The sequence below is a fragment of the Cynocephalus volans genome, chromosome 14 (genome assembly GCF_027409185.1).
Source record: "Cynocephalus volans isolate mCynVol1 chromosome 14, mCynVol1.pri, whole genome shotgun sequence".
Classification (NCBI taxonomy): Eukaryota; Metazoa; Chordata; class Mammalia; order Dermoptera; family Cynocephalidae; genus Cynocephalus; species Cynocephalus volans.
Genome location: NC_084473.1, coordinates 25,178,251 through 25,301,174, shown reverse-complemented (window position 1 = coordinate 25,301,174; position 122,924 = coordinate 25,178,251). Strand labels below are relative to the sequence as shown.

At 42.5% G+C, this 122,924-nt stretch overlaps 4 protein-coding genes across 5 annotated transcripts; 2 read left to right on the top strand and 2 right to left on the bottom strand.

Annotated features, from left to right (window-relative positions):
* Positions 1–5,893: 5,893 nt before the first annotated feature.
* On the top strand, positions 5,894–15,227 carry ADGRF3 (adhesion G protein-coupled receptor F3). The gene is given in 14 exon segments (XM_063078278.1): positions 5,894–5,977; positions 7,259–7,319; positions 7,671–7,805; positions 8,267–8,468; positions 8,881–9,125; positions 10,047–10,256; positions 10,675–10,717; positions 10,719–10,816; positions 10,977–11,173; positions 11,602–11,781; positions 12,676–14,058; positions 14,528–14,569; positions 14,659–14,721; positions 15,183–15,227. Coding segments are annotated over 14 exon segments (2,988 nt in total).
* Positions 15,228–25,066: 9,839 nt separating this feature from the next.
* HADHB (hydroxyacyl-CoA dehydrogenase trifunctional multienzyme complex subunit beta) lies at positions 25,067–57,381 on the bottom strand. 2 transcript variants are annotated; one of them, XM_063077886.1, is made up of 17 exons: positions 57,251–57,381; positions 55,180–55,298; positions 50,653–50,727; positions 50,500–50,544; positions 44,788–44,887; positions 42,673–42,717; positions 39,479–39,578; positions 35,938–36,025; positions 34,669–34,856; positions 34,137–34,317; positions 33,467–33,588; positions 31,085–31,164; positions 30,934–30,981; positions 30,136–30,223; positions 29,436–29,510; positions 28,819–28,983; positions 25,067–25,623 (listed from the first exon to the last, which is right to left on the bottom strand). In XM_063077886.1, exons 3-17 carry the CDS (start codon positions 50,717–50,719, stop codon positions 25,588–25,590), a joined length of 1,428 nt encoding a protein of 475 aa, XP_062933956.1. In that variant the 5' UTR covers positions 50,720–50,727; positions 55,180–55,298; positions 57,251–57,381; the 3' UTR covers positions 25,067–25,587. The 2 variants fall into 2 exon arrangements, with proteins under 2 accessions (XP_062933956.1, XP_062933955.1); XM_063077885.1 differs by lacking the exon at positions 55,180–55,298 and having other exon boundaries at positions 57,251–57,380.
* A 171-nt stretch (positions 57,382–57,552) lies between these two features.
* HADHA (hydroxyacyl-CoA dehydrogenase trifunctional multienzyme complex subunit alpha) lies at positions 57,553–97,540 on the top strand. The gene is made up of 20 exons (XM_063077884.1): positions 57,553–57,703; positions 64,192–64,233; positions 64,323–64,393; positions 67,895–68,028; positions 69,988–70,126; positions 71,107–71,226; positions 72,465–72,567; positions 76,322–76,444; positions 76,906–77,024; positions 78,866–78,922; positions 80,680–80,789; positions 85,262–85,396; positions 87,500–87,671; positions 91,067–91,153; positions 93,806–93,946; positions 94,385–94,453; positions 95,200–95,395; positions 96,113–96,227; positions 96,771–96,916; positions 97,005–97,540. The coding sequence occupies exons 1-20, from the start codon at positions 57,637–57,639 to the stop codon at positions 97,148–97,150; spliced, it is 2,292 nt and encodes a 763-aa protein (XP_062933954.1). The 5' UTR covers positions 57,553–57,636; the 3' UTR covers positions 97,151–97,540.
* Positions 97,541–100,426: 2,886 nt separating this feature from the next.
* Positions 100,427–113,207, bottom strand: GAREM2 (GRB2 associated regulator of MAPK1 subtype 2). The gene is made up of 6 exons (XM_063078694.1): positions 113,096–113,207; positions 109,979–110,119; positions 104,798–104,928; positions 103,021–104,043; positions 101,990–102,165; positions 100,427–101,456 (listed from the first exon to the last, which is right to left on the bottom strand). The coding sequence occupies exons 1-6, from the start codon at positions 113,205–113,207 to the stop codon at positions 100,427–100,429; spliced, it is 2,613 nt and encodes an 870-aa protein (XP_062934764.1).
* Between the last annotated feature and the right edge of the window lie 9,717 nt (positions 113,208–122,924).

Genomic DNA, 122,924 nt, shown 5'->3' with positions numbered 1-122,924 from the left:
TGAAATATCTGAACATATCAGAAATTGAAGAAGAAATCAAGAAAGTAATCCCATTCACAACAGCTACCAAAAAATGAAATACTTAGGAGTAAATTTAACCAAGGAGGTGAAAGACCTCTACAATGAAAAATATAAAACATTGGTGAAAGAAATTGAAGAAGACATTAATAAATAGAAAGATATGCCCTGTTCGTGGGTAAGAAGAATTAATATAATCAAAATGTCCATATTACCCAGAGCAATCTTCAGAGTCAATGCAGTCCTTCTCAAAATACCAATGATTCTTCACAGAAATATTAGAAACAATCCTAAAATGTGTATGGAACCACAAAAGGTCCCATATAGCCAAAGCAATCTTAAATAAAAAGAACAAAGTCAGAGGCATCACACTACCTGACTTCAAAATATACTGTGAAGCTATAGTAACCAAAACAGCATAGTACTGACATAAAAACAGACAAGTTAACCTATGGAACAGAATAAAAAGCCCAGAAATAAACCCACGCATTTACAGCCAACTGATTTTTGACAAAGGAGCCAAAAACATACACTGAGCAAAGGACACTCTCTTCAATAAATGTTGCTGGCAAAACTGGATATCCACATGCAGAAGATTGTAACTAGACCGCTATCTCTCACCATACACAGAAATCAACTCAAAGTGGATTGAAGACCTATATTTAAGCATGAAACTATGAAACTACTAGAAGAAAACATAAGGGAAATGTTACAAGAAATGGGAGTGGGCAGTACTTTTTTGAGTGAAACAACAAAGGCAGAGGCAACTAAAGTAAAAATACATAAATGGGACTACATTAAACTAAAAAGCTTCTACACAGCAAGGGACACTATTAACAAACTGAAGAGACAACCAACAGAATAGGAGAAAATGTTTGCAAACTACACATCAGACAAGAGGCTAATATCCAGAATATATAAGGAACTTGAATTACTTGACAGCAAAAAAAGCCAAATAACCCAATTAAAAAATAGGCAAAGGACCTGAACAGACATTTCTCAAAAAAAACATACATATAAATGGCCAACAGGCACATGAAACAATGCTCAGCATCACTAATCACCAGGGAAATGAAAATTAAAATCACAATGAGATATCATCTTACTCCAGTTAGAATGGCTATTATCAAAAAGACAGAAAATAACAAATGCTGGTAAGGATGTGGAGAAAAGGGAACTCTCAAACAATGTTAGTGGGAATTTAAATTGGTACAGCCATTGTGGAAAACTGTATGCAGTTTCCTCAGAGAATTAAAAATTGTACTACCTTATGACCCAGCAATCCCACTACTGCGTATCTACCCAAAAGAAGTGAAATCAATATATTGAAGAGACACCTGCACTCATTTGTTCATTGTAACACTGTTCACAATAGCCAAGAGATGGAATCAACCTAAATGCCCATCAACTGATAAATGGACAAAAAAACTATGGTATATATACACATTGGAATACTATTCAACTATAAGAAAAAAATGAAATCCTGTCATTTGCAGCAACATGGATGGAACTGGACACCATCATGTTAAGTGAAGTAAGCCAGGCATGGAAAGACAAATACTGCATGATCTCACTCATATGTGAAATCTGAAAAGAAAACAAAAAATGGTTCTCATAGAAGTAGAGCATAAAATAGTGGTTACCAGAGGTGGGGAGAAGGGGACCCAGGGGCAGGGGAATTGGTGGACTAATGGTTACAAAGCTATGCTATCTACCCTAAGTGAATCAATGTATGGTATACACATGTATCGAAACAACACACTGTACCCCACAAATACATGCAAATAACTGTTAAAGTTTAGAATAAAAATAAAATTACAGGAATAATCTAAAAATTATTATAAAAGAAAACTCACTTTCTCAGTATCATCAATAGTTTTATACTTGTTGGACACATCAGCTTTAATTGAATTAGGAATATATTGCTCTCCTTGTTATTCTCACTTCTAATCATGAATGCAAAGTGGTTAAGATGAGTTGGGTATTAATTAGGGCAAATTATGTCTTCGGGGTGGAATCTGTCTTTTTTGGGGGGGAGGGTGTGGCTGGCCAGTACTGGGGTCCAAACCCCTGCTTGGTGTTGTAACACCCAGCTCTAACCAACTGAGCTAACTGCCAGCCCTTTGAGGGTAGAATCCATAGGGCTCTCTCCAGCTCCAGCCACATCAACTTTCTAATGTGCTCTCAGAGTCACTTGTTCCTTCAGTGCTAACTCTTCCAGATGCACAGTCTTCCCTCAACTGGAGTATGTCCTCACCTCTCCTAACTGGGGGCTACAATGGCTCAGTCTCCACTCAGCACTGAAGCAGCCACTCTTCTGGGTCTCAAATCCACATCTCTCTTCTGTAGTTCCCAGTTTTTGAGAGACCCTGTTGAGCATTGTTGAAGGCCACTTTGTGCCTTAACAGACTCCATTTGGTGATTGTAGCAGACGCTTGTGATGGCCCCTATCTCCTTGGCCTATCTGAGACACCTGCAGCTACAGTGGACAGTGCCCGACATGCTGATGGCATCCCACCTCCAGTACCTGGATCTTCTCTCTCACTTCTCTCTCAGGTTCTCAAACCTAATTCTTCACCATTTTCATGTTTTCTGAAATCATCTGCTTACAAGAGTCTTTGCTCCCATGCGTGTATTTGTCTGCTGTTCCTTCAGCAGCAATCCTAGCAGTAAGGTGCTATGGTTTGAATGTTCCCCAAGCCTGTGCTGGAGTTTAATTCCCAGTATGGTATTTGAAAGCCGGGCCTCTAAGAGGGGATCGAACTTTGAGGGCTAGGCCCTTATGAATGGCATAACCCATTCATGGATTAATGGGTTAATGGATGAATGGATTATCACAGGAGTGGTACTAGCATCTCTGTAAGGAGAGGAAAAATACATTAGCACTTTTCTGCTCAGCCCTCCATATGTGGTATCCTGAGTCACCACAGAGTCCGTGCCAGGGAGAAGGCCCTCACTAGATGCTCCCCTCAACCTTGGGCTTCCTAGCCTCCAAAACTGTAAGAAATAAATTTTGTTTTCTTATAAATTACCAGTTTCAGGTATTTTGTTATAAGCAGCAGAAAACTGACTAATACAGGGGGATTGGAGGTGGTGGTGGGAGTAGAAATGCATTAGGCTAAGTTTCTATTGTAGGTACTTTGTACTTTGTATGTGCGCTGAAATCAACTATTTCTTTTTTTAATTAAAAGATACATTCCTAGGGTTAGAAAAAATATATATCAGATGCTCACAGAGCCATGCAGACCCTTAATCTCCTTCCCCAGAAGCAACAACTATTGCCAAGTTTCTGATGTCTTCCAGAAATATTCTAAATACGTACATGCACAAGCTTTTAATATAGATTCCTCTTTTTACATAAATGGGAGCATAACATACCTAATATACACTTTAAACTTCCTTACTTATATTGGAGGTCACACAAAAATAGAGCTACTCCACTTTTTCCCATAACTTTAATAGTGTTATACTGTTTGGAAATCCCAAGATTTATATAAGCTCTCCCTTTTTAACGGATATTTTGGTCATTTAACTCATTTGCTATCACAAACAATTCTGCCTTGAACATCCTATACACATTTTTTTGTACACATGTGCAAGTATACTTTCAATACTACTTATAGTCAATATTTTGCCTTTTAATAATTGCTGAGTGAGAAATAGCATCTTCATATTTTGATTTGCATTTCTTATGTGTGAAGTTTGAGTTTTTTATATGTTTATCAAACTATTTATATCTCTTTTTCAGTGAACTGCCTGTTCCCATCTTTTGTTTATTTTTTATCTTACTGATGTGTAAGGTAGATGAAATTCTTACCTTACAAAAATTATTCTTTTGGTGACAAATTTAAAACTTTTTAGATAGTCAAATTTATTTCCTTATTGGCTTCTCTCAGTTTTGTGTCTTGTTTAAAAAACCTTCCTCAATTTCCAGTCAAGATGGCAGGAAAGACAGTCCCCAGAGTCACTCTCTCCCACAAATCAACCATTTACAACTATAAAAAAGCAACAACAGCCAAGCTGGGGCCGCTAGAGCTCAGGAGAAGAGAAGGAGAGACCTACGGAGTACGTGAAGGTGGGAGAAGCCACAATGAGAGAAATTAAATACCGCTCTGACCATTTTGTACTGCAGCCACTTTAAGGCTGGAGCTGCTGAGCGCATGGAGCAGGAACTGGCAAAAGCCACAGCTTGCCTTTCAGATGAAGTTGCTTGGAGGCAGCAGGGGAGAAGAGGGCCTTGGTGGCCCCCATGACAGCAAGACCACTAATAGGGTTCCCATAGACCCACATAGGACATAGCCACAACAACTGAAAAAGGGAGCCATTCACAAGCTGGTGAGTCATCACAAGGGACCAGCACAGGGCCCATCCCATTGGAAGTGTTTGCAGCACAGGGGGTGAGGGAGACGGGCTCACCAGGGGAACACTGGAGCACAGCAAGGACAGCTGACCAGCAAAGGACCACTCAGAGGAGCCTGGTCAGAAATATAGAATTGCATGGGGTGCGGTTTGATGAAAAGACTCAGGCCCAGATCAGAGTTTGTACACAACCCAGTTGCACCAGGTCTCTGGAGAGCCAAAAGTACCTATAAAGTCAACCATTAAAACCTGAGCTGCACAAAAAGCCTTCCCTAGGGAATCAGCAGCAAAGCAGCAATTTAGCTCAACCACACAGCTCAAGTACTGGTCCCCACAGTAAAGGCAAAGGACAAAAAATTAGTTCTGGCTCAGGCACACCGCCAGTGTCTCGGGGCCCACCCAGGGACCTGAGGCTTGGAGCCAGGGACCAGACCCCCCTCCCACAACCAGGTACACCGCCAGCACCAAGGAACATGCCAAAAACATCAGCTCCATGTGGGTGGCCCACGACAGCCACCACAATAACCATGGCTGCTGCAAAAGTGGCTAGATGCCACAACAACCATGCAGGTGGTCTGCCAGCCCCTGGACTGCATTGACACAAGAAGAGTCACCAGCAGAGACCAAAGAAAAGAAGAGGATGTCTCTCCACAAAGTCCATTCTAGAGTGACAGAAGAAACATCTGCTCTACAATAATATTGGGGGACCTGAACACACTTTTCAGCATTAGACAGATCATCTAGGCAACAAATCAACAGAGTAACCATTACTCTTTCAGAAGGAGAGAAGAAATCTGGGGTAATTAGAGGAGGTGGGGGGAGGGAGAGGGATGGGGAGAGATTGGACAAGGGGCATAAAGAATAAGTACAATTTGTAACAATATATATGCTAGTAATATTAATTTGATTGACATATGTCAACATTGAACCCTCAAAATATGTATAATCAATTATGATTCAATAAATATTATAAATAAATGAAAATAAAAAACCTTCCTCACTTCAAAATTATTTTGTGAAATTAACTTAATTTCTTCTAGTATTTTTCAGATTCTTTTTTACATTTAAGACCTTAGTCTATCTGGAAATTATTTTAGGGTAGCAATCAGCTCTAATTTTTCTCTTTTCTAACCTTGGCTCTTTGATCAATGATATAGATTCCTTGAGGGGTTCCAGAACAATCCAGATTTCCCAGATCCTTGGGAACATCATCAAACCTGGCTATTGACACATTGTTGATCATGGCCTAGGACCCCTAAGTCCTATCCTGCTCGCTGAGTCCTTGGTCCAGACCCCAGGGGGAACCTGGGCAGACCACTCTCATTGAGGCACTTGGGTTCTAGGTGGCCCCACAGTGACCTGGATGCCCATTTGACTCGGAGTCACGGGCTGCAGCACTTCCTCTGCAAACTTGGCACTGGATCCCTTCCACTCTTCCCTCCCTTGCCATCTGCGTGCTGCCCTGCCAGCTCAGAGGAAATTTGCACCATGCAGCAGCAACCTGCCTCTCTGAGCCATGTTCTGTTCAGCTGCCCTCCTGATGCTCCTGGCCACAGTTCTTCCCCTGCTGGGATTACCAGTTGCTGTAGAATCCCAACCTGTAAGTAAGACTGAAGTGAAGACCCAGGGAAGATCTACAGAGGAGATAATAGGGGCCTCATTGTGAGAGAAAGCAAGGTGTGGGGTGAAAGGATAAGTGGAGGGGAAAGGGCTGAAGGGAGAGGCAGGAATGTAAGGAAAGAGGCCAGTGTGTTATAGGATCTCAAGTTCAGTCTTATTTTCCAGGACATGGGGCATAGCTTTTGTTTCTTTGAGTCCCTGTAAACTCCAAATATACCTGCTGCACTTTATTTTTGTTTTTGTTTTTGTTTTTTAAAGATGACCGGTAAGGGGATCTCAACCCTTGACTTGGTGTTGTCAGCACCACGCTCTCCAAAGTGAGCAACTGGCAATCCCTATATAGGGACCCGAACCCATAGCCTTGGTGTTATCAGCACCACACTCTCCCGAGTGAGCCATGGGCCGGCCCTACCTCCTGCACTTTGGATAAAGGCTCTACTAATCAAGCTTGCAATTTAAAAATGAAAAGAAATGAAAAATTTTCCAGATTTAGAAATCATTAGTATAGAGGATGAGAGAGAATTTGAAGAAAGGCAGCAGAGTCTAGATTAGCACTTTTTGATGTTTTCTCTCAGGTGGATATAGATGGGTAGACATGGATATAGATAAGGATATTTATATACATATCTATATCTATGTCTATATATCTCAATCTAAATCTATATCTATACCTATTTTATCTAAATCTATATCAATATCTAAATCTATCTATACCTTATCCGTTTCCATATCTCTATCCATATCTGTATCTGGTTTTAGGTAGATACCCACATGCACATGCAATTTTGAGAAGGGAAGGGGTTGGTGAGGAAATAATTTATGGGAACCAAAGACTAAGGGAAGCTGCCGCCTTCTGCTCACCCTCATATCAAATCCTAAGGAAGGAATAAAGTTCCCAAGCCTCTGGGCCCCAGCCAGCTGTGTCCAGACCTCACTGCTGGAGTTCCAGACCCAGTCATTTCAATTAGCCTAGAGGCCCAGAGACAGGTAAATTCAGGAAGGAATTAAACAAAGCATGTTGACTCCCCAGGGTGTGCCTGGTTCCTGGTTTCAGGTTGGACCTGCAGCCCCTGGCGGGGTTCCTGGGGCTGCATCCCTGCCACCCCATCCTGATGGGTACGTTTGATCCCCTCCAAAAAGAGCTTCCAAGGGACTCAGTCATGCCGGACTAGCCAGGCTGGCCCCTGAGGTGCACCTGGGAGGAACATGGGGCCAGCCTGTCCTCAGTGATCTCTTCTCTGTGCTCTGTTCTCTATTCCAGGGACAAAGTCAGGCTGGAGGGGAATCTGGGCAGCAACTGGACCAAGGGAGTGGAGCAAGGGGTGAGTGGATGGACAGGAGGAGGAGCGGGGAGGAGATGAGAGCAGGGATTGAGGTGGAAAGAAAGGACAGGGAGAGAGCACAGCAACAGGGCCAAGCTGTGAGGCCTCAAGAAACTCATTTATCTTTGTGAACCTCTTCTATACCATGCGGGGTGATGTGGAATGTACTGTGGCCAGAAGAGGAGTTATTGCCTCTCTGAGTGCTGTCTATGACCTAGCCAGCCTGCGGGTGTGGAGGAGGAGGGATCTGCTCCACGTTCCTGGGAATGGCCAGCTAGCTGTGGAGGCAAAAGCGGACCAGCTCGTGGCCTTGCCACCCCTCCTCTCCAGCTGTCCTCTCTGCTCCTATAGAATCAGTCCTGGTCTCTGTCTATGTGCACCTGGGCTTTTCAGACAAGACCTGGCCACCAGCACTCTTCAGGACCTTGACGCTCCCCGCTGCCTTGACTTCCCCGAGAACTCTCACTGGCCTTGGCCTCACGACAGGTACCAGCTACGTGGGAAGGGGGCTCAGAGGGAGGAGAATGTGGGCTTCCCAGCCTTCCTGCAGCCAGCCTGCCTGAGATGCTGTGAGCCCCTCCTATTTCCTGGAGGACTGCCTGGTTCTTTCTCCCTGGCTCAGGCCCTTCCTCGCCTCCCCTCCAGACAGACTCTTCCCTTCCTGCTCCAGGCTCCTGTCTTCTAGTTTTGTCACAGGGCTCAAGGGGCAGACAGAGTGGGCCCAGACTTCCCCACCCCCACCCCGGATGGCCTTGCCCAGCACAACCTCTGCTGCTTTGAGCCTGGCTGAGGAGGCAGTCCTGATGGGTGGCCATGATTGAGGCACCTGAGACTTTGGAATTGGTCCAGATACCCAGCCCTAAAGGCTCTCAGGCGTCAGGCAGTTGCTGGTCCTGTCATCTGGCTTTCTCAGACACCTGCCTACCTCTTATTCCCCTCTGTCACAGAGTGTAATATCAGCCATGAGGGCCATGTCCATTGTGCTTGCTTCTCTGGGTACCAGTGGAATGCCAGTGTCTGCTCCCATCACCGTCCTTGCCAGCCCCCCAAAGACCACAAGCCTTGTGGCTGTCTTGTCTTCAGCCATCCTGAGCCTGGGTACTGCCAATTGCTGCCACCTGGTGAGGAGGGCTGGGAAGGAAATGCTCTGTTTTCTCCCTCTCTGAACTGTATTTCTGCCAGCTGGCCCAAGCCGGCTGCTCCTCTGGTGGGGAGAGAAAGCCAGCCATCACAGGAGGTCACACGCTGAGTTGGGGCCTGAGGAGTGAGGCTAATGAACGGGGTCCCAGACACATATGGACAAGGGGAAAAAGTGGTAGAGGGACCCTGCATTTTACCCTAGGAGGCCAGGATGTGGCTCCAATAACCCCGCATTACCTGGGGGAGGGGAGGTCATAGGCCTAAGAAGTTCCTTCTTTGGTTCCCATTGATAGATAGGGTCTTCCAGGCTGGATCGCAGATGTCACACTCAGATGCCCATCCAGGCAGGGAGGCAGTGTGGAGGAACAGGGGAAGATGTGACTGTTTAGCTACACATGAGGGCCATGAGCTCCCCATCTAGGGTCCCCTTCTCCTGCCTCCCTGTAGTTCCTGGGACCCTGAGCCTAAACTCCCAGTTGCACATGCCTGGTGACACACTGAACCTGACTCTCCTCATGAACTGGAAGGTCACCAATCTGAGCTGGTTTCTGCGGCGCCTGGGGAGCCCCAGACCCATCCTCCTGCAGCAAGGGGAACAGGTGTCCCTGACCTCCAGCCAGGGCCAGGCTGCTATCAGCATCTCCAACATGTCTCAACACTGGGCAGGTAGCCAGCCCGTGCCCTCCTTCTCTCTCCTCTTTCTTTTTCTTTCCCTTTTATTCTTCCTCCCTGTTTTTTTTGCTTCCTTTCACCTCTTTTCCCCACTCATCCCTCCCTTCTCCTTCTTTCTTCTCTTTTCACCTCTTCCTTACCCTTTTCATCTTTCCATTTATTCATTCCAAGGAAAAAAAGGCTAAGAGGCCAACTGGTGTGAAAAATTACAATGTGGAAAATTCTAAAAAAGGCCATCTCTTTTCACTGTGGTCTAGAGACTTCTGGGACCCTTTTCAGAGGTTCACAAAGCCACAACTATTGTCCTGATATCCTCAGATGTCATTTGCCTGTTTCACCCTCACTCCCGCAGGAGTAGACAGTGGCATCTTCCAGAAGCTGCAGGGATATCCCGTAGATTGAATGCAGTAGCAGAGAGCAGGACCCAGCTGGATTCCATACACCAACACCAAAGAGATTCGCAAAAATGTAAAATAATGTCACTCTTCTAATTATGTTTTGTTTTGGAAGGTATAGTTATTTTTCATAAATATGTTTCTGTTTACAAAAAAAATTATAATGTGAAGAATACTGAAAATATGCTCTCAACTTCAACTGGGAACAGATCCGTAGTTTTCAAGGTGCTAAAATGGCAGAGGGTGTCGCAGGAAGGGCATCTACTGTAGGGAGATGGGCTCTCCTCAGAATTCAGAAGCCTCTGCTACAGATCTCTTCCTCCTCCTAGAAACCCTTCTTGGGGGCACGGACCATCTTCCCAAAGGGCCGTGCTGGGACCTTTCTTGCTGGTGTTGAGCACTGGGTGGCGACAGAGGAGGGGAGCGAGGAACGGGCCTGGGCTGGGGCTCAGGCAGCCGCAGAGGTTCTGTGGCTCGCTGCCCAGAGGGCCTGGTGGGTGCAGCGGGTGCATGTCTGCAGGTGAGTACACGAGCAGCTTTGAGGCCCAGGGATTCAGTTGGGAGCTGCACCAGGTGGTGAGCGTGCTCCTGATGGCAGCAGACGTGGCTCAACTTCCAGACCAGCTCTCTGTCTCTTGTGCCACCTTCCACGGCTTCCAGCTGAGCTGCTGCCTCCCCAGCATGAACCTGGCCTACACAGCTGCCTGGAGCCCCGCAGAGGGCAGCGAAGGTGCGAGAAGGGGTCAGCCTTCCAGGTTAGGGAGAAAGGGGGAGGCTAGTCTCCTCCAGGCAGCTGCGTCTTCAGCTGTGAGTAGCAGAGGCTGCAGTCCAACCTGGGACTGGGGGACAAGGTTCAACACTGTTTTCCCCCGTGATCAGAGCAATTCTAGTTCTATTGATATAACATAACCAGACGTGTACAGATAATAACTTCACATAATGCTCTCATCCACACAATCTCATTTACTTCTCACAACAAATTCTATGAGGTAAGTTTGATGATAGTTCTCATTTCACAAATGTGGAAACTTCAGTCCTGGTGCTGGTCAGAGACCCCCAGGGTCCCCAGGCTCGTCATGTCTGGGCCTGCTGGGTTTTAGGCCTCCTCCAGCCCCAGTGACCGCTCCCTCCTCTCGTCTCGCCCTCAGCTTTCTTGCTCAACAGGTCAGACTCTCAGTGCTTCGTGCTGGCTTCAGCACTGCCCAGCAGCTGATACCACATACACTTGTGACCTACAGAGCCCAGGCCTGGCTCCTCTCAGGGTTCCCATCTTTGTCACCATCATCCGGGGTACGTGGGGCTTGGGATCCAGTGGGCTTACCTCTCAGCTGCTTGTCCTAGAGCCAGAGCTCTCCCCTTGCCATTTCCTTGCCCTGGGCAACAGGGCCAGGTTCTGGGCCCATACGGGTTTCTGCTGATTGCTGAGTCCTCCCTGATCATCATTCTTCAAATGGAGACACCACCTGTCCTGAGGACTCCTCAGCTGTTACCTGGAACGTCACCAAGGCTGGCCACGTGGCACAGGCTCCATGTCCTGTGAACAAGAGGGGTGTGGTGAAGAGGCCCTGTGGGGCTGATGGGGTCTGGGGGCCCATCAACAACAGCTGCACAGATGTGGGGCTCCTGGCCTTGTTGGCTAGAGCCAGGGTAAAGCTTCTGCCCCACTGCCCAAATGCCTCTCCTCCACGACCTGCCCCTTCCTCACTCAGGACCTAGTTTTAGGATCCTCCCCCCCACCTCCCCCGAGGCCCAGCTCTCAGGTTATTCAGCTTCTCTGAACTGGAGCTTGAGCAGAGCCAGGAAGTGGGTGTGGGGGACTCTGGAGGGGCCAGCATTCTCCCATGAGGGGTGGGATACTGTTCTCAAACCACAACTCCATCAAGTGTTCGTCCCATCATTGGTGTCAGTTCCTCCCACAGGGCTCATTTGCTCCCCTCTCTGCTTCCTGATCCCCCTGGGACGGGGTGTGGGAATAGGGGTAGGGGGCGGCAAGGAGATGGACAGGAGGAGGAGGTGGCCCTTCCCTCATGAGGACTCTTCCCACCACGCCCTTCCTGCTGTCTTGTCTGTCTCAGCTGCTATGGTCAGGCCAGGGAAGGCCTGTTGAGGAGGTGCCACAGATCCTGGCACAGCTGCCAGAGCAGGTGGAGGTGGCAAGTTCACCCTCTGATTTATTGGCACTGCTGGAGACCATGAAAGTCCTGGTCAAAGTGGTGGAAGAAGCCAGAATACAACTTAACCACAGTGCTCTGGAGGTGAGATCTCTAAGCCACAGCGGGGCTAGCTGGGCAGTAGGGGATGGAGACTCCTCACCTGTGGGCACTTCTGTCTCTGACATCACCATGAACTGTCAGACAGTAGAGCTTTCTAGAATGCAAGTGTCTACTCCCCAGTCCATCTCTTCTCTTGAACACCCGTCTTGAAGGCCATGGAGCATGGAGAAGGCCTGATGGGAGGCTGGAAGGCAAGAAGGAGTGTGGAGACATGAGAACAGAGGCACTCATGCACACACAGACATGTGGCTATCACACACACACACACACACACACACACACACACACACACACACACACAATACCTACAGGTAGATACTCACACATGCTTCGCTTTGCTGGACATGCCTAAATCAGCTCTCCATATCAGCACCAGTTGGTGACCCATAAGCTGCAGGCAAAAGAATAACAATGGGCAGTGATATCACACACCCTTCATGTTGGGGATATATAGTACATGTGGGTGCACAGACGTGCATATGGCTCTCAGCTTCAGAACACTGTGCCCTCTACCACTGCCCTCAATTCCTAGCTTTACAAACTGGAGGGGTCTAAAAATTGGAGAGGGGTCCTCTTAGGACCTGTGTGGCCCCCAAGGGATGCAGGGGGAAGAAGGGTCGTGAGACAGAAGGGCTGCTTGTGGATTGCGAGACCACATGCTGGAAGATGCCCCCAGTTGGTTAGCTGAATAGCTCCTCATTTTTCCCATCTAGAAAGTCTTCATTTACAGGACTGTCCTCCTCTCCCCTTTTCTCTCTGACCTTGGGTTTTGCACTAGACTAGCAAAGGTAAGATTGGTGTCTATAGTTCCCAGTACCCCAGCTCAGTACTGTGGGCTCTAGCAGATCGGGCTCATTTCTCTGTTGGGTGCCGCAGGCTCTCCTGACAACCACAGACAAGGTTCTAGACATGGACACCAGTTCTCTGTGGACTCTGGCCCAGGCCCAGGAGTGCTTGGCAGGCTCAAATCTCCTGCTGACTGTGGAGACCCTGGCACGCAGCTTGTGTCCACAGGATCACCCCTTCTCCTTCAGCTTGCCCAATGTGCTGCTACAGACCCAGCTCCTCAGACCCACACTTCCTGCAGACTACAGAATCTCCTTCTCCACTCAGCCCCTGCTTCAGGCATGGATTTTCAGGCACTCACTGGCCCCACTGGTCCATAATGGAACCAACATCAGTATTACTAGCCTGGTCATGCAAAAACTGGACCACTTTCTCCCCTCAAACTATGGACAGGGGCTGGGGGACTCCCCCTATACCACTCCTGGTCTGGTCCTTGCCATCTCCATCATGGCAGATGGCCAGGTCTTTAACCAGGGAAAGTTCATCATGGACTTTGGGAACACAGATGGTACCCCTCTCTGTGTCTTCTGGGATCAAAGTCTCTTCCAGGGCCAGGGTGGTTGGTCCAATGAAGGGTGCGAGGCACAGGCAGCCAGTGCCAGCCCCAACACTTGCTGCATCTGTCACCACCTCACTGCCTTCTCCATCCTCATGTCCCGACACACTGTTCTGGGAGAACCTGCCCTGGTGCTGCTGAGTCAGGTGGGCTTGGGGTCTTCCATACTGGCACTGCTAGTGTGCCTGGGCGTGTACAGGCTGGTGTGGAGAGTTGTGGTTCGGAACAAAGTTGCCTACTTCCGCCACACTGCCCTGCTCAATGTGGTACTCTGCTTGCTGGCTGCAGACATCTGCTTCCTGGGAGCCCTGCTACTTCCTCCAGGACCCCACAGCCCACTCTGCCTTGCCACCGCCTTCCTCTGCCATTTCCTCTACCTGGCCACCTTTTTCTGGATGCTGGCACAGGCCTTGGTATTGGCCCACCAGCTGCTCTTTGTCTTCCATCAGCTGTCCATGCACCGAGTACTCCCCCTGATGGCAGTCCTTGGCTACCTGTGCCCACTGGGGTTTGCAGGTGTCACCCTGGACCTCTTCCTACCTCGAAGGCAATACCTGAGGGAGGGAGCATGCTGGTTGGATGGGAAGGGAGGGGCGCTATACACCTTTGTGGGGCCAGTGCTGGCAATTGTGGGGGTGAATGGGTTGGTACTAGCCTTGGCTGTGCTGAAGTTGCTGAGACCTTCGTTATCAGCGGGGCCCCCGGTGGAGAAACGCCAGGCTCTTCTGGGGGTGATCAAAGCCCTGCTTGTCCTCACACCCATCTTTGGCCTCACTTGGGGGCTGGGCCTGGACACTCTGTTAGAGAAAGTCTCGAAAGTCCTTCATTACATCTTCACAGTTCTCAACACCTCCCAGGTAAGTGGTGGGGTGGTAGCTATGCTTTTTGCCCTTTTAGATGGTCTAAGTCACTGCCAGTCCCTTCTCAAGGAGGAGGCATGGTGGAGCAGAAGAAACATAGGTTCAGGAATTTTAGGAAGTTAGATATGGATCCCAGTTCTTCCACTGACTAACTAGATAACTTTGGATAAATTACATAAATTTAATGAACTTTGCTTTTCTTATCTGTAAAATAATAGCTGATTTTGCCACAGAAATCAGGAAGTTGTTAGTAACCAATCCTTTGTGACCATAACAATAAGAAAAACACCTAAAATGGATCCTATGCACCAAATGGTGATAAGTACAGAAAAAACGAGACAGGAAGCCTCAGGGTATGAATTGGACAAGAGGACAGATGTTGAAGGAGGAGGAGAGGGAGTGAGTTGATTTGGGGTGATTCCTCCTCCTTGGCCAGACTATCCCCAAATCCCTCTTCTCTTCTCAGGGTGTCTTCATCTTGTTGTTCGGTTGCCTCATGGACAAGAAGGTGAGTCTGCCCACCTAACCCCCACCTGACTCGCAGTCTGAAGGCCAGGATTTTGGTCAGCATCACTGGGCCATTTCCTTCTCCTGCAGGTACAAGAGGCTTTACGCAAATGCTTCTGCCTCACCCAACCCCGCAACTCCACCATCTCCCTGGTGAGTTGCTGGCTTGAAATCATCAGCTCTCCCCTGAGAGCAGGTCAGAAGGTGTTCCACAGCCTTCTCCAGAGGAAACAGGCACAGCTAGAAGCCAAGAGAAGATAGAGGGTGTTTTTTAGAATGGGAAGGTTTCAGGTTCAAGCTCTTCAACCATGGAAGGGACAGCCCCGTCAGAGCAGGCAGACCCAGATTCCTGGGTTCCTGATTATGACCTAGATTCCTAGTGACTCTCTTGTCCCTGGTTTCCCCATGTAAAAACCTGCCTCCAGTTATCATTTGAAGGGAAAATGTAGGATCCGTATGCAGGGGAGTTACTGTAGCTGAGAGCAAAGTTCCTAGGATTACTATAGCCCAGGAAAGAGGGCCAGTGAGAATGCAAAAATGGATGGGACCTCTTCAAAGGAGAGTAGACTCTAACACTGATCACCCTTCAATTGGGCCTTTCCACCCCTCCCTAGGCTACAAATGAACACAGCAAAGGGGGAAGTGAGGACACCAGGTGAGAACCAAGTTTTCTCAGGAGCAGTGTGAGCAGTGCAGAGAGAGGATGGGTGTAGCAAAGGGCCTCCTGGCAACGTTCTTGACAGAAGGCTTCTCTTTACATAACTGTCCTAGCCCAGAGGGTGGAAAACAGGCTTTCCAGGGTAGCCATTCCTAAGTGGGCCAGGGAAGGTGGAGGCTTCCAAGTTCAGAAGGCGTAGCATCTTCTATTGCCTCCCCAGAAGGCTGGGGGCAGTTTCACCACCAACAATCTTCGACTCAGTTTACTCTGAAAATTCATTTTTACACTATCAAATTTTATATTACTCTGAAAAACCCTTGCCTTGAAGGAATTGCCATTGGTGGGTTTGGTGTCCAGAGGGGAGGACAGCCTGCAGAGGTTGGGCAAGGTTTCCTTTCGCCAGCCCTGAGCTTCAGGGTGAGCTCTTTCACAGGGAAGCTTCCGAGTGAACCGCACGTGGACCCACGTTCCTGCAAGGGAGTTGAAGGTGTTCTACATCTTGAATCCACCAGATGTAGAACCCTTTCCTCTTCCAGAGCTCAGCCCGTGGGAAAGATGGGCTTTATTTCCATTAGTCACACTCATTTCTCTTACAGCTCACCTGTCCCCATCCCAAAAGTAAATGTGCAAGAATAGCATGAAAAACTAGCTGAAGTCACCTAATAAATAAGTCTGCCTTTGCAGTAAAAAACTTCCAAAATAATTGCAAGTTAAAACTGTCTTGATCAGTTTTTAACTAATCAACAGTACATGTTACAGATATATTTTATAAAAATGGTTTTATTTTAACTATTCAGTTACTTCTTTTCTTTCTGATAGTTACAATGAAAGGATGACTTAATTGAGAGGAACCTCTGATCTTCCAAACATTGGAGATGAAAGGCAGAATTTGATTTGTTTCTTTTAAAGGTTTAGGAAAAGGTGGAGCTAATTGGTCCCTCTTTAACCTTTAAAAAATATATCACAATATAAAATGTAAGTTTCATAGACGTATGCATGTCTACAAAGAGGCGCTGACATGAGAGCACATTTGTAAGAATGAACAATGAAAGAGTGTACATTTGTAAGCAGAGTGAAAGGTACCACTGACTGACAAAAACGGAGAAAAGATTACAAACACTGACATTTAAGTGACTAGAATCAAGCAAGACTAGACATAGAGAAGAAAGATTTAAGTAAAGCTTTTAGAGGACACCTTTTAGAGGTCTGGCTGAATTAACCTACAAAATTCACAAGAGGAAGATGACAGGATTCTGAAAAAAATGTTTAAACTGGATACATGAAAACATTCTGATGAATCACTCTTTACTAATGACACCATTCATGGATACTTTTATAAAACGGGGTGGGGATTTTTTGCTAAAATAAAAATGGATATGTTACTACATACTGTTGAAAAATTTTTTCTTACAAACATACCTTCACTTAATGATTTATGTGAATATTTTAATTGTGTATAAACCAGCCCAGACATTTCTATAAATGGACTTGATCAAGGTTACATGGTTACAAATTCAAATACTCTTGCTTTAGAAGCAGCAGAGATTCCTTTTCTGAGCGTGCGTCTGTGGATATATGTTTTCTCGTTTTCCTTCTCAAATGATGGCACATACTCAATGCAGGCTTTGCTGGTAGAAACACTTTAGAATTGATAGACGAAATGACATCCAGCCTTTGTTTACTTTGGCTCACCCCATAAAAAAAGGCTCATAAAAGAAGGCTTTGGAGACAAATATAAGAAAACTGACATTGAGCAGCAATTCCATTTCCAAAAAGATGGCTTAAAGAAATAAGTGGACAAGTAAACAGATAAATGTACAAAAGATGTGCAGTCTGTGTGTTTATGTCTTCCAGAAAGAGGCACCTGGAAAAATAAATTAGGATCTGTCCATACTACAGAACACTATGTGGTCACTAAAAATGATGATATACAACGACACCTACAGATATGGAAAAACATTTAGGTGATATAGCTAAGCAAAACAAAAAGTTTCCAGAACAGCATTAGCTTTGGCTCATATGTGCATACAAATATGTGTACATTGAAAGAGAGATATCAAAATGTTAACAGTGGGTATCTCTAATTGATTTTTTATTTTCTTTCTACTCTTTCTATGTTGTTGAATTTTTTTTTACACTGAACTTTTAAATTATATATTTAAGGTGTACAACATGTTTTGATTCACATACAAGTACACATAGTGAAATGATTACTAAAGCCAAGTAATTAATATATCCATTATTTCACAGTTACCTTTATTTTGGGGGGTGGGTAAGTTGTGGTAAAAGTACCTAAAATCTACTGTCTTAGCAAATTTCCAGCATACAATACAATATTGTTAACTGTAGTCCTCATGCTGTATAATAGATCTCTGGACTTATTCATCCTGCATAACTGCAGTGAGCATATAGGGGGGAAAATGATTTTGAAAAAGTTCTCCTGAACATTTTGCATATGTAAAAATATAAATTTGACAATCAAAGAAACAAACAAAATGTCCCCTGGAATTTAAGTTTATACAGAAGTGTAGACTACATTAGGGGTTCTGAGGAAGCTTTGAACCCCCTATTTGGAGTTCTGCTTTGAAAATCAATTGTTTGATCACTGACAGTCCTTTAATTATGGAGGAGGAAAAGGGCTCCTTAGTTGAGTTCACTGCAGCTGCAAACATTGCCAGCATGTCTACATGCTTTTCTTTCACAATAATGTATTTCATTGCAGAATAGGATCTCCATTCAATATTTTTGTCCTCCCACACTGACCTCCTCCTGTTTCCTCTCAACGATCCCCCTTCATTGAAAAGAACACACCAGTTTAGAGTCCAAAATAAACCACAGTGGATATAAGCAGAGTACCTCTAAGCCGTCCACTGAAATCTGAGAGAGAGGCTAGGAAACCCTGCCACTGCTTTTCATTCCTCAAGAAAGACCCAAATTTGAGAAGCCTGGAGAAAATAAACAAAACTGAGAAAGAATAGGAAGACAAGACAGGCTAAGAAGAATTAGAATTCTTTTCCACGGAAAGATAAAAGCAAAGAGGGCAGGAATTTTTGTCTGTTTTACTGGTTACTGTAGCCTCAGTGTCTAGAATAGTGCCTGACACTACAATACATATTCATTGAATGAAAGAACCATATAGACCACAGGAAGAACATGATCTGTTACTCAGAATCAGAGACCCTCAGAAGCAAACAGCCAGGGAGAAGGGGGAAAACCAAAGTCTGAATGAGAAAAGACAAAAGGCAAATAAAAGACTCCGCTCCCAAATGGTTATTTGGTGCAACAGAGAATCTAATTAAAGTTTTACATGAAAGGAGAGACACTTAATTCGGGATCTTTAAGAATAGCGTAGCCAGCTTAAAATGTCTAAGAATGAACTCTAAGAGCTACATTTGATGGAGACCAAGCGCAGCCAAGCCACCATAGCCAAGGATGATCTTGTAGCAGTCATGCTATAAAATAATTTGGCTTTCTCTCATGTCTATAGAATGTTTTTAAATGGCACATAACTTATGTAAAGTTGGGTGAACCTACAACACAACCTCAGAACTAGGACTTGAGCAACACCACTGAAGCTAGCTGTGTGCTCCTCTCCAGTCCAATTCCAATGCCCCACTCGGAGGTAACATCTATCTGGAATATCTTCCCTTCCCTTTTTAAAAAAAAACTTATTAAAAAAATCGTAACAAAATATGCATAACATAAAATTTACCGTTTTAACCATTTTTAATTTTTAACTGTACAGTTCAGGACATGCACATTGTTGCTCAACCAATCTCCAGAACTCTTTTCATCTTTCAGAACTAATGCTGTATCCAGGAAACAACTCCCTGGATCCCATTCCTCCAGCCCCTGGCAACTACCAATCTGTCTCGATGAATCTGACAACTTTAGATTCATCATATAAGTGGAATCCAACAGTATTTGTCCTTTTGAGACTAGCTTATTTCAGTTAGCACAATGTCCTCAATGTTCGTCTGTGTTGTAGCATGTCACAGGATTGCCTTCCTTTTTAAGGCTGCGAAGTATCCCATGGTATGTCTGTACCACACTTCGTTTATCCACTTATCTGTGGATGGACATTTTGGATTGCTTCCACATTTTGGCTCTTGTGAATAATGCTGCTAGGAACATGGATATACAAACATTTCTCCGTGACCCTGCTCTCAATTCTTTTGGGTATGTACCCAGAAGTGGAATTGCTGGCTCATATAACTCTATTTTTAGTTTTTTGAGGAAATGCCATGCTGTTTTCTATAGCAGCTGCAGCATTTTACATTCCCACAAACAGCACAAAAGGATTCCAATTTCTCCACATCTCCACCAGCCTTCGTTATTTTCTGTTCTTTTGGTAGTATCCATCCTAACGGATGAGGTGGCATGTCATTGTGGTTTTGATTTGCATTTCCCTAATGATTAGTGGTGCTGAGCATCTTCTTAAGTGCTTATCGGCCATTTACATATCTTCTTTGGAGATGAAATTATTCAAATTCTTTGCCCATCTTTTAATGGGGTTGTTTTTCCAATTGTGAATTGCAGGAGTTCTTTTTGTATTCTGTATATCAACCCCTTATTGGATATATGATTTGCAAATATTGCCTCATTCTGTAAGTTGCTTTTCCACTCTGTTTTCCCTTTTGATGCAGAGAAGTTTTTAATTTTGATCAAGTCTAATTTATCTATTTGTTTTGTTGCCTTTGCTTTTGATGTCATATCTAAGAAATCACAGACAAATCCAGTGTCGTGTATTTTCCCCTATGTTTTCTTCTAAGAGTTTTATAGTTTTAGCTTTTATGTTTAGGTCTTTAATCCATTTTGAGTTAATTTTTTTTTTTTTTTTTTTTTTTAAAGATGACCGGTAAGAGGATCTTAACCCTTGACTTGGTGTTGTCAGCACCACGCTCAGCCAGCGAGCGAACTGGCCATCCCTATATGGGATCCGAACCCGGGGCCTTGGTGCTATCAGCACCACACTCTCCCGAGTGAGCCACGGGCCGGCCCGTTTTTGAGTTAATTTTTAAATATGGTGTAAAGTAAGGATCCAACTTCGTTCTTTTGCATAGGGATATCCAGTTTTCCCAACACCATTTGTTGGAAAGACTGTTCTTTCTCCATTGAACACTCTTGGCACCCTTGTTGAAAACCATATGACCATATCTGCAAGGGTTTATTTCTGGGCTTTTTTTTTTTTTTTTAACTATTAGCCGAACTCCAGACTTCATTCAGATTTCACCAGTTTTCCATTAATGTCTTTTTTCTGTTTCAGAATCCAATCCAGGATATCATATTACATTTGATTATCATGTCTCCTTAGTCACTCTCCTCTGATATGTGACAATTCAGTATTTCCTTTTCATGACAATGATAGCTATGAGTACTGGTCAAGTATTTTGTAGAGTGTGCCTTAATTTGAGTTTGCCTGATGTCTTCTCATGATTGGACTAGATTATGGTATTTGGAAAGAATATCACAGTTAAAGTGCCCCTTTGATTACATCTTATCAGGAGGAATGTAACAGCCACATGACAGCACGTTAACCTTGACTACTTGTTAAGCTAGTGTTTGGTGCTTCTCCCTTTCCATACTCTATTCACTGGAATCACTACGTCCAGCCCACACTCAAGGGGGAAGGGTATGCTCCACCTCCTGGAAAGGGGAGTATTTACATGTATTATTCTTCTGTAAGTGTTTCAGTCCATTTTGTGTTGCTATAACAGAAATATCTGAGACTGGGTGATTTATAAAGGAAAGAGGTTTATTTGGCTTACAGTGAACAGCTGCATCTGTCACGGGCCTCAGGCTGCTTCTACTCATGGCAGAAAGTGGCAGGGAGCTGGCGGGTACAAGCAGATCACATGGCAAGGGGAAACAAGAGTGAGAGGAGGTGCCAGGGTCTTTTAAACAACAAGCTCTCACGGGAACTAATAGAGCGAGAACTCACTCATTTATCCCGCCTCCCCCAGGGAGAGCATGAATCCATTCATGAGGGATCCGCCCCCATGACTCAATCAGTTTCCAGCACTGCCACATTGGAGATCACATTTCCACATGAGTTTTGGAGAGGACAACACATCCAAACTCCATCATTCTGCCCCTGGCCCCCCAAAACTCATGTCCCTCTCACATACAAAATACAATCATTCCATCCCAACAGTACCAAAAGTCTTAGCTTATTCCAGCACCAACTTAAAAGCCCAAAGTCCAAAGTCTCATGTGAGACCAAAAGCAAAAGTCCTTCCAGCTGTGAACCTGAAAAACAAAACCGAATTTATCTACTGCCAAGATACAATGGTGGAACAGACATTGGGTACACATTCCCATTCCAAAAGGGAGGAATAAGCCAGAAGAAAGGAGAAACAGGCCCCAAACAAGTCTGAAACCCAGCAGGGCAGGCATTAAATCTCAAGGCTGGTGAATCAGGTACCTTGATTCCATGTTCGACTGCCTCTGCACACTGGTGTGGGGGTTGGGTCCCCAAGTCCTTGGGCAGCTCTGATCATATGGCTTTCCTGGTTTCAGGCCACACTTCACCTTTCCCAGGCTGGTGTTCCACTCTGGTAGCTCCACAGGTCTGGGGTCTCCATGGCGGTCCTGCTCTCACTGCTCCACTAGGCATGGTGCTGTTGGGGTTCCTCTGCTGCAACTCTGACCCCACATTTCTGCTTGGCATTGCTCTACTGAAGGCTGTCTGTGGTGACTCCACCGCTGAGACAGATCTCTTCCTGGGCCCCCAGACTTTTCCATACATACTTTGAAATCTGGGTGGAGGCTCCCAAGCCTTCCCAGCTCTGGCATTCTGTGAGCCTGCAGACCTAACACCACATGGACGCTGCCAAGACTTCTGGCTTGTATTTTCCAAAGCTGCAGGTCCAGCCACACCTGGGGCCAATTTAGCCACAGCTGGAGCAGCCAAAGCAGCTGGGGTGCTGGTGCTGGAAGCAGCTTGTTAAGGTGGCCCTGGGCAGTGAGCCCATGGAGGGTGCCTTGGGCCTGTTCCCTAAGACCATTCTGTCGCCCTAGGCCTTTGGGCCTGAAATGGAAGGGTTGGCTGCAGAGGCTTCTGCAATCCCTTCAGGGACTTTTTCTCCTTCTCTTGATAATCCCTTTCCTTTGTACTAATCTTCTTAGCTAATGGTCGCTGGGCTGCACCATTGCATGCTCTCTGCTTTTCTACCACATAGCCAGGCTGCAAATTTTCCAAATCTTTACACTCTGCTCCCTTTTTAAATTCTGGCTTTACATCATGCCTTTTCTGCCATAACTCAGCATAGGCTGTTAGAAATAACCATGCAGCGTCCTTAATGCTTTGCTGCTTAGAAATTTCTTCCTCCAGATACTCTGGTTCATAATAGATATGCAACATAACCAGTGCCACTTTAGACAAGCCCAAGTACAAAATGGCACCACCCACCTCCTCCGCTCCCCCCTTCCCTTTATGAGAAGCGTCCTGACTTAAACAGAAACCCCTTTTGCTTCTGCAAGGACTCAGTTCCCCACTCTGACCCACATTAGCATAATGACCCTCCTTGATGTATTAGCCTGCCCTTGGAGCACTATATAAGCTCTACCACCCCCACACCTGGTGCTGTCCCCTTTTCAGGGCAGCCCTGGGCTGTCTGCCACTTTGAGCACAGCCCAGCAGATTTTCTTCCTTTAATAAAGCTTGAACGGTACCCGACATCTTGGCTCATGTTCTTTCAGTTCACAACTCTTAAGTCCCACCTTCTACAAAGTCCAAGGGCATGGACACAATGCAGCCAAATTCCTTGCTATGGGGTAGCAAGGGTTATCTTTTGTCCAATTTCCAATAAGTTCCTTATTCCTATCTGAGACCTCATTATCCACATGGCCTTTACTGTCCATATTTACTGACCACATAAGTCTCTAAGAAATTTTCAACTTTCCCTCATCTTTTCCTCTTCTTCTAAGTCCTCCAAACTCCTCCAACCTTTGCCCATCACCCAGTTCCAAAGCTGCATCCACATTTTCAAGTTTCTGTATAGCAACACCCCACTCCTCAGTACCGATTTTCTGTTTCAGTCCATTTTATGTTGCTATGACAGAAATATCTGAGACTGGGTGATTTATAAAGGAAAGGTTTATTTGGCTTATGATTCTGGGACAGCTGCATCTGGCACGGGTCTCAGGCTGCTTCTACTCATGGTGGAAAAGCAGCAGGCAGCCAGCAGTGGGTACAAGCAGATCACATGGCGAGAGGAAACAAGAGACAGAGAAGAGGTGCCAGGGTCTTTTAAACAACAAGCTCTCACGGGAACTAATAGAGCGAGAACTCACTCATTAATCCCCCCTCCCCCAGGCAGAGCATTAATCCATTCATGAGGGATCCGCCCCCATGACTCAATCAGTTTCCAACACTGCCACATTGGGGATCAAAATTCCACGAGTTTTGGAGGGGACAACACATCCAAACTCCATCAGTAAGGAAGATTTGTCTTCTTTCCCTTTCTTTTAACTGTTTTAGAAACTATTTTTACCTTGCCTGTAGGCATCCTAGAAATTAGTTTTGCTTGTTTTTAAACCTTTCCTCTCACTGAGCATGAGTTATTTACAATACTTTGCTATTAAGAGCAATGCTGCTATGAACAATCTTGTACATGTTTCCTGGACTCATGTGCACATTTCTTTAGAGATATTCATAAGAGTAGAAATGCTGGGTCATAAATCTTGTGATATATTCAAATGTACAAAATAATGACAGACCGTTTTCCAAAATGGTTGTACCAACTTGCATTCTCACCAGCAGTGTATAAGAATTCCTATTGTTCCACATTCTCACCAACACTTGTTATTCTCAGTCTTGTTAATTTTTGCCAGTCTGGTGAGTATAAAATAATCTTTCATTATGATCTTAATTTGTTAATTCCTGATCACTATCGTGCATCTTTTCATGTTTATTCACCATTTGTGTAGCATTCTCTAAAAGATGCCTGTTAATATCTTTTGTCCACTTTTGTACTGAGTTGTCTTTATTCTTATTGATTTGTAGGAATTCTTTACATATCCTGGATCCTTTGTAAGATTTATCTTGTATAAATATCTTTGCCTCACTTGTGGCCTGTCTCTCCACCACTCTGTATCATATGAAGAACAAAAGTTCTCATTTCAACACAGGAAAATTTGTAGATCTTTTCTTTTATGGTTAGTACTTTAAATGTCTTCTTTAAGAAATCTCCCTCTCCCTTCAACCTAAGGTCATAGCGATATTTTTTCTAAATCTTAAAAAGTTTTTACCTTTCACATTTCACTTATCTTGAATTGACTTTTGTGATATGTATGTAAATATAATGGTTTTCAGTATTAAAAACCTCACATTATGTTGAAATTACCAAGGAAACCAAGGGGAAATGATGTTGGGACTCTCAAGTATCCTTTTAAGAGGTTAGTACTAGGTCCCTTGCCCAATCTGTCCCTGAACAACAAAGTGATTCTGATTGCCAGTAAGTTTCATACACCTAAGCAACATTCACACAAATGGCTGTGATTGAGCCTTTTGCTTCTTCAAAGCACTCATATACATGTTATTTAGTGTGATGTAGTTGTCAAAAATCTGAGAGGATTTATAGTAGTTGACCAAAATTAAAAAATTCTTTACACTTCATTTAAATCCTGACAAGCAGAAGTATCTCCAAACAGTGAAATAAATTTATTTCAATTAAGCAGTAGGAAAGAAATGGTGCTATTCTAAAGCAGAACTCTCTTTATATCCTAACAGCCTCACGGTTGACTAAAATAGAAGTTACAAATGAGTAAGTGAAGGCAAAATCTGCCCCAAAGCCAAGAAAACCACCCTCTCCACCTAATAAAAAAGAAGGGAAACAGTTCTCCGATACTTCTCCACTTTATTAAGGTTGACCAACATGGTATTATATATCTAAACATTTATTATAAGTTTTCAGAGATGTTTAGATTTTGAATTATTTTTCCATAATTAATTGAGGCACACTGGTTTGTAGTTTATAAAAACTTATCTTTAGAACACAGATAGGAATAAGTATAATTTGCAAATGTTACAAAGGTAATTCCAAATCTCAGCTAACCTCTTTCCCAAATTGCAACCGCTCATTTAGTCTTTAATGACAACAGAAACCAAAAACACCTGCTTATACATTTTTGTGTGAGATTCTGGTGACTTAGAAATCCCTGAAAAGAGCAGTAAGCTGTGATTACTGAAAAGCTCAGAACACTGGCAAGGCTTAATTTCAAATTATTTAACAGAAGGCCACAAACGTTGTTTTCCTAAGAGGAGCTAGGAACTATAGATGTCATTTAGTAATGCATTGAAATGGCATTGCCTAGTGCGAGTGTTGCACAGAAACTTCAGGTCACCTCTTCTGGACCGATTATTTTGGATAAGCTTCCACTATCATAGCATGGCCCTGTAAAGGAAAAAAAGTTAAATTAGAGCAATGAAAGGTGATGGATCCAGCCAGTACAAAAGCAGCAGAGAGCAATGGAAAAGTATAGGCTCTGGAGTTTGATCCTCACTCTGCCATTCAATTACTGTGTGATTTTGGGAAAGTTTGTAGCCATTCCAAACCTCAATTTCCTCTATAAAATGGGGCTCATTGTGCCTACTCCATAGTTCTTGTGAACATTAAATTAGAAAGCATGCAGTATATATATACATATATACGTGTGTATATAAACACACTCACACACACATATATATTTATAATATATACATACATGCATACATATATGCATCAGACCCTGTCTAGTACAGTCTAATTCCTGGTAGATGTTCCATAAATAGTTACTATTAAAATGAGAAATCACGGCTTTTTTAGCTGTAAAAAATAAACATTATACAGTGAATGCCAACAAAAGTAAATTTCTAGATGAGAAAACTGAGGTTTCTAAAAGTTAACTGACTCACCCACATCACAAAGCTACTAAGTAACAGGGTGAGTATTTGAAACCAGGTCTACATGATTGCAAAGCCTGCGTGCGCTCTTCCCTTCTTCACTATTCTATACAGGTTAAGGAGATGATCTGACGGATCAGAAAGGGAAGACAGTAGAATAACTCTTCTCCAGCACTATGCACAGTGCTATTGTACTACTTATGTCCTTAGTTTAAACCTAGCATTGAAATTTATGATTTCAAGAGTCTGAATCCTATTGGATAATCACACTCATTCTAACTTTTGGACTGACATCAAAGCAGTCAATGCCCTATCTGATCTCCCTGCTTCTAGGTCCAATTCAACCCTCAAGTATTTACTAAGAAACTATTATTTATAAAGCATCAAGTTAAATACTGTGTGGATTTAAAGATTTGCTACACGGTCTCTGTCCTCAATCTAGTATACACTGTAGTTCAAAACAAACTGTTAAGTACTTTGAAAAGGCACAAGCAAACAAAAAAACAGCAGAAATGGGAAGATTTGGTTGACTTGGCCTGGAAGAACCCATAATAAGGTAGAATACTCCTCCAGCTTTATTTACAGTTGGTTAGACCAGGGTTCGATCCCTGTACCAACCAGACACACACACAGACAGACAGACAGAAACACACACACACACACACACACACACACACACACACACACACACACACACACACACACACACGGTTCGATCCCTGTACCAACCAGACACACAGACACACACGCACGCACGCACGCACTGCTTTCATGCTCCAACATGGGTGTTTTTTGGGGTTTTTTTGACCGAACCCTTGGCAAGGTGTGGTCTTCACCACCCTTAGCCAGTGAGTACACTGGCCATCCCTATATAGGATCCGAACCCGCGGCCTCAGCGCTACAGCACCGCACTCTCCCGAGTGAGCCATGGGGCCAGCTCTTCAACATGTTTTTAATAGCTCTAGATCAGTCGTTCTCAACTAGGGGCTATTTTGCTTCCTACCCTCCTCAGAGAACAATGTCTGGAGATATTTTTGGTTGTCTCAACCATGTGTGTATATGGGGTAGGGGTGAGCATGAAGAGGAGTTTGTTGCTACTGGTATCTATACTGCTATCTAGTGGGTAGAGGCCATGCTAAACATCCTACAACACGCAGCACAGCCCCCACAACAAAGAATTATTTGGCCCAAAATGTTAGGAATGCCAAAGCTGAGAAACCCTGCTGCAGATCCATGCTGGTGGATTCCTCCTCTGGTCTACTAGTCATGCTGGTGCCACTCATTTGGCTCTTAATGAAAAAGTGCCAAGTTTAATCTAGTTTTTCATATGCATCACCTCTTGCTCCCTCATTGTACTGTAAACTGCTAGAGTAAAGGTACTGAGTATTATTCTTTGTTCAACCATAAAAGCATCTAGTATTGTGTTATTTATACTCTATGTGCCAGACAAAGAATTTGGGAACACACATTTAAGTGAAAGGACATCACCCTATGTAGATTACGCACTATGCACAGTGCTGCGTGTGAGTCATCGCTCTAGTGGAAGCCTGACGTAGAGAGATTAGAGGGTGAGATCCACTCCTAATTGACCGTGGTTTTCTGTAGATGAAGCTATACATTAAAAATGTTCCAACCTATAAATAATTGTTTCTTTAAAATCTCTGAAAAGCCATAAACAAAAGCTTTTAAATGTAAAATGTGTATGCTTTTAAATATCTTATTTATTCATCTTGATCAGTAACAGAAAGTTTCTGTAACATAGAGGAAAACAATCTGTTCACATTAGGATTAAAAAACAAAAAAAAAAAGACTAAAGTCAGTTCTTTTGGATTTTATTCTCAGAGTGAAATTCCATATCAGGTAGGAAGTTGGGTCTATAATGCAAGAGGTAGATAGGAAAATATATGTCAGAATAACATAATTTCCCCCAGCAGAACAGTAATAAGTTATGCAAAGGTAAGTTAATTCCCCAATTAAAGTATAATTCAGTTATCTAGAAAGACAGTTTATCTCTTGCAGAGATTTTATTGGTAAAGTTTCATGGTGACTAGCTGAAAGAATAAAAGTGTATTATTAAAGAAGAAAATATATCAAGTTGTTAATAATGATAGTGTCTGGTGAGGGAATTATAAGTAATTCTAATTTTTTCTATATACCTTTTGTATTTTCCATAGTTTTCATAATGAACATATATTAATTTTATAAACAAAAAAAGTAAATATTACATTAAGAAAAAAAAGTAGCTTAAATTTAAACAGCATCTTCCTTCCAAAGTATTATCAGAATTAAAGTTATTGAGGTTACCAGAGGTGAGAAAGGAGGAGGGAGAGGAGGGATTAGCAAGAAATTGGTAAAGGGCCACAAAAAACGATTACATTGTTTAATGTTGAATACACCAATTATCCTGATTTGAGCATCACATATTGCACACAGGTATCGTATTTAACGTGGTACCCCACAGATATGTACAATCAATTATGTTTCAATTAAAAAAATTTTTTTAAAGAATTGAAGTTGTTCCCCTCCCCCCAGCAGGCTGCTTTTTTTTCTTGTCCGTCATCAAAAATATTCCGTTAAAAATGTTTCAAACTAAACTAAATCGAACATTCTAGTGATGAGCAACTAAATCGAACATTCTAGTGATGAGCTTGTTTTGTTTCTAAGAAAATGACTTTCTGGAAGTTCCTATAGAGCTGTTGTGACATACCTGCCCTCCAGCTGCACAGGCAGCCACTAAGCCATACTGGCCTCCTTCCTTCCGTAATCTGTTCGCAGCTGCCATGACCAACCGGCAGCCAGTGGCTCCAAACGGGTGTCCCAGGGACAGTGATCCGCCCCAGTTATTAAACTTCTCCAGAGGAGGCATTCCAACCTGGCTCCCACCAAAGTAAAGACACAAATGTAAAGGTAAGTTTACTTAAGACAAGAATCAAGCCAGGCTGTTAGTAATAGGAAGTAATAGAGATAGAGGGAAATAACTAACATTGGACACATCACAAATAATTTTACTGCAAAAGAAAGTTAGGTCAGTATTAAAAGACAAGGGTCCATTTATTTTTCATCTAACATCAAAATGGGAAGAACAAAAGACAACACTGGCCAGCCCCCCAAAAAAAACCAAAACCAAATCAAAACAAAACAAAAATTTTACTTTTATTTTTGTTAAAGAGTTTCCAGCAGCTGTTTTTAAACTAAGGAATAAATATATTTAATGAAACACAAAACTCTTCATAAAAAGGGGAAGCTTTCCCCTTCATATTCCTATTAGCTGCAAATATTAATGTGTTTTGGAAATTCAACTTTTTTTTTTTATCAAAAACTTACCTTAGTTTTTCTACCCATGTAATTTTGTGCAAACCAGTCAGAATCCATGGCTTTAAAATTGGCCAAAATCTGACCCTAGAAGGGAAAATAATTCAATCAGGGCTTGCTATTAATGTCCTTCTAGGTTTTCTTTTATGGGTTGGTATAACTTTAAAGTTAAACAAATCTTTAAATCAGTTTTCAGTGGGAGGAGAGCCGAGGGCCTTGGCCACACCCCCCGACACCAGCAACCAGCCCAGCAATGACCAAGGCACTGCTGGAAGCCCCCTGGTCTCCCCTGCAGGAATGAGGGGGGAACCACAGGCCTCAACCCCGCCCCTCCTCCTTCTCCCACCCTATTTCTCTCCCCCTTCCCTTCCCCCCCTAACCCCCAACTGCTCTACAACATCACAGAATGTAAAAAAATAATATAAATAAATAAACTTAAAAATATATAAAATAAAAATAAGAAAACAAATCAGTTTTCAGTGAAACAATTTGGTACCTTTCGAGGACCTGTAGGAGAAAGCCTCAAAAGGTATGTTTTTCAAAACAGTACATGTGGCCCTTGATTCCCTCCACTGCACCTCTCCCAGCAATGTAGGTGAGTACTTAAAGTATAAAGCTCCGCTCCTGTTTCCATGCCTTGCTCTCTCCCACAAACGTGGACTTTTTTTTTTATGACTATAGTCTTTTCATATATGCCTTTCAAATGACTTACTGAGAAAGCTTCGTGAAATTCAAAAGCATCAATATCATTCATGGTTAATCCTGCCTTTTCTAGAACTTTTGGAGTAGCATATGTTGGTCTGAAAAGAAAAAAAAAAGTAATATCTTAAAACTTCATTTTTAATCTAAGAGCTCCTTCATATTCCCCAAACTGAGTTTTACATACATATTATGTCCTTCACTCATTCATTGATTCTACTGTCCAAATACTGATTAAGTGTTGGGGATACAACAGAGGACTGAACAGACGTGCCCTCTGCCCTTACTAAGGTATATTGTAAAGTCAAAGAAACATAATAAACAAGCAAATAATGAAGGATAAGGACAAGCTAATAACATGAAGAGCTGGAAGAGCAAAGTTCAAAGGGCAAGGCACGGGAAAGGTCTTGACTAGTCTGAAGGTCATAATGGAAGCCAGTGAGGCTAGAGCCTTGTGAGGGAGGGGAGACAGTCTAAATACTAGGAGGCTTTTATAAAAGGCTGCTATGAAGACTGTGTAGCAGAACATGCAGCAATATGAAAAAAATGCTTATGACATCTTAATGAAAAAAAGAATACAAAGTTTTATACATACAGTAATTATAACTAAAAATATTTAGGAAAAAAATGGAGAACAACCCAAAACTGTAAAATGACATACCAACATAAAGAATTATTATGTTAAAAAAAAAAAAACCCACCACACAAACCAATTATGAACTTGGGGCTTAACGTACTTTAAAATCTGCTTAATAAATGTAGGTAATCAAATACTTTTGATTATAGTCCAAGGAAATACACTGCTACCTACCCAAGTAAAAGTTGATCTTTTGGATCCTGAGACACATACACAAAATCTCTAGGTAAAAAACAGAGAGGTTAAAAAAAAAAAAAAACAGAGAGGTTAGAGCCAGTAATAAAATAAAGAGATCAGAGACAATTCACTTGAACATTTACTTTACCTCAAATATGCCTTCGGCTTATAACCCATTGCCAGAGCTTTTTCCTCTGCCATAATCAGCATCGCAGATGCACCATCGGTCTGAAAGGTTAACCAGAACAATAATGTTAAATCCTTTAGCATGTCTGGAGTTCTTTCTACAGACATCTTCTATGTCTTGTTCTTGAATCTACTAATGCATTATACTTATACAGTGATTCTGTATTACAACACTTTATTGCATATGTCATTAAATCACAATTCAAACTCATACACTGACTCATTTTTGGAGGATGAGGATACAGGAGCCTGTTCAAAAGTATCGTTAATTATCAAAATGGACAAAGAGAAGAGGTAACTTAAGAAATACGTATTCATGATAACATTAGGCTAACGTTTTTTGCTTTTGGTAGAGAATATGAGGAATTTTATAAATTAAAACAATCTCTTATTTATTTAATTTATTTATTTTTACATTTTCTGGGCTGTTTATGAGCTGCTTCCTCCCCAGGGCTTCCATGTGATTTTCTTCTACTTATAGACTCTATAGCAAGCAAACCAATGTGTGAAGAAGAAACAGGTGGACAGCTGAGAACCAGAGAACCAGTCTTCCCTCTTTGGACACACCCCATATGACAATTGAGAAGTTGGGAGACAAAGAGGCACCAATGGGGGAAAAAAAACCTTTATCATTACTTCAAAAAAGAAAGAACTCTCCCCAAAATCCAAAATTCCAACGAAAAGGAAACTACTCCATATAATTTGCAAAATCAAAGCAAGTTCTACCACATTCTAACTTACTTTAATCACTCAGAAGCCTTGAAGAGACTATGTAGCCACCAATAGGGTGACCATAAAGTCTGGAAACATAGGTGACTATACACAGTAAATTGTTTATAGACATCACATTAATAATATGTTCAAATTTTGCTATTGTGCAATAAATGTGATATATTAGCACATTTTCAAAAATCAATTATCTATAATGTGTTGCTTCTGATTTGTCTCTGATTTCACTGAATAAACCTGGACCTTTAGCACACCCCAGAAGTAATCAAATGGATTCAGATCTGGTGAGTGCAGCCCACGCCACATGGCCCATCTTCCAATTTGGTTTTGGAAATGACCATCTAACCAGTCCTTTGCCACTCAAGCTTAACGGTGTGGTGCACTATCCTGTGGGAACCACTCCAGGTCCCCTTCCCCTAGCCCATCAAGAGAAGGTAGTAATCACTTACCGTGGGCAAATGTGTCAGACATCTGCATATGTTTTCTTTTTTCTTTTTTTTTTTTTTTAAAAAGATGACCGGTAAGGGGATCTTAACCCTTGACTTGGTGTTGTCAGCACCACGCTCAGCCAGTGAGCAACCGGCCATCCCTATATGGGATCCGAACCCGTGGCCTTGGTGTTATCAGCACCACACTCTCCTGAGTGAGCCACGGGCCAGCCCTGCATATGTTTTCAAACCTTATGGACAGGTAGGGGAGTTACAGAAGAAACACTGACCAGCTGGACTATATCCAGAAGACTACACCCAAAGTGCTAAGCAAAGAGAAACCACATCTTACAAGCAGCAGCAGAATCAATAGGGATATTTAATTGAGGAGGAGTCAAAAAAGCAAGAAAGGATATAAGATGAATGCAGAGAAGTAAAAAACAAAACAAAAAGCAGGGGTAAGATTTATTCCATGATGCTTATAGGAAAATAATTTTGGGGTCAGTATAAAGCATCGTTTTCTAACAATCAGAGCTAAAGAGGTGTGCTGTTACTCTTTCTGCCCACTTTTCCATGTCTTCAGTGACTTCCCAATTCACATCCTATTCTCCAACCAAGCTCTTCCCTAAAGAGGCCCCTGCTCGCACACCTTCTTGATTTTGCATTTGCTGTTCCCTTTACCTAGAATACTTTTTTAAATACACTTCTCGCATTGGCTTTTACTCTTTCTTCAAGATTTCCTATTCCAGTCCTAACTCTTCTGAAAAGCCTCTCTGACTCCTCCCCGCCAACCCCCATCTGAGTCAGGGGCCCCCCCTTTTTTTCTCCTATAGTCTAGACTTACAGCCATCACAGAACTTTCTCACTATATTACAATGGTCTGTTCTTTTCATTTCCAGTGAAATGAATTATAGCATAGGGCAATAAACTTTTTTGACTGGCTCAGTGCCTGAAGAGAACAGCTTTTGTAGCAGAATGGTGGCTGGATTAGGTGACTTCTAAGGCCTTAAAACTATGATTCTCTCTTTTTTTATAATGATTCTGTTTTAACATTACCTTTATAATGAATATCTACATTTTTTAAGCCTCTATTCATAATACACAAAAATAAATCTATCTTAGGCTTTTCTACTGAGAGAGCAGAAATATAAAAGCCACTACTGAGCACAAATAGCTTTGATAGCTACCAGGAAAGAAGAATTTGCAGCTGTCACTGTGCCATAGGGCTTGATGAATGCAGGTTTTAGTTTGGCCATCTGCTCCAGTGAGGAAGGACGGATGCCATTATCTTTGGTAACTGTATCTTTTCCTATAAAAAGACAAACTTTTTAACTCTAAAGAACTACAAGCATTATATATCTTCTGCAGAGAAATATGCTTTAAAAATTACAAGAACAAATGAAATGTAAACCTTACCTATTCACTAGAAAGGAAGCCTTCTGTAGTTATCAAGATATTATTAAATTTTAAACTAAACCCTTAAGACATTTGGGAAATCACCTAACTGGTTTAATAAAAAAAGGACATCCTATTTTCTTCAGATATTCATTCACATTTGGCTATTCTATTCTATACATGAGTCAAATGAATGAGGGATTTTAAAAATAGGTGTGTACATAAGAACTAATATATATCAGTAAGATCTAAAAGGAGACTCATTACAACTTTTTTTTAGATGTTTACATATTGATACAACATAAATTGAAACTTGAGTCCGTTTTTAAGAATAAAAGCTGAGTATTTTTTTTAACAGAACCAACATACTTATTGAAAAGTCATTTGGGGTTTTTTGAGTTTTAGATGAAATCTGAGCAATTCAGAACTTCCTAATAAGTATCATGAAGCATTCCATTTAACCTGGTACTTGGAAGGGTACAACATCAGAAAGGAGTCCTTCATCCTGTGCCTTCTTGGCCAGACTGTGAGAGCGCAGTGCATATTCATCCTGTTCCAGCCGAGAAACAGCAAAGGCAGCAGCCAGTCGGTCTGCAGAGTGGCCCATGGTCTCGCTGGTGGAGAACTCGGCCACCGCAGGAAGCTGGGAAAGGAGACATACAAGAAGCAGGTACGCTGTTAACAAGTGGTCTATGACACCCAGGATTTTTCTATATTATTTGGAAAAGTTAAAATCTATTTGTTTACTGTCTGTCAATTAAGAACAAGACAAGGGAAGCTCTTTGTGAGCTTCCCTAAAAAGGGCTCACAAATTCAAAATTTCTAACCACTATCTTTTTTTTCCATCTTGACCAAATTAATTAGCCCTTCCCTATAACTAAGAGATCTAAAACTATCAGAGCATACCTGAGCCCATGCTGTCATATCTAATTCTAAATCTCTGAGATGCTCTGGAAACAAAAGTCTTTATTTACATTAAATTCATAAGTCTTACCTCAGGTGATAGGAAATTCAATCTGAATTTAGAGATGACCGTCAGTCGCTGGCCTAGGGTCTTGGCCTTATTGAGATCAAGCATCATTTTCCTCATTTTCCTTGAATGACGAATAGGGATGTCGGACATTAACTCAACACCACCTGCTACCACCACATCACACTGGCCAGAAGCAATCAAGCCAACACCTAAGGGGCACAGGTTATACGTATGTGAACATCTTTTGCAGAAAATAACACCACTGAAATGTAAGCTTCTTGATTTAAAAAGTTGTTCTACATCTGTAATTAAAGTTTTCATCTTTTCAGAGAGATTAAGATAATTTTTTTAAATGACTAAAAACACATTCAATACACTAGAGAAAAACAAGTTTCATTCAGGCTATATGGACATCAACTTCTGGAAATATCCATCGGACCAACCCTCAAACAAATCGTATCCTAAAACAGAACACCTTGTCTATTTTATATGCTCCCAGCTTTAGTTTCTAGAAAGAGTTTTTCCCTATAAAGAGAATGTTAATTTCTACTACAAGCCAGAGAAATTCTGGCTTTTAAGATGTATGGCAGCCCCCTTCCTCTTTATCGCCACTGGCAAGAATTCTGTTGCTCTAACTGGGAGTTGACCACATGCTGCCTAGAGTGGAGAGCGCCCCCCATCACTGTGACTGCCCAACCTGGCCTTGACATTACTAAAAGAGCACATGTCTACTAAATCTTCCAGGTTTTCTGTCTTTTCATACTAAAAACTGATACTACAAAATGTCCCACAATTTAGCTAAAATTTGTTAGAACAATTTGCAATGACTTATAAAAATGCCCAAGGGTAGGGAGAAGAGTGAAGGAAAGAGTTGTACCATCTAACGCAGGTATTTACAACTACAGCATAGCAGAGGGAGGAGGAGCATATCTTCATGGGGAAGTATCATATCAGACTCTCCTAGGTTTAAAACCTAGCAGGCTACAAACTATTCATGCCTCAGATTCTGAACTGCCCTCCTAGCGACATACTCTCCCAGTTGATAATCCCTGCTGAAGCACGCCACATTACTGATGGGAGGAACTAAGTCAATGGCTGTGCCCTTCAGGTATGGAGAGCAAGAAAAACGTTGAGAACTATTGTCAAAAACCAAAATTTTCAAATGTAACCTTATTTTTTAAAAACCACAAATGTAGAGATCTGTGCTAATCATTTACTTCTGTTAAGAATATTTTTCTGATCACATTAAAGACAAAAGTGGAAAATTAACATGCTCCCATTTAAACATACCTGTAGTCATGGCTTGGTTGGCAGAGATGCAAGCCATGGTGACAGTATGAGCAGGAGTCTTGTCAGAGAAGCCAGCTCCGAGGGCTGCCTTCAGGAAATACAGTGAATGAAATGATCACTTACACAGGGAACGTATCATGTAAATGACACTTTGAAAGCTCTCTGTGTGGTGAATCAGGAAAGGGTTTCAGTTTAATATTCTACAGAGCAATATTTTAAATAAAATTAAGTCCATCACAGAAATGGTTCACTAATTTTTCATATAGCTATTGATTGACTGATACTCCGCAATATTCCTGGTAGCTGGTTTCTAGAGTGCTATACAAGGCTATAATACTCTTCTATCTCACCTAATTTCTTAGTAATGCTTTGCTCAGAGCCTTTAAGAATATCAATATTAATTTGATTTTAACTTATTTAAATTTTCTTTTGTTTTCTTTTCTTTTTTGGGTGGCTGGCCAGTATGCGGAACTGAACCCTTGACCATGCTGCACTCTAACCAACCGAGTAACATGCCAGCCTCCTAAATTTTCAAACACACTTAAACTAAACCTGTTGAATACAATTGATAGAATAATGATATATATTAGGGGGTGGGGTTATGATGATCTGTGTCCCTGCAGTTATGAAGCTTAGTAGCAAAGCAAAAGTAATTAAACATGGAAATGATTTCTAAAGAAACGACCATTCACAGAGTTTCCACTCAGGAACATTCATCTCTCTCCTCACTGCCAGTTAGTATCCATTGACAGTCTGACACTTCAGATAACACACTGCAAACCCACTGCAGAGTAGAACTGGAAAACTTTCCAAGAACAAAGAAGCTCAAGTCTTCTTTGAAAGACTTGAAAGAAACTTTGGAGAATTGCATGAGTCACAAGTGAGACTTTGACAAATAAGGGTCAAACCAATTAACAACTGGAAAAGAGAAAACTGGCCAGGATGATGACACGTAGGTGATTCAAAAGAGAATAATTGGTAATTGGAGGGGGCCTTGAAAAACTGAGGCCCTCTATTAATCTTACAAAAATGGCCTCTATTATGAAGGCACAGTAAAAGTCAAACATGAAATGAGGATGTCTATGATTTTATTATACTATTTATTGAAGAAATTATGCTGTCAAAAAAAATCAATGCCTGATTCCATTTTTGTTTATGTAAAGAATTAATGCATAGGTGCAATTATAAAATAGTTACTTTATAATATTAAAGTTTAACTTTAAAAATAGAGCTCCCACTACTCCCCCACCCCCACGCCCACACCCCAACTATTTAACTATGAAAATCTGAATCCCATTATAAGAAATTCATTTTTAGCGTTCTTTTTCTGGAACTATTTAATTATTCTCAGAATACAAACTGTCCTATAATTTGGTAAATAAATATGTTTCCAAAGTCTAGATTAAAGAGGTTCAATGTTTCTTAATTGATTTTCACCATTATACTACTTACATACTATTTACCATAATCTATAGAAATAGAAATGTGTTACCATAGTGTACATGCAACATGCCCTTTCTTTCCAGTAGGTCTGATACTAAGAGCCCAACCCACTTTGCTGAAAACTAGTGCCTTGAAACTGCAGGTCAACCTCTTAGTGTAAACCAATCCAAAAGGAAGAGACAGGCAAGTCTTCAGGGTGCAGAAGAGAAGAGATCTGCAGTGGAGCAAGTGCAAGGGCGCTCAAGTCATACTGGCCTAATCCTCACGAGGGCCTTTTAAGATGTGTTGCCCTTGGCCCTAGATAACTCTCAGGACTAAAGGAGCTTTAAATAGAGGTGGTTGCTGGTGACCCTTGTCCATGTGCTTCTATTTAAAGTTGGAAAGCTCTCAGGGCACTCGGGGAAAGAAGGAAGATGCCTCTTTGTTAAGTTGGAGAGCAGGGAAACATGCTGAGGCTTTTCAGCAAAATTGGATTCATGGGTACACCAGAAGACTTTTAGGGTTTCATATTAACATTATTTATATAGATAACAGGTCCTAAAGAAATTCTTTAGCTGGAAATTATGTTAGCTTTTAGTTTACAATACAACGTATCCCCTCAACTTAACCTTTCCCTGCAGCCACTGCAAAAATTATCTGCAACACAACATAACCGGTATTAGCATCGGGCAAGGAGAGGGAATCTACTTCATGCCCATCAACAACTGAGATCTGCATATGGATGTAAAATTTCCAGAAAAAAATTCAGAGAAAAACATTATGGCTTTAGCTTTAAGAAAGAATAGAAATATAGAGAGAACTGAAGCAGACAATATTTATTTTTTAAGTGCTCTTATAAAAGTCGCCTGGTTATTTTCAAAATATAAAAGTTGAAAATTTATTATGAATAGTTTGATGTACTCATGAAACTGTTGCATTTGATACATTCAGAAATGCAAAGTTCTGGGGAAAAAAATTTCAGGAGGGGGGCGGAAAACCTCTTCCTGTCCTTCTTTCCTATCTCCCAACAACATACAGTTCACTTTTGTGGGCTTCAGTAATGCCAGGCCTTCAGCAGTTTTAACATTTATTGACAGGTAAAAAGGTGGAGCAGAACAAATACTTTCAGTCCTTCTCATTTGCCCTTCTCCCCCGGCTGATAAGGATGGAAGTTATTACTCTCATAACTATACCGAACACAGCAACATAGCAAGCACAGCCCAGAAATAAGAAAAATGCTTAGCTGAAATGTGCTTTGGAGCCAACTTCATCCAAATAATCACTTTCAAATAGAAACACGGTCCAGAAGATGTGTTTGGACTATTCACTGTGACATTCCTATAGGACAAGTCACAGAAGTTCCAAGGCCTGTCATTATCTAGGTTGCCCAACAAATACTACATGGAGTTGTGCCAACTAGGGTAAAAGTAAACCCTTGTGAAATAGCATTTTTTTTTTTTTTTTTAAAGATGACTGGTAAGGGGATCTTAACCCTTGACTTGGTGTTGTCAGCACCACACTCAGCCAGTGAGTGAACCAGCCATCCCTATATAGGGATTCGAACCCATGGCCTTGGTGTTATCAGCACCACACTCTCCCAAGTGAGCCACGGGCCGGCCCTAGAAATAGCTTTTTAAAAACCTGCCTTACATGTCATCTAGTCAGTGAACAAATGAATAAGCAAGGCTACCTCCAACTAACAAAAACCAAGCTATGAAATTAGTTCTTTGCAAAATGTTTAAATTTCAAGTGAATTAGAAGCCATGATATCTAACCTTACTAAAAGTAACACCAGCCACACTTTGCCATAATCTCTAGTTTCCTAACACTAGAGACAGAAAAGTTAACATTTCCTAAACCAGCTCAAATAGTTAATTTGATTTATAGTAAAGTATGAACATATATTAATATAATATATGCCATTTGATTTATAATACAATTCTTTTAAATATTAAATGACACTTATTATCCAAGTTGTAAAATGACATTTTAAATCAACTGCAATTTTACTTCATGGATTTTAAATAGATTTTAATAACTTCTAAAAAGTAAGGTCTATTAGTTGAAATTCAAATTGATTCCCCTATCAATTTCTTTAAACGATATAATTATTTCTCACCTCTCTGGCCACATTGCTTGTTTTCACTTCCTGAATAACTGTGCCATAGATGATATAATCAACAACTTCCTTTGGGACATTGGTCCGATGCAACAAACCCCTGAAAGCAGAAATCCAAAGCAAACAAACATTTTACACATCAAGGTCATGGCAGAGATCATCACATAAAGCACTGCACTTCTTTAAAAAGGTAAGTCTTGAATTTAAAAGGGCAGAGACTGTATCTTTTCTTTAATTTGACAAGCGTTTGTCACTTATCAAAGAAATGAATAAAAAGGTGATTTAAAAAGTCAACATTTGATGCTTAATTGTTAAGAGAAGTTAGAGAGGAAGAATGAAAAATAATTTAGAATAAGATAAAATAGATACGTAAACATATTAATGTAGGTTAATATTATAGGAATGAAAGTTTTCAGTGAAAAGAGAAAAGAGAAACAAGCATAAAATCAAAGAGATCAAATAAAATCCCAGGTATGTTAAACTTAAATTTGAAATATCAATATAAACACATAATTGAAATACTGTAATATATATATAGATAGATTCTAGTTCTGCCCACAGATAGAAACTAGAAGCATTAACACTCCAGTAGGAATGAGTACACCTTGACCCAAACTTGGTTTCTAAATGCCATTCCCCATTAAAGGGACAAGAGCTTTTTAAAGAAATGACTGATACCAGGTTTGGGGCAAAGTACAAAATGAATTTCATTCACCTTTTTGTGCGAAAAGTAAAGAAGTACTCAAAGACGAATGGGACCATATCAAAAACAGAAACATGGGCACATGTATACACTTAAAATCTGTGCATTTTATTGTATATAAATTGTACCTCAAAAATAATATTATCCTAAAAAACAAGAGACACAGGAGCCAAGTTGAAGGAGTTCCCAAAGATAAAATATGTGGGATAATCTGAGCTTTGAAAAGAGTAACAACTAAACTCGACTATAATACAATAAATAAGTAAAGATCCAAAAGTCCTCATCAATCAAAAAAACAAAAGGACAACTGTTCTTTACAGAAAAATGCCAACCAATAACTTTATGAGGAATAACAGAATTAGAAAAATCACAAATTTGTAATCTCTAATGTAATAACTGTTTCAGGCAAAAATTATCAATGGATGCTAAAACCTATTTGGTAAAAGTTTATTGGGGAATAAAATATTTGCATGGTGCTAAGATATCATTTTACTGATTACTTACTAATTGCAAAGGGAAAAGTGTCCCTTTACGATAGAAAGGTCTGGCAATCTGAAAAAGTGGTTAGATTTAGCATCACACATCATGTGCCTCTTGATGTGATGTGTGCATTGCTTTACCCATGAAGCATCCTTACCAAAAAATGTTCAGCCTGAATCTAATCAAGCCTCTAGACCTAACTTCCGATTTACAGGAAATTCAGAGGAGAGGAAAGTTAAATATAATCATGAGGAAACATCCAAAATGTGGGACATTCTATAGGAAAGCTTGCCTGGCCTTTTCAAAAAGTCAATGTCATGGGGGATGAGGGAGAAAAAAATGCTCTAAATTAAAAGAAACTAAGGAGACATAACCATTTATAATATGAACCCTGATGGGTCCTGATTTGAAAAAAATTTTTTTTAAAGACATTCTTAGAAAAATTGAGGAGGATTTGAATACGAACTATATACTAGAAGTTATCATAGAATCACTGTTATTATCTTAGCTATGGTAATGGTATTGTGGTTAGCGGGAAAGGTCCTTATACTTAGAAGATAAATGTTGAAGTATTTAGGGCTGTAGCGTCATGATGTCTGCAGCTTCCTGTCAAATGGTCCAAACCACATAGATAAGGCAAATACGGCAAAATGGTTATACTTATTAAATCTAGATGGAGGGTATTTAAGTGTTCACTGTGTTACTTTAATTACATTGTACATCTGACATTTTTCAAAATAAAAAGTTGAGGAAAAATGTGTAAACGTCCAGCCTGGGATCATAATAGCATCATTATTAGAAACAGAAAAACAGCTGGCATTGAAGAAAAGATCATTTTGATTTTTGACATGCTGAGCTTAATGTATCAAATTAAGAAAGGTCAAATTTAGAGATCTGTGAGTCTTTTACATGAAAAATAAAGATTAAGTAGATGAGACTTTTAAAGGAAAGGTATGCATGAGAGAGATGCAAAGCTCGTAAGGACTAAAACTTGAAAAATATTTGTATAAAAGATAAAGAAGTAGAGATGCAGTTTTTTTAAAAGTAGAGAAGAAACAGTCATAGTAGATAGAAGGAAAATTATAAAGGCATAATATTAAGAAGCCAAAGGAAGACAGTTTCAAGTACAGCTTACAGTGTCAAGTGCTGTAAAGCAGGAAGAGACAGGCCTGGGAAAAGGTTGGTGCATTTAGCGATCACAGTCTTTATTAAGAGAAGATTCCAAAATTATGGATACTGTAAAGCAATGGGAATGGAAACAATTATTATGAAATTAAGGAGAGTAATAGATAGTAAGGAAAGAGAAGCAACTGCTACTTTCACTTGTTCTTGAAGTCTGGCAGGAAGAGAAAAAACAGAGCATGAGTTAGAATGGACAGAAAGGTCAACTGGAGAGTTTTTTCAAACTAGGAAAGAACCGTGGCTGGTTGAAGACACAAAGACAAAGTATCAACAGGAAAGAAATGAGATAATGCCTTATGTGTTATTTCCTCCCAGAAACATCAAAAGGACTCTCACCAAATTATTCATCCATGTCAATCTCATTTAACCACATCTAATTTTATATTTTTACTTGGTTTGTACATGAATCTTCAGGTCTCTTTCTGGGCTTCTTTCTAGATAAATGTCTACATAATCTATCAGCTACTCTTATACAGAAATTAAGTTCCTGTCTAAGACAATCATCGAATATATGTATTGTGTTTAGGCTGATCAGTCTAATCCTGTGGCTAGGTAGGGTGCTCATTAAAGAATACTGTCATGCCAAGACACTGTTTATTAAGCCTGCAAAATAAAGATCACTGACATTCATAAGCTGCTCAGATTTGTGTAGCACATATGGTTAAAAAGAGTAAATTAATCTTGTAAAAGCCAATCAGTGTTTTTTCACCACATAAAAGTTAACATAGCCTAGATATAAAAATTCTATTTAACATGCTATTTCAAGTGTAAAAACTGGCGAAAGTGCCATTAATAAAATAAGTACTAAAATGAAACCGCATTTACTTACGTAAGTGCTGCTCTAGACAAATCATGTGGCATCAGGTCTTTATATCTGGGAAAAGAAAACAAACAATTTAAACCAAAGGCTAGAGCTTCAATAAAAATTTTTTTTCATTCTGTTTGAAATACCCAGAGATCATCTAACATATGCTGCTGCAAATGCACTTAACTTTACTATCCAAGGCAGTCCATCATTTCAAATGAAGAAATAGTGTGACTTTGCTATTTGCCATTCTTAAAAATATGGCAAGCCTTAACTCCTGCTGAGCTTGCTAAGAATCTAACAAAAATGTTACCAATATCTTATTGTTCAGAATGACCTATATTATTCTTTAAAACTAAATTCCACCTTTTGAGGTCTCCTTTTTCTTTAAATTTTATTTTTAAATATTTATTTATTTTGTAATGCCTAAAGGAATATAGGGGATGTATTAGGATTTTTAAAGAAACTTTTTGCTTTGAAGTAATTTGCAATTTACAAAAGAATTGGAAAAATAGAACAGAGTTCCTGTGTATGCTTTACCCTGCTTCTAATGCTGCCATCGTACATAACCATGATATACTTATCAAAACTTAGAAATTAATATTAGTACAATACTATTCACAAGCTACTAACTTAATGTGAATCTCACCAGTTTTTCCACTAATGTCCTTTTTCTGTTCCAGGATCCAATCCAGGATACCGCATTGTATTTAGTTGTCATGCCTCCTTACCCACCTCCTATCTGTGACAGTTCCTCAGTCTTTCCTTGTCTTTCACGACCTTGACACTTTTGAAGACTGGGGTTATGGATTTGGGGAAAGAATATCACAGAGGTAAAGTGCTCTTCTCATTGCTTCATATCAGGGAGGGCATGACATCAACACGAGTTATTACTGCTGATGTTAACTTGGTCATTTGGTTCAAGTGGTTTCTGCCAGTTTTCTCCACTATGAAGTTACTACTTTTCCCTTTCTGTACTCAATTTGTTTGAAGTGAGTCACTAAGTTCAGCCCACACTCACAGGGAGGAGAATTCAGCTACATTTCCTAGTGGAAGGAGTAACATAGAATTTCTGGACATACATTAAAATCACCATAGTAGTTAATAAAAATTTTGAGTGAGATACTTTGAACCTATGCAAATATCCTGTTTCTTCCTAACATTTCACTTACTAATTTTATCATTCATTTATAGATCTCGCTTACAGCAATTATTACTGTAGTATTCTAATAACGTTTTATTTATTTTACTTGTCCCTGCTTTATTCATTAACTAAAATTTTTCTGTAAGGAAGAATTGTCCCTTTTCTCTCATTTATTTGTTCAATCATTTATTTATATCAGATTGAACTCAGGGACACTTATTTTATCCTTTGGGTTATGATCAAATACTATTATAATTTACTTTATTGCTCAAATTGTTCCAACTTTAGTGATTGGGAGCTCTTTCAGGTTGGTCCCACATCCTTTTGACACAACCCCATTTTTTTAAATTTTACATTTTAAAGCACTCCTTTACTTTCTGGCACTACAGCACTACAACATGCTCCCCACTCATCCTGTGTTTTCTCTGGCCCAGCCTTGGTCATTCTTCTAAGGAGTCCTGGTTCCTTTTACTGAAGAATGCTATTTAGAAACCTAGATCTGGGTGTGAACTGTATTTACTTGTTTGTTTAAGTGTTCCCACGCACTTGAGGTTATTGTATGCCAGGGGTTTGGACCAGCCCTGTCAACTCTAATCCTAATCATTTCCAGGAGGCCAAAGTAGTGGATTATAGGACCTTCAGAATGCCCATAAGCCTACGTCCTTAGCACTCAAACTTTTGGAGGAGGCACAAAAACAATGTACTTGTCTCCAGAAAAGGAAAGGATACCTCCGTTGAATGCAAGCTATCTGGAACTACACTAGGGCTTTTTCAAGCTAAAACGATACTAGGCTTGTTCACAAAAAAGGATAAAAAACAAATTTTGCCATATTATTTCACCACTGGCTTGACTGATTCTATATTAAATTCATGGAAATACTATCCATATATTAGTCCACTAATAGCATTACTACCTGCTGGGTTACATTTACAAAGACCACTTTTGGACAGTGCCTTAAAAGCAGAAACAAATAACACGATCATTTCATACTTACGAGGTGCCTGACTGCAAAAACGGAGTGCGCACACCATCCACCACCACAATATTCCTTATATTGGGTTTGGCTAAGGTCTTCTTTGATTTGGCCTGAACAGCTGTAAGATAAAGTTCAAAACACTATTAATTAAAATTTATGAAGTCAGATCACTTTTTACATCTTTAAAAGCAGACATTCTAAGAAGAATTACATCATTCAGCAACAAGTTGCATTTGCCATTTACTAAACCACTTCAATATTTTTTTTAAATTGGCTAGCGTTTACAAGTTTCTAAATAATATTTAAGGCAAACAAGATTATACCTATAATGAGGGTATTTATGTCATAAACGAAATTGTTCATTTTTATCAAGTGTCTGACAATCTATTGCATTAGAAATAAACAATTTGGGGCCGGCCCCGTGGCTCACTCGGGAGAGTGCGGTGCTGGTAGTGCCAAGGCCACGGGTTCGGATCCTATATAGAGATGGCCAATGCACTCACTGGCTGAGCATGGTGCAGACCACACTGTACCAAGGGTTGCGATCCCCTTACCGGTCAGAAAAAAAAAAAAAAAAGAAAGAAACAATTTTACACATAAGTATGCCTTTAATATTAGAAGTTGCAATGGTTGATATTGTTCACTCTACACATAGTTTGATGTTCTTGCCTTTCTATGTAGAAATAAAGGCCACTTAGTTGATGACTATTGCTATTCTGAAAAAATCTAGAATGTTTCCTGATTCTGTTTGACTCCAAATACTTTTTAACCTCAGAAGAACAACCTTCCATTAGTTTTTTTAAATTAAAGAATAAAATGTGAATATATGCATACAGCTAAAAAAAAAAAAAAAAAAAAGTAAACAGTACTGTAGTGGATTGAATTATGTCCCCCCAAAACTCACTGAAGCTTGAATTGTGTCCCCCAAGTTTTATGTATTAGAAACTTGACCCCACTGTTACTGTTAAGAGGGTGGGAAATCTTATTACGGTCATTGCAAGGTGGAGCCTTGAAGAGGTGATTACATTGTAGGACCATGCAGTAGTGAATGGATTAAAAGTGGTGGTCAGGGGCATGGTTCTGAGGGCTTTATAAGGAGCCCTCTCTCTCTCTCTCTGCTCTCTCTGCTTCCACCATCTAACAATGTGAGACCACTGGATCACTGTTGCCACCACAAGATAGACTTTGGAATTCTCAGCCTCAGAAACTGTAAGCAATAAATTTTATTTTTCTTTATAAAACAGCCAGTTTCAAGTATTTTGTTATAAGCAACAGAAACGGACTAATACAGATACTAAACTATAGAGAGTAAAACTAAAGGTCCCTCTTTATGCCTGCCCCTGCCATATTATTTCCTTCCCAGAGGTAAGTATTGTTAATTTGGTATAGATACTTTCAAATCTTTTTTCTTTTAATGCATGTACATGCATAACTTGTGTATCATATACATGCATACATTTGTATATTACTTTGACTTAACAACATAGCTTACAGATCTTTTCATGTTAGTATATCTAAATCTATCTCATTCTTTTCTTGTTGTTGTTAATGTTAGAATTCACGTATTATCATCATCACTCCTTCATCACCAGAGATAGAGAAAAGTCCTAAATTGTTAGGAATAAAATTTCAACAACCACCTTAAATACACCCATTTAATGTCATAGAGAAAGACTTATGATAAATATATAAAACCAGCTTGAAATAAATAGTAGTGAGAGCTAAGAGTCATGATAAACAGGGTACAAAGATTACCCTGGCAGCTCTAACGGAGATGTTGGTGAAGGAAATAAAAGCAACAAGGAAGTAAGTGAGGAAACTGTGGCAAACCCAAACATGTGGTGCTAAAGGCCAATGGAAAGGCAGTATCAATGTAAATGGAAGCGGACCAACACAAGAGATTTTATACAGGAAGACTATATATCTTTGTGACCAATCAGATATAGAAAGAAAGGAAAAAGGAAGTGGATTATAAGGAAAGCTTAGAGACTAAGAAAACCTAGTTACTCTATACGAAGTGAGAATTGGTTTTGGAAAAAAGATGACTTCATCTCTAAACTTGCTAAAGTGAAGGAGAGACATTCAGGTGGATATATCCATTCAGCCAGTAGCTTGAAGATACAAAACAAAAGCTCTGAAGAGAAGTGAGTGTAGATGAGAAAGTCATGATGATATCTGAAGCTTAGAATACAGAAGAAAGTGAGACATGTTTTGCAATGCCTGCTCTCCCACAGCCCCCTCTGCAGGAAATTGTCCTGCTTACAGTCCCTGCCAAAGGGGCAACCATACATGGCCACATCCCTAAGCCCATAGCAAAAGCTGATTACATTCAGAGTGGGTACCAGGCCCATCAATGGTCCATCTATATAGCAGCCAACCAGTAACGTGTCTCATTTACCTACAAGTGATAAAATATGCTGGTCAGAATCTGTCTCTAAGCAAAGCAGCATGGAAAGAAATACCAATTAGTGGCAGCTGAAAAGATCCCATCAGCAAGATCCGGGGTGGTAATAAACTGAAGTCATTTGTAAGACAGAATTATGGGGTAGCAAAAACCATGGATGAGCAAAGAAGCCAGCAAGAAGAGTGAAGAAGGGAGAGAAGCAGAAAGGCCAGGAGAGGGACATACCACATGATATGACAGAGACAATGTAGCTGGCCTCTAGAGCTGCTTGCTTGATTCCTAACACTTTCCCAGCTGTAGTACACATTAACCCTTTCATCCTTAACTTGAGGGTCCATTACTCACAATAAAAAGACACTTTTGACTTTCCTACGTTGAGAGGAAAGAGAGAAGATATGAGACAGAAGGTAACCTTGAGAGGCAGTAGGAAAATCAAGACAGAACAGCATATGAGAGCAAAGGCAGGAGAGTATCCAGGAGAACAAGGTGGTCAGATGTTTCAATCCTAAGGAGAATGAGGACTGAAAATAGGCTACTAAATTAGAAGATCTGCAAATAACTCGTGACTGACCTTGAGACAAAAAGTCAGATGACATGCCATCATGTCATTTTGCTTTTTAAGAACTGACCACATGGTCTTTCTATACACTTCCAGATAAAAATTCAAATTCTTATACCCTCCAACAAATTTCCTGATTTACTTGCTTCCATCTCAATTATCCAAAAGTATTTCCCAGCAGTCCTCAAAATATAACAAGATGAACAAGCCCCCAGGCCCTTATAGCCTTGCTCGCTTTGACCTCCTTGCCTTTACTCATGTACCCTCCCACCTGCGTGGCCCCATCTTGACCATTTAATTCTCACATATCTCTTGGGCCTAGTTCATACTCCACCTACTAGTAAAGCCTTCCCTGATAACTGCGTCTGAACTTCCATAGCAACCTCTAGGGCAAAAATTAGCCATTCCAAACAATTTAGTGTGTTATAAAGTAATTAAACTAATTCAACAAGCAACATTTAAAAAACAATATTCATTATTCGTGATGTATTGAACAGTTCCCTAAGGACTCTCATTCTGTTTCATGTGCACACTAGCTCCTAAACACACTAAGACTTTCTTAAGGGCAAAGGATATAGCTCTTTTTTATATATTCCACAGAACTATGGGCGCACAGTAGAAATGAATTATAAGAATCTGAATGGGGAGTTAAAATATCTAGGTTCCAGTCCCTGCTCTGCCGAAATTTTCTTGTCTGCAAATATGGGAGCTGGGCTATATGACCTCAAATGTTCTTTTCAACTCTAAAACCTAGGATTCAATGGCTGACTGATATACATTCTATACTGTGTAATTAAAATCAAAGAAAGATTAAAGATGTGCATTATATATATGAAGATATATAGATATACATAGATATAACCATCACATCAGTCAAAATTACCATCAGGTACTTACATTTCCAGTCCATCAGGTGACTGAAAATGTCAATAAATCCTATTCCCCTCTATTTGAATTTCTCCATCCTAATGGCTCTGTCAAGCAGGGATATTCACATGAGCCTCAGGAGGAATTAGTTATAAAATTACTGCAACCTAAAACCTACTCAGCACAGGCACATATCCACTTCCTCCTCTCATATCAGCCAGTCACATTCCTGTGTCTTATCATGTGTCTTCTTGCACCACTATCATCATCAGTGCTAAAACAAATTACTTGTAGGACACTGTGTTAGACACTAGAGATATAAAAACAAGGAATTACAATATAGTTGGGGAGACAGAAACATCAAAAACAGTTACAGAGCAGTTATAAAGAATAATTTACAGTTGGTTAGAGCGTGGTGCCGATAACACCAATATCCAGGGTTCGATCCCTATACTGGCCGCTGCCAAAAAAAAGAATAGTCTAAATGCTACATAAATGCTTTCTTCTATTGATATTCAGAATGCTCATCTCCTGCTTGGCAAGGATCAGGTCTATTTGTGTGACTTTACAAAGCAAAGGCATGGGCGAACATTAGAACAGGGAAAAGGTGAAATGAATCAGAAAGAAATTATTCTTTGTGGGACTAAGAGAAATCTATATTCTAATTAGAATTTAGAGGCTGGGCCGGCCCCGTGGCTCACTCGGGAGAGTGCGGCACTGATAGCGCTGAGGCTGCAGGTTCAGATCCTATATAGGGATGGCCGGTGCGCTCACTGGCTGAGCGTGGTGCAGACAACACTGAGCCAGGGGTTACGATCCCCTTACCGGTCAAAAAAAAAAAGAATTTAGAGGCTACAAGATACATTTATTACATGACAACATGAAACTTCTCTAGGTGAGATTAGGCAACAGACCTTGAAAGAATATACCATATGCAAAACAATATAAATACCACCTTGCACTTACACTGAGTTTATAGTTTTCAAAGTGCTTTGAGGTATCTTCATAACTACATGAGGTTAACAAGACTAGAATTATTGTATTTTTTTCTTAAATAAAGAAACTAAAGCACAGGGAAGTAAAGTGACCAGTTCAAGGCCACGCTGCCCAGAAAGAGGTGGAGCAGGAACACAGTACAGGTCTTCTAAGTCCTAAAGGTAATTTTTCTATTATTATACAAGTAGAAATACCATAATAAAACCGAAATCAGAGGCACAGATCAATACAAAACCTAGGCGAGAAGAAAAATGTTAAGAATTTGTCAGGATGTTTTTAGCACTAGCCAGTGAATAAACATACCTATTGCTATATGTATTCAAAAGTATGTATTCAATAGTAAAGAAACCTAATTCACTGGAATTACCGAAGGTCTAAATGACCATATAAAATCACAAGTTTCCTTACTCTTTCATCTCATATTAATTAAGCAACCTCCTTTAATTAACTAGTTCCTCAATCAACTCTATTTCAGGAATGGGTTCTCTGGTATATGGGATAAGAAGATATTCAGTAACACAGAAGCATATCACTAATCGCAAATTTAAAAAGTTAACTTTTGGCTCCACAATGGTCTCAAGAGTGTTTATAAGCTAATCATCTCCAGGACTGACAGCCAGAGGGTGAATAAAATGGCCAGCAAGATTTATGGAACACCCATGACTCCATTAGGCTCCAAATAAGCAGCCTCCTGTCAACATCCTCAAGCTCAGTCCGAAACAATACAATGTCTTTACTGACTGGCTGTATAATTTTTTTAATTTGAAGGCAACAGTGATGTTAATGTTGCTCATAAAAAGGGGAGAATCAGCAATTAGTTTTGGTTTTTGTTCAGAATTGACAAAATATAGAATCTGTAATCTAACATTTAAATCAGAAATGTTCATTTTACAAATTACTGTACCTGGGGCAGCTCGTAGCTGGGAGGAACAGCTCAGAGGTCTTACAGCTGGAAGACAAAATAAACTGTTTACAAAATGCAACACTATTCAATTTTGGGTAAAATGCTTACAAATCCAAATCTAATCTTAAAAATGAAAGGAAAAATTAAACTTACAAAATCCAAAGGCCCATTTTGATGTACTGGGAAGACTTTTAAAAGTATAAGTCAAAATGGTAGACATTCTGAAATCTAAAAAGAGAAGAACAAAAGTATATCCTGGGTTATTTGAACAATTTGTAATTTATATTGTAGTCTATGATCTCTGATAACTTCATCCACAGATAATATAAAATTTATCAACTATCCTTCCTCTAATAATAATATTATCATAGCTACACTGACATAGTTTTCACCTTGTGCCAGCCACTATTCTAAGCATTAACCATCTAATCTTCACAATGACCTATGAAGTAGGAATGATTATTACACTCTTGTAAGAGATGAGGAAACTGAGTCATAGAGGATTGAATGATTTCTCCAAAGACCCACAACTAGTGAGTGGCAGAGTCTGTGCTCTTCTCCTTTAGGGTCAAAGAAGTAGAGAGACAGCTAGGTATGATCACGAAACCACCAGTGTTAATCTGATTTTGAAGGTTGTATTGTGATTGTGTAGAAGGCTTCTGGAATTTTGTGTTTGAAGGCAATACACACTAAAGTATTCAGGGATGGTGAATGTCAGCAACTTACTCTCACCGGCTACTAGGAAAAACAGCTTGTAGTACTGCACTTACAACTTTCTTCTAAGCTCAAAAATGCTTCAAAATAATAAAAATAAAAATATACATAAAACCCCTATGTATTAAAAAATATTTAAAATATATTAACTACTCTCTCCCCCCAAAAAGGCTAGATTGCTAACAATGAGTTTATACAAACCAGTAAGGAAAAAAAACAGCAGACAAATGGACACAGGGTATGAACAGACTGTTCACAGAAAAGGAAATAGAAATGGCTCTTAAATATATGAAAAGATACTCAATTTCACTCATAAGAGAAATTCAAATTAAAAACACACAGATATAATTGTTAAATTAGCAAAGACTCAAAGGTTTGATCTATACTGTGTGAGTAAAAATATCCACAGACACTCACACACTGCTGCCGAGAGTGTGAATTGGTGAAATCCCTTTGGAGGGCAACCTGATAATTACCTGTAAAAACTACGACTGTATGTAACTTTTGACCCAGTAATTCCACTTCAAGGATATTACTCATACACATGGGACATGACCTATGTTGTCACTGTAGTAGCAAAAGATTAGAACAACCAACAATAGCAAATTGGCTGAGTAAACCATGCTTTAACAACCTACTGAAATACTATGGAGCTGTAAAAGATAAGGAAATTATTATTTACCAATATGGAACCATTTCTAAGCCATATCATTAAGTGAAGAAAGCAAGGCACAAAAAATTGTATGTACAGTATGCTACCATTCATGTTAAAAGAGGAACAGTAATATGTACTTTTCTTTGTATCAGTAAAAAAATGTCCTGGGAAGTATAAAGAAGATATTAAAGATAATTGCTGGCTGGAAGGAAGGGAACTGAGTAACTAGGGAACAGGAAGAGAAGAAAGACTTGTCATTGTACATCTTTTATAACTTCTTAATTTTGAACTATGTTTTAACTTAAAAAAAACACAGCAAAACAAAACAAAAAAACAAAGAACTATAAAGATTTGCCAAAGAAGGCTGTGGTAGCCAGCCTCCAAGTTGGCTCCCAATAATCTCCACCTCTTGCTATTCACACCCTTAGTGAAGTTGCCTCCCACACTATATCACAGTTTGCCTGTGTAAACAAAAGAATATGACAGAAGTGATGGGATGTCACTTCTGTGATTAAACTATAAAAGATACTGCAGCTTCCGTCTTGGTCTCTCTCTCAGACCACTCACTCTGGGGGAAGCCAGCTGGCACATCACGAGCAGCCTTCTGGAGAGGCTCATGCGGGGAGGAACTGACGCCTCCTGCCACTGGCCATGTGAGTGAACTTGGAAGCAGATTCTCTAGCGTGGCAAGCTTTCAGATGACTCCAGCCCTGGCCAATATTCTGACTGCAATCTCATGAAAAACTCTATGTCAGAACAACCCAGCTAAGTTGTCCCAGATTCCTGACCCCCAGAAACCGTATGGGATGATAAATATTATTGCTTAATAGTTAGCTTAAGCTGCTAAATTTTGGAATAATTTGTTACAAAGCAATAGATAATATAAAAGCCTTAAGGTTTAACTTTTCTTGGGTCTTATAGACTAGGAGGAAGATGCCCTATGGCTTCCAAAAAGAAAAAAAAAAAAAAATCACATGTTCTAAACATGTGGATTGCAAAGAGATGGGGACGTTCTAGTCTCACCAGCCTAGGGACATTCTAGGGACTCTGGCCTGAGAAACATAAAGAGGCCCGTGAGATGGGCACCACTATTTCCAGAGCTACTTACAATGCAGTAATGGTCTGGTATACAAATCCCCTCAAGTAAAGTGTATCTTGAAATAAAATTCATAAAAACAGTCAAGAAAATGTTGAAAAACAAAAAGGGGGATCTTACTCTAATAGATATCAAAACTTCCTACAAAGCACCAGTAATTAAAACAAAGCAGTTCTAGCATAGGAATAAATGAAACTGGTCAATAGAACAGGATATAGCAAGTTCAGAAGCATATGCGTGCATGTGAGAATTTAGTATATAATAAGTACAACATTTCAAATATGGGAGAAAGATGAATTATTCAAAAAATTTGTTAGGAAAATGGCTAACCATATGGAAAAAAATTAGGTCCATAGCTAGCATCATAAGTACAATCTAAATATATGTTTTTTAACTTTAAAAGTATTAGAAGAAAATAGAGAATATTTTTATAATATTAGATGGGGAGGGATTTCCAAAATATGGCACAAAACCCAGAACCATACTGGAAAAAAATAACTAATAGATCTGATTATATAAACACTTAAAATATGTACACTACAAGACACCAAAATCAAGTTAAAAAGCAAAAACAATAGATTCAGAGAAAATATTTGTAAAACGTAAAACAGAAAAGGGTAAATACACACAACCCATAGAGAACTTGTACAAATTATAAGAAAAACAGAAACAATCTATACTGGAATCTGCAGGTTTTACTCCAATATCCATTTCACCGCATTACGTAGTTGCCATATGTGGTTCACATGGGATTGAATCCAGCTTAATCACTGGGTTTAAACCAATATACAATATCCTCATTCTCTCTGCCAATATCATTGATTCAGGTAACTAAGGCCTAAAACAACTGTGCATGGTATTAACTTGACCACTAGTACCAATTTAGAGATGATTTAGTCAGTCTAACATTAAAGTCTTCTGCCTGGAATTCTGTAATACAAATCAGCTTTCCTTCTGAGGAAAAGGCCACAGCAATTTGTAATCATTAACAAAGCTAGCCTAAGGATAGAACTGACGCCAAAAGAGGACAGAGCTAAAAATTTCAGAAAAAGAAACTAGAGACCTAGTTAGAGCCTATCTGAAACCCACAATCCCATTGCACTTTTCAGTTCTATGAGCCAATAAATCCCCTTCAATAAGGCAATATGATTTGAATTTTGTTATTTGCAATTGAAAGGCTCCTTCCTGATACATAACCAAAGCAAAAATGAGCAAACAAGCAATTCACAGAAGAAATTAAAATGCCAAATAAGCAAAATAAAAAATGTTCAACCTTACTAACTTTTTTTAAAAAATTAAGCAAGGCTTCATTTTGGAGTTATCATATTGGCAAAAATTAAAAATATGATTAATATACAATTCTGGTAAGAATGGATCTAACTAAGGAGGCACTTCCATATACTAGTTGACAGAAGTATAAATTGCTAAGGCTTTTTTGAAAGGCAAATTTGTAGTTATCTATCAAAATTTGAATTGTGAATTTCTGAGTCCAGTAATTCCTCTTATTGGTCTTCAACTTACAGAAATATTCAAAATGTACGTGTAGCAAACATAGGTCTCTAGCCTAGAGAAATACTCAAGATGTTCATTGTAGCATTACATTTGTGGAAAACTGGAACTAATCTAAGTGCACATCAATAGGAAATGGTTAAATAAACTATAGTACAAAGATACCACGGAATACTAATAATACTAATCAGCAGTTCGGGGGGAAAAAAAAGAAACATAATGATATACATGTATATACTGACATGGAAAGATGTTCATAATATGTATTAAATAAAAGAGCAAGCTGCAGAACAATATGTATACTAAGATCCCATTTTGTGACAGAAAGAAAGAGAGGATAAGCCCATAAAGCTATGAATCTGTATATGGAAGGGATAAAGGGGGGCTTTTATCTTACATTCTTTTGTCATATTCAACTTTTTTACAAGGAGCATTTTACTTTTTATGTACAGTGTAATTATGGTTTTATTTTAAATCTATATAGATTTATAAAAATATACCAATGCATTAAAAATGTCCAGAAAAATACACAGCAAAATATGTTAACAGTAGTTATCTCTGGTAGCGGAATTACATATGCATTTATTTTCTTTAGACTTTTCTGTAGTTTTTGAAAAAAAATTACACGCGATATATATTCCTTCAATAATTAACAAAAAATAGAGATTTCAAAAGTAAAAGAGACTGGGCCGGCTCTGCGGCTTACTCGGGAGAGTGCAGCGCTGGTAGCGACGAGGCCGCGGGTTCGGATCCTATGTAGCGATGGCCGGTGCGCTCACTGGCTGAGCGTGGTGCAGACCACACTGTGCGGAAGGTTGCGATCCCCTCACAGGTCAAAAAGAAAAAGTAAAAGAGACTAAGCAAACTATTCTGTGGGAGGGTTGACCTTTACTGTCATGTGCTAAGCTACAGAAAACAGAAATTTTGACTCAAGGATATTCAAAACATGGACACTCCAGGGGTAGGGTAGGCTTGAGTAGTGTGTAGAACTATGGAAAGATGCATGAAGCTACAGGCACCTGGGACCAAGGTAAAGGTAGAAGGGGCTATAAAGTAATGAAAGCAAGATGGGGTGGCTCCAAGAGTTCATTATTACCACACCATTAAGACACAATATAACGGGTAAGAGAACAGACTCTAAAGCCACACCAAGTCCAAATCCTGGCTCCACACTAGCTGTATGACCTTAAACAAGTTACTTAACCTCTCTCTTAGAACCCTATTTGTGGCTGGTCATATAAGTGTACTTAGTTCCCCTCTATGTAAACCATTGTACTAAAGTGCTGAGGATCAAAAAAAAAACAACGTAACATTTCTGCCCTGATGGTGCTTACAATTTTGTTGAGAGTGCTGGGAACAAAAAAGTGGAGCCAAAAGGGTGACCTAAATCAGGGGTTGGCAAATTACAACCCATGGGCCTCTAGCTAAGAATAGTTTTTACATTTTTAAAGAGCTGTAAACAAAAAGAATATATGACAGAGACCAATGTGTGTCTGCAAAGCCTAAACTATTTAATGTCTGGCACTTTACAGGAAAAGGTTGCCACTCCCGATCTAAATAAGTGCTATACACAATTAGGCGCAGAAGAGAGTATTACGTGGGAAGGAGGCAGACTTTGAACTGTAAAAATTTTATGAGATCATCAAGAATCTTTCTTGCAATTTCTTTAGGAGAATAAATAAGTATAAACATAAATAAATAAGCGGTTTTTGCTTAAAATGCTCACAGTGATGGAGGACTCTCTATTTGACCTGAGTTTAAACAGAAACCGCTCTTCTTTCTTTCCATACTCCTCGTTTCAGTCTCAATTTCCCTGGTATTTCCCATCACGCCTTCTTGTTTCCTATACTGTAGACCAGTCAACTGGTGAGTGGTGAGACTCAGATTTATGTCTGAATCCTGGCTCTGCCACGGACCAGAAAATTTACTTAATCCCTCTAAGCCTCCCAAACTTTAACCAAAAAATGCAAATGATAATAATTTTGGGATCGTGAGGATTAAATAAAATGATGTGAAGGTGCCCAGAACACAGTAAGCCCTCAATGTGACTTCCTTTTTAAACCAATTACTTTATTCCAGGACTCGAGCCTGTGTTTCCAACACAAAAACAGCCATCATGCAAATCAGAACTCTTGACTAGAGGTTAGCAGACTTAGGCTCTAGCCCTATTTCAACCACCTGTGGCAATGGGTAAAATCAGTCACTCTGATTTCATGGGCATTAGTCTCTTTACCGATAAAGCGAGAAGGGGGAATGACCAAGATGATCGCCAGGTCCCTTCTGGATTAGAAAATCACCCTGAGCTCTGGATCACAGAACTGGATGGAGGATTGTCCCAGCTCCTCCCACATTCGAGTTTCGAAAGATCACATGCCCAACTCCCACACTTTCCAGCACAAATCCGGGTAAACGTGTAGCGCCGTTCTGAATCTCTGTAGTCACTGACCTGGCTACAGGGAAGGCAGGTGAAACAACAACAAACACTCCAACACAGGCCAGCGTTTCAGACACACACACGCGCGCGCGCAAACAGTGCGTTAACTTGCGGTGATAAATTAAGGCACAGTGTCACCGCTGCTCCGAGCTACAGCTCCACTGCTAGTCAGAGTGACTGCCCTGACTGCGGCTGGTACCGTCGACCTTGCCCGAGGAGCTTCCTTCCGCTCTCTCGACTTGAACTCTCCCGGGGAGGGGAGGCTGCCGCGGACACTGGCGCAGCAGGCGGGAAAGGAAATGGGATCTCGCCTGCGGAAAGCCGAGTGCATGCACCACCTCACCTTAGTTCGCGTCCGGGATGCAGGCAAGATTTAGACCCAACTGACAAGACTCGGCGGGACCAAGGGCGGGTCCTGCCTAGAAAGGACCCCTCACCCCCTCGCGTAGGCACAGCCCGCCTTGCGGGCTGCCCGCCGGCCGCCTGACTAGAAAACCTGGCACTCAGCCCCGCCCTCGATGGGCCTCCGTTCTTCCGCAGGGTAAGCGTCCTTTCGGTCCCGTCAGCCGTGAGCAATGGGCAGGGTTGAGGGGCCGGCGACAACTCGGCGGCTGGGTTTTAGTCAGGCAGTACGTCGGGCGCCTGGTCAGCCAGGCTACGGCAAGAAAAGGCCTCTGCGCGGCCGCCCCCACTATACGGGCTCTCCACTTTCGTCCTCTTCAGCTCAACATGGTGGCCTCCCGGGCAATTGGCAGTCTCAGCCGCTTCACCGCCTTCAGGATCCACCGTTCCCGAGGTGAGGCCTGGAGGAGAGCAGAATTCCTGTCGGGGCTGGGGCGACCCGCAGCCGCGTCTCCCCTTGGCTGCCGCGTCTCCCCTTGGCTGCCGCCTGCCCACCCCCGCTGGGGGACTCAGCCCTCGCGGGGAATACTGCCCTGGGTCTTCGTTTCTGTGTCCTTGCGAAGGGACTGTCACTTCCCCTCTCACGACTCTGAGTCCTGCGGCTATTTCAGGCTCCGTAACCCTAAGGTTTCTGAGTCCTTTCTACCGTGTCTGGCACTTTCGGGACGTCTCCCGCGTCGCACTTTGGGGCTCACTCCCCTTATTTTCTTTAATCATGGCCTTGGGCCTGTTCCTAGTAGATCAGGGACCCAGTCTGTCACATCTTTGTGGCTCCACAGCACTTTGCCCGCAACAAGACCTATCTTACAAGCTTCTTGCGTGGAGCTAACCAGACTTGCAGATCAGTGTCACTCCCTGCTCCTTTCCCTCACAACCATTTTTGTGCTTATTACCACATTTCGGTAGGGAACTCAACTCCTGCAGTTCCGGTAATCCTAGTGTGAACCTATAGTTTAACGGTATATTGAAATTTCAACGGGAGGTTCTACGAATTACTGGGAAAGACATTTTTAAGATATGCAGATAGCATGTGTAAAATGTTAGATCATTTTAAGAACTATTTCTAATCTCGTTTCTGACGATTCCGGGTCAACCTGTATCAGCTATAGTTTTTTTCTCTTAAAAACTGGCAGTGAAAGGGTTAAAGTGGGTGGTTATGGAAAACAGCATATTCCTTCCATCCCAAACCTGTAAGGTCAAATGTGACTAACTTTTTATTGCATGTTGTGCTTAATGCCACAGTTACTTAATTAGAAATGTTGACTTTCAATTTAATTTAGCACAAATTCTCTCTCCTTCCTCCTCTGGAACCACGGCTTTTTTTATACAGAGAGCTGGAGTCTCCCTTTACTGTAAGGGATTAATTGAGTGATTGAATCTTTTCCTGCTTTCTCATTATCACTGTTTTAGTCTTCATAGGACTGTCTCGTGTGTACGAATCATACATAATATAACCACATTACAGAAGATTTAAATGCTGTAAAGTTTGGGGAAAGGGATTAAGAAAACGACTCACCCAGTGTCTTACTACTCATATGTCTATTGTTATCATTTGGTTGTGCTTCCTTACAGTTGTTGTTTTTTGGAGTTTTGTTTTTTTTTTTTCCTATTTTCCACATTTATGGTTTAACAGTTTGAAAAATCGAATATGTATTTCTGAACTTGCCCCTGCATTTGGTTTTAAGGTATTTTCTATGGTTTGGCAACTGGTGTAACACTGAAGTGGTAGTCAGGTCACATGGTTTCTAGTCACTAACTAGCTGTGTGATTTTGGACAAATACCTTAATCTAAGTGAGCTTTATTTTCCTCATCTGTAAAATGAATGATTGAGACTATGAATTTTCTTTGGCATGAGAGATAGCATGACAGAGCAATTAAAAGCATTAAATTTGGAGTCTGACTTCTGGGTTTTAATCTTGCTCTGCCTCTTACTGTCTGGTGACCTTGGGCAATTAATTTCTATGTCTGTTTTCTCATTTGTAAAATGGGGAATAATACTACCTCATGAAGTCTAAAGGAGTTTGCTTTTGCTTTTGTTTTTTGGCGGCTGGCTAGTACAGGGATCCGAACCCTTGACACTGCACTTTAACCAACTGAGCTAACCTGCCAGCTCTGAGGGAGTTATCCCAGGTGTAAGTAGTTTTTCGTGGAGTAAGTGTTCAGTAATGTTAGCTACTATTAACTCTTTCCAGCCCTGAAGAACTATAATTACATATATCTGAGAATTGTTTTAAGTAATTTTTGCATTTTATATATGTAATAAAAACCTACCGGCTTAAATTTTCTATATTTTCTGTATAGAAATGTGTACACATACATAAATATATATTTTGCATTGGGTTTTCACCAATAAGAAAATATGGCTCATTATAGTTACTGCCCTTTTAACAACAATTTTTAAATTTTGAAAAAGTGTCTAGAAAGTGAGTTTAAAATTACCTGCACACCTGGATTACCATTTAGACTCAACGGATTGATCCTTCAACCTGAAAGCCTAGCAAAGGCATAACCAAACATTTAATGAAATTATGACATTTACTGGTGTATGATTACATTCTCTTGAAACTGACTTGTAATTCTTGAAGTTTTAAAGCATTCCTGCTGTATAAATCCTGTAATTCTGAATATGACAGTCAAATGAAAGTCACATCTTGACCAAAATATCTTGTCTAATTCCCACTCCTATCCTAATTCTAAATTCCTACTTATGGAAGTGGCAAAATAATTTCACGGGAAATGAATTAAAGGCCAATACCCTAGTAGACTGTATTTCTGAGTTTGACTCTCATTTTCTTAATCTCACCCCTTTCGCCAGGGTTGAATTTTGAGAAAAGCTATTGATTGTTACAACCGAGTAACATTTTCAAATTTGAAATGTGTCAGCATAATCCAACTTTTTCCACTGGCTATAGTCATATGAGGTCTTGTAGGTATTTTTTTGAGTAACATTACAAAGATGATTAAAAAGTAGGGCAAAGGTCCTCTCTCTTTTGCTGGCACAGTAGATGTAGGCTAAAGTTCACACAACTGCTGTAGGGTAAGCTCTGCTGTTAGGTAGTGGGTAAGGCTGGATTCCAAAAGCAAAGCTATCTTGTACTCTGACTTAATTTAATTGACTGTGGTTTGGAATTCTTTTCTAAATATGTTTGTATATTTACTGATTTTCTCTTTGTGTCTTGTCTCTTGATTTAGAAGAGGTTCTGTGTATGTTTGTATGGGTATGTGTGCAGCAAAGGTAGGTTAGTGGGTAAGAGTTAAAATGGTTTAAACTATAGGCTAAAAAGCACTAACCTGTTGTCTCAAATATATGGTTTTCAAAACTGCAACCCATGCTTGCTGTACTTTATTTTTTTGCTTAGACACTTATCTTCTAAAATACTTATTTGCATATTTATGTTTCTTGTTTTTGTCCATCTTTCCACCTCATCCCTCCCACCCTGCATTCTCAAGCAGTCCATTCCCACACTAATCCACTTTATCCTGTTCTAGCTAGAATTGCCTATCTCATGCCTCCGCTCCCACTGGAATTTCTACTTTACAGGCAAACTAACTCCCCCCACTCCCCACGCCCCTCCGCAATCTCTTTTTTTTTTTATGCCAGGTGTATTTTCACCTCTTTGTTTATCTCGATTGAGTAGGAACTGTTTCTTCCCATATATTGTATTCCCTCCTGCCCTGGAATGTAAACTCCACCAAGACAGGGATATTTGTCTTTTTTGTTCACCTCAAGTGCCTAGAACAGTGCATGGCATATGATAGGTCACAATAATTTTTTTTGAGTGAGTGCCTATGAGATGACACTGGAAGAGATTACAATTTAGTTGGCGAAACTCCTGCTACAGATGCAGTGAGTGATTAGAGAACGAAACAGTAAATAACAAAGATCAAAATGCAAGCAGGGAAGGGAAAGATCACTGTAGTTGGAAATCTTGAGGAAAAGATTGGAGCCATGATGCAAATATAAAGAAACAAGAGTAGTAAATACAGATGGGACGCAGGTTTCAAATGATGGAAAAGCAAAGTAGGCAAGTACATCATTAGTGAAGTACAGATTGGAGATTGAAGAGATGGCCAGCTTCTCTTATCATATAACACTAAAATTCGCTGAGACTTGTTTGTGGTCACTCAGCTAGTAAATGAACCTGATGGTTGAACCCAAGTCATTTGTCTTCACACTAAGCAAGCTGAATTGGATTGCTTAAAGAAATGCAGACAGAACCTGAGATCACCTCACTCTGGTTCTGGTGCTATCCACAGTTTTCTTTTTTAAAAAATATGTTGCCTTGCCTTTCAAACCAGTACAAAGCCGCTATTTTCTGTGCCTTCTCTTCTCTTCCCTTAAAGAACTGTGGGATAGAGAAAGAAGATAGAAGAAGCAGGAGCCTTGGCTAACTGTTTTTGGCCCTCCTCATCCCACCCCACTATCATTGAGTTCTCCAAATCAGTGGATTCCACATACTCATTGGCTTGCTGTCTACTGCAGGGTCACCTTTTTAAAAATACCGATTTTGATTCTGTGGTTCTAGGTTGGGGCCCAGGAATTTGTGAGTATATTTGAACATCCGCAGTTGATTCTAATGCCCAACAAGTTCTAGAATATTTTTTCAATACTGCTATGGGAATCCCAGGCCAGCTGAGAATATTGGATAGTCTCTTAGGTTGTGCTTTGGCCATAAGTAATTGTTCCCAACTCCGGAAGGGTCCCTGCCTCCTGGTCAGATATAGGCCATCCTCAACTTGGAAGTGGTTCTAAGGTTTGTTTCTCAATCATGTAGAAAGTGTTTTTGGTGGAGTGGATATTAAAAATTGCGTTTATAATATCCACCATGACATAAAATGACCAAAATGGTTTGATTTTATCGTCCATTGCCCTGAATTACCATTGCAAGTGAGGGCAATGTGTTAGACTCTTGTTAAACATCTCCCAAATTTTGAACCAGATGAAGGAAAGGGATTGAAAGAAAGGGAAAGTAGGCATAGAGAAAGACAAGTGATCACAGACTGGTGGAGAGGTGTAGCCACTGACAGTTTACTAGGGATGTGAATGTTGTTTTTTAAATAGCACTCCTAAATTAGTCAGACATTCCCCATGAGTGTGCTTGTGGATGCCAAACCTGTGTAGCCACTGACATAGCCCAATACTGCATACTTCAATTAAAATTAGAAATTAAAAAGTTTTAATACTACTAATTAAGAATTAAATAACCAATACTTGGGGAAAGCTAGTGTAATTAGAGGAGATGCATGAAGGACCACTGGGTATTATTAAAGCACTAGTTCTTTATTATATTTGATATTACTTTAAGACTTATGCCTTTTCCTGGGTACAAGTATTATATGTGCACAGCTACTAATCAATTAAAGGATGATTTGTTTTTATTTTTAAGACCAAAGAAGGAGAAAACTTTTTCCTAAGATAAGTGGGCAAGATTTGGAACGTGTGGGCAGGGAGAAGGAGTAAGGAGTTAGAGAGATGCGTAGAAGAAATGGTTTAAGGTGAACATGAAAAAAAGACAAGGGAAGAAAACACGGGGTATTTTGAAGAAGATTGGATGTTGTAATTAAGAGATGTTGACCCTGAGCTGCCTCCAGAACTGCCTGGTTACCAACTAGAGCAAGATGTTTGCATGAGACAAGGGCAGAGGTGAGCCCTTAATGGTAGGAAAGGGGGGGAGTAATTAATAGTAATAGTAGTAAAAGATGTGGAGCAGACATTCCAAAAACAAACTTGGAATGTTTGCCTAGAATTCCCCAGTGTTCCTTACTTTCTACCTACAGTCCAGATTGAAGGGCCATCCGCTGGGGCTCCTCTTGTGATGCCCTGTGCTCAAAAGATCGTATCGTCATCGTCGTCATCATCATCACATTAAGGAGACTAAACTAGACAAGTAATTGGAAAGGAGGGAGGAGAGTAGCTGGTCTTTGTTATCCAAGGAGTATTTCTGGTCGAGTGCAATATAAACTTTTTTTCAGTTAGAAATACTTAAAATAGTAAGTGTGACATGGGATGTTTCATTTTTAGTAGCCCCTGTTGCCCCTTAATTTTACTTTTGATAACACTGGAAAGTCCATCTCTCCAGAAAAATGTAAGAGAGCATGGCTGGGAAACATAGTTGGGATATATTTAGAATACATTTGGAACTGATATTGCGATTGCTTTGTAGGTTACTTACTGCTCAGTTTATTAGTTACCTATTGCTATTGTAACAAATTACCACAAACTTTGTGTCTGAAACAATAAAAATTTATTATTTTACGGTTAGGGAGGTCAGGAGTCCAAAATCATTCTCACTGGGCTAAAAATCAAAGGTGTTGGCAGGACTGTGTTCATTCTGGATGCTCTAGGGGAGAATCTATTACCTTGCCTTTTCTATTCTAGCTTCTAGAAGCTGCTCGTATTCCTTGATTCACTGCCTACTTCTTCCAGCTTCAAAGTGAGCTACATGGGGCCAGGTCATTCTCATGCTACCAACTCTCTGCTTCTCTTCACCTCCCTCTTCATTGTAATTTTGTGATTACAATGGGCCCACCTGCATAATCCATGATAGTGTCCCTATATTAAGGTCAACTGATTAACAATTTTAATTCATTTGCAACCTTAATCCCCCCTTACCATGTAACCTAACCTATTCACAGATTCTGGGGATATGGACATCTTTGGGGGATCGTTCTTCTGCCTACCTCATTTAGTATCCATATAACCCTATGACCTGATAATTGAAATGAGAAGATATAGTAGTAGTCACAATAATGGCCTAGAATACATTGTTCTCATTTTGGATTTTTTGGTTGTTATAAATTCCAGCTTTGTTGTATATAATAGGTACTACAGAAATTCTGTTTTGTAAAATAATTAATTTTGAAATGCCATTTTCTTACAGGTTATATTTGCCGCAACTTTACAGGGTCTTCTGCTTTGCTGAGTAAGTTTACTTTATTGTTGACATATTTACATTGCTTTTTAGATTTTGCAATAAATGTGTTTACAAATAAATTTTCCTTCTCATTTTAGCCAGAACCCATGTTAACTATGGAGTCAAAGGGGATGTGGCAGTTGTTCGAATTAACTCACCCAATTCAAAGGTACGAAATTTAATTTGCTGCGGCCTATTTCTACTACCTACATTTATGAATATAGTCCCGAATGGGAAAGAAATAAATCCACCAATCTGGCAGTAATCTTATCATATAAATTTACAGTTTTGATAGTTAAGTTAGTTAAAGTTTGGTAAATAGTACAAGGAAGGCAGTTTTCTAAAGCAGAGGTCCTTGTGTAAGATTTACTCCTAGTTGGCCTTAGTTGTCAGATTAACATCATTAATAAGATTAGCCTTCTGTTACAGTGTAGAATGAGGAGGTGATTTATTAGACAAGAACTAAAGTATAAGGCTTGTTTATAAGAAACTCACCTACCCATCTTAAATATGAGGTTATTAAATCTGCTTTCTTCATTATCTGCCTGACATAAGTTCATTATTCATAGTAAATTGGCTGATTAAATGTGGACAGTTGGTTCTGTTTTTTTGTTTTTTGTTTTGTCTTTTTCGTGACCGGCACTCAGCCAGTGAGTGCACCGGCCAGACCTATATAGGATCCGAACCCGCGGTGGGAGTGTCGCCGCACTCCCAGCACCGCACTCTCCCGAGTGCACCACGGGCTCGGCCCGACAGTTGGTTCTCAAGCTTCTGGAGGAATCTGAATGACTTGGTATAATTCGCATATTGGAAATCAAGTTCTGTTCAAAGCAGCAACTTCAACAACACATGTAGCATTAATCCAGTATTTTGCCGAGAAGAATTTTATTGCAGGAACCCATGCTTTTCCCCCCATCTAAAATTGGTGTAAAGGTTTCATACTTAAAAAATCTTATAACCAGAGGGCTTGATGAAATAGGAGGATGTAGATAGAAGCAATTGACAATCATCACAAATTAAGGAAAATAAGAGCCGTTTCCCTTCACTAGAGTAAATCTTAGTACCTGCTAAGCAGTGATTCACATTTAAGATATTTTTTCAGAATTTTAAGTTGAACATTTTTCCTGAACACAAAAAGATACATGCCTGTGGTAAGAAATTTTAAAACTACAAAAAAGTATACAGAAAAAAATTATTTATAATCCAAACCCAAAGATAACCACATTTAATCCAGTTTCAATAAATAAATTTATTCACCTTTTTTTATTTATTTTTTTCGTTGTACATGCTTATGGGGTACAGTTTGTTTCAAAACATGCATATATTGTATAAATCCAATCACAATAGCCTATCTATCTCCTAAACATTTGTCATTCCTTTGTGGTTATTACATTCAAGATCCTCTTTTCTGGTTATCTTGAAATATGCAATACAATATTACAGCTATTATCACCCTAAAGCACCAGAACTTATTCTTCATATCTAACTTTAACTTTGTAACTTTGTACCTTTGTACCGGTCTACCAACCTTTTCCAGTCCCCTCTCCCTTTCCCTGCCTCTGGTAACTACTATTCTACTCTGTTTCTCTTTTTTTTCATTTTATTTTTCTTAATTGATGCATGATAATTGTACATATTTATGGAGTATAATATGATATTTGGGTACATTCATATTGTGTGCAGTGATCATATCAGGGTACTTAGTATATCCATCACCTCAAACATTTGTCACCTCTTTGTGTTGGGAAAATTCACCATCATCTCAACAAGCTATTCAAAGATACACAATGCTTTGTTGTTGACTGTAATCTCCCTGTATTGCTATAGAACACTAGATCTTATTCTTCCTCTCTCTCTACAATTTTGTAGCTACTAACCACCCTCGCCCCATCTCCACCTCCCCCCTCCCCTTACTAGTTTCTAGTAACCACTATTCTACTCTCTACTTCTATAAGATCTTTTTTAGCTTCCACATGTGAGAACATGTGGTATTTCTCTTTGTGTGCCTGGCTTATTTTACTTAACATAATTTTCTCCAAGCTCATCCATGTTGCTGCAAATGGCAAAATTTCATTCTTTTTATGTCTGAGTGGTATTCCATTGTGTATATAGACCACATTATCTTTATCCAGTCATCTGTTGATGGACATTTATGTTGTTTCCAAATGTTGGCTATTGTGAATAGTGCTACAGTAAACATGGAGGTGCAAATATCTCTTTGTATACTGATTTCCTTTCTTTTGGGTATATACCCAATAGTGGGATTGCTGGGTCATGTAATAGTTCTGTCTGTAGTTGTTTGAGAAACCTCCATACTGTTTTCCATAATGGCTGTACTAGTTTACATTCCCAACAATGTATGAGTTCTCCTTTCTCTGCATCCTCGCTAGTATTTGTTATTTTCTATCTTTTTGATAATAGCCATTCTGACTGGGGTCAGATGATATCTCATTGTGGTATTGATTTGCATTTCTCTGATTAGTGATGAGCATTTTTTCGTATACCTGTTGGCCATTTGTATGTCTTCTTTTGAAAAATGTCTATTCAGTTCCTTTGCCCATTATTGATTTTTTACTATTTAGTTTCTTTGTATTTTCTGGATATTAATCCCTTATCAGATGCATAATTTGCAAATATTTTCTCCTATTCTGCTGGTTGCTTTTTCACTCTCAATTGTTTCTTTTGCTGTGCAGAAGCTTTTTAGTTTGATATAATCCTATTTGTTAATTTTGTGCTTCAGAAGTATTCTTTTTACTTTTTTCTTTTTTTTTTTGTCTTTTTCGTGACCGGCACTCAGCCAGTGAGTGCACCGGCCATTCCTATATAGGATCCTAACCCGCGGCGGGAGTGTCGCCGCGCTCCCAGCGCCACACTCTCCCAAGTGCGCCACGGGCTCGGCCCCAGAAGTATTATTCATAAAATCTTTGCCCAGCCCTATGTCCTAAAGTGTTTCCCCAATGTTTCCTATGTCCTGAAGTGTTTCTGCTATGTTTCCTGTATCCTGAAGTGTTTCCCCTGTTTTCTCCTAGAAGTTTTATAGTTTCAGATCTTAGATTTAAGTCTTTAATCCATTTTGAGGTGGTTTAAGTATATGATGAGAGATAGGGATCTAGTTTCATTCCTCTGCATATATATCTCCAATTTTCCCAGTACCATTTATTGAAGAGACCGTCTTTTCCCCAGTATATGTTCTTTGCTTCTTTGTCAAAAATCAGTTGGCTCTAGGTATGTGGATTTATTACTGAATTCTCTATTCTGTTCCATTGGTCTATTCAACAAATAATATTTTCAAAGCTAAGATTATACTGTATGTCTTAATTTGATTTACTTTTTTCCTTAATATTATACGAAATTTTCCCATGCCAATAAATGTTTGTAGACTTAACTTATTTATAGCCTGTGTATGATTTAAACTCTTAGGAATAGGACCCCGAGTTCTTCCTTTGAGCAGACCTATTTTTAAAGAGAAGGGTGCTAATAGTTGGCCAAAGCTGTCTAAATAGAAAGCTACTGGGTTTGGAGTTTTTTTTTTCCTGCCTCTGTTTTTGCTTCTAACAGTATGTTTCTGCTGGATAAACATTTCCCATAATCAAAATAGCATTTGATGGTGATATGTTCATCTGGTACCACAAAATTTAAACCTTTAGATTTATATATTTCCCTTTTGCAGGTAAATACGCTGAGTAACAAACTGCATTCAGAGTTTGTAGAAGTAATGAATGAAATCTGGCCTAGTGATCAAATCAGAAGTATCGTCCTTATCTCATCAAAGCCAGGCAACTTTATTGCAGGTGCTGATATCAAGTAAGTTATAGGAAACTTGAAGTCAACTTTTATCTTGGTTAATAGTATGTTTCTTAGGCCTAATAATTCCTCCTTTTAAAAGAAGGTAGAAGAAATTGTCTGAAAGTTTTTTTTTTTGAAGTTGTTTTCATGAGTATGATAAAGTTGATAGAGGGGCTCGTTGCTTAAACCATGTGAGGTAAGACTAAATAAAACCTTTCCTTAAAGAAGTTGAAAGCAGTTTTTGAGTAGAATAAAAAATACTATAAAATTAAACTAACAGTGAAATGACATCTGTTATCTATCAGACCAGCAAACATTTAAGTTTGAAAGTATCATGTGTTAGCAAGGACTTGGGGAAATGACAAAGTTAATATATTACTAGTAGGAATGCCAATTGGTATAGCCACTTTAAGAGCAATTTGGGAGAATTTTGTAAAATCGAAAATACACATACAAGTATGATGCATCAATACATCCTCTTCTAGGTGTATGTGCTAGAGAAACTTCACCCTTTGTTCCTAAGGACCAATGTACAAGGTCGTGTATAGCTTAAAATAAAGAAGAATTTGAAACAAGCTAAATGTCAGTCAGTAGGGAAATGGATAAGTAAAATGTGAAATATTCACACAATAAAATACTACAGAGCAGTTAAAAGGAATTAACTAGATCCACAACATAGTGTTAGAACTCAGAAACATAATGTTAAGTTAAAAAAAGCAAGTTGTAGAATGTTTCATACAATAGTTTAAATAAGTGTTTTTAAACCATACATGAAATAATTCATAACATTATTTATGGGTACAAGTTTGTAGCTGGTCTGGAAGGATACACTACAAACATGAAAATGGTTGCTTCAAGGAAAATGAAGTGGGTAGTAGGACTTGAGGTTGTTAAAGGAGACTTTACAGATACAGGGAGTGTTTTCTTTCCCTTTATTAAATGGTAGAATGTATGCTTATATAACTTGTTTACAATTTTTAAGCATGTGTAGGGAGGGGAAATGCTATTTCATTGTTAGTTTAATGGGTTAGAATGTTAACAGTTGTTAATTCTGTCAAAATATGCATATTTGTTATCTTATTCTTTGTATTTTAAGCAGTGATAGCCAGCATCATTGCTAAGGAATTTGTATTTAAGGTGTTTGTATATTTTTAAACCTGCTGTACATTGTATATACCCTTCTTGTTTATATGTAGTAATTAGAATTTATAAATGTTCTGTTGATTTTTTAGGAAAAGCAAAATTATCTCTATCAAGAACTTTTTCTTTTAGCTCAGTTATTTAAGCCTAGTGAGACACTGATGTATCCACTAGTAGCTACGTGTATCTGTAGGAAAATACATGCAGCTTCTATGAAGCCAGCTGAGCAACTCCCTGTATAAAATGACAGAAGATACTTGTTATCCTTGGTCAAAAGAACAAGATCTATATCTTAAATGTGTTCAGAAACAAAGAAGCAAATGAAACAAACGGAAATTAAAGAATATTGAATACACCATTATTATACCAGATCTTTTTTTTGGGGGGGGGGGATCTATTCAGAGGTTTTTAGATCCCTCTAAACAACTTGGGAGAGGGGTTTTTTTGTTGTTTTTTTTGGCTGCCATTTTGATTGTTGTTTAAACTAATAGCTACCTGGTAGTGAAAATGTTCAATCTGATAGTGAAAAGATTTACCAGAAGATGATTTCCTTATGCACAGAATTTTGTAATCTAATGCTTTAGTATACGAACAAAAATAAATTATGCAACACGTTTTGTTTTATTTTCTGTATCCAGAACTTTAAGTCTTTATAGAGAGATGGTGTTCCTGATATTAGTACTATTTGAAGCAAAATTATTCTTAAACTAATGAGTATTTGAAGATTCATTACCAAATATTGATATATGAGAGGATAAGTGGAGGAGGTATTGAACAAAGTAGGCTGTTGTTTCATCTTTCCTTTTTTTCTGTTTTTTGCTTTTGTGGATACTGCAGCATGTTAGCTTCTTGCAAGACCCTTCAAGAATTAATACAAATATCACAGGATGCACAGAAAACGTTTGAGAAACTTGAAAAGTCCCCAAAGCCTGTTGTGGCTGCCATCAGTGGATCCTGCTTAGGAGGAGGACTTGAGGTATAGAGACACTGTCAGTTCGTTGGTGGGACTCATCAGCTGTAAACATTTTAGGCTACTTTTTTTTTTCCTGAAAAAGGTTTTCAGAGGAGAATCAACTTCCTTTTTAGTTTTCAAACTTCTGGATAGGTTTGAATCCTTAATCTGCATAACACAGAGCAAGTGGCACAGAGCAAGTGAATCAAAGTGTGATGTTTTCATTTATAAATTGAGAAGATTTGAACTGGATCTCTAAGGTCCTTTTAAGCAGTTAAAACCTGATTCAGGTTTGCAGGGCAAAGATTCATTAGTGTGATGCATGCTCTTGAGCTACTTAAGTCTATTTGAGATACACAGAGGATAATATATGTTTAAGTGCTTTGTGAAGATGAAAGATGGTAAATAATATAAGAGAAGAGATGCTTACCAGACTGGAACATGTAGGAAAGAAGGAGGGGAAAAGAAAATAAAATTTATTGAGCATTTATTTATTTATCTCTATGCTAGACACTTTCACATATATTAATTAAGGAAACCCATGCCTGGTCCTTAAAGATGGGCAGAATTTGATTAACCAGAAAATAGTGGAAAAGACATTCCACGTATAGCACGGTGTGAGCAAAGGCAAGGATAAGCAAAGCCTATGAGGACACTGTGAGTAGACCCGCTGGATTGTCAAAGAGTGTCTCTGTAAGATACAGGGCTTCATAACCTAGGGTCCATCTAAAATTGTGTGTGTATTTTTTTATTGAGAGCTTCCATAGCTTTCAGCAGATTTTTAAGGAGATCGGCAACCCAAAAAAGAAGTTAATGAATTAGGGGAAAAGTATGAAAAAAGACTGAAAAGGTAAATTGAGAAAGCATCAAATGCCACCCTAAGGAATTTCAGTTTATTCTGTGGGTACATTCCTCCTTTATAAGTAATCTTTGGACTGTCACCGATCCTAAGATGTTATGAGGTTACATTTTCTAACATTTTAATTTTCTTCCCTTGTTTGAAGCTTGCCATTTCATGCCAATACAGAATAGCAACAAAAGATAGAAAGACAGTATTAGGTAGCCCTGAAGTCTTGCTGGGGATCTTACCAGGAGCAGGAGGCACACAAAGGCTACCCAAAATGGTGAGTTTAAGATCTCCCTCGTGAACTTTAGAACCTTGGTATCTATATGCCCCTTTAGATCTGTTTCCTCTTGTAGGTACAAAATGCATAATATGGGCATTCATTATAGAATTTAGAAACCAAATAAAATATTGGTGTATAGGATCAATGACAGATTTTTATTCCTGGTATTTGTTTATTTTTTTCAATACCACAGAATTATTGATCAAAGTCCTTTGTCCCCGAAGAAAGATAAATAAGATACATGTCTTGCTTTTTTGGAAGCTTATATTTTAATTTGTTCCTTCTCTGCACAGTTTTTTTAAACTGTAGATCGTATTTCATGATAAGTATAAGAGACAGACCTTTTCCCTCATTATATAATTTGGATTGTCTCATTGCTGTATTCTGTAGAATCAAAAGAGTCCCATCAGGCTTTTGCATTATTAAGGAGAGGGGAAGGACAGTCAGACCTGGATGCTTCAGAGCAATCTTAATATCAAATTCAAGCACCCACTGAACCTCATACTTTCTGGCACTGTAGATTCCTCAATGAAAGCAAGGCTCAACAGAAGTACTCTTTGCAGGGAAGCTGATGTGAGCTGAGCACAAAACAGATAGGAAGGTTTATGGTGTTAGTTTTTTTAACCATAAATAATGTGCATTCCTTCATAGAAATGTAAAGAGGATTTAGTGAAAGAATGATTAATCATATATGTAGAAAAATATTTACTGAGGTTTTTTTTTTCTTTCTTTCTTTTTAACTGCAGTTGGCATTTGAATGTTGCTAGAAGCCATTCTTCTAGTATTCCACATAAGAAGCACTAGCTGCGTTCTATTTTTGTTAAGCCTAAAATTTTTTCTAAAGACTGTCAAAACCATTAGCCTTCTCAGTCTCCAATACTTCCACTATAGGAATTTTAAATATTATATAAATGATAGAGAAGAGAACCAAAATGACATAAATGCATAATTTTAGGAAACATGAAATTTATTCTTTACCTTATCAATCCCATAAGACAGAAGTCCTATATGTTGAATTAACAGAAGAGATAAAGACATTTTTGCTTCAGCTGGGGTTATCTAATCCCAAAAGTTACCTAAGTGTGTATCAGTATGTAAAATTTAACTTATTGATAAATAGCATAAAAATCTGGTTTACTTTTCTCATTTTGATATTTGCTCACTTGATGATTTGTAAACTGTAATTGTCACCCTGATTTTTTCCCCCTCTACTCTTATCCTTGTTCACATGTTAGGTGGGTATGCCTGCTGCTTTAGACATGATGCTAACTGGTAGAAGCATTCGTGCAGACAGAGCAAAGAAGATGGGACTGATTGACCAATTGGTGGAACCCTTGGGTAAGTGTTAGCATGTCTCAGTTTGGGGCATTATAAAGTTACTCATTTTCTTGAAGAGTTAATCTATTGAATATTGGTTAGAGTGAAACTCACACTCTTAAGAAATGAATCATCATTCCAGGAAGTGATGTTTTCTAAAATAGCTAATACTAAATTATTTTCAACATTACCCTGATGTCTGTTTTACTTTATTTATAATTGGGACATGAGGAGTACAGAATTTAATCAAGTCATTATTGTTGGTCCTTAAATCACTCTATCATTATCCATGTATAACCCTCCTTCAATTTTTTGTGTCTGTTTTAGTAATATAACAAACATGTATAAAATAACCAACCTGAGAACATTAACAATAATTGACATCCACTGTTGTGCTACTCCAACCATACAATTTCTTTGCTTCCCTTTATCCAAAGGAACCACTATTCTGAATTGTGTGTTCAGCACCCTCTTGTATTTCTTAAAATCAGCACCTTTTTTTTTTTTTTTTTAAAGATGACTGGTAAGGGGATCTTAACCCTTGACTTGGTGTTGTCAGCACCACACTCTCCCAAGTGAACAAACCGGCCATCCCTATATAGGGATCCGAACCCGTGGCCTTCATGTTATCAGCACCACACTCTCCGAAATGAGCCATGGGCCGACCCTAAAATCAGCATCATTTAAATATTATTTATAATATTTTACTAATTTTTAATGTACAATTTGAGTTTTGATGAATGTATGTAGCTATGTAAATACCACCGCAATCAAAAAGTAGAACATTTCTAGTATGTAGCTTTTTGTGTCTTCTTTTCATTTAGCATAATGCTTTTGAGATGTGTCCATATTTTTGCATATATCAGCAGTTTGTTCCTTCTTATTGCTGAGTATTATTCCATTGTATAAATATACCATGGTTAGTTTGTCCATCCACCAAGTGATGGACATTTGAGTTGTTTCCAATTTGAGGCTATTCTGGATAAACCCCAAACTGGGGAATTCTGCTATGAACATTCATCCACAAGTCTTTATGTGGACATGTGTTTCATTTCTATTGGTTAAATACTGAACAGTAGATTGGCTGACCCATATAATAGATATCTATTAGCATTTAAGAAACTGTCAAACTGTTTTCCCAGAGTGGTTACACCATTTTGCATTCCTACCAGCAAAGAATGAGAGTTCTAGTTACCAAACCCTTTGCATGGTCAGTCTTTTTGATTTTAGACATTCTCACAGGAGTGTGGTAATATCTCTTCGTGGTTTTATATCTCCCTAATAATCAAAGATATTGAGTATCTTTCATGTGTTTGTTTGCCTTCTGTATATCTTCTTTATAATGTCTGTTCAAATCTTTTGCCCATTTTGTTTGAGTTGTTTTTCTTATTATTGAGTTTTCACAGTTTTTTATTTATTGGAATACAAGTTCTTTATCAAATATATGATTTGCAAATAATTTTCTCCCAGTCTTTGGCTTGTCTTTTCACTATCAAAGAGCAGAAATTCTTAATTTTGATGAAGTCCAGTTTATCACATTTCTCTTTTATGAATCATGCTATTGGATGGTATCTAAAAAATCTTTTCTTAACTCAAGATCACAAAGATTTTCTCCTGTGCTTTCTTCTGAAAGTTTTCTAATTTTACCTCTTACATTCTTGTCTGTGATCCATTTAAAGTTAACTTTTGTATGTAGTGTGAGATAAAGATCGAGGGCCTCTTTTTCTTTTTGCATATGAGCGTTCAAATGTTGTGACACTGTTTTGGGGGAAGACTATTGTTTCCCCAGTGAACTACCTTGACATCTTGATCAAAAGTCAATTGAACCCATATGTTTGGGTCCAGATTATAATCTGGAATTCCTATTTCCAGCTATCTGTATGTCTTCCCTTAAGCCAACATCACACTGTCTTGATTATTGTATTTTTACAGTAAATCTTGAAAACAGGCAGTATAAGTCCTCTAACTTGGTTCTCTTTTTTTAAAATTATTTTGCTTATACTGGTTCCTCTGCATTTTTATATAAATCTTATAATCATCTTGTTCATATCTCCAAAAATAGTTGCTAGGACTTTGATGGGAATTGCATTAAATCAATATATCACTTCATTTAAGCTACTTGCTTTTTATTTGTTCCATGTGTTCTTTGTTCTTTTTCCTTATTCCTGCTTCCTTTTGGATTAATCATTTTTTATCTAGCCATTTACTTTGCTTTGCCCTTTTAATGGTTGCTGAAGGTTTTACAGTGTACATCTTCAACATATAGGCTGTCTTCAAATGATATATTATTTCACATGTAGTGTAAGAACCTTAAAAGAGTATACTTTCACTTTTGCCCATCCATTGTGCTATTGTTGTTATACATTTTACTTCTATATATGTTACAAATTCCTCAATATATTGGTATTTTTGTTTTAGACAATTATTTTTTAAAGAGTTTTTTAAATGAGAAATGTTCTGTTTTATATTTATCCACAGTTACCAAATTCCCATCTGGTTTGATTTTGCTCCAAGCTGAAGAACTTCTTTTAACATTTTCTGTAGGGTGGGTCTGCTGGAAATTCATTCTCTCACCTTTTGATTTGTCTGACAAAGTCTTTATTTCAACTTCACTTTTTAGAGGTACTTTTGCTGGGTATAGAAGCCTTGATTGCCATTGTTTTTCTTTTGGTACTTTATAGATGACTCCATTGTGTTGTGGCTTACATAATTTCTGGTGAAAGGTCTGTTGTCATTTTTATCTTTGTTCTACAAGGGTACTTCAGAAAGTTTGTGGATAAGTAGAATTAAAAGATAATATGAATCTCTCCATTAACTTTTCAATTTTATTTTAGCAGCTAGCCAATATGGGGATTGAACCCTTGACCTTGATGTTACAACACTGTGTTCTAACAGACTGAGCTAACTGGCCAGCCCCTTTCCATGAACTTTTTGAAAACCCCTTATATATATATAATGTGTCTTCCTCTCCCTCTGGCTCCTCTCATATTTTCCCTTTGTGACTGGCTTTAGCAATTTGTTTATGATGTGCGTTGGTTGGTTGGGATTTTTTTTTTTTAATATTTGTTATGCATGGGATTCATTGAGCATCTTGGATATGTGGGCTTATAGTTTTCATAAAAATTAGAAATTTCTTTTGCTGTTATTTCTTTAAATATTTTTCTGTCTTCCCTCACCCCTTTTTGGAGATTTCAATTTCACATATGTTAGACCTCTTGATATTGTCTCAAAGTGAAATTCCGGGTTGGTTGTTTATTTTCAGTCTTTTTTCATTCCAGGTATTTTATATTGCCATGTATTCAAGTTTCCTGATCTTTTTTCTTCAGTCTATAATCTGCCATTAATTCAGTCTTCTGTACTTTTTCATTTGGGGCATTGTTTTTTTTGTTTTGTTTTTCTTAATCTCTAGAAATAACATTTAATTCACTTTTATGTCTTCAATATTTCCTCATTTTGTCCCTGTTTACCTCTACCTTCTTGCAATTTATTCATTTTCCATAGTTTTACAGCAAGAATGCAGGCCACACAGACATACCGCATCCTACTCAGAAATGGTTTAAGACCTTGTTTCCTACCTAGAGCATGTTGTTGCACCTTTGCTTAGTGTTATTTCCCTTCTTTGAGTCCATACTTCATAACTCTGCCACCTCCCAATTTCTAGTCTGAAATGGAAAGCTGTGCTAGAGCCTCTGGCTTTGGCATGCCTAGGTTTTTGCCTACTAGGGACTGATCTAAGCCTGATGTGCATTCCAGTCTGTTGCATTCATATTTACAGGACCAGGATTAAAACCGCCAGAGGAACGAACAATTGAATACCTAGAAGAAGTTGCTGTTACTTTTGCCAAAGGACTAGCTGATAAGAAGATCTCTACAAAGAGAGACAAGGGATTGATGGAAAGTGAGTGTCACTGTTGAAGAACAAAGGCAAAGCTTCTTTCCTGGGAATTTAATTTTATTTAATATAGATTCAAAATGAGGAAGAGGTAAATTTATTTAAGCATAAATTCAACCTCAAGGGATGTGATATCTTTGCTCTAGGGTCAAGTCCTCAACCTTCCACCAGCCAGTTAAAGTTTTAAGACTTTTAATTTGGAAAATTTTAAATATTAATACAAAAGTAGAATAGTATTGTAGTGTAGTAAACACCCATGTACCCAAGGCCCAGCTTTAACATTTATTAACTAATTAAAACATGTTTAAAGAAGAGCTTAGGTTGAAACTTATATTGTGTATATCAGAGTAAAGAGCAGATCTTTCAGATATCTAGAATGATTGCATTTTTATGGCATTTATAGAATAAACTAACAAGGGAGGCTAGGCTACTTCCAGGAAGTATCTAAAAGCATTTTACCCTTGCAGAATTGACAGCATTCGCCCTGACTATCCCATTTGTCAGACAACAGATTTACAAAAAAGTGGAAGAAAAAGTGCAAAAGCAGACCAAAGGCCTTTATCCTGCACCTCTGAAAATAATTGATGTGAGTCTTCCCCTGTACTCCCACTTTCTCATATTTCCTCCCTTTATTTAGAGCAATATTCTTGATTGCCATTCTGGACCATGTATGTCAGTACTAAAGTTCTTAGTTCTGCTGTTAAAGTACTTACCAAAAATAAGGGAAGAGCATAGCAATCTATAAAGTCTTGTATAAAGTGATGTATTTGTGGAAAATTAGTGCTAGACATACTCATTGGTTAATGAGGTTATAAGCTGTCAGTAAGAAACCAAGAAACCAGGAAAGGAACCTGAGTCATATCAGTATAACAAGGCCAGTAAATATTGGACATTAATTAAGAGATAGTTGAAACAAAATTGGTGGCTGAATTCTATCCTTAGTCAAAACCATTGTCATTACCTAAAATCTCTTGAAGACTTCCCCATTACTGTAATTATAAAAAAAGATGTAATGATATAGAAATGTTCTGCAAGAGATCAAGGAGGCTAATTTAAATGATCACAGCATTTAAGAAACCTCTAATGGTAGACTTTAAACTTAGAACTTTTCAGTCTGGAAAGTCCAAGATTAAAAAAGCATATAATCAAAGACTTCAAAATTGGAGAAGAGTCAGTTAACAAATATATTTTGAGCAGAAGACCCCAGAGTACATAAAATGTGAAATGTGATCCCCTGTCTGTACTCATCTCACGGTCTGGACTGGGGAGATCAGACATAAACATGTGGTAAGACAGAGAATCATATAAGAGACATAAGGCAGCATAAAAGTAATGCCAGATCATTGGGACAGAGGAAGATTGCTAAGTGCTCAGAGGAGGGAGTAATGACTGTGAGCCAAAGAGATTAGGAAGAGCCTTGTGGGATCTGACCTGAGCCCTGAGAAATGGGTGGAGGATGGGTGAAGGGAAAGTAGTTCCAGGTAGGGTGGGCATTTTAAACAGAGTTATGGATGTTGAAAAACATGAGGCTCTTCAAAGAACATTTATGGAGACAAATTTTTGTAGGGAGATAGTGAAATGTCAGTCTGCAGAAAGGCAGATTGAAGCTAGACGTTAGAAGGTTAGCAAGAAGGAATTGAGAGCTTTTACCTTTGTCCTAAATAGATTATCTAGAGCCATTTTCATGGTAGTGAGTAAAAATGGATTAGAAGAGACAAAGTAGAGCAATGAATCAGCAAGCTGTCTTGGTAATTCAGGCTTGAAGTTTGGATAAGACCCTGGGATATAACAGTAAAAGTAAAAGTGTGAAAGTAGCAAGAGACTTGCCAAAGAGAGATTATGAGTTAAGTTTAGATATGTTGAGTTTAGATATGGGAAATTCAAGCAACAGTGGTCTAAACAGAGAAGTCAGGGTTAGGGGTATAGGTTTGTTTATTTGTGGTTTTTTTAAATTTGGCATTCCTAAAAGTTATGGTGATTGAATGTAGTGTCATTTCTTCATCTTTTATACTTGCCATTGTACTTAGGATAGACTTACCCCAAATGTTAAACTGAATTTTATAGAGTTCATGATTAATGTGATAAACTAGATCATGCATCTGAGGAAAAAAGCATAGAGAGAGAAAAGGGCTAAAAAGGGAAGTTGAGGGTCTACCTATTTGGAAAACAGAGAGAAGCTGGAAGAGTAATTTAAACTTTCTCTTTCCTTCTATTTTCATCTTAAGCTGTGTTTAGCAGTAACCTCAGAGATGGAGAATTAAGTCAGTCTTAAGCAACCAGGCACTCAGTCCTCATCTCTTTCTCACTCCATTCTAGACTTTTGACTTATTCTTTGAAGGCTAATAACACTGGCAATTTTATTCAACTTTATTGTACATCTTGCCAACCTATTCCAACACTGAACAAATGTGTTACATGTTTTTTTAGGTGGTCAGGACTGGAATTGAGCAGGGGATTGATGCTGGTTATCGCTCTGAATCTCAGGTAAAGTTGTTTCCTTTCTATTTTTTATTATAAGTTAACAAGAAAACCAAAAATCCAGTACTCTGCATAAAGCTGAAAAAAGAACAAATATCCAAAGCCTAATAAAATTTGTTTTCTTCCAGTGAGTATTATTTCTTATGATTAATCTCAGTGAACAAATAAATGTTGAGAAAACTGGTCTGCAGATGTTTGAACTTGCTCTCAATAAAGAGGTTGTAACTAGAAAGAGCAGAAGCAGAATAATAATCCTTTCAAAATGAATCACTAGACATTTTTTATTCTGCAGTCAGGCTGGTTTTGTTGTGATAAAATGAATAAATACATTGATAGAAGAATATTTTTGTTACTTAGTAGGGTCTAGAGATGAAACTTTGAAGCCCAGCCTCTTTTTGGTTATTTAGAAAATGAAAGGAAGTATCTTGTACCCAGTGAAAGGTGAAGACAGAAGGGATGTATGAACCTAACCTCACCCCTTCCACTTTTCTAGCAAGTTGGTGGTATTACAGATTTAAGTGCTTTGGGTAGATTTTAAGTTTTAAGCACTCATTGAAGAATGATTACTCTTCATGTTTAGGACATGTTCCAGGAAAACATTTCTTGTACTTTACTGTGCATTTCTAATTTTTTAATATCACAACCAGGTACACATATACATGTGTACAGAAGAACTGATGCTTAAGTTTCACAAATGAATAATTGTCCTCACTGTATGCAATAACTCAGTATTTTCTATGTATTTTACTTTTATATATATATATATAATGTTTATCACAAGTTACTAAATTCATGACTACTGATGGATCTTTACCCACAGTTTGAAAATCACTGGTTTATTGGATGGAACATGCTGTATCAAGATTAGTAAAGCATCGATTCTATAGAACGTTGTTTCATGTTGCATGAAAGCAACTTTATTAAAGTGATTTCTTTGAAATGCTATTTGTAACCAATACATTCTAGTAATATAAATAATAACTAACATCAAGACCCTAGTCACTTTACTAGTGTTCTCATTTAATCTCCACAACAGTACTACAAAATAGATATTGTCTTTCCCATTTTAAGGATGAAGGAAGCTTCATGATGGAGAAATGGCGAGCCAGAATTCAAACCCAATTCTGTCAAACCTAGACTCTAAATCTTTTATTCAATTAACTATTAAGTTGAGATTCATTTTCCATGAGTGTTAAGATACTTTTAAAAGTGGTAGGTATCATGTGGGGAGCCTGCTACAGTAGAATGAGAACTGAAGTTTGGGGTTGTAGTATCTGGGTTCAGGTTACATTTGTGCCACTTTGAGGCAGTATGGCTTTGAGTAAAATCACTTAATTTCTCTGAGCCTCCTCTTCCTAGTCTTTAAAATGAGAGGGTTAGGGCTGGTCAATTAGCTCAGTTGGTTAGAGCATGATACTGATAAAATGAGATGGTTGGTTTGAGATGATTGTGAAGGCCCATTTTGGCTCTGAGACTCTAATTCTATTAAAAAAGTTCCCACACATCTGGTGTAAAGAATCTGAGAGCTCAGTTTTATCTAAAACCTTTTTCAAAGCATTAGCCGCAAAGTGCTGCAGGTGAGAAGAGTAAAGAAGAGCTATGTCAGTGGGAGACAGGCTTCTGCAGTGCAGGCGCCACTGAGGCCCCAAGGAGCTGAGGCTTTACCTGCATTACCTCCGCTCTGCAGAGAAACCTGAGCCAAAGGAATCCACAGCATCTAGACTTTGAAATTCTACCGTTTCTCATTCCCCTTTACTTTTCAGATGTTTGGAGAGCTTGCAATGACCAAAGAATCACAGGCCTTGATGGGACTTTACCATGGCCAGGTCCTGTGCAAGAAGAATAAATTTGGAGCTCCACAGAAGGACGTTAAGTAAGTTCAACTCTACCTAGGAAGCCCTTGTGAATTTTATTATGTGCAAAGCTTACAAGGTGTCTTTGAAGATCTGCAGAGCTAGATTTATGTCTTAATTCAGTATTGCCCTCAACCTCTTCTGTCCTGAGCACATGAGAGCCCTTATTCCTACCAAGAACTTATGGCTTTCAAAGTTCTGCTTGGCTGAGTTTTCTCCAGACCCCTCTAGTGACTCCTACAGAGGCCTTCTTGTCTTGTATTGATGACCCCTAGAAATCTGGTTTAAGTCCCCCTTACTAAACCAAACACACACACTCTGTACTGTTTTAATAGTCTTCTCTTTCCCTGTGACTTGAGATGCCATCTCTAGGAACTTACTCTTCTTCCTCAATAAAAAACATGAGCCTCATTGTAATTGTTAAAGTCTTTTCCTTCTTTTAGCTTATAACTTAAGCATTGGAGATTCTATTTGCCTCTTTCATGTCTATTCTCACCAGCAAGACTTTTCAATGTTGTGCGGCCTAATAGCTCTTCAGCATGTGAAGTTGAATGATGCCCCTAAACTCACCTTCTATCTCAGTAGTTCTCTGTCTGGGCAATTTTGCCTCCTCTTCCTGCTTCCCCCACCCCTCACCCCCACCCCCCAAGACATTTGAGTGTCTGGGAATATTTTTGTTTGTCTCAATGAGGGAGGGAGAGAGGGATGCTACTGGCATCTAGTGAATAGAAGCCAGGGATGCTGCTAAATATCCCACAGTGCACAGGATAGGCCCCCACAAGAAAGAATTACTCGGTTCAAAATATCAATAGTGCTGAGGCTGAGAAACTTTATTCTAGCTGAATTACTGTGAGGGATTTAAGAAAAGCAGTTAGTGTTACCTAATGTTACTGCCTTTTCCATCCTCTTACCTTTAATGAGATTACATTCCAAAATAGAAGATAAAATGGATAAGAAGTTTGAGTAAGACAGTAAAATTCTAGTCAGGAGGGCTGATTCCCAAATAGAATCTGAAATAGAACCTTAATAGCTCCTGCATAGTTAGTGATCAGTATCAACTGAATCAACCAGTCTGAAGAGCCAAGCATCTGTCCCACCTAACATTGATAGTACCTTGCATTCAGTGGGTGGAGTAAATTATTCCATGTTGCAGTAGATTAATGATGGCTACTTAAACCTACATCTCTTCACACACACTACAAAAGTCAAACAAATTAATAAGGAAAACAAAGCCACCCATTCCCTATGCGCAACATAAATAGAAGGCAGAGAATGCTGCCAACTTCTGATTACATAAGAGGGAGACATCATTGTGAGAAGTAAAGGAAGCAACATAGAAAAATATTACGAGCCCTGCAAAATCACAAAACCCTAGACACACCGATTCCTACCCCTACCTCTTCCCCACCACAGCCCTTCACCCCCATCTGTCCGAGTACACAGAGAATGCTGTCAATTAAAGAAACTTCACTTGGCAACAGAAGAGGGTATTCTTAAATTAAGAAACCTAGTTAGCCACTCCAGGCTCCTACTCCTACCAGCATATAGCTTTTTTTTTTCTTGGTGGGTGGCAGGGAGGCTAGCTGGTACAGAGATCCAAACCTTTGACGTTGGTGTTATAACACTGCATTCTAACCAACTGAGCTAATTGGCCAGCCTTGCATATATATAGCTTCTATTGTTATTTGCAGATAGTATACAATACCCCCAGAGAAGGTAGTATTGTAGACCAGATACATAAAAAAGAGATAGCATTGTGAACCAGATACATCCATGTAAAGCTAAGAGAAGAAAAAAAAGAGAGAGAGAATCAAAATACTTAAGCTTATGAAAAATTATCCCCCAAAAAAACCACCACAGTGCAGAAGAAAACTATAACACAACACTGCCAAACTTGGATAAAATATCCTTAAATAAGCATTTGCAGATGAAAAAATCACCTTGAATCGAAAATTCAAAAACTCAGAACTACATTAACAGAAAAACAGGATGATATGAGAGTAGACCTAACTTGGGAGAGAAATTGAAGAAAAAGGTAGCATCATCTTACAAATGAAGAGTTAACTAACAGGTACCCAAGGCAGAATAGGTTGAACCAAAAAGTTAATAAAGAACATTGAAGAAAGGGTGTCCCCTTTCCTGCTTTCCCAGTTGTCAGTAATACTTCCATTTTCATTTCTCTTCCATTTTCACCTCTTCCCCCTTGTCTTGGATGATAATTTGAATTCCTTACCTATTTTATCTTTATAAATTAGTCTTTCATACAGATAATGCATTCTCTAAGTGCTAATAAATGAAGAGCAGCAGTACTTATGAAAAAGTTACTAAAATATAAATTAATATAAAGACAAGATGCCATGTTCAGCATTCTTCAAGCTACAACATTTCTGTGTAATTAACCCTCAGATGTTCACATCACTCAACCAACAATTGACTTATAAAGCATCAGACACCACCAGTGTTAACCTGCTGGGTTATTACACAAATGCGTTATTTCAGGGGTGCTGGAGATATCTGTCAGAAGAGACTGTGAAGTGTGTTGGATTAACTTTACACTGCTGTAGGCAAACATTAAACTATAGTCATCCTTAAAATTCTGATATTAGAAGCAGAGTGTGACAATTAAGTGAATGGTGGAGTGCAGCCTTTTAACCCCAAGGTCACGGGTTGGGATCCCCGTACCGCCCAGCAGCTACCAAAAAAAAGAGTGGAGGCACTTTAGCTGTGGGTTCTGTTATGCCAAAAAGCTTTTAAAAACACTAGTTTTAGGTGTTACTATTATTGTTATTAAGCTAAAGCTAACATTCCAGCAAATGCCCCACCACCACCAAAAAACTATCATATATAAGATTAAATACTAGATGATACTGTCTTTTGTTTATGGTTTGAATGTTTTACCATAAAAGGAATCCTTTTATATGAAACCTATAACTTGCATTTTTTGTTGTGATATGACTTGAAGACTTTGTAGATTTGTACGTTATCAGTTAACTCATTCCTTTTAATCTCCTGTTGATGGATTCATTTTGTTATAGACTATTAACATCATTTCAAATTTTTCATTATTACAAACATTGTATAACTGTTTATCACAGCATGTCATCTCATGTATAAGTGCATTTCCATGGAGTAGATAATGAGAAGTAGAATTATTAAGTCATATATATGCAATTTTTGGTTTTAACAAATTTGCCCTCCGGAGTAGGCCAAAGTACACCTCCATCAGCCATGCATGAAAGAACCAATTTTTGTACATCCTCACTGATACTTTTAGGTTTTTACCAATCTTATAAGGAGAAAATGTCTCATTTTAATTTTCATTTTCAAGATTATTAGGGAACTTGAGTATTTTTATTGGCAATTTGGTTTTCTTCTTTTGTGAATTGCTTTATATCTCTTGCCCATTTTATTGGATTGTCTTTTTAAATTAATAAATGTGTGTTCTTCATAAATTATTTTGGGAAATTAAATATTATTTTGGGAAACAAAAATATTTCCCCAGTAGTAATCCTCTGTCTGCTATAAATGTCACAAATTTCTTCCCATTCTATGGCTGTCTTAATTTTGTGGGGTCATTTGTCGTACAGAAATTTTAAATTTTGATGTGATAAATATATTGATCTTTTTTCCGTCGCTATTCTTTGTTTCTCTCTACCTTGTTTTCTCAATTGTCCTCCAACTACTTAACACTTACCATATAAATGTATCATATTACAAAGCTGCATTTGGAAGATGCTTGCAGGACTTGAAGTAAGATTTCCTTTTCAGGGCTTGAGTATGATATTTAAACATTATAATCAAAATGATTAGTAACGAAACTTTATCCCGCACTACAAGTCTAATTTAGGTCTAGCTGCCTTTATGAGGGAAGTGATTCTGAAAATATTTTTTTAGTTGTATACATATATGATCTCTCCTCCTCAAAAAGCATAGATTGAGGGACAAAAATAATGTACATGAAGCCATTCCAGAATACCATGGGGTAAATCAAGTGGTCCTTACAGTTCAAGAGCAATTCTAGAGGTGGAGAAGGCAGGGGTGTACATATGGAGGTGTCTGAGAGAGGGGTAAGGTCTGTCAGCAAAGAAACCATCAGGAGTTTTAACTAATCCAGGTGAGGGGGTGATAAAGGCACAGATTTCTGAAGGAAGAAAAGATGACTGGAAAATGTTAAGTAAGAGAGATCATTAATCTCTCTGGATTTTTTTTTTTTTCAGTGACCTTCAGGGACAATTGAAGATTAGTATATTTCTGTCATACGGTGGACCAATTATTTTGAACTTAATGGATTTTAGCATTTAACTTTAAAAATCAAGCATTTTTTAAAGCTGTATTTTTATAATAAAAAGTTATCTGGAAAAAAATTATTTGAAACACCTTATAGTTGTGCCTGCTTTTGTTGGTTTATTGGATGGTAACTTGGGCAGTCTCCCATTTTTACTGAAATGAGTAAGAGTTGTTTACCAAAAGTCATCTCATCTTTTTTTTTCAGGCATGTAGCTATTCTTGGTGCAGGGCTGATGGGAGCCGGCATCGCCCAAGTCTCTGTGGATAAGGGACTAAAGACTATACTTAAAGATGCCACACTAGCTGGGCTAGGCCGAGGTCAGCAGCAAGTGTTCAAAGGGTAAGCCTGCTCTCTGTCTTTGCCAGGAGTTAGAATGTTTTTTTTGTTTTTTTGATTCTTTGGTTTTTGTTGGGTTCTTGTTTTTGCCATCACAGATTCCTTTTCCTAAACATAATGAGTAGTAGATACTCCACAGTTAAGCCAAGTTTCCTTTAATTTTTAGAAATGCTAATTCTGTCTTTCAGTTTATTTTGTTACAGATATTATAAACCATTAATGTCTTTGGAATCTGTAGTCTTTGAGTGCAGACGGGAAAACCTTATCTAGTAGATATTTTTAAATGCCATTTATTTTATGTTTTAACATCAGACTAGAAAGTCTCAGCTCTGTGGATTTTGATACATGTCATTTGCATGTCATTGCTATAATGTTAGGGATTATTGAAACAGCATGGCTCTTTATCTCCATTGAGAGGACTGAGGTTAGGAGGTGAGGAAATGGGCGGTAACAGCACAGTGAAAACAGGGCCAGGATCAGAACTCTTGAGCCTTATTTCCTGGCTGGCATGACAAAGTGAAGCAGTTAACTGATGAGTCTGCCATGTCTGAGTCTCTACAGATTGTGTCTCTGTCTTACCTCTGAATTAATAAAGGGTGAATACTGTTCTTCCTCCTCCCTACCCACCTCCTTCACCCCCACACACATACTATCTATTTTGCAGAGGGGAAAACAGAGCAGCAGCTTGGCCAAACTGGGGGTTGGCTTCAGCACAGTTTTCTGCTCAAATATAATGGACAAGCTAGCTGCATGTAGACTGTCCTGCATGTGACTTTTAGCTGAGTGAGCTTTTTTTGTTTCTTAATCAGATTATGTGGCTTAAGCATGTTGATATCCCTTTTCTACAAAAAAGCTCATATATTGCTACCATAATGCTAAGTAGGACCTGGCAGGTTTAATCATGTTGGCGGATTATTATAAGATAACAAGGAGTTGTAGTAATAGATTTTGACCAAAAACATGGCATGTACTAGATAGCAGCATTGCCCTGAAACTAGCATCTCAGCATTCCAAAACACTCTTTCATGCAATCACCAAAATAAGAGATTGCTGCTCTAGAATAGCTTCTTCCTTTGATCTCTCTTGGATGCAGCTGTCCCAGATTTCCCTTTTTGTCTTAGAAACACCAGGTTCTGTTTAGTCGCAGTGTCACTATACTGATGATTTGGGACATAATGTTTCCTGTCCTCGCTTGGAAATAGTTTCATTAGGTATTAGAATTAGAGCAGCTAATAATGTTTTCTTGTTTGCTGACTGCTGTCATGGTTGTCAGAAATCTAGAGATTTGAACCCATGCTTTTAAGATCTTAATTGAATTCTTCTTTGAACTTAACATGTGGCTTCACTTTTTCTTTTGGTTAAAGAAATTAGCGAACAAGGTTTAGCTTCATTCTTTATTCAGAGGAAAACTCGAGGCCATTTTTTCTGAAAGTATGGTCAGATTGAACCTAAGAGAGCCTGTTTTCCTTAGCAATAAAAAATTATCAGTTAAATGTCTGAGTAGCAGGAATCCTTTTTAGCTCCCTATGGGAAAGAAGAAACCTTGAGTTAATATTTTATGTAATCAGTCCAGTGAGATACTAGATGCTGAGTAGGAAGTGAATGGAGAATATAAGCAATAATGCTTGGTGTCTGTCCTCTAGAAGATTACAGTTACAGACTAACATAAAAAGATATGTAAGCAAGTGTAAAACCATGATGGTCTAGGACACACTTTGGGTGTGTCCCCTGTCATAGAGAGAGAATTACCAGAGCTGCTCTTTTGTTTTGCCATTCTAGTAGTCATGTTATTTACTCTTGGCAAATTTAACTGTCTTATGAGTAGTGCAGTTTATTTAAGTTGGGCATTTAGAAGCATTTTGTGGTAGAAAGAATGTGCACTTGGGGGTCCACGTGTCTTTGCATGCTAGTACCCTCCTTTAGCTAGCCATTTCACCACAAGTCCCTCTGAGCCTCTTTGAGCAACTCAGCTCCCTCAAAATGGAGGTAAAAAAAATAGCAACCCCAGAGTTGTGAAAAACACATAGTACACTCTCTGGCCCACGGACACTCAATAAATGTTAGTTTCCTTTTCTTCTCCTCTGACTAGGAGTGTGTTTTTTCTAGATTGAATGATAAAGTGAAGAAGAAAGCTCTAACATCATTTGAAAGGGACTCTATCTTCAGCAACTTGACTGGGCAGCTCGATTACCATGGTTTTGAAAAAGCCGACATGGTGATTGAAGCTGTGTTCGAGGACCTTAGTCTTAAGCACAAAGTGCTAAAGGAAGTAGAAGCGGTAAGTAAGTAAGGGGCCTGTTGTACTTGAATACTAGTGTAGTGAGTTCAGGACTCTGAGATGGGATTTTTTTAAAGGAACTATAGGAAACTGGTTCCTTTTTATAGGATTATTCCTTTCCAAACATAAATTTTTATGTAAGCTCGTGTACACTGCATATGTTATAAAGGTCAAGTCTAAATCCTAGAGGAAGAAAACCAAGCTAAGCACAGGGTTCATTAGCCTTATTCATGCAGGAGTTCAGTCACCCAAACATACAAATAACTTCACGGAGTATAGCCACGTGTTTTGAGATTTTTCGGTTGGCTGCAAGCCATAACCAAACTTTTTCTGCTCTAAGCATAGAGGAAATAGGGGATAAACAGTTTCTCCAGACACGATTCTGTGGAAATGCTGCAGCAGACTTGTTCCCAAATGCTCTAAAGAGCCATTCTTGAGATGGGATGACATGAACAAAACAGGTACTTAAAGTGGATGGTGTAAAGAGAGAGCCTGGAGAAGGAGAAATGGCAGGAATTCAGGCACAAGGTGAGACCGAGCCCCAACCAGCCTACGGTCGAATAAACAGAATGTGGGTTAGCTGATGGCACACATGAAATGGTGCTGACCTGGCCACACACTGGGTGTCTAGAGCAGTGGGCTGTGATGAAGCACAGCACTCCTAACATGCCTTTCCATGTGGGCACAGTCCCTGCTCCACTGAAGACTGAATGCAAGGAGGTTTAGAAACTAAAGACAAGCAGCTGTGTTGGGGACCAATTCCATTTGTGAGACACACATTCCAAAATCTTCTCTTTAGGCAAAGTGTAATGCTAGGTTCAACTGAGGGAGAAAATTCAGAAGAGCTAGGTAGATTTGTGTCCCGTCTATGCTAAATGGCATTTCAGCTTAGAGATTTAGATGATATTCCCGGAGCTTTGAAGGCACTGCCAAGCCAGTCGTAGGTAGATTCTAGAAGCATCAGAAGCAAACACAGTCAGGGTGGAGAGAAGAACACCAACTAGGGCATGGTATTTGCTTTTGGAAAATCTGGATTTAGGAGTATCAGAGTAGAAAAAGTTTGTTAGTTTTAGCAATTGGGAAGCCAGTGGTCAAAGAAGAGAGAAACAAGAGGGATCAAATCAAGAGAAGTGTGGACTATAAACTAACCAGTAGTTACAATTGAAACATAAAGGTTAGGGGAGGAAAGAGGTAGAACCAAACCTGGAAGGTAAAGAGAAGGAAAAGTCGGGGTCGTATGTGATCGTGCAGTGCACAGAGGGGAAGGAACTAGGGGAAGTGAGCGAGGGAGATGAGAAAGGGAATCATTGATTTCTAGCAGGTAGTAAGAAAAGAGATACCAGCTTTAGGTAGAAAGATTTTAGATTTACTATGTTTATATTTAAATATAAATATTTTATAGTAATATAGATTTATATTACTGTAGGTAAAATCTAAAATATTATGTATGTTATGGTTACTTATATAACCTATCAGATGCCCTTAGTGAAGCCAGTGAAATCATCTAAGATAGGATGTATGCCAAGAAGTTATTCAAAAAGGGTGGGAAAGACTAAAGTCCAGAGCAGATCTGTATTTAGAAAAATCCAAGAATTTTAGGCAAAAGTCCTTGAGGAGAGCATTAAGTTCATCTGGCCTTTGCTTTCTTTATAAGTAAATTTTAAAGTTGAACATACTGATAGTTCTTCAAGGATTTAAAAATTATTTTCTCTTCCTCTCTGTAGAACTAACCAAAACCCATTCCTTTGACATTCTTCATAAGACATTGTCTCTAGACCCTTCACTGTTCTGGTGGTTCTCTTTAGTGTCTTCATCATGTCTCAGGGTTCTGCTGTATAACAGACCACTTCAGAACATAGTGACAAAATAACAAGTCTTTCACAATTCTGCAGTTTGGGCAGGGCTCTGCAGAGATGGCTGGGGTCACTCGTGGGCCTGCATTCAGCTGGAAGCTTGGTTGGGGCGCCTGAGTGCTCCCCCACACAGCCTCCCTCTCCCCATAGCCTGTCCTCACTTAGCAGTCTCACCAGAATTTCTCTACAGCATGGCTGCTGTCTTCCAGGGAAGCCAAAGCAGAAGCTACGGGCTTCACAGGGTTAGACCTGCAACTGGCAGAGCCACTGCTGCATTCCTTTGGTAAAAACAAGTCACAGGGCTAGCCCAGTTCAGGGAGAGGGGAAATAGACTCCACCTGTGGATGAGAGGAAAAACATGCATGTCCAAGGGGAGGAGGAGTTGTTGCCAGCCATCTGTGGAGACAATGGTTTGCTCTTCATAGAGGATTTTGCCACCGGCATTAGATGCCATACCACTAACACTGCAGTTCGAGACTCTGTTAGCTTTCTTACACTTCTGCTGCACTGTCGACTCACATTCCACCTTTGATTAACTAAAATCATGAGACCTTCATGACAAGTGTACTGCCAAGTCAGGCCTTATCCATCAAGTACCCCTTTTTCTTTTTTTAATCTTAATGCAGTACTTTACCTTTATCTCCACTATAATTGATCTTACTTTATACTCAACTTTTTCGTGTGTTGAATGTATCTTCCACCTTGATTCTCATTTGTAATGCTACAATTCTGCCTGTCTCAGATGTGCACAGATTTGACAGGTGTGCCTTCCATGTTTTTCATCCAAGCATCTGAATAAAAACATGAATAAATTGGGATCATGACAGAATACTGAGACAGTCTGCATTAGCGATTATTCTCCAGGTTGATAAAACTAATAGTTAACAGTATTCATGTACTGTAGATATAAGTATAATGTTGTGCCATTTTTTAGTAAAACATTATATAAAATGAGATAGGCATGCATATTATGGCTTGTTTTTGTTTGTTTGTTTTGGCAGCTGGTTGGTATGAGGATCCAAACCTCTGACTTTTGGTGTTATAACACTGCGCTCTTACCAACTGAGCTAACCGGCCAGCCCTATGGCTTGTTTTTATAAAGGTGGAGGGGAAGCAGAGGGGGTGGTGGTGGGTGGTATAAGCTTCCAGACTTGAGGGCCTATTTAGACAAGAAGAGGGATTGACACCCATGCTGAGTCTTGAAATGAATGAAACTTGATTCAAGGCAGTCTTTTTTAGTGTTTATCTAAGGTATCTTATTTGCCCAACTACTGAGTCTCCAGGTCAGGATTAGATGACCTTAATTATGGGCTTTAATTATAAGTAAAGGAAGGCGGAATGGGAAAAAGAACAAGGCCAACACTCTCCCTAACACAGAAGCCCCGAGGTGATCCAGAATTGTCTGGGTGAGTGATGTCCACTGTCTGAGTAGTTGTGGGCGAGAGGGTGGGCTGGGCCCAAGTGTCACTTCTGAGCTTTGCTGTGGCCCCTAGCCACCTCCCGGGCCTATATGACACATCCCTAAATGCTTTTCCCCTGCAGGTGATTCCAGATCACTGTGTCTTTGCCAGTAACACATCTGCTCTCCCAATCAGAGAAATTGCTGCTGTCAGCAAAAGACCTGAGAAGGTAAACTCTGAACAGAAGAAAAACCCTGAAATGTTTTACTGCTTCAGGCTCACTGATACCTTAGGATGTGAGTAGAGAAGGGACTGGCATGGATTATGAAGTGAATGGGAGTGATTCCCAAAAACTGGGCACAGAAAAGCTCATACCATGAGCAGTGTGAGATGCAGGAATAAGTGAAGAACACCTAAAATACATTTGTGTAGGTGGTTTGCACCCCTAATGGGAATTATTTTTCAGTTTCAGACAATAAAACCTACCTTTATCCTATAATTAGGCCTTGAGGGATAGGCCCTAAAACAAGAATGAATACTTCAAAATATCAAGTCAGCTACAGGGTTTGGTTAGGACAAGTTTGGTTCCAACTCGAGATCTGGGAGTGGAGGATCAGGGGGAGTGATGGGATGTGCCCACCTGTGGGTTCGCTTAGGTTTCTGCAGAAGGGTTGGGTGTAGAAGCATTTCCAGTGAGTATTTGGAATGATTAGAAATTTATCTGTGCTCTCAACCGGATTAATTAAAGGGAAGGAAATCATTCAAGAGAATAAAACACCTTACTTCCCTGGAGGATGCCAGTTAGTCTCAGCTAACCAGAACCAGCCAAAGGTAGGCAGGAAATATAAAAGACCTTTAAGCAACTGAACTTGTTAATACAAAGTCTGTGTACTAAAAATACAGAAGCATAGATCTTCTAGCTTGCTAATGCAGAGTAATCTAGTTTCCTAGCACACAGCAGATTAGAAGTGACATGGGGCCTGACAGATGCAGCCTCATCGATAACAGGAAAAAGGTCACAGAAGTGGTGACTGATAGTCTGACCTGAAGGAAGACACAAAAACAGTGTAAAGTGTATGTACAGCATTTCCACATGGACAGTCAGGACAGGTCACATGGCTCAAAGCCTGTCTGCAACATGTAAAGTCGGTAAAGGAGAATCTGTTGCTGCTGGCTTGATCCTAACCTCTGCTTCTCCCTAGAGAAGTAGAGCCATGTCACACTTTGCATCCAGGTATCTTGAATAGTTTTTCTCATCTGTTCATTATGTCATTAGCCTTATGTCATTCACATGAGAGTAAGCCAAGGGGGCACAAGTAGGGTGACCAACCATCTCAGTTTGCCCAAGACTGAGGGCTTTCCCAGGACACAGGACCTTCAGTGCTACAACTGGGAAAGTCCCAGCAACCCAGGGTGAGTTAGTCACTTCTGGCACAACTTTGAGTGATGTAAATGTATTTTGCTTGAGGTATTGATTATGTGGATCTATATACAATTGTCAAAACTCATCAAACTGAACACTTTAAGATCTGTGCATTTTATTGTGTATAAATTATACATCAATAAAGACTAGTTCCCTTTGCACAGTGGTACTGAGTCTGAATCAGGTCCTAAGTATTTTAGAGATAAGTAAAAGAACAGTTTAGGAGTTAGAAGCAATTTTGGATTGATAAGTTTGCATAACAGTTAATTGATCTGTGTATTACATAATGGCAAGTAATCAGGCTTTAGAGACAGTCAGACCTGTATGGAATCCCACTGCCATTTACTAATCGACCCTGAGCTGCAAATTTCAGTCTGTTGCGGGCCGAGCCCGTGGCGCACTTGGTAGAGTGCGGCGCTGGGAGCGCTGCGACGCTCCCGCCGCGGGTTCGGATCCTATATAGGACTGGCCGGTGCACTCACTGGCTGAGTGCCGGTCACGAAAAGGACAAAAAAAAAAAAAAAAAAATTTCAATCTGTTGGAGTCTTTTTTCCATACCTAGATAATTACACTGACCAGTTCCGAGGGTTGTAATGGATTAAACGTAAGGAACTAATGATAAGTGTATTAAAGAAGAGATGGCCAGTAAGCAGTCAGTGAGTGGTAGATACCAGTAGTCACACCTTACAGCTAAAGTGGAGGGAGAGAGCAAAACCATAAGGAATGAATTAGACTTCTTTCACAACTCTGCTATGAAGACTGTATAATTGTTAGCTCAGTGAGATAGTTCTCAAACTTTGGCATGCAGCAGAATCTCTGGGAGGGCTTGTCAAAGACAGATCTGCTGCTCCCTGCCCGTGGAGTTTCTGATTCAGTAGGGCTGGGGTGGGTCTGAGAATCTGAGTTCTAACATTGGGTGATGCTAATACTGCTGGCTCTGGATACTACACTTTGAGAACCACTGGTTTAATGAGTCTTGAAGTGCATTTGAGTGTTATTTAAACAAGAATCCTGGTGATGAGACCCATCTGTGTAAAATACAAATACATCTCTGACAGTCCAGCATATTAACTAATTCTTCTGCCTGTCCCTCCCCCCAAAAATGTGGACCCTCTAACCTAAACCAACATCATTTTAACATAAATGGAAGCTTCATTCTTCTTTTATAAATCTAGTTTGGTCTTTAGCTGTGCTTTTGGCACTGATTGTTGGTAGGCTCAGATGTTCTTAGTGAAAAGACCTAGAAGCAAATCGAATAGGAAGATTCCAATAAGCTGTCCCTAAATATATTGACTTTTTTATCAAAGAACCTTGAAACCAAACCACTTGACTGTATCAATCAGTATTCCTCAATCACAACCACCTTTCTCTGCAGATGCTTTCCCAGCAAAAAAGGAATGCTATTAGGTTCCCTCCTCAGCAGTCTTAAATCTGTTCACTTTTGGCTCTCCTTGCCAGGTGATTGGCATGCACTACTTCTCTCCTGTGGATAAGATGCAGCTGCTGGAGATTATCACAACCGAGAAAACTTCCAAGGACACAACTGCTTCAGCTGTAGCCGTCGGTCTCAAGCAGGGGAAGCTCATCATTGTGGTTAAGGTAAGGAGCTATATAACAGAGCAGCAAATTTTGAAAAGTTCCAATAAGACTCCTTAAATCTCCAGGCTTGTTTAAACTATTCTGGGGCACATACACCAGCTTTAATATGATTTTCCCCTTGATTATCTCCAAGATGGACAGTGGTATTGACTCTGTACCACTGACTCAGGCTAGGAGTGGGGAGTGTCTGGGATGTGGCAGGGTTCTCCTAGCCACTCCAGACCTCACAGGTGACCATGAAAGTATATGTTGTTCTGTTTGATTCAAGCCAGGCTACCCTTGGTATGGCTTCCCCTGCAATTTAATTTTAAGGATTCTGATTGAGATTTTAAATCAGCTTACATTTTGAAATGACATCTGGGAAAGGGAGACTGGTTTTGGACTTGGGTAGTACCAGCAACAGGGGAGCCAGTGAGCTCATGATCTCTCCCTTGGCAGGATGGACCTGGCTTCTTCACCACCAGGTGTCTTGCACCCATGATGTCTGAAGTCATCCGAATCCTCCAGGTTGGTATTGCTCTCTGGAGTGTTTGAGGCACCGTCCACTCCTTCAGTCAGTCCTCCAACACTGATAATGTCAAAATGAAGAAAAGACTCCTTCTAATATACTGACTCCTGACTCTTCTCTGGGAAGGCCCTTTTGTGCCCTCCCTTTCTGCACAGTGGTGGGAAGTCATGGGGTTTGTGCTGCACTAAAATGGCCAGAATTTTACCTCTGCTCACTCAGCCTCCTTACTGTTCCATTAAGCCAAAGATCTCTCAACATGCTCTCTTATTCTGTTTCTGCATCCCCTTTGTGGCAGGGACCATCTGGAAGGGCCCACTTGGTCTGACTGGTGCTGTATCTGCTTCTGCCACACACACACCCCTCTGGTGACCTTCCATGTCATTCCCTGGCAGGAAAGAAGGGGGATCTTTTCTTATCCAGACACGGGCATCACAGGGCTCTGCAGTGCTACTCTTTGATAATGTTTCTTCTGTAAGTCATGGCACAGTCAGCCCTGTTTCCCATGGAATCTCCTTATTAAAATACTGTGACTAGAGAAGACTTAGACTTTCCACTTGTGGCTCCCAAACCTCTTTGTGCTTCCCTGAATGAAATAGCACCAGTCCTGGGCCTGGCCAGATTGACAACCAAAAGAGAACTGGGTTTTGCACAAGACTGTGTCTGGGGGGCCAAAACGGGGAGCTCTTGGAAGGGGTGGTGTCTGAGATAGCCTTCCTCTGAGGTCCTGGCTTCACTTGCTATTCAGGAAGGAGTCGACCCTAAGAAGCTGGATTCCCTGACCACAAGCCTTGGCTTTCCTGTGGGCGCTGCCACACTGGTGGATGAAGTTGGTGTGGATGTAGCTAAACATGTGGCAGAAGACCTAGGCAAGGCCTTTGGGGAGCGGTTTGGAGGTGGAAACCTAGAACTGCTGCAACAGATGGTGTCCAAGGGCTTCCTGGGTGAGTACCCTCAAGGAAACATAACTAGCACCATTAGTTACAAAGTTCTGAGCAGTTTCCTGAGACCCAAGAGTTACAGAAGGCCCATGTGGAAAAGAATGTTTCCTAAATACAGAGCCCTTGACATAGGGGATTTCAAAAATAATTTTGTGAGAACCTCCTCATAGGCTGAGCCTATAGATTATGGACAAAAGGCAGAGCTCTAGCCTCTTGGGGCTCTGCCATTATCCGGCCCAAGTTATGCCAGATGGACGGGCATTTCCATTCTGCCCAAGGGTTCTACTACGTCTGTGATACTGCAATATCAAGTGCCACATCCAGACTTTGCCATGTAGTCTGGCCACTTGTGGGGAAAAAGTAAAACCTCTCAATATAGAGTATACAGTTGAGGCCCACAGAGAGGTGTCTTAGGAAAATAGCAGCAAAATCAGCACTAGGACTTGGCATCCTAGCACCTGGTGTTGCATGTCTAGACATTAAAACACCCAAGTGGCCTTTCACATCCAGATATGCAGATTTCCAAGCTCCAGGAGATACAAGATCTTCCTATAGCCAACTCTTCTGACAAAGACCAAATTGCTAGGGTTAGCTAGATATGCAAATTCAGGAATTCAGAAAAGAGGTTGGAGCTTTCTACCAGAGGGGCAGAGACAGGAATTCTCAGGCCCAGGGCTCTGAGAACAAACAAATAGTAACGTTCCCTTTTCTTGCTTTTAGGTCGCAAGTCTGGGAAGGGCTTTTATGTCTATCAGGAGGGTGTGAAGAATAAGAATTTAAATTCTGACGTGGACAGTATTTTGGCAAGTCTGAAGGTGCCTCCTAAGTCTGAGGTGTAAGTCAATTTGAGTGGCTAATGGCTTTGAAACAGCCCAAAGCTTCTCATCCCCTCTTCCATTTTCTTTATGATCATCATACCCACATGGAAAGAGCACTCCCGATGCTGGCATGGTGCTTTACAAGTGCAGAGCCCTTGCGCACTCCACCTCAGTCTCTACTGGCCACCAAGGTGAGAAGTGGGCCGAGCCTGGTGAAGGCCACCACTGCTCCAGCGTTCACTGTGAAGGTCTCAGAGTGCTGGAAGGACATATTATCCTAGGCCCCTCCACCTCCCAGATCTTATTTGTGAGCAGTTCTGTCCTCTGTGCTAGTCCCTGTTCTGGGTGCCCAGTTTCATGTTAATTAGGACAAGTAACTGTCCACTATTTCTAAAGGGGAAGGCTGGGCCTCCTAGGCAGCGTCTTCTCTAGAGTGGGAGGGTCGGGACTGACTGGTGCAGAGCCCCCAAATGCCACCCCCACTTCACATTCTGCACCTGCAGCTCCTGCTTTCCTCCCCTTCACCTGTTCTCTACCTAAATCTCTCTTCCTGTTGGCAGCTCCTCTGACGAAGATGTCCAGTACCGCCTACTGACAAGATTTGTGAATGAGGCAGTCATGTGCCTGCAGGAAGGGATCTTGGCCACACCTGCAGAGGGAGACATTGGCGCGGTCTTTGGACTCGGCTTCCCCCCTTGTCTAGGAGGTCGGTCTTCCTGGTTGGGAAGGTAGCTCACTTTATCCTAGAGCTCATGTTGCTGTCTCCTTCAGCAAAGTCCTGTTTCTCTATTTAGGGCCTTTCCGCTTTCTGGATCTGTATGGTGCTCAGAAGATAGTTGACCGGCTCAGGAGGTACGAGGCTGCCTACGGAAAACAGTTCACCCCATGCCAGCTGCTAATTGACCATGCTAACAGCCCTAACAAGAAGTTCTACCAGTGAGCAGGCCCTCACGCCTTGCTCAGTCAGCACACTAACCCCAGCTGTTGGCAGTGTGTGGTTCTCCAACTGAGTGGTGTCTAGATTTATCAGAGTAACTGGAAGGAAGACATACTCTGGCACTGGGTTTGCTTTTCCATTAAAGTGCCTTCAGCTACGACCATCTCTCCCTCCTGGGGAAGTCTGACTGTGAATTAGAGTTTGCATTTCATGTTGGAAGGTGGAACCCACTGTGCTCATTTTATAAGTTCAGAGGCTCGCAATGGCAGCTGAGCGCCATCTGAAGCCATCTTTGCTGCCTGTTCCTCCTGAGATGCCAGTGGTGGCCATTGGTTGTGAGGGCAGTTCTGCACACAGCCAAACACATGATAACAATAAAAACCAAACTCCGTACCAGCCTCTCTGCCTGCTTGTTCCTTTCCCTTCTGTCTCCCCTTCTGTTTTAAGCCTCTCCTTCAAGAAATGAGCTGGAGTAAAGCCCTGTGCTTTAAGAGTAAGAATGTGTTGGGAGAGTTCTAGGCAACACCCTGAGAGGGACTGTGATGATAGGAAGTAGGACTTAATCTGCCTAAAGCCATTTAAACCTGCCTGTTTAAATGCTTTAAACATTGGGCTTCTGCTTACATTGGGGAAGTGGTCCAGGTTAACTAAAGCAGCAGAAATGTGACAGGTATGGCACACCAGAATATAGATACTTCTTTCCCCAAATGATTTCCTCACTGTATGATGTTACCCATTTCTTTTCTTCTTGTGCCTCATTCATGCGTGCTTTGCAGGACATTTGTGGGAACTTTGGGGTCAAGCAGAGGTTACATTTCTCTGGGGTTCCGTAATCCTGCACATCTTGGCTGCCCCAGAGCAGGGAAGACATTAGATGCCCATTCATGATCAGAGGCAGCACATAGGAGCAGGACAAGAACACTGATTCAACCCACACCACCTGCAGTCTAGTATAGCCTCAACTCTTCCTCACCCCCAACCCTCATGTGGAAGTTCCTACACTTGCGTTCTGGCAGAAGCAGTGCTCATTCTGGGAAAACAACATTGGGGCTCCTAACTGGATCTGGCAAAAGGATTCACACTGTGTGTGGAATCCTAATTCAAGGCCCATCACACCCTGCATCCTAAACTTTCAGATAGTACCGATTCCTCCTGCCTCTGCTGCACTTGCAAGTACTTCATATATTTTCCTGGTCCCAGCTCTGTTGGGACTGGCAGGCAGGGAGCTTAGCTTTGTCGGTTGCTATGAAGACCTAGACACTAAAACCAAATCAGCTCTGGGCTGGGGTTTTCAGATGACCAGTAGAAGGGAGAGAACTGATCCTCTGCAACAAGGCTATTAACAGGCTTCTAAATGAGGCGTCTGAGAGCTGAAGGCAGCCATTCTGCCAAGGTGGGAAATTAAACTTGGGCCCTGGCTAGCAACACTGAGCTTTGATGTCTGGGTCTTTCCACTCAGCAACACCAAGTAGGTGTGAACTATGGTGAAACATTAGTGGGAGTTGGAGGGTTCTTGTGTAGGGACTGGCGAGGGAATTGCAGAAGTGAATGAGGGTTGCTACCAGCTGCTTCCAGGGACATATGAATGAACCACTTACGCACACCATTCCAAAGTCCTTTCCTGCCCAGAGACATATACATTATGCCCATGGGTCCCGTGGCCCTCCGAAAAAAACAAGCAGCTAACACCCAGAATTCCACTTGTACTTCTTCAGTGGGCTAGCATTTATTTCACTAGTCCTTGAGGATTCATTAGATGTTTTGCAAGAAAACCAAGTGTCTCAGCATCCCAGTTTCTGTGTTCTACTCTCTGACTTCCCTTCTCAGAGCTGAAGCAGCCTGCTTGGGGTGTGGGTGCCAGCCTGGCTTAGCCACTCATAAGATTAAAAAACAAAAAATGAAGGAAATAAATATCTAGGTCAACTAGGTAAGGCAGAAGAGAAGGCTGACACCTCTGGGGCCCTGACACTAGCGGGCATGAGGAGGAGTACTGTGGTGGTGGTGTTTGTGGGTGGGTGGATGTACACATGCTCAAAATTCAACGGCACAAAGATCTGCTCTGAAGCATGTGAACAAGTGCAGGAGGCCTGAGCTCCAAGGGGAGGGGAAAGGTAGGTCTTTCCAAGCCACCATGCTCTCTCCCCCAACTGTACCCTCCTGTACCAGTGACAGAAAACTAAGAAAGGACACTATGTGCTCATCAAACAATGGGGGAAGGAGACTGGTGGAAGTGGGGGTGACAGACCACAGCTTGCTTGTAGAATCAAGAAGCAGCTGACCTAAGTCTACGTGCTCTTCCATGGAGTCAGCCAGGAGACTGAGCCCTACCTGATGGGATAAATGACTAGTTGTATGAGGTCAAAGCAGAAGCCAGTGTGCTAGAAACATCGGGAAAGCATCTGCCTCCCTAACTGGATAAGCAGGTCAATAGCAGAGCTGTGCTCTTCCCAAGTTGGCACCCATGAAGCAGAACCCAGAGGTGGCGCTCAGGTGCTGTGGCACAGGCTTGTACCTGATTCACCTGTGCTCAGGGCAAGGCACCAAAAGCACAGTGCAGCAAGGGGGTAAAGGAAGGGCATCCCAGAGGGTCGGCTCCTGTGACTCGGGCAGTTTTAGGCCAAGAGCCCACAGAGCACAAAGGAGAGAGGGCACTTGGGGAATTTGTGCTTAAGTTATGGGCCTTATTTTCCCTTGTCTCTTTTTTTTTTTTTTTTTTTTTTTCTTTTTTTTTTTTGTCTTTTTCGTGACCGGCACTCAGCCAGTGAGTGCATCGGCCATTCCTATATAGGATCCGAACCCGTGGCGGGAGCGTCGCCGCGCTGCTAGCGCAGCACGCTACCGAGTGCGCCACGGGCTCGGCCCTTCCCTTGTCTCTAACCTCAATCTACAAGCTTGAGAAGTGCAAGACGTCTGCAGCAGGGCATGGGAAGGTGTTAGGTCACCATGAAGACCAGCTTTTGACACCCACTCTCCATGGGAATGACGGCAAATGCCGCACCAGGTCCACACGCACAGTGAAGCCTTTAGCACACTCCCCACGAATTCTGCACACTCAAAGACAAGAGGTCCCCATGCAGGGCTCTGAGCCCAGAGGATCCCATCTCCAAGTGCGCCTCCCTGGATTCACTCTGAGTGGCTCCCGAGCAGCCTCAGTCTTGGCGTAGATTCTCCCTGGAGGCAGTAGTGCTTCTCTGGGAGTGCTGTTCCCTGGCAGACCCAAGGCTGGTCCCCAGGGCTTCTGTGCCAGCATTCCAGGTGTGCAGCTTCAGGCTGGCCAGTTCAGATCTTGGGCCGCCAACCTTTGATGAACTGCATGATCTTCTTGACCTGCAGCTTGGTGAGGTGGAAATCATCTGCCAGGATGTCCTCACTGAGCTGCACAAAGATGCTACCATCGATGCGTTCTCGGGCAAAGAAGCTCACCACATCCTCTGAGAGCCCGATGAAACGCAGACTGCAAGAGACCTCCTCCAGAGAGAGCGCAGACAGGTCAGCGGGGGGCTGCCAGGGGGAGGCATCCCGGCCCCCGGAGCCTGTAGCTCCATCCCGGGGACTGGCAGGAGGGCCTTCCAGGCGCCCTTGGGTGAGAAAAAATCGTGTTCCTCCTGCCTCAGGCCCCTGCAGGGCAGCTGGTGACAATGGGGTAGGGACCTGCCTCAGCACCAAACCTTCAGGGTCAAAGGCTTTGGGAGGACCAAGTGGCGAAAGGCGGGGTCCAGGCCCAGGTGCCTCCACAGCTCTGGGCTCCTGACAGCGCAACAGCTCGGGCTCTGGAGAACTGCCCTGCCCCAGCTCAAAGGGGTCAAAGGGCTCCAGGGCTGGTTCCTGCCATTCAGAAGACGATGACGATGAGGGGGGACAGGAGGAGAGGGGAGCAGCTGAATAGGCCCGGCCTGGCAAGGCTGGCCCTGGGGAATATGCAGGGCAGGAGGTAGCCAGGGGACCCAAGGTGGCTGTAGGTCCAGAACAGGGGGCTGCTGAAGGGCCCGACGGGTGGGCAGGCCCAGAAAAGGGGTTGAGAGCTCCAAAGGGAGCAAAGCGTTTCTGGGGGTGAGAGGGCTTGAACAGAGGTGGGCAGCTGTGGTAGGTCTTGACAGGGGTGTCGGTCCCCAACAGGGAGGAAGCTCGACTGCTCAGGGGCTCTGCAAGGGCCCGAGGGGCCTGGCTGGGCTGCGTGGTGGAGGGCAGGGATCCTGGGGGCAGGCGGCTAGAGGACTCGCCCACCTTGCAGTCTCCCCAGGTGCATGGGTAGCAATAGAGGGAGTAGGCATCTGGTGATGGGGAGCCACTGGCACTGCGGGAACCCGCCCTATGGACAGAGACAGACAGACACATGCATACAGGACAGGTAAGGCAGAGCAAGAGGGAAACATGACAGGTCACAGAGGCCACCACTGATCTCAGCAACACTGGCCTGTACCCCAGTCCCCAAAGCCTGAGACTCTGGGATTGTCCTATTCTTTCTTCCAACATCCCTCAACCCAGAGCAGAAAATGCAAGGGGAAAAATTAAACTGATCTGAATTACATAAACATTTTAAAATAGCAAGGAGCACTCTATCCTGCAGCAGAGCCCCAGTCTGAAGGGAAGCAGTGCAATGCTGCCATCCAACCCTGGTCATTTAGGAAGAAAACAAGCTGGAACAGGAAGGTGGCAGAGCAGGACATCAGGACACTGGGCCCCCAGATACCCTTTCCCTCAGCTACCGCACAGGGACCTGCAGCCCCAGAATGTCCCAGGCCTGAAGCCTTCATCTTCCTCAGCACTGCACTCCCCCCTCCACCCTCCCCTGCCTTGATCCACCTCGGAAGAACCCAGGGCCTAGCAAAGAAAGGAACTCACCCATCCTGGAGGCCTGAAGAGTAGTAGGAGAGGCTGGAGCTGGGCGAGTGGACAGGCTGCAGCTTGGGGAAGCGAGGCGGCACAGGGGGGCTGCCTGAGAGCCTGCTGCTGCCACTACCACTGCCACCGCGGGGAGGCACGGGTGGGGCGTTGAGCAGGCGGCACTCTTCCTTCACCTGCAAGCAGAGGGCCGTAACTCCACCTTCGTCCCCAGGCAGCTGACGCTCGGCTGCGACTGACACGTTGCCCCACTTTGCCAAGAGACTGCCTTGCCCTACACCCCAGCTGCCCACGCAGCCCACCCTTCCAGCCTCTCCAGCCCATTTCACTCACGCACACTGACCCACCACACAGTCTCCTATTCCCCGCAAATGCATCACGCGTGTAAGACAAAGGACACAGGGGCAGACCGAGAACAATCAGACGAGTAGACATGCTCCCTCCTCAAGCAAGAGAGAAAGAAGAGGGAGACGCTGTGGCAGGGGGACAAAGGGGAGGACTGTCCGCCCTCTGGAGCCCTCCTTACAGCTCAAGTACCCCAAAGTGGCCTCCGTGGGATGTTAGAGGGTGTAACGGGCAGAGGGAACGTTCTGCAGACAAATGCATCTGGGAAGTTCTGCGTTAAAGAGAAACCGGTTTCCTCAGGCAGGACTTCCCAGAGCCTTTAGTGCTGCGTGACTCCCAAGCGACGAGGAGGCGGGGGGCTGGGACTCTCGCTCTTTTCTAAGCTCATTTCACCACGGAACCTTTCCACTGGAAAACTTAAAGTGCTCCTGTTCTGTGGAACCTTCTGGATAACTGTTTCCAAGCTCATCTCAAAGTCTCTTGGTCTCGGGCCCTGCTGGCATCTTCGTCCCCACCACTCGCCACGGCACCGTCACTGGTATTGCTCACTACGAAGCCCCTTCCCCCGCAGCTGTGCCCCGCACCCTCGGGCTGGGGCCCGCTGGCCGGGCAGCCGCTCCGGAGACAGAGCCCTCGGGGCCCGGCCTCCCGCGGCCGCCGTCTGCGCCTCGGGCGCGGCCACTCACCGCCTCGGATTTGGGAGGCACGGGAGGCGGCGGCGCCTCGGGCTCCCGGCGCGGCGGCCCGACAGCCCCGAAGGAGATGAGATCGGGCCCAGGGGGCGGCCGGCCGCGGCCCTCGGCGAGGCCGTCGTGCGCCGGGTGCGCCCACAGCTCCTCGTAGGGGATCTCGGGCGCGCCGGCCCAGTCTGGGCTCACGTACTCCTGGTCGCCGTCGCCGTCGCCGGCGGGCGCGGGCGGGCCGGGGGCGCGAGCGGGGGCGCGCGGCGCGGGCGCGGGCAGGCAGAGGCGCGCGCGGCGCGGGCTGGTGCAGTCGTCGGCGAGCTCCGCGGGCGCCTCGCGCACGGCCGTGGAGTACTCGTCGGGGTCGAAGCGCTCGCGGCAGTAGGAGGCGCTGTCGCGCACCAGGCGCTCGACGCGCGGGTCCCCGGCCAGCAGGCCCTGCGGCAGCGCGAAGCGCGGCGTGTCGGTGAGCAGCAGGAAGTGCAGCGGCGCCGGGCCCTCGCGGCGCAGCGCCAGCCCCAGCACCACGGTCTTGGAGATGATGCTGACCAGCTTGTAGCAGTGGCCCTCGCGCACCGGGTGCAGGTCGTAGGGGTTGCGCGGTGGCCGGCTGGGCACCAGCACGTTCACCGGCAGCCGCACGCGCTCGATGATGGCGCGCACCGTGTGCTCGCCCTCCTGCATCTGCAGCTCCAGCGGGCTGCGCGTGCTGAAGCGACCCTGGCACTGGAAGGGCAGGCTCAGGCTCTCGTTGGTGCGGTGGTTCATGCAGATGAGGCAGGGCATCTTGCCCTTGCTGGGCCTGGCGCCCCCGCCCGCGGCCCCTGCGCCCCCCGGGCCGCCGCTGCCCACGCCGGCCAGCGCCCCCGCCCGGCCCAGCTTGCGCAGGAGCGTGGTGAAGCGCGAGCGCTCCTTGGTGGTCTTGGCGCACAGAATCTCCGCCTGGCCCATGAGCGTGAGCTCGTCGCCGGCGTGCAGCGTGAAGTTGTACACCTCGCTGTCCTCGCTGAACTCGCCCGACACCACCTGGGGACACCCGAGACAGGGCAAGGTCTTAAACACGCGGCGCCGTCCGGGACAGGAGAGCAGCCCTCGTCTTCCGCCCTCCAGAGGAGAGGCTGACCAGATCAAGAGCACTGGCCTGTGGGCCAGGAGACCTGCCTTACATCCTGGAGAGACCACATGGGAGCTGTGTGACCTTAAATGAGTTGCCTCGGGGGCCCTAGTTACCTCGTGTGAGATTCTTTCTTACTTCCAAGAGTTGCTGTGGGATTAAATGGGCTATAAGTATGGTGAGGTGTTTTGAAGGTATTCAGCGAGTGGCAAATTCTATTACATTATCTTTACCATTTGGGCGATGATGCCCCACCCGTCCAGCAAGGTACTGTGAGGAGAAATGAACTGATGGATAAGAAAAGGGTTTGTAAATAGTAAAGAGCCGTCTGTCACCAGCAGGGGCTGTTTGCACAGTGCGTTCACCAAAACCACCACCTCTACCAGGGGACACGGGCAGCTGGGGCAGCTAGGGTGCTGGGACAGATCTCCAAGTCAGGGCATGACCCCTTCACACACCCCCACCTGCTTCACCACGGTTCACAGGAAGTCCTTCAGCCCAGTGGGACCTACACCCTGCTCTCCTGACAGAGCGTGACTTGCCAAAGGCCCTTGAAGAGTCGCCAGAAGTCACATTTGTGACCCCCTTCTCCCTCCTGGTCCCTAAGGTTGCCCCTGAGGGAAGGGGGTGTGTGGGGTCACCATGCCTGGTGCAGGATGGACTGACCTTGACACTGAAGGTAATGGCTTCCATCACAAAGATGCGGTCAGGGAAGACACTGGCTACCTCCTCCACGCTGCTGAAGTATCTCACTGGCTCCCGCACATCCCGGGCCTGCTCCAGGAGCTTAAACTTCCCTGCACAGAGCGAACGAAGGATGCTGGGGTGGGCCCGCCTGCTGGGAGTCTGGCCTGCATCCCCAGGCCCTCATGGTCCCTGCTTTCTGCCATCCTCATCTCAGCCAGACCCTCTGGAACTCAGTGGGCAGAAGGGCAGGTTTGCACTGGCATGGTATGTAGGGGGTTCTGGTCATGTGGCTCAAGCCTTGGTGAGGAGGTGAGCACAGATCCCTAGCAACCAGAATCCAGCCCTGCCCCATGGAGAGCTTGTGGGTGTGTGATGAGGTGAGCGGCTGCCTGCCCAGCCAAACCCAGCTGCAAACTGGACACAGAGCTGGCTGCCTATCAAACATCAGTATGACAGTGGGGATGCTGGCTCCTAGCTTAGTCCCAGTCCCACCCCTGACTTGCTGTGGCCCTAGACAAGTTCCTTGCCCTGTCTGGGCCTCTGTGTCCTCATCTGAGTGTTGGGACAGATGATCTTGGGCTCTGCCTGGATGTGGCATCCTACCAACCCCAGGCCTTGGAGGCCCGGAGAGAACTGCTATGACCCCAGCTGTGTTCCTAGATCCTTTCCTGGTCCAACATGCAATCCCACTGTCCCACAGGCTCTGAGCTGAGCCCAGCAAACTCCCTCAGAGGAGTCCTACCCAACCTGCAGTCCCGGGCTGTGTGTTTTGGCCGGCTCAGCAAATGCCCCCGGCAGGCTTAGACTCTAGAGAGCGATGCTCATCCATAAAGCTGACAGCACTGTGTCAACTAGCTCCCCTCACTGGCTGCACCCCCTTTATGTACCCACCTACATGAGCACAAAGACAGCCTGTGAAGGAAGCGCCTGGTATTGGACAGATGAGCCTCTTCCCAGGCTTCATACAGAAGGAAGAGAGCTTTGTACAGGTGAGGGAACAACAGGTCAAGATGAGGTGACTCTAGCTTCCGTGGGCCTCCTGGTGCTTGCTTCAGTCATAGTTCATTCATTTATTTATCCCACAAATTTATGGAGCACCCACTATGAGGGATCTTCAAAAAGTTCATGGAACAACTCGTATTCTCTTGTTTCTATTTTTCCATGAACTTTTTGAAGTACCCTCGTATGTGTCAGCCACCATGCTAGGCCCTACTGAGGGTACAAATCTGTGCAAAACAGTCTGCCCTCGAAGAAGTCCAGATATAGTGGGTGAGACTGTGAGTCCCCAATGATGGCAAGATGTGACAGGTGCTACAAGAGACTCATGACAAAAGAGCTGGTGACCACTGGCTTCAGAGAGTCCTGCCTGGCAGAGTCTAAGGGGATCATTGGGGCTGCACCTTAAGAATGAAAGCAATTTTATAGAATGGGCTTTGCACGTGGAAGTAATAGCTTCAGCAAAGACACAGAGACACAGAAGCAGACTGCCTGCCCAAAATGGTGCATGCCGGGAAGGAGAAGGGAGGTAAAGTAGACAGCCAGTGGGTTTTGAAAGGCTTTGAATGCCATGCTAAGGCAGCAGGACTTTATTCTGTAAGAAATGAGACCCACTGGAGTGTCTTGAGCAAGGAAATATCATGATCCACAGTTGAACCCTGTTGAGATAACTGGGAAACCAGTCAGGTCAATAACCCAGTCACGAGTTTTGGAGCAGAGCTCAGGAATAGCAAGAAAGGAGCAGACCAAGAGATACTTAGAAGGAAGACTCCTCCAACTTGGGAGGACTCGAAAGAGGGGGAGGTAGGGAAAGAAGGGACCTGGTCAGAAATGGAGATGGCAGAGCTGTTGACCAAAACTGGCAACTGGAACACACTGAGGGGCAGGGGCAGGGACAGCTCCTGGGGGTGGGTGGGCCAAGGGAGGGGCCTCCAGCAGTGCTCCTGGGGCGGGTACCACTACTGTGAGTGCAGAGCTTGGGGACTACTGATCAGAGTAACAGACTGAGGCCATCATCCCACAGGTGGCAGCTTCAGTTGTGGGGCAAGTGAGGTGGCTCAGGAAAGAGGAAGAGCAGAGGGTCTTAACCCTTCACGGACCCTCATCCCAGAAAAATGCCCACATGTACTCCTAACATGAACACACATACAATTTTGTATACAGTGCTGGGGGTTCCTGGAGCCCCCAAAGCAGAGCTAGAGACCCAGATTAAGACCCCCCCTCATGCAGGGTATGAAGAGCAGAGGGCCAAGGGGCAGGGCCAAAGCATCAGCTACAAGAAGGGAGGGAAATGAGAGCCAGGAAGATAAGGGGAAATGCCCAGGAGAAAGCTGGAAGGGGAGCCCCCAGTCCTGCCCGCACCACCCTGGAACCTCATGGGAAGAGGCCTCAGATGTTCAGTAGCCCTAGAGGGCAGCAGGGATAAAATGAGGAGGGAGCTGGCGAGGAGCAGGGGTCTGGGGGTCAGGAAGCCAGAGTTGCAGGTCAGCCATCTAAGAGTATCTCCCTCTCTTACCCTGTCTCCCCCCACCGCACATCCACACACAACCCCCTGAAGCACAAGCAGCCAGGCAGGGAGAAATGCCCACTGCCCCCTGTGGTGAGATTTGGAGCCAAGTCAGGGCTGGAGCCAGGGGAGGATGTGGCAGGAAAGATCGATGTAACCATGGCACCCAGCACCCTCCCCCCTCAGCCACAGCCTGGAGCCCAGCCCCGGTCATTACTGCTGGGAGGAAGGAAGGGAGACCTCCAGGGAGTGAGGCCGAGGGCCCTGGAAGCCTTTTCCTCCCCCTTGCAGCCCAGCCCTGGGGGCAGCTTCCTCCCCTGCCTCCCCTTATGTGGTACCTGAGGTCGCCCCTAGGGACCTGCTCCAGCCTGGCCAGCCCCTCTCCCCTGCCCTTGCCCTCCTAGAACACCTCTGCACTGCCCTGATCCTCCCTTCCGGCCTGAGGCACCTTGAGGGCTGGAGCAGGGCCCTGGTTACCACCCCTCCTCCCAGCGCCTGACCCACAGCACACACTCAGTAAAGAATGGCGGGTAAAAGCACTGGTTTTGCAGTGGGACAGACCTGGATGGACCCAGCTCTGCCACCAACCAGCGATATGACCGTGGGCAAAACACTTAATCTCTCTGGGCTTCAGTTTTCCCATCTGTAGAATGGAAGCGTACTACTTGGCTCACAGGGCGCATGTGCCAAGTCCTCTGCAGGGCACGAAGCCGAGGCTGCAAAGTGGCCCCGCGCTTAGCGAAGGCGCCTGGTCCCTCCAGCAGGACCCGCGGGGGGCTGTCTCTGAGGAGCTAGTTCTCCCTGACCCCCGGAGCAGCGGGCCGCACCCTGGAGACCCGCAGCCTGGAGACCGCCCTCCGCCTCTCCCCTCCTCCCCCGCGGCTCTCTCCGCGGTCCGCAGCCGGCTGCCCCGCCCGCCAGCGCCATTATTAATTCATTAGGAGGAATCGGCGTGGAGCCTGCACTCGGAGGCCCCTCGTTAACCCGCCGCCGCCGCCGCCCCTCCCCCACACGGGCGGGCCGGAGCCGCCCACCGCAAAGGTGGGGCTGGGACCAGCTGTCACCCCATTACCCACGCACGCGGGGGCACCAAAAGAGATGCAGAAAAGGGTGAGCCCGCTGTCCCATAGTTCCCTTGGAGACGTGGTTTCCCAGAATTTTAATGACACAGCTGACCTAGACACAGTCCCTGAAGTCGCGCTGCTGTCAGGGCTTTTCCCAGCCTCTGCTTTTTTATCCCAAGAAGACCTGGGACCTCTCCCTGAGCAGATGCCAGATTCCCAGGCTGGGAAACTTCTAGCTCAAGCAGGCCCCCAAAGGGCTCCGGGCCCAGGACAGAACCCCAGGTCAGAAAGACACCTGAGGGTTTCATCTTTTAACGGGGGGGGGGCGGGGGGCACCTTGGCAAGGTTGCTGTAAAGAGCAGAGGCCTGTGGAAAGGACACACCCTGTCCACTGGCTCAGGGGAGACTCGGGGCCGGAGTGGGCAGTGGTCCCTGCGAGGAGGGCTGTGAACCTTCCCAGGTCACAGCGTTCGCAGACGTTGCGGGGGGCTGCAGGTGCGCACGGCATGCGTGCTGGGGAGCAGCCCCGTGGGGCAGTTAAACCCTCGAACTGGGTTAAAGAAGCTCCTGCAGCCTCGGATTCCTAATGAGCTAGATGGAGCTGATAAGACTTCCTCACAGGGCTGCTGTGAGGACGAAATGACAAAAATGCTCGGCCCAGTGTCTGGAACGCAGCACATGCTTAATACGTAGTAGCTAAGGGACCCTGAGCTCACGTGGGCACGTCTCTGCAATGGGACCACCCGATGCCCGTCCCTCTCACACAGGGGACAACAACCCTGCCTTCCTGTGTCGCGGCGCAGCAAGCACCAACCCAGGAGTCAGGATACCTGGGTCCTGGCCCTTGCTCTTCCCTTACTAGCTGTGTGACCCTGGGCAAGTCACTTTCCTCCTTGGGCCCTTGGTTTCATCATCTGTAAAATGAAAGGGCTGTGCTTTCTTTTTTGGCAACAGAATCCTCTCTTCAAACAAAATCTTATTAAATGTCAACATCATACATAAAACAGATAAAAGTAGCTCATTTGCATAATCTTTAAAAGTGTAAAAATGTAACATCCACTTATAAAGTCAATCAATGAAAACAATGAGTTTAACACAAAAACTTAGAAAAACAGGATTACAGCTGACAGGTCAGCCTGAGCATGCCTCTGTTTCTGAAGGTTTCTGGTTGCACAACACTGAGAAGATCCTGGCAGGAGATGTTTTCTTTGAGGGTCTGTACAAAACAGGATTAAGGAGGCAGTTCAGGGTACACACGGAAGGTCTCTAATTAGGGTCAAGGTTTGATTTGTAGCAATTTGAGGGTATGGGCATTTTTTAATCATTACTTTAAAATCTTTTTTTTTTTTTTTTATGTGAATCAAAGCTTGTATACTGTGATCCACCTCTCCAGAAACCCAGGGCTCCAAAGAACAGTGTGGAAACCACTGGACCCTAACTCTGACCTGACCCCAACCCTAACCACCACCCTGCCAGCCTTGTCCTCACTCATCCCTGCAGCTCCCCACAAGTGTTCCACCTCTACCCTTGGCCCCAGCCCCTCCTGCCCACACCCCGCACAGCTTTATGCTGTCTGTCCCTGGCTGAGCACACCTGGGTACTGCAGGGGGATGTCAATCTTGGGCCCAATGACGTAGTGGCCCTCCTCCAGGGTGTGGGCTGTCACCGTTGTCCACTGGCGGCAGGAGTGGATGAGCAAGATGTCTCGCTCACTGACACCTTCAGCATATTCCCCTGGGAAGGGAAAGGGGGGACAGAGGACGAGGGAAAGGAAGAGAGAATGTTAGGAGGGGCAGAAAGAACAGGCAGGTTGACCTCCTCACCTCCTCACCAAGACCCCGCCTGGGAACAGCTCCGCATCATCCCTGTCCAGGTCAGTAATTCTCACGGAATGTGCAGGCTGCCAGCTGTGACCTACAGGCTGGGAGTCAGGCTCTGTGTCTCTCAGGGCTCGGAATCCTTCTGAGGCCCCAGCAACCAGCCCAGCCACGGTCCCTCATTCATCATTTGATTGGAGGGCCTGCTGTCCCTGGCTCCGCGCTGGGGCTGGGGGCTCCCAGAGGATAAGCCCGGCCAGCCCCTGCCCTCCAGGAGCCCTTAGGCCCCGAGGGAGGTAGGAAGACATATAACAGAAAACAGTGGCAAGTTTGAGGCACTGAGTGGTGGATGTCTGGGACTCAGAGAGGGGAGAAGGAGACTCTGGCTGGGGGTGGGTTGAGGAAGGGAGACATTCATTACTGAGTAGCGGACACTTGAGCTGGGCCTCAGGGCCAGGCAAATTCACTGTGGCAGAATTCTCAGCCCCCAAGTCAATGCCTAGGCCAGGCAAGGAGGGCTTTGTTGGAGCAGTGGAGAGGGCCAAGAAGGGACTGTGTCTTGTGGGTCCCAGCTGTGAAAGCTCCCCCAGAGCCATGGGTCAGGAGAATGGCAGGGCTAAAGGGAGCTGATTCCTGGCTCTGTCACAGGCAGCCCTTCCTTTCCACCCACCACCATGGGGACCTCAAAGGAGAGGGGAGAAGCCCCCAGATACCCCTAACCCCATCTCAGAGAAGCTGCTTCTTAGGTGTCCCTCCCCTACCCTTCATCCTCCCAGTCACAGTGATGATGGCTGGGGGGGGGGGTGCGGGGAAGGGGGAAAGGGACAGATTTAGAAGACAGGAGAGGGGAGCCCAGTCCTGGGGGAAGCTGCACTGGGGCAGAGGTGTTGGGAGTTGGGAGGGGCCTGAGCCCAGGAGGCTCCAACCTCAGCAACGGTTTCCAGGGGAGCAGTAGGGGTGGCCCAGCTTCCAGGAGGCTGATGGGGCCGTCTCCTGGCTGCAGCTGGTGGGCAGGGCGGTGGTGAGGGACACCTCCTTTACCACATCTTTCAGACACAACTTACTAAATGTCTGCCTCCCAACCAATTGGGAGATGGTTTACCCTGATGGCTGGGGGCTTCATGAAGTATGTGTTATGGGGGTGGGTGGGCGGTGTTCAAGGCCTGCAGGGAGGGCCTGCCTCCCCTTGTGCGTGTGTGCGCGCGTGTTGTGTGTAGACAGCGGGTGTTGTCTGAGCCTTCCTCCTCAACTCCTCACCTCCTGGGGCAGAGGAAGCTCTCCTAAGCCCCAGCCCACTCTTCCACGGGGACACAGGCCACAGCCACACAGATACACACCAATAGCCCTGGGTCAGGATCATCAACAGTTGAACCATAACAGCCCAAACGTCACAACTCAGTCTAATGGTCCCACCAAGGGGCCCCTCCCCAATGCACAGACACACAGGACCTTCAAGGCCACACAATTTTGATCACATATTCACACCCTAATGGGTGTGACCGCAGCCATAGCCACACACTCACAAACACAGCTGGGCCATCACAGCAGTTGTTCCTTCACTCATTCATTCATTCTGTCCATAATCTTTGTTAGGCGACGATGCCCTCCTCGAGGAGCTGCAGCCCGGGAGGAAGACAAGAAACAGGCTGTTATAATGGGGTGCACGCGGAAGACAAGACAGGAGTGCCGTGAGATGTCAAGGGAGCCCTAAGGAGGCCCTACCCAGACTGAGGCACTCACAAAAGACTCCCAGGAGGGAGAGATGCCAGAGAGGATGTGTGGGAAGTGGCGGGGAAGAACCTGGGGGCCACAGCCCATTCACTCGCAGACACATGCAGCTTTGCTGCGGACACGGGCGGCCTCAGGATCACACGCTGACCATCGGTGACGGTTCGGACAACGACACGTAGGACTGCCGGGCACCCGTGCCCGACGGCCCGGGCACAGACGCTCCACACAGCCTGCTCCGGACACGCTGGCGCTCACCGTGCAGCTCCAGGCCGCTGCGGGCCGCAAGAGGGGCTGCCGGGCCCCGAGGACAGGAGAGGGGACTGCGGGCCCCATTAGCATTCAGGGAAGCGAGTGTGCCAACGCGGGCCAAACCCCTATTCTTCTCACACACAAAACCCCCGGCCTGGCTGCCAGCCCCGGCTCCCGCCCCTCCCCCAGCCAAGCAACCCCCTTCCTCCAAACGGTCCCCTCGCTCCATGCAGCCTCCAGGCGTCCCCTCTCGGGCCCCCATGCATGGTCCCATCAGCAGAACAGACAGGGGCCCCCGGACCCCATGGAGAAGTGGGATGAGATGTGGGGGAGGGCCGAGGATCTTAGGGGACACGCCCGGCAGGGGTCCTGGGGGCACTCCCGAAGATGGCCCGCCCGCCCCAGAGGACCGGGGGCTGCTCCCCGGGATGCGAAAGGAGGGTGCGAGAAGAGCCCCAAAAGGGGTGGATCGGGGCCGGGGGGTGACGGCGGGGGGAAGCCAGAGTCCGAGGCCCATGGGACGCGGGAGGACCGAGGTGAGAGGCCGGAGACAAAGGGACGGAGCGGGGCGCGGCCGGGGCGGGGGGCCGTGGGGCGGCGGGGGAAAGGGGTGCACCGACGGGGCGGGCGCGGTGGCTCCGCCCGGCTCCAGCTGGCCGCGAAACTCTGTCCCGAGCCTGGTGCCCGGTTTCTGTCCTTGTGCCCGTCCGCGGGACCCTGGGTTCATGGGCCCTGGGTCTCCCGGGAGGCGCGCCAGGAGCCGCGGGGCCCGCGCCGGGGAGCGAGGAGGACAAGGGCCTCATCCTCCTCGGGGGCCCGCTAGCGGCCGCCTGGAGGGCCCCGATTTCCCCGAGGACCCCAGCACTCCTCCCGGCACCCCTCCTCCCGGGCGCCCTCCCAGCACCCGCGGTACCTGGGCCGAGGCAGGCGAGCGTGGGCAGGCGGCAGCGGCTGACGATGAGGTCGAGCGGGAAGGCGCCCATGCTCCAGCGCAGGCCGGCCAGTCCGGCCGCCAGCTTCTCCATGGCATGGGCGCCCCCGGGGCGGCCGTCCCGGGGCCCGACGGCCAGTCCCGCGCGGCCCGGGCTCCCGCGCCCGCCGCCACCTCCTGGGGCCGCCGCGGCGCTCCCCGCCTGGCCGCCCGGCCGGGCCGCGGGCGTCACGTGGCCGGCCTCGCAGCGGGGCTCCGGCCCCCGCCCCCGCCCGCCCGCTCCGGCCGCTCCTCCGGCCCCCTCCCCTCGCCCCACCCCCAGCCCGCGCCGCCGCCGCCGCCGAGTCCCGCCTCCCCGCCGAGCTCCGCGAGCGTGCAGGTGACAGCCGGTGCCTGGCGCCTGGAGGGAGAAGGGACACCCGAAGCGGCGTCTGCGGGGTCCGGGCCCCTGGGGGGCGGAGCGGGACGCCGCCTCTCGGCTCCCCTCGGGCCGCGGCTCCCGGAGTCCCGCCCTCCCCGCGCCGGGTCCTGCCCCGCCGCCCGGAGCTCCTGCTCTGAACTCAGGTGCCGCGATCCTAGCGGCGGTCGCTGCGTCAGGACATGTATCACCTCCAGCTTCACAGAGCCCGGCGAGGCAGCCTCCTTAACCCCATTTTCCTGATGAGCAAACTGAGACGCAGAGAGGTCGGGTGGCAGCCAGGACTCGAACCCGGTTTGAGTACAAATCCTACTGCCGAATCCCACCTCCTCGGACCCCCTGCGAGTTCCCAGCGCCCTCTTGTCCGGTTTGCACGAGTCCTGTGACCAGAGAGCTCCAGCATACACACAGCACGCGGTGTGTGACTGCGGCGCGTAACCTGGTCCCAGGACCCCCGTCCCCTCCCTCATTCCCTTCGTTTAACTTGCTCTTCCTTTTGTCCTCTCCTCGCCTCTTCCTTCCAATCCCTGTCGGCTCCAGCTCTGGGACTCCCCTTGGGAAGTCCTTCCCAGAAGCTGCGGTGGCCTTGGCCTCGCCACCGGCCTGAGGCCCCCCTCGCCCTCGGTGTGTCTGTGGCGCCTTCTGCAGGTGACCAAGGGCTGATGCAGGCCTGTCGCGGGACAGACCAACCGCGCGGGGCGTGCAACCGCCAACAAGTGGGCCTTAGCCGCTAGGCTTGTCCTTAAAGGGCTCCGTTGACTCTAGTCCTCAGCCTCGGTACCCACGGGAGACCCCCACATTCGTACACGCACAACTCTTCTGAGGCGACTTAGGTCGGGCGTGGGATGGCCTGATGCCCAAGAGAAAGAACTTCTCAGGGGAAGAGAGATTTCCAATCACTAGCTCAGTCTCCATCTGTTGCAGAGGGAGAAACTGAGACTCCAGAACAGAAATGCTTTGCCCCAAGGCCACACAGCAGGAAAGGAGCCCAGCCGTGAGGGGACCTCCTGCCTGCCGGCCTGGCCCAGCACCCTGGCCTCCTCACCCCACGTGGGTGGGGGCAAGGCTGAAGAGCTCCCTGCCACCCTTCCTCCTCCTTCAGCCACCGTGGCAACCTAGGGGTGACCCAGACGACTGAGGCTGTCTTGGCTCTGTGGGGGTGGAGATGAGGGTGGCATCTTTCCCGGGGATGTGGGAAGGAGAAACCTGGCAGAAGGGAAGAAGGAAACAGAGAAAGGTGAGAAAAAATGGGAGTCTAAGAAGGGAACGCAGGGTCTGAGGTTGGAGGCAGAGGACAGGCTTCCTTCAGGGTCTCTCTTGAATAGGGTGCCCATATGTCACTCAAACTGAAACACCTTTGAGAGTGAACGGGGTGCTAACCGCCTCCCCGCTGGCCAGGACAACAGGCAGAACCAAGACACCAGACAGCAGATGTAAGCCGGGACCAGGCCATATGGTCACTTTATCTCTGAGCCCTGGATGTTAGGGCCACATCTATGGTGGCTTCTCTTAGCATCACCTCAGCTCTAGACCTCAACTTCCAGCTGTGCCCCTTCACCCCACCAAGGCCTTTGCAGGCATGTCCAGTTCAACAGTCACTTGAGCTTGGCCCTCTTTTATTTTCTATTCCAGCTAAGGACATCACCTGGTCCTCTGACCTGGAAATCTTCCCCCTAACCCTTACGTCCAAGCAGTCGCCAAGTCCTGGCAATTCTGCTTTCTCCATGTGTCATGGAGCCCCTGCCTCCCTTTTGGTGGAGCCACTGTCCCAGCTGGCTTCAGTTCTTCCTCATATTTTCTCTCCCCCAGGCCACCCTTCATATTTCATACCAACACCCTGTAACCCTGGATTTCAGCTGAGTTTAGAAGAACACAGGTGTGAGACATCAGGTAAATCCACCCAACCAGACGGGCCCCACTCCTCACTGTTGTAGAATGTTTCAGAGCCTCTCCAAGGCTTCCTAACTGTAGGGAAATCTCCAGGGACCTGACATGAGTGCCCAGACACATACATCCCTTGATTTACTTGAGGCCCAGGAGCCCTGTAGGAAGGAACTTGGTCTCACCTGGAGTCAGAAACATGTAGATCTTTCCTTGGACAGAGACGCTGGAGGAACGCTGGCAGGAAGGAGAGCCAGGAAAGCACCACGAGGGAGGAAGAGAGGCCAGAGTGAGCAGCTGGTGTGGAAGTGAGGGAGCCAGGGGCCTGGGAGGTGTAAGAGGCCGGGCCCGCGCTTCCTCCTCTGAGAGTCTGTGGGGGCAGGAGGGCTGCAGGACAGAAGAACAAGCTGGGCACTGGGATCCCAGCAGCTCTGCTGCGGACTCCATGCTGACAGGGTTGCTGGTGACAAGGACAAGGTGGTTCCCTACTGGCTGAGGGGAGGAGGAGACGAGAGGTCCGTGGTCTGGAGGGACAGGGAGGGGCCACAGTCCTGGCAGAGGCCCACTGTTGGCCCAGAAGCCAGGTTGTGGTAGAGGTTGGTCAAGCTGCCCATGAGTGGCGCAGGATGGTCAATGGAGTAGAAGGATGGTGAAAGCTGTCCCACCCCACCTGTAGGACAGATGGCCTTTTCTAGACCCACATATTGGGAGAGGCCAGGGGACATTTGGGTAAGCCCGTCTGGGAATTCTAGGGAATATTGTATTTAACTTTTTATTTCAGAAAATTCTAAACGTAAACATAAGTAGACACAATAGCATTTTGAATCCCCATGTATTCATCTCCCAGCTTCAACACTTATCAACTCATAGCTGGTCTTATTTTTACATACCTACTTATTCCCCTTCCTCATAGAATTTTTTTTAAACAGGTTTTTTGAATGTAATTTATATACTATACAATTCATCCGATTAGGGCTGGCCAGTTAGCTCAGTTGGTTAGAGCATGGCCTTGTAACAACAAGGTCAAGGGTTTGGTTCCCAGAACTGGCCAGCCACCAAAAAAACAAAAATTCATCCATTTAAAGTGTATAATTCAGGCCGGCCGATGAGCTCAGTTGGTTAGAGCATGGTGTTATAACACCAAGGCCAAGGGGTTGGATCCTCTCACCTTCCAGCTGCAAAAAAAAGCGTACAATTCAATGTTTTTAGTATATTCATCATATTACGCAACCATCACCACAATCTAATTTTCAAACATGTTCATCTCTGTCTTAAAGAAAACTCATACCCATGAGCAGTCAATCCCTTTCCTAACCTTTCTCCCAGCCCTAAACAACCACTAATCTATTTTATATCTCTATCATTTTGTTGATCCCGTACATTTTCATATACATGGAATAATAAAATATGTGATCTTCTGTGGGCTGGCTTCTCTCACTTAGCTTAAGAATTCAAGGTTCATTCAGATATCAGTACTTCATTTCTTTTTATTGCTGAATAACATCCCACAATTTGAATATGCCACATTTTATTTATCCATTTATCAGTTGATGGACATTGGGTTGTTTCTACATTTTTGGCTATCATGAATAATGCTGCTATAAACATTTGTGTACAAGTTTTTGTGTGGACATATGTTTTCATTTCTCCACCTTATGGGTGGAATTGCTGGATCATATAGTAACTCTATGGTTAACTTTTTGAGGAACTGCCAAACTGTTTTCCAAAGTGTCTGTACCATTTAACATTCCCACCAGCGATATATGGCAGCTCCAATTTCTTCACATCTTTTTCAACACTTGTTACTGTGGGTTTTTTATTATAACCATCCTTGTGGATATGAAATGGTATCTCATTGTGGTTTTGATATACATTTTCCCTAATGACTAACATTGCTGAATATCTTTTCATGTGCTTATTGGACATTTGTATGTCTTCTTTGAAAAAATATGTTTTCATCCCTGGGCCATTTTAAAATTGGGTTATTTGTCTTTTTATTGTTGTGTTGCAAAAGGTCTTTATATATTCTGGATATGATTTGCAAGTATTTTCTCCCATTCTGTGGGTTGTCTTTTCACTCAAGTTATTGTTTTGAGCACAAAAGTTTTTTATTTTGATGTAGTCCAACTTATTTTTTTGTGTGTTTGTGATTTTGGTGTCATATCTAAGAAATCATTGTCTAACTTAAGGTTACAACCATTTATTCATGTTTTCTTCTAAGAGTGTTACCATTTTAGCTCTTACATTTAGGTCTATGACCTATTTTTAGTTCATTTTTGTATATGGTGTGAGGTAGGAGTCCAACTTCATTCTTTTGCACGTGGATATCCAGTTTTCCTAGCACAATTGTTGAAAAGATTACTCTTTCCCCCATTTAATTGTCTTGGCACCCTTGCCAAAAACCAATTGACAATAAATGTCCTCATAGAACTTTGATACAAATCTTAAATATCATTTTATCTATAAATACTTCTATATGTATCTCTAAGGATAGGAACATTTTTTTTTACAAGATAGAGCCATAATAATTACACAACTAAAAAACAAGATATATTTTCTTAATATTGTAAAATATTTAGTCAGTGTTCATATTTCCCCAACTGTCTTGTACATTTTTTTAAAAAGTTTGTTTATTTGAATCAAAGTCCCAATAAAGTCCATATATTTTTTCCTTGCAATTTATCTGTAGAAGAAACTGGATCATTTGTCCTGTAGTATTTCCCACAGTCTGCATTTTGCTGATTCAGTCCCTTTGGGTAGTTCATCATGTTGGTCTGTCTTCTGATTTTCTCTAAATTGGTAGTAGAATGTAGTGATTTAAATCAAATTCAGATCATTTGAGTTTTGTTTTTTGACATGACTATGTCTATAAGAGATATATGTTCTTCCATCAGGAGGCATACAATGTCAGATTGTCTCTCTTTTTGTGATGTCAGCAACCATTGTTGATCATTTCCTAAGTGTCACCTTCACTTTAAAAAAAGTCAAATTCCCCAACATAAAATCGATTTATCTCTCCACAGTGTGCACATCATACCACTGCCATAGAATTTGTATGCCATAGAATGTTGTATTATAATCATTTACTTATATACACCTCCCCCATTGTACCTATTCATATTTGGTTCTCTATAAGTACTAACATGGTGTCTGGCTTGCACCAGGCACCAACAGATAAGGCAAAATGGCCCTAGGACTGGAAGGACGACATTTAAAGTCCAATGGCTTTGCAAGTTACTAACCTTTTTCCAATGGTGGAAAGAGACAGTTGTCAAAATTTCACAAGTGGGTTATTAAACACAGCCATTATTAAAATTAAATCTTAAAAAGTTACAAACAAATTATGTTATAAAACCATAATAAATACTTAAAACTCAGCATTTCCTCATTATTACATTTTACTATTTTCTGTGCTCTCAAGTTTATTTACATCTATTGTATCTGTATGGCAGAAAGAACCATATAATGGTATGCTACTATGCATCTCTTCCCAGCTCTGTGTTCAGTGATGTCATGTTAATAACTTTAAATTGACCATGTAGGAATATTTACACAATAGAAATTGGCAAGTGTTATGAATCAGGACTTTTTTTTTCCTGGGGAGTAGTTATAAAACATTTACTAGCACACCACTGTCACTCATTATAAAATGGGGTTAAAAATAGTATCCACTTTGTGTATGATGTATATAAAGCAGTGTCTGGTACACACTTTAATAAACAGTAGCTATAAATATTAACTGTTTGTGTCTCCTTCTCATCTCTGTACTGGGCGGCTGAGGACAGCTGTACTGTCATGAGACATTTCTAAGGCAAATGTACGATGGAGTACTACACACCCATTAGAAATGATGCTTACACAAGAACTGTAGTGATGTGGGAAGATTTTCCTGTTATAGCATTATATGAAAAAGTCAGGATACAACAGGATATAACATTTCATGAATGAATAAATGAACTATAAGAAAAGAAACAAAGGAAATGTGCTCTAATATTAAAAATGTTTGCATCTGGAATAACTGATAATGATTTTCTGCCTTTCAAATATTTTCCAAGGTTCTATGTAGTAAAGAGGCATTTATTTGATAATCAAAAGCCAGTTCACTTTTAAAATGAGGAAATGGGCACCAGGGTCAAATGGGATTTATCCCAGGGATGCAAGGATGGTTCAGCATAAGCAAATCAATAAACATGACACGTAATATCAACAGAATGGACAAAAACACACAATCATCTCAATAGATACAGAAAAAGCATTTGACAAAATTCAATGTCCTCTCATGATGAAAACCCTCAACAAATTAGGTACAGAAGGAAAGTACCTCAACATGATAAAGGCCATGTATGACAAACCCATAGATGATATCATACAAAAGCTTTCAGCTTTCCATCTAAGAACAACAAGACCAGGATGCCCACTCTCACCACTCTTATTTAACTGGAAGTTCTAGCCAGAGCAATTAGGCAAGAGAAAGAAATAAAGAGCATCCAAATTGCAAAGGAGGAAGTCAAATTGTCCCTGTTTACAGGTCTTATATATAGAAAACCCAAAAAGATCCAAAAAAAACCTCTTAGAACTGATCAACCAATTCAGTAAAGTTGCAGGACACAAAATCAACACACAAAAATCAGTACTGTTTCTATACACCAAAAACAAGGAGTTGAAAAAGAAATCAAAAAAGCAACTGTATTTATGATAGCTAAAAAAAAAAAAAAAAAAAACCCTGGAATAAATTTAATCAGAGAGGTAAAAGATCTCTACAGGAAAACTATAAAACACTAATGAAAGAAATTGAAGACACAAAAAAATGGAATGACATCCCATGTTCATGGATTGATAGAATTAATATTGTGAAAATGATCATACTACTGAAAGTGATCTACATATTCAATGCAATCCCTATCAAAATACCAATGACACTCTCCACAGAAATAGAAAAAATAATCCTAAAATACATATGGAACCACAAAAGACCCCAGATAGCCAAAGCAATCCTGAGCAAAAGGAACAAATCTGCAGGCATCACACTACCTGACTTCAAAATATACTACAGAGCTACAATAACCAAAACAGCATGGTGCTGGCATAAAAACTGACACATAGACCAATGGAACAGAAGAGAGAACCTAGAAATAAAGCCACATATTTACAGCCAACTGATTTTTGACAAAGGTGCCAAGAATATTCATTGAGAAAAAGACAGTCTCTTCATTACATGGTGCAAGGAAAACTGGATATTCATATGCAGAAGAATAAAACTAGGCCCCTATCTCTCACTCTATAAAAAAAATCAACTCAAAATGGATTAAAGACTTGATGTAGGACCCAAAACTATGAAACTAGTAGAAGAAAACATAGAGGAAACACTCTAGGACATTGGTCTGGGCAAAGATTTTATGAAGAAGACTTCAAAAGCACAGGCAACAAAAGCAGAAATAGACAAGTGGCATTATATCAAACTAAAAAGCTTCTGCAGAGCAAAGGAAACAATCAACAGAGTGAAGAGGCAACCTGCAGAAGGGGAGAAAATATTTGCAAATATGCAACAAGGGGTTAATATCCAGAATATACAAAGAACTCAAATAATTCAACAGCAGAAAAACAAAGAATCCAATTTAAAAATGGGAAAATGAGCCGAATATACATTTCTCAAAAGAAAGATATAGGAAAAAATGCTCAACATCCCTAATCATCAGGGAAATGCAAATCAAAACCACAATGAGATATCATGTGACCCCAGTAAGAGTGGCTGTTACCAAAAAGACAGAAAATAACAAATGCTAGTGAAGATGCAGAGAAAGGGGAACTCTTATACACTGCTGGTGGAGAAGTAAATTAGTACAGCCATTACAGAAAACAATACAGAGTTTCCTCAAAACAGTAAAACTAGAACTACCACATGATCCAGCAATCCCACTACTGGGTATATATCCAAAGGAAAGAAAACCGGTGTACAAAGAGATATTTGCACCCCATTTTTTTTTGTAGCACTGTCCACAATAGCCAGATATGCGATCAACCTACGTGTTCAACAACAGATGAATGGATAAAGAAAATGTGGTATATATACACAATGGAATACTATTCAGCCATAAAAAAGAATGAAATCCTGCCATTCACAGCAACACGGCTGAGCTTGGAGGACATTATGTTAAGTGAAGTAAGCCAGGCACAGAAGGAGAAATACTGCATGTTCTCACTCGTATGTGAAAGCTAAGCAAGTTGATCTCCTAGAAGTAGAGAGTAGAATGGTCTTACTAGAGGCTGGGAAGGGTAGTAGTGGGAGGGGAGATAGTGAGAGGTTGGTTAACCCATACAGTATTATAGCTAGAAAGGAGGAATAAGACCTAGTGTTCTGAGGCACTGTAGGGTGCCTATAATGAACAATTTTTTGTATTTCAATTAGCTAGAAGAGAGGATTTTGAATGCTCCCAACACAAATAAATGATAAGCGTTTGAGGAGGTGGATATGGTGACTAACCTGATTTGATCATTGCACACTGTATACATGTATCCAAATATCACAGAGTACCCTATAAATATGTATAATTATTATGTGTCAATTAAAATCTTTAAAAATTTTTTTAAAAAAATAAACAACTAAAAAAAGAAGACAGGCGAGAGGAAGAAAATGAGCAGAAGACAGAGTCTGGGTACCCCCATCAGTGGGATCTGAGAGCCATTGTGGAGGAAAGCCAGGTCACCAAGGGAAGGAAGCATCGGTGCGGGAAGAGACCTGGGCCCACCCTCTCATCCCAAGACCCATCTGTCCCCTCTCCCCAGGCCTCGCTCCCCTCTTTACCTCCATCACCACCAGAAATCCGAACCTTGGTGGTCACCCAGAGTCGCTCTGACTCTCAGCCCTCACATGCGCCGCACATTCCAGTAAGACTCATTCCCCATCCGCCAGCAGCCTCTCAGCCCGTCCACAGGACCCTCTAGGGCTCCAGGTCTGTGACTGGCAAACTCTCTTCTACGTTCACCTCTGCCCAGAACACCCCTCACCTCCTGGCAGCCTTTCCCGCAGCCTTTCCAGTTGGGGTTTGGGCAGGGAAGAGTCCATGCTTCCCCTTTATTTTCCCTCCTTCTGCCCTTCTCTGGAAGTCCCAGACCCTTTGAAGATGCAGCTCCTAACCGATTTGTTTTCTCCCCTTTCCAAAAAAGTTGTTGACACCCTCAATTTCTCCTTCCTTACTTCCCATTCTATTTTTCTTCCCCCATGCTTACAAAGAATATTTAAGGAGGAGAAAATTCTCATGGGAGAATGTAAAGTGGAAAACGGCAGGATTTAAAGCTGCTTATTAAATCTGATCTCAATCATTTATACATTAAATATGAAGGAAAGACACCAAAATTCTAACTGATTATTTCTGAAAGTTAAGTGATTTTTATTTGATTTTTTGAAAACCCAAAAAAGTAAATATTATACAAAAGAAGAGAAATCTCCCTTTAGCTTTAGTCTATTATGTTTATACCTAAGAAGAAAATGTAACTTCTTATACTGCCCAGTTA

Excerpts from the sequence above, each read along its gene's own strand:
- HADHB (XM_063077886.1), bottom strand. The coding sequence starts at position 50,719 with ATGTCTACCATTTTGACTTATACTTTTAAAAGTCTTCCCAGTACATCA. Across the intron at positions 30,982-31,084 it reads AAGCCGAAGGCATATTTGAG|AGATTTTGTGTATGTGTCTC; the intron begins GTAAAGTAAATG and ends TTTTTTACCTAG. Across the intron at positions 25,624-28,818 it reads CCTGTGCAGCTGGAGGGCAG|GGCCATGCTATGATAGTGGA; the intron begins GTATGTCACAAC and ends TTTCCTTTACAG.
- GAREM2 (XM_063078694.1), bottom strand. The coding sequence starts at position 113,207 with ATGGAGAAGCTGGCGGCCGGACTGGCCGGCCTGCGCTGGAGCATGGGC. Across the intron at positions 110,120-113,095 it reads GCTCGCCTGCCTCGGCCCAG|GGGAATATGCTGAAGGTGTC; the intron begins GTACCGCGGGTG and ends TTCCCTTCCCAG. Across the intron at positions 104,929-109,978 it reads CATCCCCCTGCAGTACCCAG|GGAAGTTTAAGCTCCTGGAG; the intron begins GTGTGCTCAGCC and ends CGCTCTGTGCAG.
- HADHA (XM_063077884.1), top strand. The coding sequence starts at position 57,637 with ATGGTGGCCTCCCGGGCAATTGGCAGTCTCAGCCGCTTCACCGCCTTC. Across the intron at positions 78,923-80,679 it reads GTTATCGCTCTGAATCTCAG|ATGTTTGGAGAGCTTGCAAT; the intron begins GTAAAGTTGTTT and ends TTTACTTTTCAG. Across the intron at positions 96,917-97,004 it reads CTTCCCCCCTTGTCTAGGAG|GGCCTTTCCGCTTTCTGGAT; the intron begins GTCGGTCTTCCT and ends TTCTCTATTTAG.